General features: G+C 44.9%; 1 protein-coding gene and 1 long non-coding RNA gene across 4 annotated transcripts; both read right to left on the reverse strand.

Annotated features, from left to right (window-relative positions):
• Window positions 1-13,967: 13,967 nt before the first annotated feature.
• Window positions 13,968-111,419, reverse strand: LOC139055985 (uncharacterized). Of its 2 annotated transcripts, none has more exons than XM_070533713.1 (5): window positions 111,295-111,419; window positions 104,769-104,836; window positions 92,825-92,871; window positions 17,825-17,876; window positions 13,968-14,148 (listed from the first exon to the last, which is right to left on the reverse strand). In XM_070533713.1, exons 1-5 carry the CDS (start codon window positions 111,402-111,404, stop codon window positions 14,018-14,020), a joined length of 408 nt encoding a protein of 135 aa, XP_070389814.1. In that variant the 5' UTR covers window positions 111,405-111,419; the 3' UTR covers window positions 13,968-14,017. The 2 variants fall into 2 exon arrangements, with proteins under 2 accessions (XP_070389814.1, XP_070389813.1); XM_070533712.1 differs by lacking the exons at window positions 92,825-92,871; window positions 104,769-104,836; window positions 111,295-111,419 and adding exons at window positions 21,671-21,717; window positions 27,955-28,022; window positions 31,612-31,736.
• Window positions 94,782-101,282, reverse strand: LOC139055984 (uncharacterized). 2 transcript variants are annotated; one of them, XR_011512069.1, is made up of 4 exons: window positions 101,222-101,282; window positions 98,899-98,951; window positions 95,197-98,231; window positions 94,782-95,066 (listed from the first exon to the last, which is right to left on the reverse strand). It is a non-coding gene; the product is annotated as an uncharacterized lncRNA (long non-coding RNA). The 2 variants fall into 2 exon arrangements; XR_011512068.1 differs by lacking the exon at window positions 94,782-95,066 and having other exon boundaries at window positions 95,109-98,231.
• Window positions 111,420-114,581: the final 3,162 nt, after the last annotated feature.

The raw sequence follows: 114,581 nt of genomic DNA on the forward strand, positions 1-114,581 counted from the left end.
ATACCCCGTTGTAAAGACCACAATCCCCATCGTAGGCTCTCATCCTTTTTTTCAGTGCACGATGCGCTATGTCGCTTGCGCGCTTCTGTCATTTGTTGCAGTCCGCGCTGTCTTATTGTAACTTGTTATACGGCGTTTAGCTAATGTTACACTTCAGCGCAGAGATCTTTCCCTTCTGCGACTTCTCCGGACATTATTTGGAACTTTAGTCACTTTCCAGGTTGTTTGTATGTACCTAACCCATTTCGCGCCAACATAGGAAACTAGGGCGACCTAATGGAGCACAATAAAAAATTTTCCATCCATCCATAGATCGCCGGGCTGGCGCGAATGAGTACATGCCACTCAATCCATGGAAAACCTTTACGCCAAATCGAGTGAATGGGTATGAGGCACTGATCATTCCCCGCTCTTGAATGAACCTCTTTCATAACTCGGGCCACTGGTTATGAGCCGCTGGGCCCGCTCTTTTATGGCCATCATTCACGTAAATTTGGGTCACTGGGCATGTCCCGCTTTTCAGCGGTCCTTTTCCAGGGCAACCCGCGTCACTGGGTATGCGGCACTCTGTAATGAACCTATTTACTGACAAATCCGGTCACTCGGTACGCGCTACTGGGCGCGCGCTACTGCGCTTGGTCTCTATGTGCCGCTCTTGAGAGGCAAGAATATCCTGTAGCGTTTTAACGGGGTTGGGCGGAACCAAACACGCGTCATGTATGCTAGGACAACCTTGTCTGAATATGTTAACGACGCGCGGAATTTGCGGCATCACCGCTAGATGGCGCAGTGTGTCGAGGCCGAAGCGCAAGAGCGCACCTCGGCTGCAGTACGCGATTCATACATGACGCATTTCTATGGTGCCATTATGTTGAGACACTAAATTGCTTCAACGCTAATTGCATTGTCGTCGACAGTCAGGCTGACGTGGCTTCTCCCGCCGGAATGTTTACTGCTCCAAAGGCAACTGAGGCGGAATTCTCTTTGTTGTGCTCCGGAAGGGAAGCAAGCGAAAGATGAACGCAGATGCAGCTATGCAAACGTGAGTTATGCCGAGAGGACGCAGGCGTTCACGCAGCAGCTGGCATGACGTATTCGCACCCCGTACGGAGCAGGAACTCGCGGATTCTAAGCCGATGATGTAAGGCGCGCGCCAACCAATTCCAGCGTGCTCAGCGACAGCTGTAAAAATTCTGCTGCTGCCATGGAGGTCTGCCATGAGCAGATCACGACATTGCGAACTCCATTAACGTCAACGCCGAGCAAGGCCGAGTGACGGAATGCCGGTTGACGGCGGTAGAAACTCACGCGCGTCTGCCAGATGCAATGAGAGGCGTGCTTTTTGGTTTGCTTGACGACTGAACCGTGAACGACCACGAAATCCCGTCAAATGTACTGAGAGATATCGTTATGAAGCATGATGGTCATATCTCAAGGTGCTTTAGGTAGCCCCGTGGGCACGGGAACTTTACCGGCGGGGACACAGCGTCACTTCGAACTTCGAGTTAGCAACTGCGTCAGTAGCATTAAACTGTAATATTCAGGTAAATATCGTAATTAGAGGATTAATTAGAGCTTCCTTGAAATAATGAAGGAATACATTATAGTGACAGCTGTACTTCGGAGGTCATCAACTCTGAGGCGGCGATGTGTTCCATCTTAGCCTGTTCCGTGGTCAAGATAAAAGTATCGGCTTCTTTATACAGCAAGACTGAATTATTTCAGCAGCCCATCGTACAGGAACAATGCGTATGACATGATTTCAATGGGAATCGCAAGTTAGATCACGTAGCGAGGCCTCCTGTTTAAATTGCACATCAGAGCGACCGTCTGAAGTTAACAGTCGTCCTGACTGTTATCTCTAACGAGCGCATATTTTTCTGCGACTAGAAGCATTTGTCTGTGAGAAACTCCTGCATTGTTTCCCTTGACACTGCTGCTACAGTGAGACGGACGAAAATCGTCGTATTCAGTACATTTTCTTTACTTTGCGGATTTCTTTAGAACTGAGGTCATACATTCGGTGCCCAATGTATTGATAAGATCATGCGTTGAAAAATGTGTTGTTAATGCTAATGGGTGTTTCGTGATCAGAGCAACTCTAATTACCTGAAGTCTTTCTTTCGCTAGTAGAATATCATTCAAGATACTATTTATTCACAAGTATTATATCTATAATGTAAGGTTTTAAAACTGCACATTTAGCGGCATAGCTACCTGAACTATTTATTGAAGTGCCGCTGTCCAGGAAATCAGAAAATTGTTACTATTTAGAAATGATTACTGTTCAAAGTGTCCCTGACTGTAAGATTATAAGCATGTAGCAGCAGTACCCTGATTTTAGGAGCGAGCTAGCGGCCTCTTTACTGCGGCACGCCAGTGTGGCGTTCATAAATTAGAGACTAGAGACAGAATTTACCGATGCACGGCACACTGACCAATTCAGGGCATTGGATTATACATGCTGCTGATGGAAAACTTCAACGACATAGACTCTTGACGCAGCTGCTGTCGGCGCGACCTTCCTCTGCGTCGGCGTTTCCCTCAACACAGCAGCATTCCTCTTCAGAGGCCACGCTGTTAATTCTCGAGCGCGCCGTCTTTACTGTGGCTCCAGATGTTCTTGAAGTCAAACGAAGCACTGTGTAAAACAGCTCTTATTACATTTCTATATTTAATTTCATGATTATGGTATATCTTTTTTAACGAGACGTTAAGGGAGGCAATATACGAATCTTACGCCAATAATGTGATTTCAGACGTAGTTCTGACTAGCGACTACTAGTGGGTTGTGTCCGAGATATTCATCATACGACTTTATTTGACGTTCTGTACGTTAATTTCATATCCAGCGGCGTAGTGCCGGCAGGAGGCTCTCTGTGTCTCAATCTCTCACTCTTGATACGTGTGTGCGTGTGTGCGTGCGTGCGTGCGTGCGTGTGTGTGTGTGTGCGTGTGTGTGTGTGTGTGTGTGTGTGTGTGTGTGCGTGTGTGTGTGTGTGTGTGTGTGTGTGTGTGTGTGTGTTTAACTGAGGTGGAATTTTCTTTGTTGTGCTCCCGAAGGGAAGCAAGCGAAAAATGAACGCAGATGCAGCTGGCCATAGCACAGTGCTTTATATGCAGACAATTAACAACATTACATTATTGGGTTTAACGTGCCCAAAACCACGATCTTATTAAGAGACACGCCGTAGTGGGGGGACTCAGGAAATTTGGACTAGTTGGGGTTCTTTAACATGTGCCTAAATCTAAGTACGCAGGTGTCTTCGAATTTCGTTTCCATGCCTCGTACTTAGCAGTCCAGTACCATAGCCACTAATCAACCGCGGCGCGTTACAGATAATCGGCATTTCTTATCCTTTGCTTCGCGTCCTCCTACTTTTCTCTGATTCGCACGCCGGTAATCTCCAGTTCCTCCCCCCCCCCCCGATATGGCAGGTAAAATCGTCAGGAACTACCTCGGCCTCGACCTATTTAGTAAAATGATCCATGGCAGCTAACGGTTACTCGTGGCCAGATCTAGTTTTGCGACAATGTCGATGCCACAACTTCGAAAGAGGCAGTTGGCTGCTCAAACTCGCCATTGGTGGCTTTGAAACTGCGATTGGCATTTTGTGCAAATGGCACTTTTTACAAGTGGCAACATCAGCGTTGACATTTCGCCGCATTCTCCCCAATCAGAACCGTTCGCAAAGTTGAGCATGCGTTTTTGCGATTCCGAGAATGCCAGCCTAGGTCGCAATGCAAGTAACATAGCGCAGTAAGGACGAGGGTCAAGTCGAGACTGTACAAGAGCTGTGAAGTGACTTCTCAATGGGAGAACGGCAGTCTTGCTGGACCACTAGGAGCCAAAAATATCAGCCTGCATAGGAACGGCGAGCATGTAGCAGTAACTCGTCGTCTACCTTATACGTGCATCAGTCGGCATTTGAAACGTGAAGGCGAGAGCCTGACTGGGCCCTCGAAAAAAATGTGAATGATAGGGCAGACAAAGTTCATGGTAATGGTAATGCTCTTGCTCGCCTTTCAAGCTTTCAACAGCGCTAACAATGACAGGGTAGCCAGACAAAAAATCTCCGTCTTGATGAGTCCACTTCGAAGCATGATAGTGCAATCATATTGCTGCAGGTAGAGAGGACAGCGGGCGAGTTCCGGGATGAGGGTCTTTGATAACTGGAGCCACACCATGGCGTTATTATCGGTTATTGCCGTAAAATCACGGCTATAGAAGTAGCGACAAAACTTCTCAAAGACGAGATGGCCGCCGGGCACTGTCGGTTGGCGTAAGATAAGGTGCGCTGCGCTCCAGAATGATTATCTTGCAGAAGGACGGCACCGAGGGCGTTCTCACTGGTGTTCGCGAGTACAATCAGTGAAGGGGAGCCATCGAAATGTGCTCGTGCAGGTAGCAGTAAAGGCCCTCCATCTAGCTGGGCAAATGCAGCCTGCTGCGCCGCTCCCCACATCCATGGCGCGTTCTTCTTCAACAACGCCGTAAGAAGTGCACTGTGTCTAGCGAAGTCTTGTACGACACGGCAAAAGTAAGACGCAAATCCCATAACAATTTTCAGCTCCTTCGACGTCCAAGTGGCCTCGTTAGCGACCAAAGCGCGCAACTTCTCAGTGGGCTCAGGACTTGCTTGTTTACAACATGCCCGAGATAGCTGACTTCATGCAAGCGGAACAAACATTTCTTTTGTTTAGAACGTAGTGCAGCTCCGCGCAGGGCTTTCAAGATGAAACGCCACCGACGTTGGTGTTCTTAAATTGGGGTGGCATACACAATCACACTGCACACATAATCTAGAATCATAGCCTATTTAAGATGCCCCCAAACTCTCTCCATAAGGCGCCGGACCGAAATGCAGACCGCTGTATTGGTTGAGTCCGTCAAGGGTAACGAATGCGGCCTTCTCATCGTCTTTCGCGTTCATTGGCACCTGCCTACATAGTGTTACGTGTGGAAAGACGCAAATAAAAAACAACGCTGTATTTACAAGATCAGTGCAGTCAGAGACCAAGATGGAATCCAGCTCGTGCCGAACCCTGATGCTCGTCTTCGTCTTCATCTGCGCCATGTCTCTTGAGCGTCGGCTGTATGGCAACACAACCCTCGGTGGCGAACGCACCCAGATATATATGGCAAGCAAGAAGTTCTAGGGCGTGAGCCTGGAGACATGGGCGATATCACTTGTTGTCGGAGCGGAGGACGTTGCGAGGCTGGCTGGAACGATTTCGTAGGTGACATCACTGACTTGACGAAACACGCGATATGGGCCTTTGTATCAAGACAAGAGCTTCTCGCAATGGCCCACTTGATGGGAAAGCGACCAAAGCAGCACTAAAGCGCCCAGTGAAAAATGCACGTCACGGTGACAGAAGTCGTAGCAGTGCTATTGGTTGTACTGCGAAACTTATAGGCGAGCGCGTGCAAGTTGTCGAGACACCAAAGAAAGCATCTTTGGTGTCCGTTTGCTGGCTCCTTATGAGACGGCTAATAAACATCTGACCCTCGGTTTACTTCCTTCTTGTTCGTTACACAGTGAAGCCTAGATTCTGGCAGCATTGATGCCTTCAGGTAGCATGTATGGGTTTTTTAACCAGTTGTATCCCCTAAAAAAAAGAAGATGACGTGTACGTCATCTTTTTTGTACGCCTACGACAGAAAAGGATGTTCCACATCTGCCGTCAAGAGCGTGAGGTGTGGTGAACGCTAACAATCCCATGCTTAGTCGTAGTAAAACATAAATACCCCATAAAGTGCGTGGGAAAACGGCGCCGTGGTATCCCAATTGGTAAGAGCATCGCACGCGTAATGCGAAGATGTGGATTGGTACCCCTTTCGCGGCCATTTGCTTTTTCAGCGATCCACTTTCATTTCTATTACTTTATCATTTCTCTATTTCAATGAATAAGTAAATGTAATTTCCGCTGTGCTCTCCTTGGTATCTTTGTAGCCAGCCGGCTTCAGTCCTGGTTAACCTCCCTGCCTTTCATTTATCATTTGCTCTCTCTCTCTCTATCTCTCTCTCTTTCTCTTGTTTGCTGGCTTCTTATGATATGACTAATGACTATCACGCCCTGGGTTTTCTGTCTGCTTGTTCGAACTCGGCGAGGAAGTTTCGCTATTGTAGGCTTCTGTAGGCTTGTGTGTGTGTGTGTGTGTGTGTGTGTGTGTGTGTGTGTGTGTGTGTGTGTGTGTGTGTGTGTGTGTTTGTTAAGCATCGAAGAATTATGCTGATGACCATATCAGGCTAAAATTACAGTCGGGATGATATTATTATTACAATTTATTAATAATAATATTATTATCCACCAATTGGTACACAGCCTTCAAAATCATTACCGCCCATTTAGCGCACCGCATTCAGCAGGCGAGTGCGTGAGACGAATGCACCGAGGTGACACTTCACTCAGTAAAATATATAAACAGTAAAACAGGGCGTTTTTGATGCTATTGAAAGTACTGAACCATAGAAGCATCAATCGCTGTTTCTTTGGTTTGAAAGTTTTCCACAGTATTTGTTGTTATACAAATAATGATTGCTTTACTACAGCTTGACTAAACAACACTGCCGGAATGACATCGGCTGAAATTATTCTGAGTTTGCGTTTTGTTTGCCTTGGTTCTTGTACAGTACACGTAGCGGTTTCTCCAATCCTGTTTCAAGCAACGCAGCCCTGGAAAGCACTGCTTTTAGCTAGTCATGGTTATAGGCTAATAATATATATATATATATATATATATATATATATATATATATATATATATATATATATATATATATATATATATATATATATATATTCTGCCGGAGGACTGCTCGTACGCGTCTTACAATCCAGTGAGTATCAGGTGGTGAAGTTTGAACTACACACTTCCCACAGCCGAGCCAGGTGCCCAACCCCCTGGGCCACGGCTGCGGTTGTTTCTGCGACACATGTGACACGTTGGCTGAGGTCATTGCATCATTTTGCTCTCATATCCCTACAGCGTTTGGACAATTAGTTGTCGTTGTATAGGTATTGCATTTTACCGCTTCAGGTCGGTAAGATTCGCCAGTGCCGTCACGCTAATTTAAGTTACGTTTGCATGGACGGGCTGGCCACTTGTGCTTCTCGCACATGTTTCAGCCGGCAGCTGTTTGCAACCTCTTTAACGACCAACAAACAAACAAAAATTGCATGTTTTATATGAAAGTTCTTTTTCCGTATCTTTCGAGTCATCCTTCTGTATAACAAAGCAACATCTGCTGCTAGACTCAACGCTTGTGAGCCGTCTTTGATCAAGAAAGCAGCCATGAGCTGTTAAAAATACTTTTGGTTGTTTTGATCATTCACTTTTACTAAAATAAATATTTTGAAAACTTTCCTCGCTGTAGATAAACAACAAATTCTGTGGAAATCTTTTTTCCTTGTCATCACGAGAGGCGCCGACAGGGATGCATGAAAAAAAAAATTCGCGTTCGCTTTCAAGCAAGCTGAAAATACGTTTCTGAGCCCTCTACAATTGTAAGCAGCAGCATAATCTTCTTTTCACCTGTGAGAATTGTAAGCAGGTGTGGCTAGCCTTGGAAGTGTAAGTCGGAACTAGAACGTAAACTTTCTCCTGTGCAAAGAACTAGGGCGCTTTAATTGAGGTTCCTGGTGCAGTCATCGCAGCGGTCAGCCACAAAGAATGAAGAAGAACGGCAGATTGGGCGACTTGGCGGTTTTCAGTAATCTTTAAAAACAGCGTTAAAAACGTACACGGGACAAGTGAACAGACGATGGGACACACACGGTGCTGACTTACAACTGCAGTTGTAAGTCAGCGCCGTGTTTGTCCCGTCCTCTACACTGTTGTCCGGGGTACGTTATAGCACTGTTCTTAAACATTGTACAATGAATGAATATTCACCCTCTTTATGATTTACACCGTTTACCAAGCCTTTGAACGGTGTCTGAAGCGGTCTAACCCCGCTTCAAGGACTTATTTATCGTTTACCTTTAGTAATGGTTTAGTGAAAGTTAGTAAAAGTTAGTAATGACATAGCACTAAATCTTATGAGTCTGCAAAATTATTAAATTTTGCTCTAATCATGCACGCTTCGAGCAATCACTGCATTCTTTTTCGGCAAGGAGAGCTACGTCTTCTAGCAGGTGTCAATGTCCAATTATACAGATGCATATTGACGCGGCCTTTAAGGCAGCCACCCCACATACCACGGCAGATCACAGCAGAAATACGCACTCTGGTCACGTACCGTATTTGTGCATTATTATTAGATAATGTTTTGGTTTCAATCACAGCTGCAGCTAACCGGCTTGCGCATCTTGGTCGGCGAGATTCAACGCAACATTTGCTCTTTGGGTGCTGCGCGTGGAATTATGGACTCCAGGGTCAAGTACCAAAAAGGGAAGTACTGATCAAACAAACGGCAGCGAATTTTTTTGTGCGCTCAGTAAGTCACGTGCTATTTGACACACCCGGTCTAATTGTTTAGGTGCAAAGGATGAGAAAAGAGTACGTAACATAGCCGATGGAGCGTGTTTTCGTGGGGCGAGTATCGGGTCGTTTGTTAGGACCTCTCCTGTAGTTTTTCTTTAGCAGGGGAAACATTTATAACTGGCCGCGCGTTCTTCAGTTACGTTGTGCGTGAAATTACTTTTTTTCCATAGGTGGGATATTTTGGAGCGTGAAGACATTCAGATTATGATGTAATGGTTCTGCGGAAACCCGGAAGGTGCAGAGTGCAGAGAAGGAACTAATGGAAGGAAAATGAGACATCCACCCAAACGTATCTAAATGCTACAAAGGAAACCCATGCGGGTTCCTCGAAAGAAAAACCTCGCAGTTGAAGAAAAATTCGTCCTTGTCTGGAACTCAAGCCCGGGACCACGGCCTTTCCGGCGCAGCCGCTCTACAATATGCACTAACCAGACGGCTAGCAGATGGCAGGGCGAAGACGAATTTATCAACAACTCGAAGCATTTCATCAGCAACTTTGCTTCGAGTTGCTGAGAAATTCGACTTCACCCTGCCATCTGCTAGCCACCTGGTTAGGTCAGATAGAAGAGCGGCTGCTCTGGAAAGGCGGTGGTCGCGGGCTCGAATGCCAAACCAGGACGAATTTTTCTTCAACTGCGAGGCTTTTCTTTCGAGGAACCCATATGTATTTCCTTTTTAACACTTACCTACGTTTAGGTGGATGTCTCATTTTCTCTTTATTAGCACAGATCGTATTTGTGGATGCAGTAAATACCATTAAACAATTTAGGCTCTCAAATTTTTTGCCTATTTACCTTTCTCCACTCAGAACACGCAAGAAATGTTGTTACACTGGTATACGTTCCAGGAATATGATCGATTAACCGCTCAAGAAGATATTAAAAAAAACACTGATTTAACTCCTTTTGTCATGGCTTATTTAGTTGACTACGCGACTTATTTTTTGTCATTTCTGTGCAGTAATGGAGCAAGGAATATACCAAGAGCATTAGGCTTAGCTTAAATTGATCATTCTGCTTACCTAAAGTCCCTCGATTCATTTTACTTTCGAATCAAATATATTGCTGCATATGTACGCTTTGGTGAATGCACCACCGTGTTTGACAGCATCTGGGAAGTAGGGCGTTTCGTAAGAACTTGGGAAACATTGTGATCCCTTTCTAGTAGTGGGGGCTCGTAGCCAATTTTTACTGTCTGCATATATTCCGAGTGGGCGAATCAATTATTTTTGTGAAGAAACTTCACACGACTGACCGTATAATGGGTTGGTATATTATTATCCTGTAAATGTGACTCACTATAATGTGCACTAAAACCGTTCTATCACCTTGTCACGCTTCGAACAGGGTCCCCAACAGCTTTGCATAAAACTATGGAAATTTCATAAATTTATTAACAGTCCATCATAATTCGAGAGTGAAGGCGATAACTAGGTTAGTCCTGCTATTTATCTGTCGGTTTTCTTACTGAGTAAAGCTGCACTGAAGTAAGTTTTCATTGTACAACTATAATCAATTTCACAGCGATCAGGACTCAATTCAACTTCCACTCGCCCGGTTCAGAAAAATGGGACTCGTTATTAAAGAAACCAATATTACATGTGGTATAATTCCCTGAAACCAAAACATATCTGGTGACTATCAGCTAATATAAAAAAAATTATGAGGCAAATGAGGTTGGGTTCACAACGCTTTAAAATTCATGTGTTGTGTACCATTGGCTAGGTGCCGTCTCTAGTATTATCAATGTTGTACAGAATGAACATGCTCTGATGAACAAATCAAGCATAACACATTTTTCTAGATACATACAGGCTCATTTTTTTAGTGACAACTTCAGAATCTGACGAGAGTACTGCGTGCGACGTTTGCGGCAATGAAGACAGCATTCAACATTTATTGTGCCACTGTCGCTGATTTCAATCGCAAACGCATGCAGTCTTTATCACGCTGCGACAATTGGATGATAGGTCGCTGTCCGTGTAAGTGCTACTCGAAGATTGCGCTTTTCGCTCGTAGGCCCACAAGGCAGTGAAAGCACCTTTGTGTCTCTTGAGGGCGACTGGCCTGTGTAAACGCCTTTGACTTCGTGGGATCCTCCGCGCGCATGCGCAAAAAAAAAAAACTCACCGCGTCTTTCATCTCCCCTCTCTCTCGTCAAATAATCTTTGTATTCCATCTTTGCAATCCCCCAGTGTAATGTAGCCAACCACAGGCATCTCTGATCAACACCCCTGCCTTCTTCTTTTTTTTCTCCTCTTCCTCAGAATTCGAGCTGACGTGTGGCTGGATTTTTGTTTCTGGTCATGTAATTATATTTTGGGATTATGGAGACGAAATGCGAAAACACCCGTGTACTTAGATTTAGGTGCACGTCAAAGAACCGCAGGTGGTCCAAATTTCGGCAGTCCTCCACTACGGCGTGCCTGATAATCAGAAGGAGTTTTCGGCACGTAAAACTCCATAATTTAATTTTTTAAATGTTTTGGGTTTGAAAATAATTGCTATTGCACTTTTCCCGATAGCTCCTAAACAAACGTGTTTGATGGTTAGCTGACTTTGTGGTCACAGGAATAACTTTATCAATTACCGCTGTACGAACAGCTACCTTATTTTTACCTAGCACTGTAACACAGTGGCAGAAAAGCTATACCACTTTTCATAGCAAGGTAGGGTAATAGTATTGCAATATATTTATCGGCTCAATTAGGGTGTCTAACAGCGATGTGAACGTGGCCACCACCGCCCTGGCCCAAAGATTGCGCTTGGTAACCTCTGCTTCAGGGTGCATGCATCGTATCTGTCGCATCGTCTAGCTCTGTAATCACAATTTAATTCTGGAGCACAGCATAACTTGGAGCAGGATGCTACGGCCCACTGCAGGTAGCAGGTAAGGGTGAACAGCCAGATGCTTAGAACTCCATTGATAACGAGTTATGTGCAAAGTAAGTTATCGTCTCCACGTAAAACCGAAATGCCTAATCATTCGCAAAACTTTCCGTGTGAACTTCATTAATAATTTTAGAGGCCATCTTGTAAGTTACGGCAATCAATTCCATGTCACTTCTCAAGGCTCATCAATTTGGAAATAAATTTGAGTCTACCACAAGCTTTAAGATAAACACAGTCAGACTTGTGCCCGTTTGTGCGGCTGTTCCAGCAACTTTAATTAGCAACATGCTTCCTTATCTTTAGTGACGCATAAATTGAATTGGAACACCGATGCATTTCGGTGCACAGTTTGGGAACGGATTTTTAGAAAGGTTTTTGAGCCCCAAAATTCTTTTGAAACTTAATGCCTCTTACTTACGGGCTGCAATTTGTAAATCTTATTAGTTAGTAACTTTACAACGAAATTGTGCCCAACTTTCAAACTATGCGTCTCGATTTCTTGGTGAAGTAATTGCTGCCGCTAAGAGCAGTCTAGCTTCACGCGCACAGTCCCGCAATCTACCGCAGCTACATTTTTAAAATTTCATTTAAGATAAACAAGCACTTTGTTGTGGAAACACTGCGCGTATTAACAAACCAGGTGGGAGTGTTTGGTAAAAACAATTTCCTCCCAATAAGATCAAACTATAAATTATTAGCTCGTGAAAATAAAATAATATCTTTTGAGTTTTATTGAGTCTTGAAAGAACGGGGTGGGGGTGAGGGGTGGCCCTGGCTTTGACTTTGTGCAACGCGTTCCCTTACTCTCAATTCGACACGCTAACACACCTTCCCTCGTTTCCGCACCCTCCCGCCTCACACCCTCTCCCCTTTAGAAGAACCCCACCTATATGTACTGTGGCGAGGAAAGCGTACGTCGCCTTGAAGAAGACAAGTCCACTTGTCGAAACGTTGGCTCCTGCATTCATCTTGTTCACGTTTTGCTCATCGTCCTAAATTTACATCTCCCGCATTCCCCGCCTTTTCCCTGTAACACATGATTGTAATTTGAAAGAATACTTCATCTTACAACCGATTATCTGAATACAGTTTGTTCAAAACTAAACAGGCAGAACAGTTCATCTCTCAGCAGACGCTGAAAGAAACACTGCATCATGTTCTAACACACGGTTATCGGTGTAATGCGCTAGTTGTGGCAAGTTCTAGATCAGTATGGTATGGTATGAAGAACTTTATTGAGGTCCTGAGGGATCAGTCTGGGACTGATGCGGGCCACTCCCACGTCGGTACAGAGAGGCCGAGCCCCTCTGCTATCACACGGGCCCTCTGGACAGCCCTGAGCTGGTCCGCCAGCACTTCACTGTGCAGCATTCGCTGCCACCACTGTTCACCTCGAGAACCATCACCGGCCAACGCCAAGCAGCGCCACAGCATGTGTTGTAAATCGAGCAAACCCCCACACTTACTACAATAGACTGAAACCCCGCAGTCCGGATTAATTTTATTCATGATGACAGGGTTAGGGTACGTCCGTGTCTGCAGTAGTCTTAATGTAACCGCCTGCGGCCTATTTAATTTAGGATGTGGCAACGGGAATGCCCTGCGCCCTAAGTAATAGTGCTTGGTGATTTCGTTGTAGGTTAACAGTTGGTCCCTGTACTCAGGAGCGGGAGATCCAGCCCCTTCAGGGAGTACACGGCACACTAATCCTCGTGCCTCCCTGTGCGCCACCTCGTTGAGGTTACGCGGGGCTCCCTCCACTGTCCCCATGTGCGCCGGGAACCAGGTAACGGTATGCGAAGTGATATCCCTACCCTGCAGCAGTCTGTTAGCCGGTTCCGCAACAAGTCCTCTCGAGAAGGCTGTAATCGCAGATCGCGAGTCGCTAAACACCAAAACTCTTCTAGAATCAATTAGTGCTAGAGCAATAGCCACCTGTTCAGCAACCCCTGGATCTTTGGTATAAATGGAAGCAGCATTTCTAACGCTCCCTTTGCCATCTACTACCACCACCGAATAAGCATTTTTACCATTAATCCATGCGGCGTCAACAAACCCAGACTCCTCCTCCTGATCCTTTGCCTCTCGTAACAAAGCCCTAGCTCTCGCGACCCGCCTCCCTACATTGTGCACGGGGTGCACATTCCGCGGAAATGGACGAACCATGATATTTGCCCTAAGGTTCACGTTCAACTCGTGTAGGGGCACCCTATCGTGCGACACAGCCACCGATTCTTCAATTGACTCTAATATATACCTACCCGGCGGTGTACCTAGCAACCGCTCCCTCTGTGCGGAACGTTGAGCCTCAGCAATTTCATCTAAAGTATTATGCAAACCCAGTCGTAACAACATATCGTTTGACGTAGTCATAGGCAGACCAAGCGCAGCCTTGATGGCTTTTCTGATTAATGCATCCAATTTATTTTTCTCCCCCCTATTCCAATTTAGTGACCGTAAAGCATTTTCATACAGTCATTTTCATTTGTGTTTATAGAAATTCGTTCGCTACTGCTCCTACTAACCTTCTAATTGCGGACAAAACTCTGAAGCTGATCCGAGAGAGCACATGAGAAAGCAGCCGATTGATTTCATCTGATAGTTTTATTGGTCGTTTATGAAGAGAAAATATTATTCAGTGAACCGGCAGGGCTGATGAACATCCTCGCCCTTTGCAGGTACGTCCTAGTTTTCCTCTTCTCCTTAGCGGGAATCGTGGAGAAGGATGGTCTTCAAAGGATCTGCCTTCTTTTTGGTCGTCTTTGGCTAGAAAAATATATTTAGATATGTGCAAACGTGCTTTTTTTTTCTTTTGAGAAAACATTTTGCTGTCCACCTGGAGCTCAAACTTAGCTCAGCCAGATCATTAGTTCATTTCCTTATAAGTAGGGCAACACTTTTGCATATTTTTGTTGCCATAATTTTCAGTTTACTAGTGTGCTGCAGGAATGTGGTTATAAATGTGAATTATACATATATAATGAGAGAGCTGCCACAGTCAACAGACTGTAGAGGGGACCTTTCCTTAGTAGAAACCAGAATACCTCAATACATTCTGCAATTTTCCATGAATACAAAGAAACGAAGTGTATTGTTAATATCACGAGCTAACACAAAAAAATAACGCATTTTCATAACACAAAACAATTGTCGAGAACACTAATCCGTGGCCTAATGCACGAAGTAAAAACATTACGAATGTATATATTTGAAGCTTTAAAAATTAGCTGGTGCCTCAACATGCCTTGCTTCTAGTTGTAATGAAAAGGGCGTCACTCCATCGCTCATTTATTGTAGCGAGCAATATTTTTCGTTATATAGAGTCAGAAAGTATGAACAATTAAACAGTGGTTTGACCATTTGATGCTGACATCAATTTGCGCATTGTGCCTGGTAGCTCCACTCGCGTTGACATAAAAAACAAATTATTCGCGGTTTAGTTAAGTACTTTTACCGCAGATGCACTCAGTTCACAGTTAATTGCTATCGATGGGACCTGCAATAATCTGCACATAATGTGCTTATGCCTAGTATTCTTCGTTCCATCGTTCTTTGCGCGGTCCTTAACTTGTTCTCAAGCTTCTATGTCAGTCTCCAAGTCTCTGCCCCCTATGTCAGCACCGGTAAAATGCATTGATTGTATACCTTCATTTTCAGTGATAACGGTAAACGTCCAGTTAGGAGCTCACGATGTCTGCCGTATAAGATCCAACCCATTTTTATTCTTCTGTGAGTTTCCTTCTGATGGTCAGGGTTCCTTGTGATTAGTTGGCCTAGGTAACCATATTCTTTCACAGACTCTAGAGCCTGACTTAAGATCCTGAACTCTTGTTCCCTTGCCCGGTTATTCATCATTATCTTTGCCTTCTGCATATTAATTTTCAACCCCACTCTAACACTCTCCCTGTTAAGATCCTCAATCACTTCTTGTAACTCGTCTGCGGTGTTGCTGAATAGAACAATTTCATCGGCCAGCCGAAGGTTGCTGAGGTATTTGCTGTCGATCTTTACTCCTAGATATTCCCAGTTTAATAGCTTGAATACTTCTTCCAAGGACGCAGTGAATAGCATTGGAGAAATTGTGTCTCCTTGTCTCACCACTTTCTTTATAGGTATCGGCCTACTTTTCTTGTGTAGAGTTAAGGCGGCTGTAGAATTTCTTTAGATATCTTCCGGGCTATTTACGTAAGTGGTCTGTACTCCTTGATTACGCAACACCTCTATGACTGCTAGTATCTCTACTGAATCAAATGCTTTTTCGTAATATATGAGAGCCATATAGAGAGGCTTATTGTCCTCTGCGGATTTCTCAATAACCTGATTAATGACATGGATGTGATCTATTGTCGAGTATCCCTTCCTGAAGCCGGTCTGTTCCCTTGGTTGACTAAAGTCCAGTGTTACCCTCATTCTATTGGAGATTATTTATAATAATCTTATAATTTATAAGCTTATAATTTTTCAGTTGTTTAACGTCTCCCTTTTTATGGATTAGTTTAATGTTTGCATTCTTACAGTTTTCTGGGATCTTTGCAGTTGATAGACAATTCGTATAGAGAGCCTCCAGTGTTTCTAGCATTATGTCTCCTCCATCTTTGAATAAATCGACTGTTATTCCATCTTCTCCAGCCGCTTTTCCCCGCTTCATGTCTTGCAAGGCCCTTCTGACCCCATCGCTAGTTCTAGGAGGAGTTTCTGTGTCCTGTTCATTATTGTTTCGAATGGAGTGCTCCTGAGTTCTGTGGGTACTGTACAGGTCAGTATAGAATTGTTCCGCTGTTTTTATTATACCTTCGAGATTGCTGATGAGATTATCCTGCTTATCTTTCAGCGCATACATCCTGGTTCGTCCTATGCCAAGTTTCCTTCTCACTGATATCAGGCTGCGTCCATTTTTTACGGCTTCTTCAGTCTTTCTCACGTTATAATTTCGAATTCTATCTTATCTCTTGAGTTGGACGCTTTCATTCCTTGTCCTTTCTTTATTAGGTCCTTTGATACTTAGGAGGGCTTGCCTACTGGTTGCCTTGGTGCCTTGCCTACCCCTTCAATTTCTTCTTTGAGTATAGTCTCTCAGTTGCACTGACTGATCCCTAGTTCTACTGCACGCAGTAAATAGCACACCCAGACCATTTTCTTCATTTGCTCACAACTTACTCCAGTTTCTATTGAGTGTAGTCCATCAGTTGCACTAACTGATCCCCAGGCATATGCTCCACGTGGAAACTAGCACGCCTAGGTGCTCGTCTTCATTAGCTAACAACTCGATCTTTTTTAGTATCGTCTGGCAGTTGCGCTGACTGATTCCCTGTTAGGTGTTCTACACAGATAATAGTAGACCAGGTCGTCTTGTTCATTCGCTCACAACCCACCTTGGTTTCGTCCTGAAAACATGACTCAAAATTTCCTCTCTGTCGCCTATTACGCGGTCTTCAACTTCGCAGATATCGCAGTGCACTTCTGCTTGCCAGGCTATACATCGTCCAAAATGGAAGTGAATTATCGCTATAGTTCGGAGATTCTAAATTGCAACATCAGTTATTTCATCCGGGATATGATATATATATATATATATATATGTATATATATATATATATATATATATATATATATATATATATATATATATATATATATATATATATATATATATATATAATGCACCTAGATTTACGCTTTGCACTTCCCTCACATGAAGCGCAAGCGGCTCAACGCCTTGTTCGCAATCTACACCTACTCTAAAAGACTCACATTAAAATATGCATACGTAATCTTCGTGCGTCCTAATGCGCTTGTATGTGCATTCCGATTCCACCACAACTCTGACTCGCCGTCGTATCACTCTGCATGAGCGGAATACACCATTGCAACACCGGTTTGACACTTTCCCGACGCGACTAAGTGCTCTCTGTACGCTGGCGTTTGCCTGCTGCCTCTGGATCCGCCATTTGTCCTTGCTCCCGAGAAGTGACGGACGCGAGAAACGCGCGTAGCCACGTATCAAAGCACCGTGCAGACGACGGAACGGTTCATCGTACTCATCTAGGCTCATATTCGGTAAAATTGTTATAACCCACACTAGGACTAAGAAAGGCAAGCGTACTAGCCCTGTGGGCCTTCGTCTGGTGTGATTTATCCCGGTCTCGTCAAATGTGGGCATTTTCCATCCAGCTTATGTTTCTCGGCCAATCTCGGCTCAATATAGTGACCTTGTGGCAAATCAGAATTTAGACAGAAATTTTAAGACGTGGTGGCCTCGTAGCATATTTGCCGCCAGCTGACCTGCCTCCCATGTCGGAACCCCTTGCTGTTGATCCTTGATTGAGAAAAGGCCTTCCTAAGTGTCGAGGGGAATTTGAAGGCGGAATAAGAGTGGGAGGAAGGAAAAAGGATCTTCATTTATAATACGCTGGCATCAGGCGGGGCAAATAGCCTTTTGTACCTGGATCTTGAGGGGCACTCATGACCGTCTCGTCTCCCCTGGCTGCAGGATTCTGGAAAAATACGTTTAAAATTTCACAAATTTGGGACCTTTTGTGATAGTGTGCGCCGAGACAAAGGATCATGGTTTGTGCACCAAAAGCTAAACAGCTTTATGTGAAAAGGCACCTAATTAGTAGCGCTGTCAGGCCTAAACAGATTGATGTTAATTTAGTAAAACGTGTTACTTACCCACAAAGACATTCGCCGCCGCTCTTGCAATAAAATTGGTAGCGACAAATCTTAAGAATTTTCAATAAAATAAAGTCAAAGCCATTTCCCAATTTCGTCATCTTTTGCGCTATTTTTTTCAACCTTTCACTCAAACATGGGCGCTGTAATGTAAAGTATTCCAAACTTTACTATTCCAATTGTGCAATCAGCCCTCCGCGATTGGTCAAAAGCTTTCTTCAACCGCCCCCACTTAGCCTGTCTGCCACGCGACGTCACGAAAACCGGGATAGTTCCCAATCTGACAAGTCGTGTACACACTGATTATGCATGATTCCACCGAACAAAAGAAAAATAATTATTGCTGATTCGACGCATTTTCGCAAATAAAGTTCATTTCAATATAAAGTTCCTTTCAAAATAGAGTTCATTTCATCTCGCCTCACGCCTTTTCGCCATTAACCCTCTTCTAAGGTGAAAAGGTTTCAGGCTGCAAACACTTCACCTGTTTGTAACTCGACGTCAAAAAACCGCGAAAACTCATTACGTCAAAGTGATGTGTACGCGTTAAAGATGCATTAATATGCCGAACAAAACTGTATTTCTTTTTGTCTGAGTAGCCAGTGACTGTCCCGTTCCGAAAGGAATACAAAATAGCTGCCGCCGATCGCTCAGGCACTGGCTCCTCACACCTGCCGGAGAGCATGGGTTTATTTGTGTATAACAAAACGTTTTGCGTGGCCGTGTGACGTTAACGAGCCTTCTCGGCACGTATTTGACATCGCTCTGCCAACTCTTCTTTGCTGAGGATCTGTTTTAGTGGCATTTTTGACTCTTCGTTTCACGCCACTGCGATTTCAGACAAGCCACCGCGAGCTTAGTAATGCAAAGCGGACCAATCGCAGATGCTGGCATCTCCTTCTTCATGCGTTATCTTTTTTAAGTGCGCTGGCTCGGCCTCATCTAAACCCTCTCCAGTTGAGTGTGCTCCTCGCCTCTTGTCAGCCAATCAGATTAGAAGAACCGCTCAACGTAGGCAATGTTATTTGTTTTGAAAGCAAGCAAAAGTGACCTCCTATGAACGAGGAGAGTGTTTCATTGGGCTGTTCAGACAACGCTGAGGGTCACCGCCTGGTGCTTACGTCGGCGGTTACGCAAATTTCACGTCAGGAGACTGGAATAAAAGCACACAGGAATAGGTTTATGTTATACTGCCCTATATCAAGTATCTTCTCAAGTGATTTCTCTTGTTTGATTCTCTATTCATTTGCTATAGTTTCATCAGAACATTCAAGAATACCACACCACCCGGCCTAGGAACGATTCTATGGCAAATGTTCTCTAAATTCACGATAAGGGCAGCCATCATTTGCAGCTGTAACTCCAGCCAGGTAGTGGTTTGAATTTATGCACATGCGATGGAAAAAAGACTGGAATAAATTTTTTCAAAACACAGCTCAATCTCGGCTCACTACGGAGGTCAACGCACTGCAATACATTGTTTGTTGCTGCGATGAACTGGCCGTGCAGGGTATAACGACAATGTAGTAGGTGAACTCGTGCCAAACTCGCATTGGTACGGGGAAAGGACAATTACAAGTAAGAAAAGATGACGAAATTGTGATCTTTATTACGAGATCTCAAGCTTTTTGCTATAGTTGAGACATTGATTCAGTGTGTCTTTCTTTCATTTATTTCTGCAAGAAATTAAGAGCTTGCGAAGAGAAGCATGAGATTATTAAAGCATTAACATTTATGAATAGGTTATTAGGAAGTACCGTATTCACTCGTGTATAACCCGCCCCTCCGTATAACCCGCACCCCTAACTTTGAACTCCACCCAAAAAGAACCTCGCGTATAACCCGCACGTTTACCTGGAAAAAAAAAAGAGCACTAGAAAGATACAACTGCACGTTTCGTTTGCAGAACATTTATTCAAACTACCACCACCACCACGTCACTGGTTATCCGATTCTCAATCGTCGCCGCTCTTACTGGTGCCATCCGAGGCTGCATCGCCACTCTCAAAGACGTAGTCATCCTCGGAACCGTCCAAGCTGTTACTGACGGCGAATTTTTAAAGCTTTTACGCACCAAGTCGGCCCGTATCACATTCTACGCATCCACTATCAGGCACAGCAATGGAATATCGGGCCTTCGCACGCGTCCCGTCGGCGTGAGGGCTTAAAGGCCGTTGCCCGTCCACTGAGCATACAGCCGCTTCCCATGTGCCTTGAACGGCTTGTTCAGGCACACGTCGAGTGGCTGTAGCATGGACGTCATGCCGCCAGGTATTATAACGAGGTCGGTACCGGTCTCGGCGAGGCGGGCCTTCACTGCATCAGTGCAGTGGTCTGGGAAGGAATCCAGTACGAGCATTGACCGGCGTGCGGCAAGGTCTTCGTCCCCAGATAACTCGAAGCCATTCACCGACTAGGCCACTGTTCATCCAGGAATTTTCTTCCGCATGCACAAGGATTCCTAGGGGCACTGGGGTGCTAGGTTACGTCTTGCGTTTGAAAATGACATACGGGCGCAGTTTCTTGCCGCCAGCCAAAGCACATAACATGATTGTGCAGCGAAGCTTAGCATTTCCGCTGGTCAGCGCACTGACTGATTTGGAGCCCTTTTTTTCCATGATCATGTCCATCGGCATCTCAAAGTGCACAGGTGTCTGGTCAGCATTTCCCACCTGAGACAGCAAATAGCTGCGCTCCTTCCGAAGTGCGGTGACATATCGTTGAAAGTTCAACAGTCTTTCCTAGTAGGCATCAGGAAGCCGCTGGCACATGGTTGTTCGCCGCCGCATAGGGAATCCATGTCTTCACATGAAGCGCTGAGCCATCCACGGCTTGCATGAAACTCTCGTGGAATCTTCATTTCCCGGGCCAACTTCAGGGCTTCCATTTGCGCCATCTGAGTCGAAACAGCGTGGCCACGACTTCTCTGCTCCTGAATGAACTTGGCAAGCTGCATATTGAGGTGGGGGTACTCACCAGTCTTCGGACCACGAAACGCTTCCCTGTCCCCATTCGTTGTTTCAAGATTCTTTTTTTCTTCCTCCAGTCACGAATGCACTACTCGTCAACGTCATGCTGTCTCGCAGCAGCTCTGTCGCCGATTTCTTGGGCAGTGGCTATAATCTTTAGCTTCTCTTTCGCTGTGAAAAACAGCCGCCGAGTCGCACTCATGACGCCGAAACAAAGCAGGCAAATAGTGCAAACTGGGGTGTAGTACACGATACAGCGCCTGACACTAGGCTCAACAACGCTGGTTGAAAAAAACGTGGCCAATGGCGTGGGGAAGAATAAGTGGACTATGAATGCGGATTTGGCTATGCCCTTCGTGGGCCCCTCATCGGCTTCACAAGCGTGGATGACGATGGGAATGGTGAAGTACACGGGGGAGGCCACTGCGCATTGCCGTAAAGCCGACCCCCTCACCCCCAAAAGAAAAAACTCGCAGATAGCTCGCACCCTCCCTTTTTGAACGCGTTCTTTCTCATTTTGGTACGGGTTATACGTTAATAAATACGGTAAGTACAGATTGAAATGTTAATGGAAATAATATATATTTTTATTAAATAACGATATTGCCGAAAGCCCTGCGTTGCACAATATCGTTCGAAAAACTTACCATTACGCCGTCATCGGTGACTTCTCTATCCTCTTCATAGAAGGATGCTGAAGTGCAGAATGACTTTAGCCAGTGATGCTTAAATCATCATCATAATATCAATGTTCAAAGAGATTATAAAACGACATTATCAGCTTGTTTATAGGGTATGCTGTTTAGCCGTTATATTAGCGCTACAGTTTTGTTTTGAAGTACGGGGTCAAATGGTGATACTTTGCTTAAAATGACCTAAATTTGAACTGAATGCTTTACAGGACAGTTTGATCAGTGGCCGTAAGATATGTTGCCTATAGGGCCTTCACCTGCAACTTTTCTCTGCAGGAACTAAAGAAAACGAGTTCGTTTGGGAGATATTTATCGTGAAAAATGTCCCCTTGAACTGCACCACGCACTTTGTTTACTGTAACGCTGTGTCACTCTTTAAAATATATCGGTCCTGTTTTTTTAAAGCTTGAACGGAAGCTGTGCGAGAGGTCTGGAGCAACGTAGTCATTTCAGGCATGGTTCAAATATTTCTTAGACATCATTGACATGCTGTTAACAAAAACAGTCCTCCTGATGTGTGGAAAACAGTGCAGTAGCGCTGTTGTTTTTTGTTTATTTTAGCCAAATAACAAAAATTGTCACAATATGACGACCTTAAGGAAGCACTAACTCCGTGAGTCGATATTATGGCTAATGAAAATTCAAAAGTAGAAACTGTAATACACAGGCAAATCACTGAACGAATTCCTTGTTTCAGAAATTTGGTACAATCTCATCTTTATTTCTCCTAATGTTTTCACGTTACTTAACGTGCTCTTGTTAGGATACGCTGTTCAAAGAGAACCGTTCCTGTTGACATTCCCTGGAGCATACAGTAGAATTCATTAAAACTTCTTTCTGGGCGAGTTGGTGCATACTTGACATAAAACTATTTACAGCGCAAACACATGCAACCACAAAGTAAGGGACAGGACACAAGCGCTGACTGTCAACTAACATTTATTAACGGAAGACGGGTGCCTTATATAAGGGGAAAGGCAGAAGCGAAAGGGCAAGGGAATGATACAATCGGGGAAAATGATGATGCGCATCGATAAACGAACATGCCAGCAGTCAACGCATTCAGGCGCGAAGAAACAAGAAAACGATGAAACTAGACAAACACTAACAAAAGACGAGGGATACTAAGATACAGTGAAATCAGAAAGCAGCCGCTTCCAAAAATTGAAGCTCTGCCGCAAAAAGCGATACAGAAGGGGTGCTTACGCACTTGCTGCCATATTTGTGTATGTAGAACGTTTCCAAACTGACGCGCGCCGTCTCGTCGGCACTCTTCCCGAGAATCTTCGTCTCTCCCAAACGAGCCTCGCAACCTGTGCATCCAATTACATGCGCGACCAAATGTGCGTACTTGTCCTTTAAGTTGCTTAAATTTCGGGCATGTTCCCCCAAGCGTTCATTAATGCAGCGGCCGGTTTGGCCGACATAAGCCTTTCCACACTTCAAGGGAATGGCGTAGACCACTCCTTTGGAACACTTGATGAACGGCTTCTCATGTTTTAGCTGGCAACCTCTTTTTTTAGAGTTGCAGATGCGTGGGCATAACTGCGCCAGCTTGTTGGGTGCCGAAAAAACAACGGAAACACCATGCCTGTTGGCTACCTTCTTAAGACTGTGCGAAGTCTTGTGCAGGTACGGCACAACCAAAGGCTTGTCGGTCTTCCGACGGTCATCTTTTACTCGTGTTCCCAGTTTTAGCTTCTGAAGGAGGGTCTCAGACACCGCAATCAAAACCGAATGGGGGAATCCCGCCGCCACAAGTCGGCTGGCCTGATTCTCAAAACTTGTCTGCATCAGGTGCGGGCACGACTTCTGAAGAGACGATTCCAAACAGTGCGACGCTATAGCTCTTTTTACAGTTTTGGAATGCGCTGAATCAGTAGAAGATCAACATCGTGTCTAAGAGAGGCATTAGTTATTCAGAAAGAAGTACCAGATTTTAGCAGTGCAAAATTGTAGGCTCGATTCGGATCATGGTTATTGTTTTGAACTGATGCGAAGACTACAAAAAGTATATCGCCTAAGCCGCTAGAGGAGGCAAGCTGCACTGTTGTATTTACACAATTCATCCGCCCTAGATGAAAACTGTAAAGGAAAACTTTTCAGTACAGTGAAGGGAGCAGAAAGAACAGATGAGCCCTTCTCTATATTCCGTAACCTTGCTTTAGCATCTATGGATGACTACATCATCTGTCCACGCAAATACATGGGACTTCAGAAGAATGCAATCATTTTCAAGAAGAAAACTTTTACACGGTCCTCTGAAAGTTTCTCTAAATGAAGGTTAAAATACAACAGCGGTTATACACTTTCCCTTGTCCTGAGAATGGTAAAGTTTTGCTTATCTATAGCTGGCTTTTAGTTTTCTTGACCTATATACAAGGCACACCAGAACTCGTAATGAGCCCTGTCACATAAGCAGGCGTACGTACACTCCTTTACAATCTCACAGATGAGCGATTTCGGAGACAAGGCTTCAGTTACTATTCGCTTAAAGCAACGGCTTACTTGCATCACCACGCAGAGGCTTCAGTTACAACTGCACTACTACATTTGCATTTTCGGCGTGTGAGTAAAACAACACTGTTCGATTTACACAAATCATCCGCCCTAGAGGAAAACTGCACCAATGCAATTACTCCTATTCTGTAGAGTACAATTGAATTGCTGCAGTACTTTGTTAATGCTTAAGAAGTGACAAGCTCACTTGCTCTACGGCAGATGGCCTATAAGTACTCTAAAATGAAGCCGTACCTGTGACAACCTGATTGACGTACCGTTTACGCGTTTTGGACACATTATAATAGCATGTCAAAACAAAATGTCGCAGATTAAGCAAATTATGTAACAACTTTCAGTTGGACCAGCAGTGTTCCTTCTTTTTGTTATGAAACGTCGTGACATTAGATAAATATTTTTATCGTTTTTTAATACGCGCATCGCGCATTTCATATTAGAGCTGGTATCTTGTTTGATTGTCCAAAATGTTTCCTACTTCACCGGCACTGCAAAATATGTGATGCCCCGTGGCACGGGCTTTAAAATGTAGCATTGGAAAACTCCACGTTTAAATAGGCATAATGAGAAAAACGTTTTTGAGTGAAATACTAAAAAAGCATATCTAAGAGAACATGAGTGTCAATATGGAGTAATAAGTAGATAAATAAATGCTAATAAAGCGCGTATTCGCAATTGCGAGCTCGATATCTTTTCTCTAGCAGGTAGCTTGCTCCACCGTAATTACTAAAATATCCTTTGCACCACCAGCATGCTTCAGTTAGCGAAACCTAAGGGATTAGAAAGCACAGAAAGGCTCGAAAAGATTGGATAACTAAGGCTCTCTTCGTAGGAGCAAAATAAAAAAAACTTGGTGTTCTCCGATTTTCTCAAAACAAGAAGTTTCGAGATATTGGCTGAGTAAAAGAAGTTTCGTAATATACTAAACACAGATCTAAAGAAAGCAAAGTCATACTTTCACAGAAACAAGATATCGCACATAGGGACAACCCTAAGCAGATCTGGGAAGAAATTAAAATTCTCATAGGTAACAAAACTAACACAACACCTCTTGAAATGCTGATAAATTGTTTTTTTTTCTTCATACTGGAGTTGCATTAGCAAAACAATTTAATGCACCTTTCCTGGAGGCGGGCAAATATACAGCCTCAAATATTCTCCCAACTAATACTCCCTTATGTCATACGTGCACACATCAAATTCTGACTCGATATTTCTGACACCAACAAGAGAAGCAGAAATTACAACCATTATTGGTTCTCTAAGAAATACCTATGCTCCTGAGGATGATCACCTTTCAATATTGCCAACTAAACATTCTGTTGCATGCTTCATAGGCCCGTTGACTTACATACTTAATCAAATATTGCTTACTGGAGTGTTCCCGAATTAGTAGTAGCCCGTGTTACTGTTGTTTTCGAAGGCGGAAAGAAAACAGAATTCGGTATTTGCCGGCCAATTTTAATTCTGTCAGGATTGTCTAAGGTTGCTGAAAAATAATTTACACGTGCCTTTTTGGTTTCTTTTCCTCCAAGAAGGTGATACGCGATCATCAATATGACTTCTAACCCGGCAAGTCAACTGAGACCGCATAACTTTATTTTAAAGATGTCTTAATTCGAAACATTCGAATAAGACTTTCATACTATTGGCACCATCCTTGGCTTCAGCAAGGCGTTTGATTCGCTCCAACATGATATTCTACAAACAAAATTACAAGCTTACGGGATTCGTGGCATCGCTAAAGGCCTAATACAAAGCTGCCTGACTGGAAGACAACAGTACACAAGGCTGCATAGCAGCATTTGGTCTGACCTTGGAACATTAAAATATGGCGTACCTCAGGGATTCGTAATGGGACCTCTGCTATTCACTGCGCGTATAAATGACTTCGTAACCATTTCTCCAACTTCGAGCGTTATCTTATACGCTGATGATACTAACGTCTTCTTTTCTGGCTCAGACGTAAAGGAACTTGAGCATCAAGCGGATATGTGGCTTGACAGGCTTGACTGAATGTAAATCAATTGACATTAAATATTAAAAAACAATTTCATACTATTACATGCAAAAAAACAAAGCAATAAAGCGCCACCCCAGCTCCATTTTGATGATTCAAAAATCGCAGGTAATAGTAGTTGCAAGTTTCTGGGTGTACACTTCCGCGACGATATGAGCTGGTCCGATCACGTCACTTATGCCAAATGAAAATGGCTCGACCCATAATTGTTACAAGTCGCATAAACCATTTTTTTCCATATTCCGTAGAAAAGCAGCTACTTTTTTCCCTTGTTCACTCGCACTTCACATACTGCAACAATTAGGTTCGGGCACGTGTAATAAGACTGATGAAAAAAATTTATAATCATGGAACATAAAAGCACTTAAACCATTAACGAGAAGGCCAGGTAGCCATAATAACTTATTCTTCTGTTTTTCACGTAATGCGTCTCAGTAAGTACTGTAAGTTTAAACTAGTGGGTCTTATCTATCATCGTATAAAACAAGATTTTCTTTCATTCAGCGATATGTACCTCAGCAGTGATATTCACTATAACTTACGAACGATCTTACTTGTTTCGATTAGACCAAGGACAAATTATGGCAGTCAATCACTAGATCAGCAAGCAATAGAAATATGTGATAGTTTTCCTTTTGTAGTGTAAATCGAACAATTGAGCAGATCTGTATACCATATTCAAAAGAAAGTAAGGTTACTTTTCTACAGAGGTTGAGGCGTTTTTGTGTAGGTGCGTGTGTCTTCTCCCCAATGTCCTTTTTTTTGTACATAAGCTCGTATCCTACCAACTGCGATGTCTACCTCTGTTTGCTTAAGTGTATTTCATTACACTCCATATGCAACGTTATGCACATGGTTTAGTCTTACTTGACATTTAGTTTGGAGTGTTTATCTTTTTATTTCCTTATGTTTATTGATCATATTGTTAACATCAGGTGGAATTGTTCATATTTTATTATTTATTTTTTCATTTTAACAATACTGTAGGCCTTTGCACAGGCCCAAACAGGAAGTGAATTGTAAAATACACATGAGCATGGAAAAACAGGAAAAAAAAGAAAAAGTATAGAAAACAAAAGAAAACTGCCATACAACAACACTGGTATTCAACACAAGACACTTTCTTTGTTTCTCATGAATCAAGGAATAACAAAAAGTGCTCAAAACAGATGCAATATTAGTCGCATTGCATTTATTGCGAAGGTTTGCATGTAACTGGTAAATGTTTTTTGATGAATTTATGTATGCGATGCATTTGAACTGAGATGTTATTGAACGTTTCTTTGCCGACCCCACTGCTGACTCGCTTTTTTTTTTACGAACCTGTATCTAACCATAGTTAGGAAACATGCTCTGTTTGTTTCCTTTGGGCTCATCTCGTTGGTGTGAAACATTGTTATAAATACATACATGTCAGAATAAACAGTACTTACTATTTATTCTTTTGGAACTCCTATCAGCGTTAGGCTGTCCCGGAACTGTCGTCGGTGGCATTTTTTTTCAGCTACTATAGGTCAAATAATACTCAGCATTCTGTTTCTGTTAAGATCGTAACTCCGCTAAAAATTTTCAGTAAAATAAGAAACTGAAACACTTCAAATCGCCTTTATCCGTACGAATGCCTCTAATAATCAGCGAAAAGCACTTGTAAGTGTGGGGGCGAGCAATATGAAACTTTAATACGATATGATGCCGTACTTACCTAGAGTGAGCGCAGCGAAAGTAAACAGTAGAAGGCATGTCAAGCATCCTCGCATCATACTGCTCATACTGCACAAAAAGCAGACAGGAGAATCATCAGCGAATTATATATCTTGCGCGGGAAATGCGTTGTCTCCTTTGCGCTTTCCCAGAATGTACTACTGACAAAAGATAATCTGTCCTGCATATGGAGCTGTGCAAAATAAATATAGATACAAATGAAATAGGCAGTAAAGTGATATCTCTAATGAAAGATAAGTGAAGGGGGTAGCAAGGACGAAGTGCCGCCCATGGAAGGCAAATCCCCTGCCACCCTTTAACGCGTGGGGTGCTCTAGCAGTTGAGCAAGGGTGATGGTGCCATCTCCTTCCTCACTTGTTGTCATTTATGCGCGGGTATCAGAACTTTATCTCATGAAGTGGTGAAGGTGATAGATTTAAAACATCCATTAGGTTACAGTCGTCATGTAGTAGGCTATCTTATGCCAGATAAATGACCAGTATATGCCCGTGTGCTGCTTCAAGAGCGATCGACGCTGCCAAAGTCGAAACACCCTCTGTTAAATGTACGAACAGAATAACAAGAACCAACAGACTAAATGTCTAGCAATAACACACGAATTGTGCAGAAAATGATGCTAAGGAATATATTCAGTGAGTCACTATGTAGCTTATACAGATACGCTGGAAAGAGACGACGAACCCTTTGGAAGACGTGTTTACTTAACGTTTGGCCATACCGGGGTTTTATAAAGTAGTAATCTTATATATATATATATATATATATATATATATATATATATATATATATATATATATATATATATATATATATATATATATATATATATATATGTGTGTGTATATATATATATATGCATGTATAGAAGCGGGGTTACTTCAAAGTTCAGCAGGCAGGATCCGGCGTAACATACTCAGGAAAGGGATGACGAACCTCTTGGACGACGTATTAACGTGTTCGGCTGATGGACCAGCCTTCGTCAGAGTACAGTAACGTACAGTACAGTACAGGAACCCTGGCTACTGTACTCTGACGAAGGCTGGTCCACTAGCCGAAAACGTTCAGCAAATACGTCTTCCAAAAGGTTCGTCGTCGCTTGTCTGAGTACGTTATGCCGGGTCCTGCGTGCTGAACTTTGAAGAAATCCCGCTTATATATATATATATATATATATATATATATATATATATATATATATATATATATATATATATATATATATATATATATATATATACATTTACTACGTTATAAAATCCTGGTATGGCCAAAATTAGAATACGCTGCAGTCATACGGGTCCGCTTTCACGAAATCCTAATACAATCCCTTGAACCAATCCAAAACATCGCAACTCCTTTTCTTTTCTGGAGCGAAATCACATCTCGGCTTCAGCCTCTGGCAACGCGTCGCAGGATTTCCCGCCATTGATTTTTTCATAAGCTGGGTCACCTCCTACTCTTCATCCGAAATTTACGTCACGGCAATATTACTTATCTTTCCGTACTGATCATCAGCATAAAGTTAAAATTGATGCATGCAGCGCACTATATGTTTTACATTCGTTTTTTCCACGTACGTCAAAAGATTGGAATGAACTTCCGTCTGATATTGTTTGCATTAACAACAATGAAACTTTTCGAAAAGCACTAGCTAACACTGTGTAATAGCAGGCATTTGATCGAACTGCTATTGGTTGTTTTCTTTTCTAATGTTACTTATGCGTGCCGTTTTCTATTACTGCATTTTTCATGCTTTCAGCTAACATTGTATAATTAGCAAATATATTGTACAAGCTGGTAATACATTTCGTTCCTATTGCTTGTATAACCCACACCCCTCGCGCATGCAGAGGGGAGGCATATATATTATCGCAACCAAATATAAGTGCGCAATAAAGCAAAAGCGGAATGGAAGTAGAAGCCGTGATAACTTATTGCTACCGGTGGGAGCCAGAACCCCAGCATCCACATGCCGGGTCAGGAGATCTACCAACTGAGCTCCAGTGTCAGTCGTCCGCTTGCCCACTCTCTTCGTTATTAGGTGCATACCAGGGGGAACCCAAATGTAAATCTTTTTTGTTATTATTTTCTCCATGCTGCGTAAATTCCTACCGAATAATAGCTTTCAGAGTACTCTCCCTAAAATAAAATGACTAGTCCCACCGCTTTATCGAGTGTTCAAAACTGTTACAATCTCCTGCAACCTCATGCACCTGAATGCTTCCATCGTTTTCTTCTTTACGCCCTTGCAACCTTGGAACACTTCTTTTTATTGTCTCCTTTCACTTTCGAATGTTGCAAGGGGCGAGATAGGGGTAGCACAAGGAGGTTGCGGTAACTTTGTGAATAAATTTTTCGTGCTGTACGTAGGTTCTATTTTGTGTAGGCAGCAGCGTTGTAATGCGGAAGCCACTCACCTAAGCTCCAGATATTGAGGGGTCTTGTCCGAACTACGTAACGTAAATACTTCTACGTAAAAGTGCTGCTGAATTCCGGATTTTATGATACGAACTTGAAATCAACAACCTCTTTCATATAACCTCTTTCCTTTTTTCCTGATGTAATTGAACTATGGAACAAGCTCCCAAGTGATGTTGTGGAGAGTGTGAACGTGCAACGATTTGAGCTGGGTGTCGATATGTTTTTGAGAAATGGCGTACAAATTTTGAATTCTGATTCGTGATTGCTCATTGAAGTATTTATGAAATGTATATGTCCTTCTTCCCTCCCTGTAACGACCTTCACTGGAGGGTTAACAGTATGACCAAATAAATAAATAAATAAAGAGTGTTCAACATGGAGCAGAACTTCATGCGCACAGGTCGTTCTTTGACATCGTCTACCGTAAGAACGACGCAACGGCCACCGCGGATCAAGGAAAACAAACAAATGACAAATGACGGTGCAGCGAGTCGAAAAAACTTTACACACAGAGCCTGCTTCGCAAACTGATAGAGACGGCAGTGTAGCACCGTCAGGTAAGACTTCGTAGAGGCACACCTTGGGCACGAAAATGTGCGACATTGTTAGCAGATCATGGTCAAGCAGGCACAAACGAGAACAAAGTGAGGAGTAGACAACACAAGCGCTTCTGCGCCTCACTTTGCCCTTGTTTGTGCGCGCTTGACCGTGATCTGCTATGCGTAACCAACTAGCCTAAAGGTCAGTGCTCTTTAGCTTCAATATTGTTAGTAGGCCTTATATAACTGTTGGGCCTTGCACCGACGTTACTCTATTAGTCCACGAAAGGAAGCGGTTGCATTACACTTGAAAATGTTGCGTGCTTATTTGTAGGAAATAATGCGGGCATATTGCAGAAACAGTGTTTACTTTGGTTAGGTATTATCGTTACAGAAGAGTAATCCAAGGAGAGCAACTCTTACTCAATTCAATTTCTTTTCTTTTTCGATTCGATAACTTGGCCCGGTTCTGAAGCAAATTTCTCCAAAATATAAAGTTTCCACGATGGGCATACCAGAATGCTACTGCGCGAGCAACAACGTTACGAGCGAGCGCGCAGATAACCTCCTTAACGTTGCTGCGAAGAATTACGTTTTGTCAAAAAGGTTAGATATCCTGTATCACCGCACAAAAAGAAGGAACAACCCTTGTTCAGGTCACCGACCAGAAAGCTCACCTGATAACGTGGCCGTGAAGGCGCAGTAGTGGCCTCAGGAATGAGTGGTTCGCGTTTCTGTGTGTGTCGCCGGTATAAATACTGGTGCTGCTCGTGCAATCCAATGACATGAGCTGTGAAAATAAGGTTGGAGGCCGGAGGCCCCGTTCGGAGGACAGGAAATTCCAACACGTCCAGCTGTTCCGACCACCTGATGGGCGGAGAAGGCCGGCGCTTTGTAGTCGCCGCCTAATTTGCAGAAAACGTGCTCGCGAGAGCTCCTCCATTAAGGCGAGCTAATAACTATTGGACGTACGCATCCTCTCTCTTGGCCTCCGTAATTCTCTCGATAAGCTGCCGTTGACAGGTGAGCAATGGCTTTTCTCACGCCGGAGCCATATTGACATGCTGCGTTGTTACCCGTTGTCAGCGTGCATGGTTGACTACTGCCAAAGCCGTGTGGTTGACTACTGCTGTTCACCCTGAACATTTACAAGTCAGCAGGACACGCGTTGCAAACACATCAACGTCAACACGAAAGTGCCTCTCGTACTTGTCGAGATATGCGTAATATGAAAGGTCATTATCTTTTTGCTAAGTGTGCTTACGCTGGCCAAGCAGTAGGCGGGCAATCTAAAAACGATGGGTATGACAGACTCCAATTGGGCATTCTTCGATGATGGCGTCAATAGCAGAAACGTTGCCGAAAGCCAGCAAGTTCTAGGCGTTGGCAATAATACCCTTTAATATGTGTGCCACATTGTCTGTTTCAGACATTTTCCTGTCAGCTTTGTGGCAAAGAGCCAGGACGTCTTGTATGTATGAGCCGTACGGCTCTCTCGGGCTTTCAGCACGCGTAGCAAGGACCTATTTTGCTGCGACCGTGCGCCCGAAGGGGTCGCCGAACAGTTCCCGAAGTTTTTCGTCAAAAATCTTCCAGCTTATTAATTCGTCTTCATGGGCTCGGGACGACACGCCCGGGGTGCCACTCAGGTGAAAAACGACGTTAGCGAGCATGACCGTTGGCTGACAACTGTTATGAGTGCTGACGCGTTCATAAAGGCTGATCCATTCTTTGACGTCAGTGACGCGCGTCCAAGCCGTACAACAGACGAGGGTCCGGAGCGTGTGAAAGCATCACTACTGGAGGAGTCTGACGAGTTGTAGCCTACGCTGATGAGGTCTCATCTCCTGAAGGGATGTATGGTAGCAAGCTAGATGTAGCGACCGCTGTGGAGCTCCGTGGTGAGGACGGGGATCGCAAACCTCCACCAGAATGTTACGTGTAGAGAGACAAACAAAGCAACTAATTACAATGTATTTACAAGAGCAGCGGACCTAGGGACAAAGATGGTAACCAGCTCCTGCTAAAGCCCACATCCCCGTCTTCGCCTTCCTTTGCGGCATGTATCTTATAGGCCTGTTATATCGTAACACTAGCCACTGACAGCCTATAACAGGTTGATCTATACAAGCATGTAATGGCCGGTGTTCCTGAAATTCACGAATACTCACTCGTAACCGGTTCTTCCTCTTATATGTTGTCATTGTAGTTTGGAGTGAAGAGAAATTTGAGTGTTAAAACCGACAGGTGATATTCGTAGTTCATATAGGCTGCTCATTAGGATATTTTCGACAGCAAGTGCGTTGTGTTGTGGGGACCCTAGCAAAGCTCTCCGTTGGCGAGTTTCGATCTGGTGCTGGTACGTCGTTTCTTTACAGTCGTAGGTTTAGCGAGCTCTGAATGCGGTACAATTTAGCGCTTGGTAAGAACAGGGGCCCTGTGGCTTATTACATCCACCACACCGTAATGCCAAGAAAACCTGATAGACACTACTTAGTCAGCTGTGAAGTAAATCATCCGCGAGACGAACTGGTGGACTGTAAGGATTAAACCACTTCTTTTCGTAAAATTCTCACAGAGATAGCTCTACTGCTCCAGGCAAACAACCAGAAAACGCCTGGTTCCGTAAATACGGGGCCCTATAACGTAAAACTATTCCAATATGTTTTTATTCTATTCTCCTGACGTCAAATTTGCGTAACCGCCGACGCAAGCATCGGGCGGTCGCCCACAGGGTTGTCTCAACAGACCAATCAAAAGACCTCCTCGTTCCTAGGAGGTCACTTTTGTTTGCATGAAAAACGAATAGCATTGCCTACACTGATCGGCTTGTCTTATCTAATTGGCTCACAAGAGGCGAGGAGCACGCTCAAGGGGAGAGGGACTCCATGGGGCCGAGCCACTCCACTGAAAATCGATAACCGGAAGAAGAGGGTGCTGCCGGCGTCTGTAATTGGTCCACTTTCCCTTACTTAGCTTACGGTGGCTCGTCGACAATCGCGGCGGCATGGAACAAAAGCTTAAAAATGACGCTAAAACGGATCCTCAGGAAAGAAGAGTTGGCAGAACGAGGTTGTAAACGTGCCGAAAGTGCTCGAAAACGTTGCACGGCCACGCAAAAGCTTTATTACACGCAAATAAACCCATGCTTTCCGGCAGGTGCGAGTAGCCAGTGCCTGAGCGATCGGCGGCAGCCATCTTTTATTCCTTTCGGAACGGGGCAGCCTTCGGCTATTCAGAAGAAAATTCAGTTTTGTTCGGCATATTAATGCATCTTTAACGCGTACACGTCACTTTGACGCGGTGGGTTTTTAAGGTTTTGTGACGCCGCGTGAGAGGTAGGTGAAGTGGGTTCAGCCCGAAATCTTTTCGCCAATAGCCGAGGGATAATGGCAAAAAGATGTCGAATCAGAAATAACTATACTTATTTTGTTCGGTCATATCATGCATAATCACTGCGTACACGTCATATCAGAAGGGGGGCGATCGCGATTTTCGTGACGTCACGTGACAGGGAGGTGAAGTGGGGGTGGTCCAAAAATGTTTTTCACCAATCGCGGAGGGCTGATTGCAGAATTGGAATAGAAAAGTTTGGAATAGTTTTATGTTATAGCACCCCTAAGCTTCAAGCTTAGCCAAGGTAAACTGGAACGCGCATAACGCTGTCATCGCTCTGTGCGTTCGAACTGAGAGCGCCGACCACGCCGAGCGGCGTCTCTCTCTTTTCTGTTAATCGTATCTCGTGCGCCACCGAGGGGCGACACCTGCTACGCTACTGCCATGCTCATTACGCCAGCCTCCAGAGACGGCTTCAGTGCAACGCTAAACCATGCTATCGCTTTTAATGGTTCGCCATAGAGAAAGAAATTCCACAAGAGGGGACTCTCAGCAAAAACTGGCAATAGGAAACGCGTCACGCCTAGTTTCAACAACATCCGTTATTTGACGCGAGCACCGGGCAAAAAAAGAATGTGAAATGAACTTAGCGACAACGTTTCATTGTTTTTTTTATTCTTTCCCACTGAAACAAAAAATGTTTTGGGTGGTAATGACCTTATACTGTGCGACTAATTTTATTGCGTTGCCTAGCGACAAGCTAGCGGCCCACCTGACGCGCGTGCATACCTCATGCGCCAGACAAGCCGCAGGTTCTTACCGCGCAGGAGTGAGCGAGGCCGGCTGCGCATGCGAAGCTCCCGTGCTCGGCGACCCGTCTCTTTTGGATGCAGCCCGTTCTTTTGGGCTCCCGGCGTTCTCTTGTGTTCCGTCTGCATTTCGACACGTCACCGCTGCACTACTGGGCAACAGCAAGGTGTCGAATTTTGTTTGGCAGTCTGCGGCGCACTTAAGCACATTTAGGCTTACTGCACAAACTGTCCTACATGGTGACGCAGTTATCGAAAAACAGCTCCGCCGTCCAGGCCTAGTTAATTTGAGTTAACTACTCGTACTGGGTGATGTTCGCGGCGCTTTCTATGAGCCTAAGAATTATTAAAACTTATTTCGGTAGTTCTTGGGCACGCTCACCGCACCTGTCTTTGTGTCGAAAAGCACCTCGGCCGTGTGACGCGGTTTCGCTTGTACTGAATCTTACCGGGACAAGTTTTGCCACTTTCTCTGACTCCAGACATTATTGTTACTAATTTTGCTGCTTATTCGGGTACTTTTTAAGCACAGTGGCCGCGCTCGGCGTAGAGGGGCAGTTAGCGAAAAGAAGCTCGGCTGTGTGCCACAGTTACTTTCGCGTGTCCTGAATCTTACTGGGAGAAGTTCGTGACGCATTATCTGACCCCAAAAATTATTGTAATTCATTTCGTAACATTTTGAATACTTTCGAGGCATGCTCGCCTCGCCTGGGGTTGTGACGCTGTTAGGAAAAAAGCAAGCCGGCCGTGATTAGTTTTGCGTGTACTGAGTTTTAGGGGGACAAGTTTGTGACGCTTTTTATGGCCCTGCAACAACATATACCTTATTTCGGTACTCACAGTTGTCGAAAACGCGATGAGCGATTGTCGAGAGTGATAACACGGCAGTGTGTTGCTTGCGCCGGCTGGACGCGTAAAAGATAACACCGAGGAGCTCAGGAACTTGATATTTCTGTCTTCTGAGCGACTGAAACCAGGCTTTGCACCCACGAATATGTTTTGAGTGCGACTACAAGGCATTCTGTGAGCGTGTAACATGGTCTGGCTGAGAGCCTGTGTTTTAGCCACCTCTGTGTACTTGGCGTACCATCGCGTCGACAGAGGCCAAGTTGTTTTGGAAACGCGCAGTCACCCGTGTATTTGTGCTCTTAAAGTGCAGGAAATATTGCCCGGGAACGTAGGGATGCTTGAAAATCGAATATTTTTCTTAAGATTTTATGGCATTGTTTGGGAGGAAATGTATGTAAAAGTGAATTTATCTGTAATGCCGCTCATTCACCACTTACGCACGTTTCGCCTCTACGCCCAATATTCCTGTTGGGTCAATACACCAAAATGGTACATGCTTGTAATTTAATTTTTTTCTACTGATGCCATCCGGTGGAGCTTCGTACGGCAACGACTGCTGCTTACCTGGTGCCACAACTTTGGATGAATCCACAAGAAGCCCGGAACGAGCATTTATATAGAGTAAAATAAACGTTTCTTCATTTCAGAAGACGTCTTGCGTTTTCTTTGTGAAATTGCACGCGACATAGATTCGGTGGAGGCTTGTGAAGATCGTTCGCAATCAGTTTTACAAAATAATGAAACGATCTCGCGCCAAGGCCGCGCGTGGTTCAGCAGTAGAAGCGAAAAAAAAAAAAATGCTGCGCCGATCAGCCGAGCGGGCGTGGCGACTAAAAATTGGCGTTTAGAACACGCGCGCCCCAAACCGATATCGGAAGGTCTTAACACCATCCGCTTGGTGCGCTACTGTCAATTCGGCCACTGGGCTCTAATGAAGTCTCCGATCTTGTTGAAATTTCTCATAGAGTTTCTCACTATATTACCTAGAGGAAAGTCTGGCGCTGCTGCGCTTTGGTATGCATGGGAATGCCAGCATATTGTGATTTCGGATTGGCATCTTTCTCGGAGAGCCAGGCAAGCACCGTTCCGTCTCTCACAATGATTCGTATACGGCTAAAACTGCACGTAAAAAGCTGTTTTAGCTTTATTATTACACAAAAATGTGTTTTGTTTAACTATAAGAACTTGTTATTGCATGTACAATTACATGATACGCAAAAAGTATTATCGGGCCCCTAAAGTTGGAGGACAGACGACAAGATTCTCGCTCACTTTGAAACAGTTTGTCGTCTGTTCTTGCTTTTTTTCCCTTCGTCATGCATTGTAGGTGAGTAAAGATGCAATTTGCGTGAATGGGAACATTTCATGAAGATTTTACTGTAAGAACGCGTTGTTTGTGTAGCCATATCCACGTTTTAGACGAAGCCTCTTACAACATCAGCTAACACAAGCCTCGGAGACACATATACCGTCATTCCAATGACGGCACGGCGCCCATTAAGAAACTCCCATAGACGGTGGCGCCAGATTTCTCTCTAGGTGTTATAGTGAGAAACTCTATGAAATTTCTTTCTCCATGGCTTCGACTTCGAGTAAAATTGAAAATCTTGAAATTTCTACTAAAAAGAACGACAACGAGGTTGCCAAGAAGCATTCTACACGGCACTAAAGTTCTTCTATCACTGAAGTTGCTCGTACTTTGTATGCATCCTTTGCAAAGTTTTACCTCAGCTTTTCGAAAATGTCAGCCGACGAACAAATTTCGCGGAACAAAACGCCGACGCCGCATACCTATTATGTTAAATCCCCTCAGACTGAAATATTAAAAGCGCGATACAATAACAAATGATCGGGCCACGCAAGAGACCGCGTTTCTACCAGAAAGCTCGCCGTCGTGCCTAGCGTTTCGCTTAGACGCCGCAGTGCTCGCTGTGCATGTTCGCGACGTTTTCTTCTTTGCATGCGTAACAATAGCGCGTTCTCTGCGGCACAACAGGCGTCGCACCATCGAGATCAATGTAGCGACCGCGTTCGCGCCATTTCAGTTCGTGCTTCGACACTGTGGTGCTTGCTGTGCATGTGCTCGCGGCGTTTTTTGCATGTCTATATTCTGTGGCTATGAAAGAAAAGCTATGGAGTTAAAGCGCGCACAAATGAGAGCGGTTCTGAAAAAAGTCCGTTGTTTTAATTCACGTTGGTTCAGACTGGGGAAGATAAAGTATTAACACCTTATTTGCAGCCAATAAATAAGACGGAACACGCCACTGAGTGTAAAGCTTTACGTATTTTCCGGCTTTTCCGCGTCTTGGCGAGCGCAAAACCGTCGCACGTGGAAGCTGCGTCGATTCAGCGTCTTTTCCGAGCAGCCAAAAGCACAACCGAACGCTGCCGGACCACTTGGCGTGGTAACACATGTGCAGCAACCATGAGCCCGTACCTCCGAAATGCGTAGATTTGCCTTCATAGCCACAGACAGATGTCCGCGAGTATAGCACTTGCGCTTTGCCTGTGACGCAACAGGCGTCTCACCATCGACATCAATGTAGCGACCGCGTTCGCGCTCTTCACGCTTCAATGCCGTCGGGCTCGCTCTGCACGTTCGCGGCATCCATACGCTTGGCGTAAACGGAGTTCATGACGTGACTTCCTGCAGCCCCTTTCCCTTTAAGATGGGATAACTAAAGTTGTATCTCTTTCTCTCTCTCTCTCACGACGTGAAACGTCACTGTAATTTTTTTATTGCGATAGTAGTTACATGGACACCCTAAGGGAAATAGAGTTTCTCACTACGTTACCTAGAGGGAAATCTGGCGCTGCTGCGCTGTGGTATGCATGGGAATGCCGGTATATTGTGGATTCGGATTGGCATCGTTCTCGTAGAGACAGGACACCTTGAAGACGCGCTTGCCAAGTACCGTTCCGTCTGTCACAATGATTCATTTTCTACTAGAGCAGCACGTAAAAAGCTGTTTTAGCTTTATTATTACGCGAAAACATGTTTTGTTTAACTATGAGAACTTGTTATTGTGTGTACGACTACATGTTACGTAAAAAGTATCAGCGGGCCGCTAAAGTTGGAGGACAGACGACAAGGTTCGCGCTCGCTTTGAAACAGTTGGTCGTCTGTTCTTGCTTTTCTTCGCTTGGTCATGCATTGTGGGTGAGTAAAGATGTAATATGCGTGAATGGGAACATTTTATGAAGATTTTACTTTGAGAACGCGTTATTTGCGTAGCCATATCCACGTTTTAGACGAAGCCTCTTACAACACCAGCCAACACGAGCCTCGCAGACACATATACCGTCATTCCCATGACGGCACGGTGCCCCCTTAAGAAACTCCCATAGACGGTGGCGCCAGATTACCCTCTAGGTGTTATAGTGAGAAACTCTATGCTAAGGGGAGAAATACATAAATACATAAATGGATAAATACATAAATGGAGAAATAAAGTAAATACAGGCTAAGGTGAGAAAAGAGTGTGTGGTAGGGGTCTAGAGAATTATGAAAGAGTGACAGGTGGCATTCATGTAGGTGCTTACAGCCTCCAGATTGTGCTTCGTCTCACTCAGAATAACCTTGTGGGCAAAAAACAAGGCGTCAGCCCAGGCAAATAACAGTGGAGCAGATCTTCATTGCAGTGCATTAAATGGCTTCACACACTCTGGAGTCTTGAGCTATCACTGGTGGGAACATCCAGCATCTACGTAAGCGAGTCACACGACAGCAGCAAAGCCAGTAAAGAGTAACAGTGCCAGAGGTGAAGTGAGTTGATAGCGTTTCCCATGGACAGTGACAGCATCCACCTAATACATCACGTGATGAATCTGCGTCATTGCGGAATTTATCAATTTTTGTTCGGTATTGCAAACTTGCATTGCGCAGATGGTAAGCCATCCTCAGAAGCACAGTAACATTGATCACTGTCCGTGATGTTGACTGAGCAAGGCACATCATTGCTGCACTTTTTAAAGGTCATAAAGAACATTCTTAACACAGTATTTCGAAAAACCCACCTCACGATTACTGTTGACAATAATGCGATTCATATCTAAGCAATTTGGCCACCCAATATTAATGACGACCCATTTTTCTGATGACACTGCGATGACTTTATCGATCGTTGCCAGTCATTTGAATACAGTGTCATTGTCATCACATCATCGTCCAGCCATTATGGCACTGTCTACCAGACTAGCAACTACCCTAACCAACCCCACCACTACCTTGTGTATTGCGTTTGCCATGAAAGTGCTCACAGTGTAGTAATCTTCGAAATCGCTGCTTGCCATTGCAGGGCACCTCACAATTAGGCCATCTAGTCCGTCCCACAAGGAGAAGTTGGCAACTCATGCTCTGGTGTTCATGCTGGCTGGACAGACGACTCGAGGGAAGCAGGCTGTTGCTTACCACTTTACTTGTAAGGTTGTCATCTGTTTCATACAGTGTTTTTATTGTGTGCTTGCGCTTGACGCATTTGTTTAAAGCAATATCTAAGCATAAGTGGTATGAAAGCTAAATATTGTCACCATTACTGCTGTGACATAACAATTACATAAAAAGAATAACTTATAGGATTACATTTTGGTTTAACCTTTCGTTTTTTTGTGTTTTATGAATATGCGACTTATATTTGGTGCCCTAATAACCTTTTCTGCCTTTGTTTCTTTAACAGCTTCTTCTTTTGATGCTCAGTAAGAAAAATAGTGCATTTTTGATGTCATCAACAGAGCAGAAGCTGCAGGTATCACGCTTAATGCAGTCGTCACTTATACGGGCCCAGGAAACACAGCAATTTGGAGGCATTGTGCAATTTGTGCTTCAAAATACGGCAAGCGTCAGACGTCATGTCTCCACCCCTGTGGCAATGGGCGACGGCTGCATTTTCTATCGGATTCGCCTCACCTACTCAAAAATTTGAGAGGTCATCTGGTCAGGGGCCAGGAAATCATCCTGGTGTCAAGAATGGCGAGCTGCGAAACAAGATTGCCACACAGTTACGACAGGGCGACACGACGCGCACCTCCCCCTCTCTGTCGCTGCAGCGGGGAGGCGTTCGAAGAAGCGGCCTTTGTGCTGGAATCCGCCGCCTTCCACCCGCCCCATCGACATTGTGGCGGAACGAGTTCGGTGTTTGAACAATGTTTCCGGAGTTCCCCAACGCGGAGCTGACTTGACACGCATGGACAAGCTGCCGCGGGAACGACGTATTTTTGTGCTTCTCACGCTTCGGAGTGGCGCAGAACAACGAGCGACCCTCGAGCGGCACCAATAGTTCCCGGAACGGCACCCCGCCAACGCCGTCGTCGGGCATCAGAGCGCGGTTGCCTTTGTGTACGTAAACTGATCTTCAGAGCAGCTGCGAGTTGGTGATGAGTAAACGAACAGTCGCCGCGTCGTATGACCGGCGGATCGAGTGTATAAAAACTGCGGTTGTGCGAATGCTGAGGACACTTCTCTTGAGCAGTCAGGTTAGACTGAGTCACTTCTCTCATGCAGTCATGTTGGACTGTTACTCTTTTTCTCAAGCAGTCATGTTAGACTGATTTAATTTCTGTAAATAAACCCTTTTTCCTCGTTCTCGATGAGAAGCAGTTCTTCACTTCATCAACGATCTCAGCGTAAATAAGTTGGACGACGGCATGGGCCAGCTACCTCCGAATTCATGCCGTACTCCAATCTTGGCAAAGGACCACGGACGATGGGATTGAGCCCCCAATCCTGACAACTGGTGGCAGCGGTGGGATGGACTTTGCGACATGGTGCTGTATCTGCGGTGAGTGCTTGGTTTTTGCTTTGACTCTCTAGGCTTCATTTTGTGGTTGTTCTGTTTAGAACAGTAGGGAAGCTAGATTGTTGTGTGTTAGCTAGGTTGTGTTTACCTAGCTTGATTTAGAGAGCAGAATCAAGGCAGTAAAACAGCAGTCATGGATTTAAGGACACTGCTGAGAGACGAGTTGTTGATTGTTGGTGAGGAACTGGGCCTAGATGTACGCAAGGAAATGCTCAAATCGGAATTATTGGAGCTAATTTCCAATCAGGCCAGTGAGGAAGATATTGAAATGGGAATGGAACTTCTCAAAAAGAGAGAGAAACGGGAAAGAGAAAGAGAAGAACGGGACAGAGAAAGAGAAGAACTGGACAGAGAAAAGCGAGAGAGAGAGGAACGCGATAAAGATCGCGAGTTCCAGTTAAGAAAAATGCAACTTGAACTTGAAAGCAAACGTTTGGAGTTGTCTCAAGGAAGTGAAGGCGCTCTGGGACGATCAAGTGAGGCAGAATCGTACCGCATGGACAGGCTATTAAAGCCATTTGAGGTCGGGACCGACATAGGCTTGTTCCTAAGCAATTTTGAAAGGACTTGCGAGAAGATGAACTTCGGCCCGAGTACATGGCCACAGCGGTTGCTGTCTATGTTGCCGTGTGAGGCGGCGGAAGTAATCGCCAGATTGAGTGTGCAGGATGCATATGATTATGCAAAAGTTAAGGCTAGTCTCCTGAAGAAATACCGCCTTTCAGCCGAAGCTTTTCGGCAAAGGTTTAGGAGCACAGGCAAGAAAGATAGCGAGGGCTATCCGGAGTTTGCATATAGCTTAAAGGCCAACCTAGTCGAGTGGCTTAAAAGCGCGGAAGCGTACGACAGCAGAGACATGATCATTGAATGCATGTGTTTAGAGCAGTTTTACAAAACCATCCCCCAAGCTGTGAAACTGTGGGTGCAAGACAGAGGTAATGTAAACACTGTGGAAAGGGCGGCTGAATTAGCCGAAGAGTACGCAACCCGCAGAAAGTTGAACGCCGAGGAGGGAAACTGGGACGGTCGAAATGGACCGCGGAAACCATTTCCGTTCAAAAAGGGTGCGCAAACTAGACGATCAGAGCCTGTAGACATGGCGGAAAAGCCCGCAGAAAAGAGCGAGGAGAAACTTAACGGAGAACCCGCACAAAAAGAACAGAAAAGAAAATTCGAATCTGTTAGACCAATTCGCTGTTACAAATGCCACAAACTGGGACATATAGCTGTAAACTGCGAGAAGTCTAGCGTAGTTTTTTCCTACGTGGAGGAAAAAGATGAGAATATGGAACTTTTAAGTCCGTATCTCCACAACCTGCAAGTTAATGGAAAACCATGCCGAGTGCTAAGAGACAGTGCCGCCACGCTGGACATTGTCCATCCGTCTTACGTGATGGTAGATGACTTCACCGGAGAAGTAGCATGGATAAAACAGGTTGTAGAAGAACACAGCGTGTGTCTGCCCATGGCCAAAGTCAAAATCAGTGGACCATTCGGGGAGCTAGAGACTGAGGCTGCAGTTTCCAAATTTTTGTCACTGCAGTATCCCTACATCTTTTCGAATCGTTCGAATCTGTTACTGCGTGACAGAGGGCTCAAACTGGGAGAGGGCATAGTACAGGCATTGACCCGAGGCCAAGCTCGTAAGATCGCGGCGCTTTCGGCTAAAAATGCTCAAGCTCCTCCAGCGGAAGCAGAAAAGGGGATAACTTCAATACCCGAATCCGAGCTAGGCCCGAGGGACAAAAGAACAGTTGAGGAGAGCCTGCCAGCTGACCAGCTCAATGAGAGCGTAGCACTAGAGTGTCAGAGTTCTAGCCTGCAGGAAGAGCAAGCAGACGCGCTCCCAAGCGAGACAGGGTCGTTATTATCACCGGCCTCAAAGAACTTTGATCAACTCTTACGCGTGGATAGAGAGTCACTGGCAGCTGAGCAAAAGAATGATGAGAGCTTAGCTAGATTACGTGACACAGCTAAAGAAGGCATTGCTAGGCGCAACGTAATGGTACATGAGAGAGGAGGATTGTTGTATCGGCATTACAGAGATCGAAAGGGTAGGATTTTAGATCAGTTAGTCATACCTACTAAGTATAGGGAGGACCTTTTGAGTCTTTGTCATGGAAATGGGTGGTCCGGCCACCTAGGCATAAACAAATCAAAGGAAAGATTGCTTATGGAATACTACTGGCCTGGCTGTTTCAAAGATGTAGAAAACTTTGTAAGATCATGCGACGCCTGCCAGCGTTCTGGTAAACCAGGAGAGACTTGGAAAGCTCCACTGAAGGTAGTGCCCTTAATAACAGAGCCTTTCAGACGACTTGTAATAGACACGGTGGGGCCTCTTCCAAAAACAAAATCAGGCTACAGGTACTTGTTTACCGTGCTGTGTCCGGCTACCAAGTTTCCAGAAGCAATCCCTTTGAAAGAGCTCAGCTCCACCGAAGTAGTAGACGCGCTTTTGACAGTGTTTGCACGAGTTGGGTTTCCAGCCGAAATTCAGGCAGATCAAGGGTCAGTATTCACGAGCGCACTGACTTCCACATTCTTGCAAAAGTGCGGGGTAAAGTTAATACACAGTTCTGTCTATCACCCTCAGTCAAACAGTGTAGAGAGGTGGCATTCGGTGCTTAAGCGAGTTTTGCGTGCGCTCTGTTACGAACACAAGGAGGACTGGGAGAACTGTCTGCCGGCAACATTGTTTGCTTTGCGAACGGTTCCACATGAGGCGACAGGGTTCTCACCAGCAGAACTAGTGTATGGGAGGACACTCCGGTCTCCACTGAGAATGTTAAGAGAGATGTGGGAGGAAAGAGGGGAGAGTCCAACCGTGGTTGAATACGTGCTAAATTTACTGGAACGGCTAAGCGCAACCCGAGAACTAGTCGGAAAGAACATGGAAATAGCTCAAAGGAACGCCAAATTCTATTACGACAAGAATGCGAGGCTTCGTAGGTTTAAAGTCTACTTAACGATGAAAGCGGAAAAGTGTAGGTTTGGTTGTTCGCAGGTTACTTATCTGGGCCATGTTGTCGGTCAGGACATGAGACGGCCGGCTGAGCTGAAAATAGCTACGATTGGAGAATTTTCTCAGCCGCGCCCGAAAACGGACCTTCGTTCATTTTTGGGACTTGTGGGGTACTATCAACGGTACATTCCGAATTACTCGCAATTGGCAAGTCCATTAACAGACGCCCTCCGAAAGGGAGCACCGAGTAACGTACACTGGGATAAGGACAAAGAGAACGCTTTCCAAAGTTTGAAAACGCTATTGGTTTCTCGCCCTGTGCTTCGCGCGCCAGACTACACAAAGGAATTCATAGTTCAATGCGACGCAAGCGACAGAGGTATGGGCGTGGTACTTAGTCAGGTCGGCGACGATAACGAGGAGCATCCTATCCTCTACGCCAGCCGTAAACTAAATGTAAGAGAGGAAGCCTACAGCGCTTCAGAGAAGGAATGCGCTTGTTTGGTTTGGGCCGCCCAGAAGTTGTCGTGTTACTTGTACGGAGCGAAGTTCATCTTCGAGACCGACCACTGTCCTCTGACGTGGCTCAATCAAATGTCACACAAAAACGGCCGCTTGCTCCGATGGAGCCTCACTCTCCAAGAGTACAACTTCTCCGTTAGATATAAGAAGGGAAAGTTGCATAGCAATGCGGATGGTTTGAGCAGGCTAATTTGAATTCTGCGTTTGAGGGTCCCGCCTAAATTTTAGGGTTACTAGTGTTAGCTTTTCTTTAGGCGAAGAAAATCCCCTCTCATTCAGCAGAATTCCCTCCATTAATTGCTGAATTTGTCAGCAGGAATTTGCTTCAGAAATTGGCATAGTGAAATGTAGCATTTTTTTGTTTCTGCACTTATGTTGTTGTTTTTTTTTTTTTGAAGCCTAGCGAGTCTAAAGTGAGAGCCAATGCACGTCATCTCGGCGCAGAGCCGTGTTGTGGGGTTCATTTTGCAGTTGCCTGTCCTTGTTGGATGTTTTGGGGCGGTGACATCAATGCACAAGTGGTCGCTGCGAGCCAAGACATCAATCCCCCCCCCTGACCAGCAGCCGTTCTCTTCCTGCCTAGCGGTTGTCAGCGCTAGACAGTCGAGACTTTCCGGGCCATGGAGGCGCTGTCAAGAATGGCGAGCTGCGAAACAAGATTGCCACACAGTTACGACAGGGCGACACGACGCGCACCTACCCCTCTCCGTCGCTGCAGCGGGGAGGCGTTCGAAGAAGCGGCCTTTGTGCTGGAATCCGCCGCCTTCCACCCGCCCCATCGACATTGTGGCGGAACGAGTTCGGTGTTTGAACAATGTTTCCGGAGTTCCCCAACGCGGAGCTGATTTGACACGCATGGACAAGCTGCCGCGGGAACGACGTATTTTTGTGCTTCTCACGCTTCGGAGTGGCGCAGAACAACGAGCGACCCTCGAGCGGCACCAATAGTTCCCGGAACGGCACCCCGCCAACGCCGTCGTCGGGCATCAGAGCGCGGTTGCCTTTGTGTACGTAAACTGATCTTCAGAGCAGCTGCGAGTTGGTGATGAGTAAACGAACAGTCGCCGCGTCGTATGACCGGCGGATCGAGTGTATAAAAACTGTGGTTGTGCGAATGCTGAGGACACTTCTCTTGAGCAGTCAGGTTAGACTGAGTCACTTCTCTCATGCAGTCATGTTGGACTGTTACTCTTTTTCTCAAGCAGTCATGTTAGACTGATTTAATTTCTGTAAATAAACCCTTTTTCCTCGTTCTCGATGAGAAGCAGTTCTTCACTTCATCAACGATCTCAGCGTAAATAAGTTGGACGACGGCATGGGCCAGCTACCTCCGAATTCATGCCGTACTCCAATCTTGGCAAAGGACCACGGACGATGGGATTGAGCCCCCAATCCTGACACTGGACAAAGTGACAGTTGCCAGGCATAAGCCACGCAGAAACAAGGTCAGTCTGCAAAATGCACGATAGATCTTTACCTGGCACACCACACTGCGAGGGAGTGTCAAGGCTTCCGACTACTCTCCAGGTGTCTTGATAGCTATAAACTTTGATGTTTAGAGATGCAACAATAATCAAACAAATGGGACTACTGTAACTTCTTTTTGTTTTTGCAGGTCTCTCTTGAACATGTACGACCGGTTTTCGCTATAGACGAGACAAAAACTGAAGCTATTGCCACATCTAAAGACCTGTGACCTGGACCCAAATCATTATTAAAAATGAATGTCGCCTCTGCACATTTACTCATACATCCTAGCACACCTGCGGCCTTGCGGCACCTGGGTTGGCAAAGCCCTGCTGCCAAGCACACCTCTGGCAACCGCATTTTTTATTCACCAAGTATTCTTTTGGTTCACGATAATGATGTCGCAGACAAGAAAGACTGCATTAAGTAATCTTTGCCCCAAAAAAGCACACGATGCCAAGCAGTTTCTGCAAGACTTCATTGCTTTATTCCCAGGGCTCATGATAGTTGACAAGACTGGCAAAGGGGCATGGAAACCTGTGCAGACTGGCGCTGTTTTGTCAATGGTTGCTGCTTTAGCTTTGCAAGAGTGCTACATTACGAAGCAAGGTTTCAACTTTTTGATGCTTAGTCGATTGAGCCATGATGCCCTTGAAAATTTGTTTAGCTCATTCAGCTTTTAAACACCCATGCCTAACGTACATTTACAGTCATTATGCTGGCTCAGTTTTCGCAGCCTAGTCGGAACGGCTCATTAGCATTGACGACTCGCAGGATCTTGTGCTTGTTTTGAGAGATAGGGATCTCAATGCTGACCTTAAAGAAGATGCAGATGAAGTTGTCGATGTCGATCATGGGATTTTTGAGCTTTGTCAAGAGCAGGAAGACAGCCTAGATAATTTGTCTGCCTATATTGCATATGCTGTAATACATAAGCATAAGCTGTGCCGAACCTGCCATTTGAGCATTATTTATGGAAGTAGGGAAGTCCCAAAGCTGTTAGCTTTAGGACTTCCCAAAGCTAACAGCATGGGAACAGTCCAGCATGGCCGAAATCCTCTGAAAGTGCCATCACAGCCACTAGTCAGCCTCATAAAAGCTTGTGAGAATTTGTTTCGCACCAATGAAGCTCGTCTCCTCAACTCGAAGTGCAATGTAAAAAGCCTAAAGCAAACGGTTTTAGGGTAAGCTGACTTTTACTAAGAATTCCTTACATGCTACGGTGTTGCGAGAAATGCTTTGTCTCTTTTCTTCGCCGATTCAGGTTTGCTTTAAAACAGAGGAATGTGCAACTTTTGTCCTGGTTGCTACAGTCTGGAGAATGTGGCTCAAAGAGTGTCAACATGCGTTTACTCAGTCAAAATCTCTCTTAGCGTAACATTGTCTAATTTACTTTGTGCATTTCAACGCGATACCGTATAGGAGCTAGTGTAGAAGCAAATCCGGCGTCGGACGTCATCCCTACAAAAGGATACCACTTATAGCCAGGACTTCCGTGTGACGCAAGGAATTAACTGAACTAATTGAATTTCTCAAGCTAAAATACGCAGCAAAATTGGTAACTACGACTAGCACACAACCTACAGACATGATAGCTCGCGGGCTGTCATTTCACTATGCGAGAAAACATTATTAGGCGAAAACTCAAAGAAACCCCGTCACATACACAAACCGGCCGCGGCGTTCACAGACCAGCCGCAGCGTCCGCCATTTTCTGATTGTTGTCGCCTGAGAGATACCTTAAAGTTCAAGGCTAGACATACAGTAATAGCACGTACCCTGTGTACGTTACGTATCGACCATGTTCAAACTTGACTCGCCTCCTATTTCGATCGCGGGGAGAGCTGCGGGAGCACTTTTAGGCCCATCGCCGGTCGATACTGTGGCTATATAGAAGCTAAAAGCTTAGTCATGACATGCTAAGAAGTTTTCCAATCCAAAAAGGTTGTTGACAACTCTCGGAAAAGCGCGTAAGCGTGCCACTAATTGTCAACAGCACGTTCGCCGCGCATCCTCCAGCGCTATCCCACATACCAGCATGGCGCCGCACGTTAAACGGCACTGCGATCGCAAAATGACGGCGCCCTCGATAAAGCGGTCTATAAGCTTCTGCTGTTCATTGCTCGCAGTATAGGCAACGTGCTGCAGGTAGCATCCTTTTTGCTGTGTGCACAAAATATGCACAATATAGGAGGCTTGTTTTGCTGACCCTTGGTAAATCTCTGCTTTGAAACCTTGAACAGTCTTGGTATCGTGATGTAGATAATACGTAAAGCCTCATTCAATACAGCGTGCTTGTCTAACAGGCTCAGACAATAGTCATAAGCATCTGAGCAGCGGTTTTCAATATATTCACAAACCTCCTACTTGCATACAATTATGTGGCTGCCCTTGTCTATTTGCGGTTGTTCTAGTTCTGTAACAAATTATTCTCCTTTGAAAGCCCGTTATTTCACATTAACCTGAGGCAGCCATTGTAATTAGTGTTGAAAGAAATGGGTTTCTGTAGCCAGGATCACTTGCTGTAATTTTAACTGAATTAGATACCTTCTCAACAACTGCATAAAATAATGATTTGAGTTGTGTGTGGGAAATTTAGTGTTCTGTGCAATGCTTGGAATAATCTTCAAGAGCACACATGAACGTTGCTGCAGTCTCAGTCACCTAATTTTTCTGTTTCATAATTTTGCTGTCACTGTAATGTTTTGCACTCTCATAATAAACTTATATTGTACTCTCACTTTTCATATTTTGTTATGTATACTGTTTCTGTCTGTCAGATTTGTATATGCTTGAAAACTGTGACATGATTACTCATGTTGAACTCATCTATGACTATCATTCTTGTTCCCTACTGCTTACCTTTTTGCTCCTGGTCATTGAGCCGGTCTTCCTTTGTGCATGACTTCTACTTTTCAACAGTCACTTGTTACTTATATGTGCAAGTTTTCTGTGCTATGTAAACTACTGTTTCTGGAAAATCCAATCAATTATGTAAGTATTGCTCGTTACCGATACCACTATTCTACTCTTCCAGGTTGGACAACCCTACTAGGCAGGCATTACTTGTTAAGCAAATCCCCATGGAAAGTTACGTACTGTAACAATGTGAAACAAATGGGATTTAGTAAATTGGTTTCAAGGCGAGCCTCAGATAAGGCCAAAAATATCCTTTTTCTCTTCCTTCGTACCCTTCCCTGAAACTTACTTCTTCGTCTTCCACTCATGCAGCTACATTTATTGTGATAATATTTCTTTAATCATTGACTTAAATGGCCAGAAAGTTTTGTGAGCCATTGATGGATATGAAATGATCATTATTTATAGTGATAGAATAAAGAACGCTGTTCGCGATAGAAGTAGGAATTATAATTTCAAATACGCAACGAAAGTCTCAGAAACCTCTAAGTGGCGACGACTGGCGATGAAATCTTGGTAATCGGATGTAGTCAATGAGATTGGTGTATGTAAGTTGGCTGTTATTAAGTACAACATAATTATTTCTTAAAACTGCACTTGCTATATTATTAGAGACGCGCTTCATTCTATGCTTCGGAAATCGATAGCGCACGCATGGCAACGGCAACAGGCTGAACTGTGTATCAAGTCTAAAGGGTCGTTTCGTTTTCAATCAGATTGGTCTCGTTTTGACTGGTTAAATATCAAAGCAGTTGAACAGAAAGCCACGGAAACACGTAGCTATTGTCGCAGAAATACTTTAACACTTCGGAAAACAGGAATCACAGGGACACCAACTTGATAAAGAAAATAATACTTTCCCACAATAAGGCTGCACGCGTCGTCTGCCTCCCACTAATGTCGGCGTATAATCGCTATCGCGCTCCCCTGTCACCGTTTTCAGGGCTTTTAGCATGCTTCCAGTGAACGACTATATCCTCACCACAGATTGAAAAACTCGGATAAAGATGTACCACAGCGTTTTCCGCGTTACCACTTTACAATTAGACTGACCGGTAACCTTGCCATTGCATTAAAAAAATCAGTGGCATGAGAATTGGTTGTCAGTTTCTTTAGGTACATATTTTGCAATTGTGGATGCAACATTCCATTAGTACTCAAGACTACACCTCTAATGCCGATTTTCTAAACGGCTAAATTTCAATATTTGCTGCCTAAAATTCCAGTCTCTACTACGCATAACAGTTTTGTTAAATTGTCTAATTTTTTCTTTAATTTGTTGGCCACGTAATGCCTGCCTTGAAGGGTAATCTAGCACAATGTGTGCAGTGATGGTATCTGCACGGGCAATTAAAAAAAAGATATTGCTCACATTTTGAAACTGGTGTGTGCTAATCTAGTTGAACTTCCCTGTGTGGCCTGCTTTTGTATTCCATACTTATGCAGCGTCTTATTATGAATTACCTATGTCTGCAATAAAAATGAAATGCTTTGATCTCATGCACCTACATGGCCTGTGTGTTATTTTTTGTAACAAACAAATTTTATAAATCAGCTCTTTGTATCACATCTTCATTTCAAAGTGAATGGAAGCTCCCCTAACTTCTCTTGCGAAAATAGTAAAAGCTGCTCACATAGGTGCCGATGCTTGCAGCAGTGGCCATGTGCACTTCACTCTATTAATTTCATTTCTTGTCCTAGATGCTTAACATATATACATTGTGGGTGGTCGAGTGATTTCCTTGCAAATTGAAGGAACAACTGTAGCTAGTTCGTTGCAACGTGCTTGGGTATAATAAAATATTCAAAACCTACTTCGTGACACCATACTGCAGCAATTGTTTTTCTTCCTTTGTAAAACTATTGAAGGGTCTTCAGGTAAAGACACCTGAACAAACACAAATTTTCAGTCAACTGCCTATTGCGTAAAATGTGGTTCAGATGAAATTGCTTGACTAACAGCTACGTGCTTTTGTAGGCTGTGCTAAAAAATTCACAAGCGGAATATTAAAGGCTACCGCAAGTCTGGATTTTTTTATATAATGAAAGCGCATAAAGTTATGCAAAAGTTTTAGTTGGAATTAGCAGATTTCTGCAAGTAATGCACCACACTGCTTTCACAGAAGGGTCATAAAAAAGCCAGCTCACATTTTCATGACAATGCACTGCTTGGGTTGTTTGTGAACATGAAAGAGGTTACTACTAAGTAAAGATATCTAGTCTACTACTGCTTCTGTGAAGCAGGAGGCAAGAGGAATGAATGACGTCATTTAACATACGGTAAGGGCCTTACTGTGTTTTGCATTATTCCCTATAATGTAGCCATGTCAATCCTGTGAGAGAAAAACTTTCGCTGCGCTCCCACAGAAGGCTGCTTTTGGAATCCCTGCAGTGAAAAGGCACATAATGAAATTACACTTGCAGGTGTGGCTGATATCCAGTGCCTGCTGGTAGATGGATCCGTTTCTACTGCAAATCCAATGGGCTACCAGAGTCGAAATACTAATGGTTGGTGATTCACCACTAATCTTTTAGACTGCCTACACATTGAGAGCTTTGACACATAACAGGTATAGGCCTCATTATCTTTATTACAGTTCCCTTTGTAAAAGAGCACCACTTGAGAAATCTCACAATATCAAAATATTTGCAGGCACATGCACTAGTGTTTGTTTTTTCTCTAAAATTAGTATTGTGGTTCCATTGCCAAAAATGAGGCAGTTGCGGCTAGGTGTTTTTGTTACTGTTTACATGCCAAAAGAGCGCTGCACTGCTCTTAGTAGCTTACTTATCTCTGTTGAAACAAAACCTGAGTGCCAAGCAATATTCAAGCGAAGGAAAAATATTAAAGCATCTAATTATTTACCTCAATTACTTACGTTTGTCCAGTTTTTAATACACTATGTTATTTCGAATCTTATAGTAACTTGTTAAGTAGCTTTTTACACGAACCTTTTTGTAAGATTTTCGAATGCTGCATCTGATCGGCGTATATTGAATACACAATCTATTCTAGAAACGCGAGTGCCCATACGTTATTAGGTCAAAAGTTCGGAGAAGGTGCACAGGTGCATGCAAGTCCAAAAAACAACTGATAATATTCACGCTGCATCTTACGCCGCGCGCTAAACAAGGGCAGTGCCTTTTTCTGACGATCATATCCAGTCAGCTGTTTCGATGCGCTTTTGTTTGCTATTAGGCGGGAAAGTGGTCCACAAGCGATGCAAAAGCACCCTCGGTCGATCGACGATACGCTAGACATGTCACCTGCAAAAAGGGAGTGCGGCTTTGCCGCACAGACTTGGTTGCCTCCCAGAAAAGATGGCGGACCTACGCGCCATTCTGCTGCCTGCAGTAGCATATACAGTGGCTCTACACTCTCTTGCATCCGCGGCGCCACTTCTCGGCGGACTCGGCCTTGAGCTGCAGCGTGCGCCGTAAGCGCAGCATGCAGAACCTTGCTCCTCCTGCATTTGGACCAGGGAATGGACAAGGATGGTTGCTTGTATCATGTATTTACAGTGTACTTAATGACAATGGTAAAATATCGCACGGAGTGTGGATAATATAATTGATGTTGCAATAAAACGCGCCACGAGCTTCAACGCGCTGACTCGCACGCAGGAAATTCGTAGGCGTGTTCTATTCCGCCTGCTCGGACATGAGACAAAAAATGCGCCGGTAGTTTTAGAGTTAGAATATCGTAGGGGTCCTCACTCCGAATGCTGCGGTCCGATAATTTATTTAAACACACACACACACACACACACAAAAAAAACATATATATATATATATATATATATATATATATAGAGAGAGAGAGAGAGAACAACAAAATGACCACTGGCCCTGCTATATCGGCTGACGATAAGAGGCTAAAGGCATGCCAAATATGCAAAAGTGGTGGCAACTACTTAAGAAAGGCATTGTCTTTTAAAATAAAGTACAGGGAAGACAGTTTCTATTAGAGAGCTTCACAAAGGCATGTGGATGTTAAGAATTGCAATGGTGCTTGCACGACCTTCTGGTGCTACGTTAAGTCCCGCCGACGTTGTAGAATTTTTTGATCAGACGAGGGGCCGGTCGTCCAACTAGTTGAACATGACGGAAAGCGATTTACACTGTAGACTTTACTGCGAGAACTGGCACAGGAAATGACAGATTGTTTCCTCTTGACCGCAGTAGCCACAGGCTGCAGTGTCGGCCATGCCCATGCGGAACGTGTACACATAGGCAAGTTTGACACCAAACTGTAGCCTACACTATAAAGGGTCGAGTGCATTCGGGAAAGACTTGGTGAAAGTTGAAGGCTTAAGGACGTATCTCAGATGTGTAATCGAGCATGCATAAAATGTGGTTGATTCCACTCCTATGCGTTTCATTCATGTGCAACTATGCGGAGTATCCTTGTACCATCTATTCTAGAGAGTGAAATTGATAGGCGGTTGTCTTGTACATGAGCTAAACGAGAAGCGTCATCGCACGTTAATTTTTGATAATACCCCAGTGACTTAGCAACCACTGAAAAATGATTTCTTTCTCTTCCTCATAGAGCTTGTGTAAGGGCTTTGTAATTTCGAAAATCAACTACTCGTGCAGACCACACCCCTAATGCGGACAGTAAAAACTGCAATGTCGAAGTCGACCACTTATGTGTTTGTTCGTCATCATTAAAGTATAATGCGACGCGAAGCGTTGTGAGTTCTGCTGCCACCGGCGTTGTCAGGTGAGATGTTTAGAATTTGATAGTGGTGGCTTTTGGTGGAATTACAACTGCAGTAGAGCTGTTCGACAGGACGCAGCCGTCGGTGTATATGTATGCATAATGGGGTACTTTGCGTATAATACGAGCACAATGAGCTGTTTATGAGCTGAACATGACATATCTTCATTTTTTCCTGACTACAGGTATTACCAGGTTTACATTGGGCTGCATGGGGCACCAAGGAGGAGACGAAGATCTCGCGGCAAGCGCGGTGCAAGGTGGTATAGACTCACGGTGTGCGGATAGCGTTCGGCAAAACGCGTCACGTGATCTTTCAGCGGGTAGAGGTAGGTAGAAAGGTGGCGATTAGTCCGGGTCAGGCCCCTTACACGTAACCAGGCCCCTTAGTACGTAAGGCGTCTGTGACTATGACGTGGGACTTGATGTGGTGATGTAGGACTACAATTTCAATATTAGCCGCTGTTGACGCTCTTTGAGGAAGACCTACACAATCCGAAGCGGGTGTGACTTGACATTTTTTGTAGTACATAGCATTGTTTTGCTTGGCTTAGTGAATGCTGGCAAACAGTACCGCAGAAAACCGAAGAAAAGACGTTAGTACGCTTTAGTTGCAGCATAGCGCTTGTGGAGATTCTTCGGACCCTTTCTCGTTGCACTTCAAAAGGTGGCAGATGCCTGTCAACTGCTTTTTTAGGCGCGATATATAGGTGCCCCATAGGTTGCACCTATCAATTAAGACGCCTAATAATTGGTATCACGGGACATTCGGTGAAGTTTGCCATTGAATAATACATTGTAATCTGTGATGGTTTTCCTCGTAAACGCCAATAGTTCAAGTTTGTCAAATTACATCTCCACGCCTTTATTGCGGAGCTAAATTTAGTCTGATTCGCACCTTTCGAAGCCTTGCGCGCACCTGTAGGCGTGTTACTCCAGATGCCCAAACGCATACATTGCGTGCATTGATGATTTAACTGTGGTGTGAAGGTGATGAAAGAGGCCGATGAGCTTGAGGGGGAACGGTGGAGTGCTCAGTACGCCGCTCTGTGGGACGCCATGGTAGGCGTAATGTAAGCAAGTGTGGCCGTCCTCGGTACTCACAAAGACACATTGCACAGAGATATAGCTACCTATCCATCGAACCATCCAACCACCAAGGCCTACCGCTTAAACAGAGGCGAGAATCATTTCATGTGTAAAATTTTCTTACGCCCCTTTGGTATATACGTATGTAAGCTGTGAAGAATGTAAGCAGAAAAACTGTAAGAGGATGTTAGATAAGATGGTTACATCTTTTTTGGTCCTGCACGTAGGTGAACGGGCGAAGCAAAATATCATTTGATGAAGGGTCACGTCGGAACCCTGCGATTGTCAATGCATCACTCCAAGGGCCGAGCATTATCGTCTTCCTTAATTTTCTCACACAGTTCCACAATGCAACGGGGTGATACAAAAAAGCTCCACAAGTGCTTGACAGGCTTCAGTAGCAGAAGCACAGGATTAGTCTTCAGGCAGTGACAAGTGTACCATCCCACCAGGATACATTGCACATACCTGGTAGAAAGCTCCTCAGCCACTCACTCAAATGGCACAGAGATCTACAAAACAATCCGTCAGGTCTTGGAGGTGACGTACGTCTCCGCAAAACTGGAACCGCTTCGTGTTCATGAATGAAAAACGGTATATCCATGCAGGGGTCATGTGGTGGCGGGATGCTGATGAAGTTGGTGAACTGTTAGTTGCTGTGAGTTGCCGGAATGATCTGGCGCAGAAATCCTTCTGTGACATCACTATCTGGTCGCTGTTAGAAGAGGGCCAGAGCTTTGAGTGGTGACCGCTGCACGGCGGATGTACCGTTCCTTCATAAGGGCGATAAAAGCTTATTAGGGTCTAGTAATTCACATAATGTAGTCTATCGTTGTGACGACAGCTTATCTAGCCGGCACTGAATCTTCTTCTGCATGCGTCTGGCTGTCCATAGATCGTCCATTGACTTCCTGCATCAATATCTACCACAAAGTTGTGGTAGCGGCTCACCACATCTACCAGAGGTTAGCGATTTCCCACTAGCGAAAAGGCAAAAGCGGGTTCCGTACACATACCCTATTCCTAGCCGACAGAAGAGAAACTGACTTTGTCGTCCCCTTGTGGCGGATGACCAAATTCTCAACTGTGGTTTGAATATATAAAGCTTACGTGATGTTTGAGTATCCCACACGTGTTTCCAATAGCTTTTCAAATTTTAACGCAGTAAATGCTTCACGTCTGTGGCAGGGACAAATATGTAAAAGTTGATAGTTTTTGTAGACTTTTTTGCCTATATGATAGCAAGTGAACCATGACTAATGGTGTAGAGCGAAACAAGACACCCGGACAAGCGCGTTTATTAATCGTCGCTTTGTTTTCTTTCAGAAGGCACCTATAATCAATATAGAGAACCAACTAGCCCAATCAGCCACAGATGTGTCTACATCATTTTATAGTGAGAGTGACGGTCAGACAAATTATATATTAGAGTGACAGATTCAACAGCCGCAAACGCACCAAATCTCGTATTTGGAGGAGAGAATGCATTTGTCCTGGCAAAGTCCTGGAAAGTGTCATTCGGGTCATTATCGGCTATACTTACTCGTAATACGAGATAGCTTCACGTTTGAACAAGTCTAAGAGCGGCGGATATGGGAGTAATGTTAAGTGCAATTGGTGACGAAACTTTGTTTCTGGCTTGATTGGAAGTGTTACAATTTATTACTTAACTTTTCTGTTCTTTCTTTAACAAATGCGTTATAAGAGGTTCGTAGAACATTTCCGTGGACTCGTTTGTGAGCTAAAGAAGGCGCCTGGTTTGTATTTTTGAAAATGAGGGGCAGGTTATGGTTAATACGCAGAGGTAGTCCGGACGGTGTGGACCAATAACGGCTCCTAGCAGTAAATTACATATGCAAGCTGTAGGGAGCTTTATAGGTGGGTTTAAAAAAGAATGCAGAATCCCCATTCCTGCCCTGCGGGAAATATATACACCGCCAAAATCGTACATAGTGAAAATTCGAGGAATATGATAGCCAACGCTCACGAAGCAAAATGTGAGGAGATGAATCAAAATCACAATTTGTTATTAGAAGTTGGGTCACATTACAAGTATTCAGCAAGTCCCATATTCAAAGACTCTATAGGGACCTCCGATACGGTCTGCAAAATTCGTAAAAATTTCTTAATAAGTGTTCGCAATTTTTCTGCGCGAGAGGTGTCAAACGGACCAGTCATGTAAAGGCAACATTTTAATGTGTATGGGATTTGATTACAGACATCGCAAACGTTTTCTTCAAATGCTCGAAATATCCAGCTACGCTGGAAATTGGGATGTTATTGCGCCACGTAGCACAAGTCTGCTTTCATTGTTCGTTTTCCTTCAGTCATGTACGGTTACCCGCAGCTGAAAGGCCAACTGAAACAAAATGTTGTTCCACGTATAAACCCAACTTTATGATAACGCAAGATAGGTAAAGAAGTCTCCCTGCAAAATTTTCTGTTTAAAATACGAATAAAACCGTCATAAGAAGCATGTAAAGGAACTATTTTTGATACCGAAAGTAAAAAAATAAAACTGAGCCCCTACTGCGCGCTGTCGATACGCCTGACCTAGGGCACGTATTTCCGCAGCATCAACTGTGTAACGAGGCGCTGCCCCCTCAGAGCGCTGAAAATTTTTGAAGGCGACGTCCTTCAAGTAACGTCATAGCCCCTAGCCGCCAATTGCTAAGGTGCTTGTTTAGAGGCCGCGAATACGAAAAAAAAATGTACAGTTACGTTCCCTGCGGCTCTCTTTCTGTTGCTCAAGACGCGCTACATAAATAGGTTTTTCTGAGCCGGAACGAAGCCCGCGAATACACGCAGAATTGCCGCAGGACTCGCCGCTCGAGGTAACTTGCACGTATTCCCGGGCTTCATTCATGCCAGGAACAACATTTTTATGTAGCACGCGTTCAGCCCCCGAAAGATGTATGGGGAGTTTTTAATGTTCCTTTGCAATTTTCTCTTTCACACTTTTCATCCACTTGTAATATTTGAGAAGTTTAATAATTAATTCAGGCTAATTATGTAATTAGGTGAAATGCAAAAAATAATCTGAGTATCTCCAAGCGACGGCAAACAACATTACCTTGGGTTCTGCCCAGCTACGTGATGTATGCATATTTTTAAATCTTGATGCATGATAGTTGGGGCACCCCGTATATACAGGGGTTAGGCTTTCACAAAATCACATATTCGCACTTTCGTTGAGCTAAGCGCAATCGAGAGTTTGCCCCAATATAGCCGCTCTAGTTATGGGTGCACATGCTGGTAACGATTTTGGAGCAGCTTGATAAAGCATAGGCGAATGCGAATGATTCTACGCAGTCAGAAAAATATCATGATTTCGTTTATATTCTTCCTTTGGAAAGATAGAAAAAAAGGCATGTCATTATACTTGCCTTCCGTTCTCGGCAGTTTATTGTTGGGCGGAATGCGCCAGATGCCTTCGTTATCTTTTACATTAATTTATTAGCCCAAACTGGGGAGGGAGGGGCGTATATACATTGCTGAGTTATTGTACCTATCGTGTTGCTATGCAGGTAGTTTAATGTTACTTGACAATAATCGTCTTGACAATATTCGACTTACACCGAAGCTGGTGTCGCGCGTCTAGAAGCGCACAAATACAGTTCTATGAAAAAAAAGCTAGAGCAGTCAAAAACGTTTTTATTTTGAGAAAACGTGAAAACTGTTACAGGCAATGTGCAGGAAAACTTTGAGGTATATGTGTTTAGTGGAAGTATATCAGAATTGCTAAATCCTCCTTTGTGGCTTGTTTAGAGGGGTTGTACGAAAAGCTGAAACACATTTTACTTTTCCCTCACAGGACCAAAACGCCAGCCATTTCATACTTCGACCAACTTGGGACCATTGAACAGATCCCGCGTACCGGATGTTTGAGGCGAGTGGGTTAGCTATGTGTTCTGAAAATACTTAGGTTCAAAATACCTATGTGTTCAAAATACGTATTGCACCACACACGCACACCCTTGAGTTCGTGACGAGCTTCTACTGTTTGTTCACAAACACTAGAGAAACGACGACGACCGGCCATACGACGCTGTCGGCACCACATACACTGTCAGCACGTGGTGGACACAGGAGTGCACAGACACACCGCATATTTCGGAGTATTCGCACCTCCGCCTTCTTAGCAAGCTTCTCTATGCACGCGCGGGGTAGAGAATACACAGGGGCTCCTACAAGAAGCTGTCAGGCCATCATGGTCGCGCCGACGACACAATGTGGCATCACGGTCGCGCCAACGAAAAAGAACATGAAAAGACAATAATCCCTAAACCTGCCTTCGACTTCATTCGGCCGCTTGCCCGAGTGGCCCGTAACACCCGTCTTGCCCGCTGGTTCCTATTTCCACGACCTTTTGGCGCTCATTGATCGGTGCTTCACCGAATCGAATAATGCCGCTCCATGACATGCCGCCATAATTTTGGAAGGTAAAAGCAGCTTTCATTTAAAATAAAACTGCCACACGTTAAGGCACAAGATATACAAATTTCTTCATACCAATCCGTCTCTAGAACGTAAAAGTCACGCTCTCAAGTGAATGCCGTGAAATTACACCCAGCCCTCCGTCACGGTACATTGGTACAGATATGCGCCAATGCCTCTTTTTGTATGACGAAAAGTATTTTCTACGCCTCTAAATTAAAGAAAACTTCTTTGTTAATACTCTATGATCGCTCCTTTATATTTCACACATTATGTTCGCCCACTGTTCTGAAAAATTCGGAAAACAGTTACTTCATTCGCTGACAGTCGAGAGCCATTCTATGACGCGACTCCGCCAGCGTTTCGTCAGCGTTTTGTCACAGTGCTGGCAGCCAAATTAAACATTTCTATAAAAGAAGCTTGCTGTTTGCGTTCATTGCCGCCAGTAGGTTTCGGAGGACAAAACGCATTCATCGAGACGTGTTTCAATAGGCGCTCTATTTCGGTGGCTGGTGCGCATGGCGCAGCGGCCGCACAGGCTTCATTTTTAAAGGGATCTGCTATGAGCACAAAATATAGGTGCGCCGACGGCACATAGCTTCATGTGCGCTGTTTTCGTGGCATAGTTCAAGTTGAAGCGAGATCCAGCACGAGGACCAGTTCGCTCACTGCTGCTGCCGCGCTTCCTCACTGCAGCATTTTGACAGCAAGTTTCCGCGGTAATCCAAGGAGATGTGTTGATGTTTGACATTATGACACTTCAGATGATGACCTGTATCTACTGAAGGCAACGTAATTCTCTACTTTCTCTAGAAAAGATAAAATCTTCCAATTAATTATCAAATTTCTCTGTCCTCAGTAGTGGCGTTGCACTCGATTAAAAAATTTCGCTGTTTCGATACCTCTACATAACATGTGCATATATTCTACCTTCACTGAACCTTATACACGAATCCTCTTTGATCGCATAGCCGTCCCCACTGTATATTCCTTTCGGAAGACCGAGAAACCACGCTAGTGTCAACGCTGGTCACCGTAAATATGCATTTTCTGTCAGGCTTTTGGAGCACAGGTTGCTATATTCTGAAAAAGGGGATGCAGCGATAAAGTGCTTTGAATTAAACACGTATAGTTTTCCGTCAATTTATGGGCTCTATAAAAGTGAGCCTGGTTAGGCTCACTTGTATAAACGCGCAAAAGCACACAAAAGAACAGTCGTCATTGCATTAAATAAGGTTAAAAATTCTTCAAACTGCTTGCAATCTTTCGAAAACCTTCGACCTTTAACAATCTTTAATTTGCTCGTAAACTGAAGCTCGATTGTTCTAAGAGAAACAATCCACGCTGTCACTAAGCCACATAACGGACGCGTTTCTTTTCATATCTGAAGTCAGTGGATATGGATGACCGCGTTCTATATAAATGAGGTATCTCGTCTAATTGTTCGTATGCAAAGTGCAAGAAATCTAAGAAGCTATTCCTCAGATACTTACACAGGGAACGGTCATTGCCTGTCACGAAATAGCAGGGTACGCTTTCTTGTGCCATGTCGGTTATCTGGCCGCTGCTTTTTATGACATTAGCAGCACCATTTGTTGTATCCCAATATTGCAGCCAAGAGGCATGGAAAGAATATAAGGAAATGTTCGGTTTGTATTTTATTATATTCTTCTATTTCTCAGTAATGCTGTTATTGGACAAACATTAATGTATACGTGCTCATGGTGCTTAATTATGCTGCCGTCGTCAGCCCAAAATAAACTTCTTGAGCCCTTGCTGTATATCTGAAGGTCTCGCGCTATGTACTAAACACTATAAAATATTTATCCTAAGTAGTTTCTCTCATTTGCATCTTAATCGGAATGCAATAATGCGGAAATGCAGTGAAGACGCCGCATAGTATTACAGCTTAAAATGTGTGAGCCTTCCACAGCGCTGAGTTTCCCTTGATGATTGTGTATTTTTTTCTGCAGATAAATACTATCCTTCGGATGAGGAGGACACACTTAGATTCAATATTTACTGCGTGAACAAACTGCGGGTTGATGCGCATAACGCAAAGTATGAGAGGGGCGAGGTGTCATACAGACAAGAATTGAACGAGCTCTCAGACATGGTGAGTGGCCTGATTTTATTAAGCGTGCTGTTTCTTTCCAGTCGTTTAAAGCATCGCTTTGTACTGCAGCGAACATAGCTATTATTAAGGCCAGCTGCAACGAAATTTCCGACTGCTTAGAAAGCTTAGCTTAAGATAAAGCGGCTGTTGAAGAGCCTCCGCACCAAATCGGAGGTTTGAAACGCGAGCGGTAGCGTCGTGAGATGTGACAGATTACCTAACACGTGGCTCCTCGGCATGACATCCCATATAAGCCCAGACCACACGTACGCCCACTGTTGATAGCACTTTGACATGCGCGATCTGCTACCCGTCAGTCAAGCCTGCACAGGACAAAGCCGGTCCGCACCACGTAGCTAGACCAGACGGAGCGCGAACGAGTACTTCCAACAGGCCGTGCATGGTTACGCGCGGCTGCGTGAGCTACGCGCACCCGTGTGGGGCTATCGCAGCTACGCAGCACGCGAGCAGTCTCGAAGGCCACGCTGCTGCGTAGCGCAGATAGAGTGGCCACCGCGGGGTTCTGCGACGAGCCCTCTCATCGCTGATGCGCTCGTATAACCGCGTGCTCTGATTGCTCTCTGCGATAGCCGAGGGTCCGGCACCCATGGCTTTTCGCCGCGCTTAAAAAAAATGTCGGGATCAAGGAGCTCATTCATAACCTCCTTGTTTGGGATTTGCGCCATAGTGACATCACGAGGTACATGCTATCAGGGAAACGAAATACGCACCTAGCGCGCTTCTCGAGGAACAATCAAGAGGAAGGAAACTTCCCAGTTCACGCTCCTGGTGATATCAAGGCAATGGTTTCGTTTATTTACGCTTCTGGTGCCAAAAAACTCTGGGTCGTGCATATCTTTCGAAGAACAACGGCCTGAGATCAATTGACTGAAAGCCAAGCGAAGCGCCCTGCCCGCCCTAGTGAAGAAAAGGGTCAACGAGGCTAAATAACTGCGAAAATGCTGGCCTTTTGACATAATGAGCATGCAAAACTTATGTGAGCCCTTCATTCCTGTGGAAGCACTTGATGCGAAGTGTGATGCTACGTTGCAGTAATAAGACGAATGAATGCGTGCTTTAGCGAGTTTCAGTGCCGCAGCGGAGACAATGAAGATCACTTCATATACCGCCGCTGTATGCTATTTTATTCGAAGCTTCCGCAAAGAAAGATCGTGCCTTTTCACGGAGACCTAAGCAATTGGCTCCAATTTCGAGAACAGTAAAATGCGACCATCGACAGAATCTGTTCTTAAGTGACAGCGGCAAGTTTCATTATTTGAGTACTTCCATGTAAGTGGAGGCAGCATCTGCTACCTCATTAATCTGCATGCGACCGAAGTATGCTAGGAAGACACGATTGACATGCTGCAGAGCGTGCCTCTCACTTAGCAGGATCATCGTAACCGTTTACGCTGTTTACCAGCTGTTCAGTCCTCAAGTGATCTTTTTTGGACTACGCCGTTTATATGACGCTTTGCTGAGTTACGTGAGAGGCTTGCTAGCATAGAACTCCTGATTTGTGCTGACCAGATGTGGTTTATTTTGACAGGTAAAATTACGAGGTCTACGAATTGATGTTTCGTGGCTTTCAACATAAAAATTGGCACGGCAAGGTGCCACGGAAACCGGCTTCAACATGATGTTTCGCTGTGCGTGTTGTGCGCGCCACAAAGCTCAGTTAGTACAAAGAAAGAAAAGATCAAGCAGTCCTTGCGTGTCGGTTTTGTGAAGTGGAGGCCATGGGCATCGTTGTGGGCAAAGCAGCAGCGAAGAACAGCTCGGTGCTTGAATATTTCGACTCGTCAATTACAAAGATAAGTAGCTCTTTTGGGGAAACGAGATCGCAATAACTCCCTTAAAACCAATCGAAGCTGAGTTTGCGGAGACGGAATTCTTTAATGCGGTGGCTTTTGAAAAAACCGGGCTTCCTTTTGAGATATAAGACACTGAGACAGTATATTGCAGATGAATACGGTGCAGTCGTTCTTGAGAATGGGGAGTGTAGGAAGCTTATGAATTACATGCAGCACAGAGAAGTGCTGAACGAAGACCACCTGGTTACAAAATAGATAGCTGTTCTGCTTTCGTCTATCTGTCAGTAACGGATCGCATGGAAGACTTCAACCATGAAGCTGCTTTTACTGAGATTTCGGTGCCATTGTACAGGAGTATGTGCTGATGTTTCAAGAACTTTTTTTTTCAAAGTCATAGTTCAAATAATTGCCCAAGATTTTTTCCGTTTCTCTTTGTACTCTAACCTACATAACCACTTTGAGTCTGATCAGCTGGAAAAGTGGCACGTGTTTCGTGTTCTATTTGAAACCACACCAAGTGTGTTCTCATTATTACGAACCATTCAATATGATATTGATATAATGTTCGGAGACAGTCCGAGGAGAAGTGCCGAGGGATTATTTACAACGTGTCGTTCCCTAAGTGCCCTGCCACTTATATCGCTGAAACCAAGAACTGTTCCTAGAGAACAGGCCTGCCCAAGAATGACGTACGGAAACTCGACGCACACAGCGGCGCTCTGGCTGAGCACGGCGGGAAGTACGACCACAATTGATTTCGACAACGCCGCTATTATCCACACCGAGAAAAATCTGGTGAGACGACTTTTGATTAATCCGTGGCCCGTTCATATACTCACGGCAACATCAATCGGTCGTTGGTGACGCTCCCCCTTGTGTACGTCCAAGGCCTTCGCTACCCTATGGAGTGGAGGAATCACAACAAAAAGAAGACAAGAAAAAGCGCTGTTTCTTCAGCCAATTTAATCACCATCTCAAGAAGAAACTGTGCCGGTCCCGAAACGTCCGGTGCCTTTAATCTTGAATAGAGCAGTTTTCACTTCAATTTATTTAAGGCATATTACGGTGTTCTGGAACAACCAGAATTTGGACTGACTTCTCTGTTTTCTTACGTTAGGTCCTAGGACAAAAATGTGGGAAACATTCATTGCGAATATAGTTTTTTAATTAGAAAAACCACCGATTCCAAGTAGCGGAGGTACTGCCAACGAGACACTAATGAGATTGACGTGCTGACTAAAGTGATTTAGCTAATGCTATTCGATATTCTCCATCCCGGCGGGGCCCCGCTCCTACCCTCGGTGAACCCTATGGCGGTGAACTCTGGAACCTGCCCCTCCTGCGTGACACCGGACGCTGGACGGCGAAGGCTTGACTTAGAACATCTCGGCTGTTAAAATGGAAGATCAGTTGGGCGGAAGTGATAGCCGGTCCCATGTCGAAAACCGACCCTTTCGCCTCATTGCCGACGCAAGAGCGAAACTCAATGTAGGGAAAAGCCATCTAAAGCGTAATGAAGGGCTCACGAAATGTCTAAAAGAGCAAGAAAAACGTCAGGAGAAAGGGACAGAAGAGCTCAGGTCAGGGAACAAGCTCTAGGGAAAAATCTTGAACGCCCCATTTTCCACTTGTAGAAATAACAGGGGCTGACCACAACACCAACGCCACTGACGGAACATACTCCCTCGATAGAAGGCCTCGAATCATAGAGTACAAGATGAACAAGGCCCGGGTCGAAGACAACGCCGAGCAGAAAAATGACTTCCGGGCTGAACTGGTTCAGGCCGTCAACGCTATCAGCAAATCTGTGGCAGCCAGCGTTTAAGCAGCCATACAAACGCTCCGCCACGAGATAACCCCGATTGCAAACAAGCTCAGCCGTCTTATCTCGTCCTAGAAAAGGAGACAAAGCAGGCAGGAAAAAAGCCATAAGACCCTATCAGAGAATCTCCAATGAACGAGACACTGAGAAGCCAAGATGACAAGTAAGATAACAAAGAAGCTCAAACCGCTCAAAATTGGCACTAAAATTGCCAAGCAAAAACTGCCGTGGCTCAACGCGTTTGAACCAAGTGTGTTGAGCGATAGCATGGTTTTGCTTGCTTGGGGAAAGGACACAGACGCTACTCGACGCCTTCAGGAACTACTGCATCTACAACTGCACCACAAGACAACACACAGACGCTGCTCGGTGCGGCCGTAGCAGCGTGCGAATTAACTTTCATGTTCTGCCTTGCTTCTGCGCGAACTAAGCGTCGAAATCACAATGCATACGAAGCTACCAGCACTAGGAGCACTTTATCCACATCGCAGATCGCTTTCAATACATGGGCGCCCAGGCGGCGTACGCAGTAGCCGCTGGCAGTGTCAGGCTAAGTCCAAGTTTGGCCTTGGCTGTGCTTGAAGGTCAGATTTACGGAACCCGGATTTTCCTGGGTTTCTATGCGGAGTACTTGAGTTATGGCTCTAATAACTGGAAACGGCAAAATCTACTCGCCTACGCACCCTACACACATCGGATGTCGTCGCGTTACAGGAATCGAATATTAAACAAATATTATGCTTGGCAACGAAACGCACATTGACTAAAGAAAGTCCCGGACGGCCGTTAGATTAAGAAACATCACACGGCGCAGCTACACCAAATCAACCTCAGAATCGAACACAAGCTGATCGAGCTGGTTCCTCACACGAAAACCTTGCAGAGCTTCCACATCTATAATGCAGCCTTCTAAGAGACACGGTCAAGGGATTGGATAAGTTCCTGACTGAAGTTATGAAAGACGCCATGGGTAAAAAGTTCCTCGTGGAGGGCTACGTGGAGGAACCAACACCGTGGTTCTCACTTTCGCTAAAAACACGGACCGCCCTGAAAACATTGATTTGGGTTTCACAAGGCATGAGACCTTTGATTAGGTTGGGAGACCACTTCGACGTTTCAAGTGTCGGCGCTATGGACTTGTGGTCAAGTACTTCCGTGGTGAGAAGCGATGTAAGAGATGCGGAGGATCGCATAATTTGAAAACACGCACGCGCAGCAAGAACTTTCGTTGTCCAAATTGCAGCGATGCCCAACCAGCCAGTTACAGCAAGTGTCCTACGCGTGCAGCAGCAATAAAGCAAAAGAAAACATTTATCCTGCGACCGAAGGCAAAGGATGAGAAGAATAAGAAGAAAATCGCGGAAAGTCGCAGAGAGTCAGACGGCAGTACTGGAAGCCGAAAGAGAGATATTGAATTCCCAAGCCTTAAGCCTACATCAGGAACCCAAGACACAGTGCTGACATCACACAGCTGACCGGATAATGCAGTCATATCATTAAACAGTGACCCTGTATACGAGAAGACTGTTGGGGCAAAATGCCCCAACGAGAAGATGGGGGCGAAATGCGAAAACACCCATGTACTTAGATTTGGGTGCACGTTAAAAAACTCCAGGTGGTCGAAATTTCCGGAGTACACCACTACGGCGTGCCTCACAAGCAGAAAATATTTTGGCCCGTAGAACTCCATAATTTATATTTAACTGGACTTCAACCGCTACACAGACCACATCTGTAACATGCTCGCAGAAAAGGTGCGAGCTCACAACGTAAACAATTGTCTCCATAGAGTCTGACAGCGCTAAAACATTTAGTGACATACGGTGGGTCACTAGCATTTTGTTCATTAGAAAGGGCTGTCACCCATTAGTATTATCAAAAAATGCTGAAAAATAACTTTGCCGACTATTGTCATGTTGTTGGGACGGTGAACAACCAAAGGGATGCAACTCAAGTAAGGAAACTAACTCTTTATTGGATGAACCTGTGCACAGCAAGTAAAGTAGCACCCAGCGTACTGATTGTCGCGAGCACACTCTTCGTTCGTTGAAATTAGATCTATGGGTCGGACGAGACAGCTATTTATTCATTGCTCATAGAACCCATGATAGTGTGCGTAAGCGCGACTGAACGAGAACGTAGAAACAGATGCAGATATACTGTGTGTATGTTTCTTTCTACGTCCTCGTTCAGTCACGCTTTCACAATCTATCATGAATTCAGACCAACCAGCCCACCGACGTGCTTTAACCAAGCTCATAGAACCTTCCAGCGTATTCGCTGGTACTCGCCTAAGGTCTAGAATATACACCGTAATTCTCGTTGCACACACAGCCTGCTTGATTCGACAACGTTCGCCGACAACATCAACAACATATAGAACCAGCGATAAGATTCGAGAAACTTCTGATACAGAAATGCGGGCCTTGCGCAGGGCGATAGCCTTTAACATTTGTTGTGCAATGAAACACGGTCCCTAGCAAATATAAATAAGTAAGCATTGCAATGCACCCTCTACAAAGGCACCATCCAGGTGCTCCAACCAGCTCAAATTCAGAAAGAAATACATGCAACATAAAGGAAAGTAAGAAATCAACAAAGAAATGAAGTCTGTAGTTTTTTAGCGCCCTCAAAATGGCCTAAGACGCACTACGACGTCACTCCGGTTGCCTAGAATATCTGGTGCGACCTCGTAATCCAAAGCACCGCTACGTTGGGGTATCTTGCATGGTAGGAAGTAACGTCGCAATGGCTTTTCACCAAGTCCACGTCGGCGTATTGGGGAACAACTCTAAACGCGCTTACCGGGTGCGTATTGTCGTCGGCGTAGTGTCGTTTAAGATTGTACCGTCAGCTGTCGGCACTTTGCTGCTTTTTCGGCGCGCTGGAGATAGGCGAATACGTCGAGATTGTCTTCGTCGGTGATGTGCGGCAGCATGGTGTCGAACGTTGTCGACGATTTCTTTCCGTAAATTACCTTTAACCACATCATCTGCGTTTTTGTACTGCCGTGTTGTAAAAGAACGTTGTGTACGGAAAGGCGGCATCTCACGTCTTGTGCTCCACGTCGACTAATATTGCCGACTGGTGGATCTTGGTGAGGAAGTCAATTCGGCTTTCCATACGAACATTCGTTTGCGGGTGGTAGGCGGTTGTATTCCGGTGTCTGGCTGTACTACAAGATGGCTTGTGTAAGCTCCTGAATGCCATTCCTCTGTTGGTGATAATGATTTGTGGGACACCATATCGAAACAAAGTGTACTCGATTAAACATTTTGCCATTTCCGCCACGCTACCTTCGGGCTGGGCTTTTGCTTCCACGTAGCAGGTCAGGTAGTCTGTGGCCACGACTATAGACCCGGATGTTGACGAGCGGAAAGCGCCCGAATAAGTATATTCCTATCTGCTGGAGTGGTTGGCAAGGAGGTTCAACAGGCTGGAGCAATCCCACTAGTTTTGTCGCTGGTGTCTTGTGTCGCTGTCAGTCACCGCAGGTCTTGGCTTAGTCAGGAACGTTGGAAGTGACGTGAAAAAACCCTAGGTGCCCAGCGGTGGAGTCGTCTCTGTAGGCGTACAAGGCGTCTGACCGCAAGGCTCATGGCACAACAAGAAGGTAGTAGGCTCAGACTGGCGAAATGTTTTACAGCGGAGCTGTTAGAACCTCGCTGGGTTTCTCTTGACGTCCGCAGCTTCGCCGAGTTGGGGGACAGAGAGGTGAGAGAGAGTAAAAGCAGGGTATAAAAATAGTATCGCGCAGCATAGCGACGTGGCGAGGGTGGGTGGAGCCTAGCGACTCAGAAGGAGCGGCGCGGTGGGGAGACAGGTGGTGTGATGTCGTTGTACTCCGATAAAAACCTGCGCGCTCACTTCGGCGGATTTCAAGAGGCTACCAGCTACACGGCGTCGGAACCAGCATGCATAAGAGCTAAGGTGCGGCGGTTGGTGCAGCGTCTGGCACACGACACCGACGCATATGGTCTCTCAACAAATCGCTTCTGCTGCGGCGGGCGCCTCAAATGGCGCGCTGTCCCAAGTGAAGGCTCCCACAGATGAAGACGGCATGAATTTTTGGGAAGCATTTACTTCCCCCAGCCCCGCTGGTCTCTGGTGTTTGCGATAGCAGAGCCACTCATAACTTTTTCGCTTCTGAAATGTTTTAGCCCAAGAAAAACTAAATATAATCCGCGCCTAAATGCCCTTTGGACAAAGTCGATCTTGCTTTGTTTAATTCTGAAGTACTTCTTCGCTTCGAGTCCGCTCGCTGTTTCTTGGCGAAATCGTCTGCACTTATTGTTCCTATTAGATTTGGCGGATGATCCTACGGCTGTCAAGCTGATGTAGGAGTCGTCGGACTACCTCGCCGCTGCCACCATTTGAAGGAGTCGAAGGTCGTAGAGATGAATTCGGTGAACAGGATTTATTAACATATTAACATATTTTAAGGCAAGACATACATCGGAGGTCTAGCGCGACTCCCATATGGAGCCCGCAAGATTAACATTCAGCAAACAGCATTCGAGCACACAGCTCACTACTACATTTTGAGCATAACAACGAGCACTCACCTCCCAGCGACGAGCACGACACGAGCACACTCTAGCAGCCGGCAAACGCTGCTTATAAGCTCTCCGCTTGACGTCATCGTTCGGCGTGGACGGAGCACGAGTGGTCGGGAATGTTCGTCCAGTCATTGTAAACTTGCCACCGCCCCGCCGTTAAGCCCACACACAAAGGCTCCGGAGTCGACGTCAGAGGGCTTTGTAGAACTCTCGGTACAGCATAGCCCGCGGTGTCGTCGACCGAGGGCCTCGTAGAACTGTGCTCCTTCCCGGGTGGCGCGGCGGCGCACCACATTCCAGAGCTGACCGCGCGCCACGTGGCCGCCGGTCATCCGTAGTTCTCAGAAGGCGCCTCGTCTGGGGGGCTCGGAACACGCGCAGCGGGCTGAAAGCTGGCACGTTGCCACCCCGTACGGCCATTCCTAACATTCCTAACAAGGCGTCCGCCACTTGGTCGTATTGCGGCAACGGTGGCGCGAGACAGGCAGTCAGTATCAGAACTAGTGTTTCCTTCCGGACTTGCAGTTGTGTTTGACGGACCTTACGAAGCAACAGAGACAACATTTTATATTTAGGCATATTACCATTTATAGTAGGTCACCTGTGCTGCAAGTCAACCTTTCATTTCTGCAACCTTGCGGACTTTATGTGAGCTGCTGAGAGCTTGGAGAGGACTTTGTCATAACGCTTTCTTTCGTGCTCGTAGAAGAGTTGATTGTGGGCAAAATTTATGCAGTAAACTTCATGCGGTTTGTGGCACCCGTGGCAATCAGTTGCACCCAGCTCTCAATAAGTAGTACAACATCAGACCGAACACAATATCTGGAAGTTGGCAGGTTCCATTGTTTGAAATGGCACCGTAGTCCACAAAACTATCAAATTTGTAACTGGACTTGCTGAAATAGTATGCCTGGCATACCTTCATTTTGTATAAAGTTAGTATGCTAAATTTTCCATCTCCTCTGTTTTCCACCTGATGTTGATTAGCTTTCATACAAAGAGAAAAGAAACATGCATGGTATTTTCTACAGATTGTAAGTGAGACGGCTCAGAGAAGACAAGGGCAGCATGTGAATGTTAAATTGAAGATTATATGCTCGAGGCCTCGCTATCCTCAGCAATAAGCAATTCAGAAGCCAGACCTCCTTGTACCTCATGCTGCACGGAAACTTTGCTTGGCAATATTTAAACAACTTCATTTATGCAAGCCATTGTAAACGTGGAAGTTTTGCCAACGCTTCCTCAATTTTGTTATGTGTAATTTCAGAAAACGCCATATTCCATATTTTTCTTTAGCTCTTGATAAGCCTCAGCAGCCTGCATCAACTTCTGTTTAAATATATATAATAAAAAACAAAAAATATAAATATATTGTGTAGTTGCTGATATCGCTTGAAGGTTGCATTCGCACGTATGCTTCATTGAATTTCTTGGGGACGGAGACATCACACACACTTGTTGCTTTTTAAGTATATTGCACTGCGTGTGGTGTATATTATCTGATGTCACCATGTCCGGCTGGCCTGTTTCCACGCCCGTGCATTTCTTCAAGCTGTCTGCTTCCTAAAGGGTTTTTTTTTTTCACTTTCGCTGCAAGTCGCAGATCGAAATAGCCTCTAGTGGATTTTGTTGTATTCGTTTATGCTGCAAGTTACATCCTCTTCGAGCGCACCAGTTTTCATAACTCGCAGGTGCCCGGCTACCTGTTGCCTTATATACAATACCTCACATTGCTTTTGTGTGGCGCCGTCCTCAATAAATACAAGCTTTCATAGAGCAGAAGGCAATGTCACGTTCGTGATCTTTTAAAGCACAAAGTGAGATGTGCATATTTTTTAGGTTCCTTCTTCCAAGCACAACTGCAGGTTTCAAGGTGAAGCGTTGTCACTACAAGCTTCCGCCATTGCTCTTGTGGAATACCGAGCTCGTTCTTTCGGTGAACTCCGCTTTCGCTTCACATTTTTCGGCTTTGAGATGTGCTCAGGAAGACAGGAACAAGGTTGAGGAAGAGCGCCGAGCGCAGTCATTCATTTCCCACGACAAATCAATACTTCTTTGTAAGTCACAACCTGGCTGTAGTATTTCAAAATATAGTCCTCCTCAAGCTGTCAATCACAAAAGTTTGAACTGTTTGTGAGGCGTTTCTCTTTTCAGTTTAGCGTTTGTTCTCATTATCTAACCTCTCCGGCATCGTGAGGCAGAGCAAAAAAAAATTGTGACCAGCGGCATCGTGTCTCAGGTCAATGGTGCAGCCAGGTCCAAAACAGTAGGGCACACGGTGTTCCTTGCTGCAATCAGGTGCGGATACACATGTTCATGAAGCTTTAAACTAGGGAGCATCGTAACATTTCACGTGACACCAAAAAAAAACAAGCATATCGGCAGACGAACCAGTGCCACTCAAATGAAACCAGAAGTACAAGCAAGTGTAAAGTTTCAAGTTTTTTATATATAAATGTATTCACAACATATACGTGAAATATGGCACATTTTCACGACGGGGCTCAAAATGAAGAATAATGAGAGAACTTGTGAGAAAAATTTAAACCAGAATGTTACCAGAAGTCAAGCACATCCGATCAGAAGCAAAACAAAAAGTGAAAGACGCGAGCGCAGCGGCACAAGTACGCGTGACCACCACTTCAGCCATCTCTCGAGCGAAGCTATTAGGCTGAAGTATGCCTAAGGAAGGTAAGTTCGGACTGGCTAACCGAATCATCACGTGCTTCTCGCGCAATGACCGCACGAAGCCGGATCACACCTGCCAAAAATAAGGTCGATAGCCCAAGATTCTTCGGAAAACCTCCGCTCTCATACAAAGGCTTTGTGAAGAGAAAGAGCCAGCTTGAGGATGGGCCGTCATCAGATGGACCACCATCGGTTGCCGGCCGGTCACGAAGCCTCCACGGACCACTTGGAGTTGGACCACCGGCCGTCACTTGGAGACTCGTGCTCTTGAGTAAACAACTAAAGAGGCGCATGGGTTCGTCTCCCTGAATATCAGGTCGCTTTAATATAGCATTTTTCTCACCCCCTACGTCTCTTTGCCGTCTAACAAAAAAAAAGAAAGCTGCGTTTGGATGCAGTAGATTAGGTGTCCAAGTTGCTTAAGAAGTCCGGCGGTTCGATTGTTCCTCCGTGCATTCCTTAGGCAACAAAAGCAGCATATGGCTCATGAGGTGGAAAATCCGGCGTTGTCGGCGTTGGCGTGATGCCACGATGGTCCAAAAAGGCTACGAGCCCTCGACCTATGATGGGAGTTGAACTCACGATCTTTGTTGGGAATCGAACCTACGGCCATTGGTGCAAATAAATGCGAATTACGGCACAGTTAATTAACATATAACTAATTAAGGCGCTCGAACCCACGATCTTCGCAGGGAGTGGAATCATCGAGCTTTGGTGGGAGTTGAACTCGCGACCATTGGTGTTAAGGCTCAGTTTATACTTGTGTGCTTCCGTGCATGGAACGACGCTCTGCTAACAAAAAGACTGGAACGCCAATGTGTTTATCCGCAAAGTTCGGGAAATTATATCTCGGAAGTGGTGTCATCTTTAAAACTCGTTCCAAGTGGATCCGCCTTGCGAACTCCCCAGCTAGAATTTGTAAATTGCAATATGGGCCATAATGCAATTAGTTATAATGTTAATTTGCGAGTTTTTATTAAGTAGCCCATTTTAGATCTCAATTTTTGTGCAAGTATGGTCCGCCGCATCGAGTAGACCAGCGCATGAACTAGAATCTGCCGCAAGCAGCCGCAAGCAACACTTAAAGATTTTGGAAAGTGTTCGCTGAAACACCATATATATATATATATATATATATATATATATATATATATATATATATATATATATATACAGAGAGAGAGAGAGAACAGAGGGGTCCGCTTTTTATTGGTCATTGTCGGAAGCCAATAACCAAAGCCACCAAAGAACGCGTAGGGGAAGCGACGTGTAGTAATTAAATAAATTATGAATTAATGGAAACGAAAGTGGCTGAAGAAACTGGCTGCATGTGAGGTACGAACCCACGTTTTTGCATTACGCGTGCGATGCTCTTACCAATTGAGCCACCGCAGCGTCGTTTGCCCCTCTACTTTATGGGATATTTGTGTTTATCAGCTAGAACTGACCCTGGGAGTGTTAGTGCAATCAATGCAGCCGACGGCGGCCTTCTCTGCAGCGACGTCAGTTGCACTTTGCAATGTGCGAGACGCAGTTTACATCATGGATCCGGGGTCTTAAAGTGTTGCGATGTAATGCTTACGCACTTCTTTCGCAGTTACCGCTAAATCTCCACTCAACTTTATTTTTATTTCGCTCACAGTTTTACGAATTACACTTTCTCAATGATGTAGGACAAATAACAGTGCCTATGTTAGCACCCTGAGCAAATTCATCTGGCAACAAACCCATTTATACCCTTAATAGTGTGACAATGCGCATCGTTTAACATGTGGGCGGGTGTTACATGAGCAATATAGCTCTGGAATGTGGCCCAGTTGCTTTAGTAGTGTGTCCAACAGCTAGCAAATCGGTCTCACGAACTTACGTGCATTTTTTTTTCTCTGCAGACTGAGCAGGAGATCGAGAGCGGCAAGTAAGGGTATCCATGTAACCCGTTCTCCAAAGGTCGAAAGTAGGAAGCTGTGCTGATTCCAGGACGTGCAAATAAAAACCGGGAGTTGTGCGGTAAATCTTATGTGCACGCTGCAAACTAATAAATCGTGTTCATGCTTCTTGCAGTGGTGGAGCGCCTGCGCCAGTTGCGACAAATTCTTACGAGATCTGTCTTCTGCGCCATCGAGCTCCACAACGGCATTTGAGCGGAATGTGCTGCGCCAAAAACGCATTAGAGCAACCGGGTTAACAAAACTGAAACCTAAAACATAAAAGTCACTATCATCATCATCATCGTCATCATGGAGCTGAACCGAGTGGCCATAGTCGTCGGTCGTGTATTTGTTTTTGTTGCATTTATCTCTTGTGCTGGTTCCAATCTGCCACTATGCGGTTTTTGTTTGTGCTGTTTGTGTCGCAGCTCTGTGTTCTTCCTAGTACTGTGGCTGGAGGCTTACTGGAGGGGGCTTTCAGATCAAAATGAAGTATCGAATATTGTTTCGCGGCAAATTTTTTTAGCAGAGATGTTGATGTCGTTACTTAGAAATAGTTGCTAAAGCGCATGTTTGATGGATGTTTAGAAGGAGGGGGAGGAAAACAGAGGGAAAGACAGGGGCGTTCGCAACCACTTTCAAATTATTCCCCATTGGTGGGGAATTTTCCTACAGCCCTGCACAATGAAAATAGCAGATCCTGTGACTGCGATTTAGGCTGCTTACAGGTGACGTAAAGCGCTGTTATGCAGGAAACACTTAGCATGTTAGAAATAAAGAAATCTCTGGACATCTATAATGTTACTTCGGTTTAGCCATGCGTGGTCTATAGTGCTTTGTCTTCCTTACAAATCCTTGTTCCGCAATCTGTACTTACAATGCGTAAGCATTTGGGGTGTCAAATTGGAAAAAAGTGTGTTCAGTTTGCAAACCCGGTCACGTGGTAGAGGTAGAAAGGGGATGGGAGGGCTTAGAAGAGCGCGTATTTGTGTGTGTGTGTGTGTGTGTGTGTGTGTGTGTGTGTGTGTGTGTGTGTGTGTGTGTGTGTGTGTGTGTGTGTGTGTGTGTGTGTGTGTGTGTGTGTGTGTGTGTGTGTGTGTGTGTGCGTGCGTGCGTGCGTGTGTCACTGCACATGTTTAAAGGCCGTAGCACAGTGTTTTATATGCAGACAACTAAAAACATGACATTATTAGGTTTTACGTGCCAAAACCACGATCTTATTAAGAGACACGCCGTAGTAGGGGACTCAGGAAATTTGAACTAGCTGGCGTTCTTTAACATGTACCTAAATCTAACTACACGGGTGTCTTCGAAGTTCGTTTCCATCAAAATGCGGCCTCGTGCTTAGCAGCCCAGTACCAAAGCCACTAATCAACCACGGCGCGTTACAGATAAGCGGCATTTCTTATCCTTTGCTTCGCTTTCTCCTACATTTCTCTGATTCACGCGCCGGTATTCTCCAGTTCCCCCCCCCCCCTATATGGCAGGTGAAATCGTCAGGAACCACCTAGGCCTCGACCCATTTAGTAAAATGATCCACGGCAACTAACAGTTACTCGTGGCCAGATCTAGTTTTGCGACAATGCTGATGCCACAACTTCGAAAGGGGCAGTTGGCTGCTCAAACTCGGCATTGGCGGCTTTGAAACTGCTATTGAGATTTTGTGCAAATGGCACTTTTTACAAGTGGCAACATCGGCGTTGACATTTCGCCGCATTCTCCCCAATCAGAACCGTTCGCAAAGTTGAGCATGCGTTTTTGCGATTCCGAGAATGCCAGCCTAGGTCGCAATGCAAGTAACATAGCGCAGTAAGGACGAGGGTCAAGTCGAGACTGTACAAGAGCTGTGAAGTGACTTCTCAATGGGAGAACGGCAGTCTTGCTGGACCACTAGGAGCCAAAAATATCAGCCTGCATAGGAACGGCGAGCATGTAGCAGTAACTCGTCGTCTACCTTATACGTGCATCAGTCGGCATTTGAAACGTGAAGGCGAGAGCCTGACTGGGCCCTCGAAAGAAATGTGGATGATAGGGCACACAGAGTCCGTGGTAATGGTAATGCTCTTGCTCTCCTTTTAAGCTTTCAACAGCGCTAACCATGACAGGGTAGCGAGACGAAAAATCTCCGTCTTGATGAGCTGCTCCACTTCGAAGCATGATAGTGCAATCGTACTGCTGCAGGCATAGAGAGCACAGCGGGAGAGTTTCGGGATAAGGTTCTTTGATAACTGGAGCCACACCACTCCCTTATTATCGGTTATTGCCGTAAAATCACGGCTATAGAAGTAGCGACAAAACTTCTCAAAGCCGAGATGGCCGCCAGGCACTGACGGTTGGCATAAGATAAGCTGCGCTGCGCTCCAGAATGATTATCTTGCAGAAGGACGGCACCGAGGCCGTTCTCACTGGTGTTCGCGAGTAGAATCAGTGAAGCGGAGCCATCGAAATGTGCTCGTGCAGGTGGCAGTAAAGGCCCTCCATCTAGGTGGGCAAATGCAGCCTGCTGTGCCGCTCGCCACATCCATGGCGCGTTCTTCTTCAACACCGTAAGAAGTGCACTGTGTCTAGCGAAGTCTTTTACGACACGGTGAAAGTAAGACGCAAATCCCATAACAATTTTCAGCTCCTTCGACGTCCAAGTGGCCTGGTTAGCGACCAAAGCGCGCAACTTCTCAGTGGGGTGAAGTTGTACTCCTTGCTTGCCTACAACATGCCCGAGGTAGCTGACTTCATGCAAGCGGAACAAACATCTCTTTTGTTTACAACGTAGTGCAGCTCCCCACAGGGCTTTCAAGATGAAATGCCGCCGACGTTGGTGTTCTTAAATTGGGGTGGCATACACAATCACACTGCACACATAATCTAGAATCATAGCCTATTTAAGATGCCCCCAAACTCTATCCATAAGGCGCCGGAACGAAATGCAGACCGGTGTATTGGTTGAGTCCGTCACGTGTAATGAATGTGGCCTTTTCATCATCTTTTGTGTTTATTGGCACCTGCGTGCATAGTGTTACGTGTGGAACGACGCAAATAAAAGAAACTACGTTGTATTTACAAGATCAGTGCAGCCAGAGGCCAAAATGGAATCCAGCTCATGCCGAACCCTGGTGCTCGTCTTCATCTTTATCTGCGCCATGTCTCTTGAGCGTCGGCTGTATGGCAACACAACCCTCGGTGGCGAACGCACCCAGATATATATGGCAAGCAAGAAGTTCTAGGGCGTGAGCCTGGAGACATGGGCGATATCACTTGTGGTCGGAGCGGAGGACGTTGCGAGGCTGGCTGGAACGATTTCGTAGGTGACATCACTGACTTGACGAAACACGCGATATGGGCCTTTGTAACAAGACAGGAGCTTCTCGCAATGGCCCACTTCACGGGAAGGCGACCAAAGCAGCACTAAAGCGCCCGGTGAAAAATGCACGTCACGGGGACAGAGGTCGTAGCTGTGCTTTTGGTTATACAGTGACACTTTTAGGCGAGTGCGTGCAAGTTGTCGAGACACCAAAGATGCTGTCTTTGGTGTTGGTTGGCTTCTTATGAGACGGCTAATAAACATCTTGTTCGTTACAGTGCGGCCTAGATTCGGGCGGCATTGATGTCTTCGGGTAGCATATGTGGGTCTTTTAACCAGTTGTCGCACCTAAAAAAAAGAAGATGACGTGTACGTCATCTTTTTTGTACGCCTACGACAACAAAGGATGTTCCACATCTGCCGTCAAGAGCGTGTGGGGTGTGGTAAACGCTAACAATCCCAGGTTTAGTCATAGTAAAACATAAATACCCCATAAAGTGCGTGGGAACACGGCGCCATTGTATCCCAATTGGTAAAAGCATCGCACGCGTAATGCGAACATGTGTGTTCGTGCCCCTTTCGCGGCCATTTGTTTTTTCATCGATCCACTTTCCTTTCTATTACTTTATCATTTCTCTATTTCAATGAATAAGTAAATGTAATTTCCCCTATGCTGTCCTTGGTATCATTGGAGCCAGCCGGTTTCAGTCCCGGTTAGCCTCCCTGCCTTTCATTTATCTCTCTCTCTATATCTCTCTTTCTCTTGTTTGCTGGCTTCTTATGCTATGAATAATACCTATCACGCCCTCTATTTTCTTTCTTCTTGTTCGAACTTGGCGAGGAAGTTTCGCTATAAAAGAAAATAATGTGTGAGCGGTGTGGAATGGAGCCTCTGCCGTTGAGCACAGCAGCCTGGTGCCCTAACCCTTAGACCACGATAGTATTTTCTTCATTTCCAAGTTTGCCCAAGGTAGAAGGTGAATAACATATGCAAAAGTGCTTAAAAACGAACACAACATTGTCGGCTCTTGTAGGCGTGTGTGTGTGTGTGTGTGTGTGTGTGTGTGTGTGTGTGTGTGTGTGTGTGTGTGTGTGTGTGTGTGTGTGTGTGTGTGTGTGTGTGTGTGTGTGTGTGTGTGTGTGTGTGTGTGTGTGTGTGTGTGTGTGTGTGTGTGTGTGTGTGTGTGTGTGTGTGTGTGTGTGTGTGTGTGTGTGTGCGCGCGCGCGCGTGCGTGCGTGCGTGCGTGCGTGCGTGCGCGCGCGTGAGACGAATGCACCGAGGTAACGCTTCACTCAGTAAAATGAAAAGTATAAGCAGGGCGTTTCTGATGCTATTGAAAGTACTGAACCATAGAAGCAGCAATCGCTGTTTCTTTGGTTTCAAAATTTTCCGCAGTATTTGTTGTCATACAAACAATGATCGCTTTACTACAGCTTGACTAAGCAGCACTGCCGGAATGACATCGGCTGAAATTATTCTGAGTTCGCGTTTTGTTTGCCTTGGTTCTTGTACTGTACACGTAGCGGTTTCTCCAATCTTGTTTCAAGCAACGCAGCCCTGGAAAGCACTGCTTTTAGCTAGTCGTGGTTACAGGCTAATAAAAAATATATATATTCTGCCGGAGGACTGCTCGTACGCGTCTTACAATCCAGTGAGCATCAGGTGGTGAGGTTCGAACTACACACTTCCCACAGCCGAGCCAGGTGTCCAACCCCCTGGGCCACGGCTACGGTTGTTTACATGTGACACGTTGGCTGAGGTCATTGCATCATTTTTCTCTCGTATCCCTACAGTGTTTGGACAATTACTTGTAGTTGTATAGGTATTGCACTTTACCGCTTCAGATCGGTAGGATTCGCCAGTGCCGTCACGCTAATTTAAGTTACCTTTGCATGGACGGGCTCGCCACTTGTGCTTCTCGCACATGTTTCAGCCGGCAGCTGTTTGCGACGTCTTTAACGACCAACAAACAAACAAAAATTGCATGTTTTATATCAAAGTGCTTTTTCCGTATCTTTCGAGGCATCCTTCTGTATAACAAAGCAACATCTGCTGCTAGACTCAACGCTTGTGAGCCGTTTTGAATCAAGAAAGCAGCCATGAGGTGTTAAAAATACTTTTGGTTGTTTTAATCATTCACTTCTACTAAAATAATTATTTTAAAAAATTTCCTCGCTGCAGATAAACAACAAATTCGGTGGAAATTTTTTTTTCGTGTCATCACGAGAGGCGCCGACAGGGATGAAAAAAAAAATTCGCGTTCGCTTCCAAGCAAGCTGCAACTACGTTTCTGAGTCCTCTACAATTGCAAGCAGCAGCATAACCTTATTTTCGCCTGTGAGAATTGTAAGCAGGTGTCGCTAGCATTGGAAGTGTAAGTCGCGACTAGAACGTAAACTTTCTCCAGTGCGAAGAACTAGGGCTCTTTAGTAGGGGTTCCTGGTGCAGTCATCGCAGCGGCCAGCCACAAAGAACGAAGAAGGGCAGATTGGGCGACTTGGCGGTTCTCCATAATGTTTAAAAACAGCGTTAAAAACGTACACAAGACAAATGAATAGACGATGGGACACACACGGTGCTGACTTACAACTGCAGGAGTAAGTCAGCGCCATGTGTATCCCATCCTCTATTCTGTTGTCCGGGGTACGTTATAGCGCTGTTTTTAAACATTGTACAAAGAATGAATATTCACCCTCTTTATGATTTACGCCGTTTTCCAAGCCTGACCGAAGCGATCGAACCCCGCTTCAAGGACTTATTTACCGTTTACCTTTGTAATGGTTAAGTAAAAGTTAGTAATGACATAGCGCTAAATCTTATGAGTCTGCAAAATTATTAAATTTTGCTCTAATCATGCACACTTCAAGCAATCACTGCATTCTTTTTCGGCAAGAAGAGGTACGTCTTCTATCAGCTGTCAATGTCCAGTTATACAGATGCATATTGACGTGGCCTTTAAGGCAGCCACCCTACATACCACGGCAGCTCACAGCAGAAATACGCACTCTGGTCGCGTGCCCTAGTTGTCCCATTATTATAGCATAATATTTTGGTTTCAGTCGCAGCTGCAGCTAATTGGCTTGCGCATCTTGGTGGGCGATATTCAACGCAACATTTGCTCTGCAGGTGCTGCGCGTGGAATTATGGACTCCAGGGTCAAGCGCCCAAAAGGGAAGTACTGATCAAACAAACGGCGGCGAATATTTTTTTTTTGCCTTAATAAGTCACGTGCTATTTGACACGCCCGGTCAAATTGTTTAGGTTCAAAGAATGAGAAAAGAGGTAACATAGCCGATGGAGCGTGTTTTCGTGGGGCGAGTATCGGGTCGTTTGTTAGGGCCTCTCCTGTAGTTTTTCTTTAGCAGGGGAAAGTTTTATAACTGGCCGCGAGTTCTTCAGTTGCGTTGTGCGTGAAATCACTGTTTTTCCAAAGGTGGGATTTTTTGGAGGGTGACGAAATTCAGATCATGATGTAATAGTTCTGCGGAAACCCGCAAGGTGCAGAGAAGGAACTAATGAAGGAAAAATGAGACATCCACCCAAACGTATCTAAATGCCACAAAGGAAACCCATGCGGGTTCCTCAAAAAAAAACTTCGCAGTCGAAAAAAATTCGTGCTTGTCTGGGACTCAAGCCCGGGACCACAGCCTTTCCGGGGCAGCCGCTCTACAATATGCACCAACCAGACGGCTAGCAGATGGCGGGGCGAAGACGAATTTATCAACAACTCGAAGCATTTCATCAGCAACTTTGCTTCGAGTTGCTGAGAAATTTGACTTCGCCCTGCTATCTGCTAGCCACCTGGTTAGGTCAGATGAAGAGCGACTGCTCTGGAAAGGTGGTGGTCGCGGGCTCGAGTCCCAAACCAGGACGAATTTTTCTTCAACTGCGAGGCTTTTCTTTCGAGGAACCCATATGGGTTTCCTTTTTAACATTTACCTACGTTTGGGTGGAGGTCTCATTCTCCCTTTATTAACACAGATCGTATTTGTGGATGCAGCAAATAACATTAAATAAGTTAGGCTCTCAAATTTTGTGCATATTTACCTTTCTCCACTCAGAACACGCAAGAAATGTTGTTACACTGGTATACGTTCCAGGAATATGATCGATTAACCGCTCAACACACGGATATAACTCACGGATATAACTCACGGATAATATAAAATACGGATATAACTCCTTTTGTCATGGCTTACCCAGTTGACTACGCGACTTATTTTTTGTCATTTCTGTGCAGTAATGGAGCAAGGAATATACCAAGAGCATTAGGCTTAGCTTAAATTGATCATTCTGCTTACCTAAAGTCCCTCGATTCATTTTACTTTCGAATCAAATATATTGCTGCATATGTACGCTTTGGTGAATGCACCAACGTGTTTGACAGCATCTGGGAAGTAGGGCGTTTCGTTAGCACTTGGGAAACATTGTGATCCCTTTCTAGTAGCGGGGGCTCGTAGCCAATTTTTACTGTCTGCATATATTCCGAGTGGGCGAATCAATTATTTTTGTGAGGAAACTTCACACGACTGACCGTATAATGGGTTGGTATATTATTATCCTGTAAATGTGACTCACTACATTGTGCACTAATACCGTTCTATCACCTTGTCACGCTTTGAACAGGGTCCCCAACAGCTTTGCATAAAACTATGGAAATTTCATAAATTTATTAACAGTCCATTATAATTCGAGAGTGAAGGCGATAACTAGGTTAGTCCTGCTATTTATCTGTCGGTTTTCTTACTGAGTAAAGCTGCACTGAAGTAAGTTTTCATTGTACAACTATAATCAGTTTCACAGCGATCAAGACTCAATTCAACTTCCACTCGCCCGCTTCAGAAAAATGGGACTCGTTATTAAAGAAACCAATATTACATGTGGTATAATTCCCTGAAACAAAAACATATCTGGTGACTATCAGCTAATATAGAAAAAAATATGAGGCAACTGAGGTCGCATTCACAACGCTTTAAAATTCATGTGTCGTTTACCATTGGCCAGGTGCCGTCTCTAGTATTATCAATGTTGTACAGAATTCACTCTTACGAACACTTCAAGCATAACACATTTTTCTGGACACATATAGGCTCATTTTTTTTAGTGACAACTTCAGAATTTGACGAGTGTATTGCGTGCGACGTTTGCGGCAATGAAGGCATGTATTCAACATTTATTGTGCCACTGTCGTTGATTTCAATCGCAAATGCATACAGTCTTTATCACGCTGCGACAACTCGACGATCGGTCGCTGTCCGTGCAGGTGCTACTCGAAGACTGCCCTTGTCGCTCGTAGGCCCACAAGGCAGTGAAGGTACCTTTGCGTCTCTTGAGGGCGACTGGCCTGTGTAAACGCCTTTGACTTCGTGAGATCCTCTGCGCGCATGCGCAAAAAAAAAACTCACCGCGTCTTTCCTCACCTCCCCCTCTCTCGCTAACTAATCTTTGTATTACCTCTTTGCAGTCCCCCAGTGTAAGGTAGCCAACCACACGAATCTCTGATCAACATCCCTGCCTTCTTTTTTCCCTCCTCTTCCTCAGAATTTCAGCTGACGTGTGGCTGGATTTTTGTTTCTCGTCATGTAATTATGTTTTCGGATTGAAAAATAATTGCTATTGCACTTTACCCGCTAGCTCCTAAACAAACGTGTTTGTTGGTTAGCTCACTTTGTGGTCGCAGGAATAACTTTATCAATTATCGCTGTACCAACAGCTACCTTATTTTTACCTAGCACTGTAACACTGTGACAGAAAGGCAGGGAGCTATGCCACTTTTGATAGTAATGTACTGTAATAGTATTGCAAATATTTATCGGCTCAATTAGGGTGTCTAGCAGCGATGTGAGCATGGCCACCACCGCCCTGGCCCAAAGATTGCGCTTGGTAACCTCTGCTTCATGGTGCATCGTGTAGCTCTGTAATCAGTATTTAATTCTGGAGCACAGCATAACTTCGAGCAGGATGCTACGACCCACTGTAGGTAGCAGCTAAGGGTTATCAGCCAGATGCTTAGAACTCCATTGATAACGAGTTATGTGCAAAGTAAGTTATCATCTCCACGTAAAACCGCAATGCCTAATCCATCCATTCGCAAAACTTTCCGTGTGAACTTCATTATTAATTTTAGAGGCCATCTTGTAAGTTACGAAAATCAATTCCATGTCACTTCTTAAGGCTCATCAATTTGAAAATGATTTTGAGGCTACCACAAGCTTTGAGATAAACACAGCCAGACTTGTGCCCGTTTGCGCGGCTGTTCCAGCAACTTTAATTAGCAACATGCTTCCTTATCCTTCATCATCATCAACATCATCATCATCATCATCAGCCTGGTTACGCTCACTGCAGGGCAAAGGCCTCTCCCATACTTCTCCAACTACCCCGGTTATGTACTAATTGTGGCCATGTTGTCCCTGCAAACTTCTTAATGTCATCCGCCCACCTAAATTTCTGCCACCCCCTGCTACGTTTCTCTTCCCTTGGAATCCAGTCCGTAACCCTTAATTATTCTTAGTGACGCATAAATTGAATTGTAACACCGACGCATTTCGGTGCACAGTTTGGAAACGGATTTTTAGAAAGTTTTTCGGGCCTCAAAATTCTTTTGAAATTTAATGCCTCGTTACTTACCGGCTGCAATTCGTAAATTTTATTACTTAGTAACTTTACAAGAAAATTGTGCCCAACTTTCAAACTATGCGTCTCGATTTTTTGGTGAAGTAGTGGCTGCCGCTAACCGCAGTCTAGCTTGACGAGCACAGTCCCGCTATCTACCGCAGCTACATTTTTTTTAATTTCATTTAACATAAACAACAAGCATTTTGTTGTGGAAACAATGTGCGTATTAACAAACCAGGTCGGAGTGTTTGGTAAAACAATTTCCTCCCAATAGTAAGATAAAACATTAAATTATTAGCTCGTGAAAAGAAAAGAAAATCTTTTGAATTTTCGCCGAGCCTCCTACGATGCGGCTTCGTGGATACGCATCAACGTACATGAAGAGAAGATTAGGCGGGACGTATGTAGCTGGCTACTACATGACGCAGCTGAGTTCGTGATTATATATACCCTACGGCGTGGCATGGGCGATCTGTCTTCTTTGGCGTTAAGGGTTGGGCGGAATATTTGTTTGAGATGAAATACGGAGACTATTTCCACCTCACGGCGTCGCAGGTCTGACCGCCGCCGTGATCAGTTGCTTCGCCGCTGCTGGGGACTGAGGGCCGGGGTTTGATTGTTGTGTTCATATAGGAGGTTGTGGCCAAATACTGCACCAGGGTGGCCAATCCTGCTCTGGTGAGGGAGTGCGTTACCGGTTCTGGTCACTGGGATCAGCCCACACTCTAGGCCTGTTTGTGCAATTTTATCAACACGCGGATTTTTTTTATCCGGTGAAAAATTGCCGGCACCGGGATTCGAACCACGGACCTCTTGCACGCGAGGCGGGTGTTCTACCTCTACGCCACCGCTGCACCTACTATTTAGACTATAAAGGCTTTATTCGGCCTTTAACATTACAGGTGGGCGCGAAATTACCAGGTGAGTGCCGGAATACAGCTATATCAGAAAACGCGACAGACAGGGAGCAGTGTCAGCAAGAGTTAATCAGAAGCATGAAATGCAAAATAGCACGTAAGTTACGTAACACATTATTGTAATTTGAAAGAATACTTCATCTTACAACCGAATATCTGAATACAGTCTGTTCAAAACTAAACAGGAAGAACAGTTCATCTCTCAGCAGACGCTGAAAGAAACACTGTATCATGTTCTAACACAAGGTTATCGGTCTAATGCGCTAGTTGTGGCAAGTTCTAGATCAGTGGTCGTAAAGCATTTTCATACCGTCATTTTCATTTGTGTTTATAGAAATTCGTTCGCTACTGCTCCTACTAACCTTCTAATTGCGGACAAAGCTGTGAAGTTGATCCGAGAAAGCACATGAGAAAGCAGCCGATTTATTTCTTCACCTGATAGTTTTATTGGTCGTTTATGAAGAGAAAGTAATATTCAGTGAACCGGCAGGTTTGATGAACATCCTCGCCCTTTGCAGGTACGTCCTAGTTTTCCTCTTCTTGGCGGGAATCGTGGAGAAGGATGGTCTTCAAAGGATCTACCTTCTTTTTGGTCGTCTTTGGCTGGAAAAATATATTTAGATATGTGCAAACGTGCTTTTTTTTCTTTTGAGAAAACATTTTGCTGTCCACCTGGAGCTCAAACTTAGCTCAGTCAGAGCATTAGTTCATTTCCTTATAAGCAGGGCAACACTTTCGCATATTTTTGTTGCCATAATTTTCAGTTTACTAGTGTGCTGCAGGAATGTGGTTATAAATGTGAATTATACATATATAATGAGAGAGCTGCCACAGTCAACAGACTGTAGAGGGGACCTTTCCTTAGTAGAAACCAGAATACCTCAATACATTCTGCAATTTTCCATGAATACAAAGAAACGAAGTGTATTGTTAATATCACGAGCTAACACACAAAAATAACGCATTTTCATAACACAAAACAATTGTCGAGAACACTAATCCGTGGCCTAATGCATGAAGTAAAAACATTACGAATGTATTTATTTGAAGCTGTAAAAGTTAGCTGTTGCGTCAACATGCTTTGCTTCTAATTGTAATGAAAAGGGCGGTACTCAATCGCTCATTTATTGTAGCGTGCAATGTTTTTCGTTATATAGAGTCAGAAAGTATGAACAATTAAACAGTGATTTGACCATTTGATGCTGACATCAATTTGCGCGTCGTGCCTGTTAGCTTCACTCGCGTTGATATGAAAATAAATTATTCGTGGTTTAGTTAAGTACCTTTACCGCAGACGCACTCAGTTCACACTGAATAGCTATCGATGGGACCTGCAATAATCTGAAGATAATGTGCCTAGCATTCTTCGTTCCATCCTTCTTTGCGCGGTCCTTAACTTGTACTCAAACTTCTTTGTCAGTCTCCAAGTCTCTGCCCCATATGTCAGCACCGGTAAACTGCATTGATTGCATACCTCCATTTTCACGGTAAACGTCCGGTCAGGAGCTCACGATGTCTGCCGTATAAGATCCAACCCATTTTTATTCTTCGGTGAGTTTTCCTCCCATGATCAGGGTTCCTTGTGATTAGTTGGCCTAGGTAACCGTATCCCTTCACAGACTCTAGAGGCTGACTTAAGATCCTGAACTCTTGTTCCCTTGCCCGGTTATTCATCATTATCTTTGCCTTCTTCATAATAATTTTCAACCCCAGTCTAACTCTCTCCCTGTTAAGGTCCTCAATCATTTGTTGTAACTCGTCTGCAGTGTTGCTGAATAGAACAATGTCATTGGCCAGCCGAAGGTTGCTGAGGTACTTGCCGTCGATCTTTACTCCTAAATCTTCCCAGTTTAAAAGCTTGAATACTTCTTCCAAGGACGCAGTGAATAGCATTGGAGAGAATGTGTCTTCTTGTCTGACCACTTCCTTTATAGGTATCTGCCTACTTTTCTTGTGTAGAGTTAAGGCGGTTGTGGAATCTCTTAAGATATCTTCCGGGCTATTTACGTAAGTGGTCTGTACTCCTTGATTACGCAATGCCTCTATGACTGCTGGTATCTCTACTGAATCAAATGCTTTTTCGTAATCTATGAGAGCCATATAGAGAGGCTTATTGTACTCTGCGGATTTATCAATTACCAGAAGGGTAATTGATTTCTTAATTACCCTTCTGACCCCACCGCTACTTATAGGTGCTCGTCTTCACTCTCTCGTCTCGTCTCGCCCAGGTGCTCGTCTTCATTAGCTAACAACTCGAATTTTTTTTTTTATATCGTCTAGCAGTTGCGCTGACTGATCCCCTGTTAGGTGTTCTACACAGATAATAGACCAGGCCGTCTTGTTCATTCGCTCACAACCCACCTTGCTTTCGTCCCAAGAACATGACTAAAAATTTCCTCTCTGTCGCCTATTACGCGGTCTTCAATTTCGTAGAAATCACAGTGCACTTCTGCTTGCCAGGCTATACGTCGTCCAAAATGGAAGTGAATTGTCACTATCGTTCGGAGATTCTAAATTGCAACATGGGAGTTATTTCATCCGGGAGAAGATATATATATATATATATATATATATATATGCATGCCTCGTAAAGCACCTAGATTTACGCTTTGCACTTCCCTCACATCAAGCGCAAGTGGCTCAACGCCTTGTTTGCAATCTACACATGACTCTAGAAGGCTTACATTAAAATATGCATACGTAATCTTCGTGCGGCCTAATGCGCTTGTATGTGTACTCTGATTCCACCACAATTCTGACTCGCCGTCGTGTCACTCTGCATGAGCGGAATACATCATTGCAACACCGGTTCGACACTTTCCCGACGCGACTAAGTGCTCTCTGTACGCTGGCTTTTGCCTACTGCCTCTGGATCTGCCATTTGTCCTTGCTCCCGAGAAGTGACGGACGCGAGAAACGCGCGTAGCCACGTAGCAAAGCACCATGTAGACGACGGAACGGTTCATCGTACTCATCTAGGCTCATTTTCGATAAAATTGTTATAACCCACACTAGGACTAAGAAAGGCAAGCGTACTAGCCCTGTGGGCTTTCGTCTGGTGTGATTTATCCCGGTCTCGTCAAATGTGGGCATTTTCCATCCAGGTTATGTTTCTCTGCCAATCTCGGCTCAATATACCTTGTGGCAAATCAGAATTTAGACAGACATATAAAGATGTGGCGGCCTCGTAGCATATTTGCCGTCGGCTGACGGGCCTCCCCTTGTCGGAACCCCTTGCTGTTGATCCTTGATCGAGAAAAGGCCTTCCTAAGTCTCAAGGGGAATTCGAAGGCGGAATGAAAGCGGGAGGAAGGAAGAAGGCTCTTCATTTTGTACCTGGATCTGGAGGGGCACTCATGACAATCTCGTCTACTCTGGCTACAGGATTCTGGAAAAATACGTTTAAAATGCCACAAACTTAGGACCTTTTGAGATAGTGTGCGCCGTAGCAAAGGATCATGGTTTGTGCACCAAAAACTAAACAGTTTTACGTTAAAAGGCACCTAATTAGTAGCGCTGTCAGGCCTCAACGGATTGATGTTCATTTGGTAATACGTGTTACCACCCACAAGGACTTTCGCCGCCGCTCTTGGATTAAAATTGTTAGCGACATATCTTAACAATTTTCAATAAAATAAACTGAAGGCCATTTCCCAATTTCGTTATCTCTTGCGCTATGTCTTTCAACCTTTCACTCAACCATGGGCGCTATAACGTAAAGTATTCCAAACTTTACTATTCCAATTGTGCAGTCAGCCCTCCACGATTGGCCAAAACTTTCTTCAACCGCCCCTACTTCGCCTGTCTGCCACGCGACGTCACGAAAACTGGGATAGTTCCCAATCTGACATGTCGTGTACACACTGATTATGCATGATTCCACCGAACAAAAGAAAGACAATTATTTCTGAGACGACGCTTTTTCGCAACTGAAGTTCATTTCAATATAAAGTTCATTTCAAGATAAAATTGTTATAACCCACACTAGGACTAAGAAAGGCAAGCGTACTAGCCCTGTGGGCTTTCGTCTGGTGTGTGTTCATTTCATCTCAACGCCTTTTCGCCATTAACCCTCTTCTAAAGGTGAAAAGGTTTCAGGCTGCAAACACTTCACCTGTCTGTCACTCGACGTCCAAAAACCGCGAAAACTCATTGCGTCAAAGTGATGTGTTCGCGTTAAAGATGCATTATTATGCCGAACAAAACTGCTTTTTTTTTTGTCTGAGTAGCCAGTGACTGTCCCGTTCCGAAAGGAATAGGAAATGGCTGCCGCCGATCGCTCAGGCACTGGCTCCTCACACCTGCCGGACAGCATGGGTTTATTTGTGTATAACAAAACGTTTTGCGTGGCCATGTGACGTTAACGAGCCTTTTCGGCACGTATTCGACGTCGCTCTGCAAACTCTTCTTTGCTGAGGATCCGTTTTAGCGGCATTTTTAACCCTTCGTTTCACGCCACCACGATTTTGGACAAGCCACCGCGAGCTTAGTAAGGCAAAGCGGACCAATCGCAGATGCTGGCATCTCCTTCATCCGCTATCTTTTTTCAGTGCGCTGACTCGGCCTCATCCAAACCCTCTCCAGTTGAGTGTGCTCCTCGCCTCTTGTCAGCCAATTAGGTTAGAAGACAACGTAAGCAATGTTATTCGTTTTGAAAGCAAACAAAAGTGACCTCCTATGAACGAGGACAGTGTTTCATTGGACTGTTCAGACAACGCTTCTGACAACGCTTCTGACAACGCTTCTGTTCACCGCCCAATGCTTGCGTCGGCGGTTACGTAAATTTCACGTCAGGAGACTGGAATAAAAACATATATGAATAGGTTTATGTTATACTCCCCTATATCAAGTATCTTCTCAAGTGATTCCTCTTGTTTGATTCTCTATTCATTTGCTATAGTTTCATCAGAACATTCAAGAATAGCAAACCACCCGGCCTAGGAACGATCCTATGGCAAATGTTCTCTAAATTCACGATAAGGGTAACCATCATTTGCCGCTGTAACTCCAGCCGGAGAGTGGTTCGAATTTATGCACATGCGATGGAAAAAATACTGGAATAAATTCTTTCAAAACACAGCTCAATATCAGCTTACTACGGAGGTCAGCGCATTGCAATACATAGTTTGTTGCTGCGATGAACTGGCCGTGCAGGGTAGAACGACAATGAAGTAGGTGAACTCGTGCGAAACTCGCATAGGTATGGGGAATGGACAATTACAAGTAAGAAAACATGACGAAATTGTAATCTTTATTACGAGATCTCAAGGTCTTTGCTATAGTTGAGACATTGATTCAGTGTGTCTTTCTTTCATTTATTTCTGCAAGAAATTAAGAGCTTGCGATGAGAAGCATGAGATTATTAAAGCGCTAACATTTATGAATAGGTTATTAGGAAGTACCGTATTCGCTCGGGTATAACCCGCCCCTCCGTATAACCTGCACCCCTAACTTTGAACTCCACCCAAAAAGAACCTCGCGTATCACCCGCACGTTTACCTGAAAAAAAAAAGAGCACTAGAAAGATACAACTGCGCGTTTCGTTTGCAGAACATTTATTCAAACTACCCCCACCACGTCACTGGTTATCCGATTCTCAATCGTCGCCGCTCTCACTGCTGCCATCCGAGGCTGCATCACCACTCTCAAAGCCGTAGTCGTCCTCGGAACCGTCCAAGCTGTTACTGACGGCACATTTTTAAAGCTTTTACGCACCAAGTCGGCCCGTATCGCTTTCTACGCATCCACTATCAGGCACAGCAATGGAATATCGGGCCTTCGCACCCGTCCGGTCGGCGTCAGGGCGTAAAGGCCGTTGCCCATCCACTGAGCATACAGCCGCTTCCCATGTGCCTTGAACGGCTTGTTCAGGCAAACGTCGAGTGGCTGTAGCATGGAGGTCATGCCGCCAGGTATTATAACGAGGTCGGTGCCGGTCTCGGCGAGGCGGGCCTTCACCGCATCAGTGCAGTGGTCTGGGAAGGAATCCAGTACGAGCATTGACCGGCGTGCGGCAAGGTCTTCGTTCCCAGATAACTCGAAGCCAGTCACCGACTAGGCCACTGTTCATCCAGGAATTTTCTTCCGCACGCACAAGGATTCCTAAGGGCACTGGGGCGCTAGGTTACGTCTTGCGTTTGAAAATGACATATGGGCGCAGTTTCTTGCCGCCAGCCAAAGCACATAACATGACTGTGCAGCGCAGCTTAGCATTTCCGCTGGTCAGCGCACTGACTGATTTGGAGCCCTTTTTTTCCATGATCATGTCCATCGGCATCTCAAAGTACACAGGTGTCTGGTCAGCATTTCCCACCTGAGACAGCAAATAGCTGCGCTCCTTCCGAAGTGCGATGACATATATTTGAAAGTTCAACAGTCTTTCCTAGTAGGCATCAGGAAGCCGCTGGCACATGGTTGTTCGCCGCCGAATAGAGAATCCATGTTTTCACATGAAGCGCTGAGCCATCCATGGCTTGCATGAAACTCTCGTGGAATCTTCATTTCCCGGGCCAACTTCAGGGCTTACATTTGCGCCATCTGAGTCGAAACAGCGTGGCCACGACTTCTCTGCTCCTGAATGAACTTGGCAAGCTGCATCTTGAGGTGGGGGTACTCACCAGTCTTCGGACCACGAAACGCTTCCCTGTCCCCATTCGTTGTTTCAAGATTCTTTTTTTCTTCCTCCAGTCACGAATGCACTACTCGTCGACGTCATGCTGTCTCGTAGCAGCTCTGTCGCCGATTTCTTGGGCAGTGGCTATAATCTTTAGCTTCTCTTTCGCTGTGAAGAACAGCCGCCGAGTCGCACTCATGACGCCGAAACAAAGCAGGCAAATAGTGGAAACTGGGGTGTAGTGCACAATACAGCGTCTGACACTAGGCTCAACAACGCTGGTTAAAAAAAACGTGGCCAATGGCGTCGGTAAGAATAAGCGGACTATGAATGCGGATTTGGCCCCTCATCGGCTTGACAAGCGTGGATGACGATGGGGATGGCGAACTACACGGGGGAAAGAAAAACTCAAAAACAAAAGAAAAAACTCGCAGATAGCTCGCACCCTCCATTTTTGAACGCGTTCTTTCGCATTTTGGTACGGGTTATACGTGAATAAATACGGTAAGTACAAATTGAAATGTTAATGGAAATAATATATGTGTTAATTAAATAACGATATTGCCGAAAGCCCTGCGTTGCACAATATTGTTCGAAAAACTTACCATTACGCCGTCATCGGTGACTTCTCTATCCTCTTCATAGAAGGATGCTGAAGTGCAGAATGACTTTAGCCAGTGATGCTTAAATCACCATCATAATATCAATGTTCAAAGAGCTTATAAAACGACATTCTTAGCTTGTTTTTAGGGTATGCTGTTTAGCCGTTATATTAGCGCTACAGTTTTGTTTTGAAGTACGGGGTCAAATGGTGATACCTTGCTTAAAATGACCTAAATTTTAACTGAATGCTTTACAGGACAGTTTGATCAGCGGCCGTAAGATATGTGGCCTATAGGGCCTTCACCTGCAACTTTTCTCTGCAGGAACTAACGAAGACGAGTTCGTTTGGGAGATATTTATTGTGAAGAATGTCCTCTTCAACTGCGTCACGCACTTTGTTTACTGTAACTCTGTGTCACTCTTTAAAACATATCGGTACTGTTTTTTAAAGCTTGAACGCAAGCTGTGCGAGAGGTCTGGAGCAACGTAGTCATTTCAGGCATGGTTCAAATATTTCTTAGACATCATTGACATGCTGTTAACAAAAACAGTCCTCCTGATGTGTGGAAAACAGTGCAGTAGCGCTGTTGTTTTTTGTTTATTTTAGCCAAATAACAAAAATTGTCGCAATATGACGACCTTAAGGAAGCACTAACTCCGTGAGTCGATATTATGGCTAATGAAAATTCAAAAGTATAAACTGTAATACACAGGCAAATCACTGAACGAATTCCTTGTTTAAGAAAATTGGTACAATTTCATCTTTATTTCTCCTAATGTTTTCACGTTACTTAACGTGCTCTTGTTAGGATACACTGTTCAAAGAGAACCATTCCTGTTGACATTCCCTGGGGCATACAGTAGAAGATAAACATCGGTGTCGAAGAGAGGCATTATTTATTCAGAAAGAAGTACCAGAATTTAGCAGTGCAAAATTGTAGGCTCGATTCGGTTCATGGTTATTGTTTTGAACTGATGCGAAGAGTACAGAAAGTATATCGCTTAAGCCGCTAGAGGAGGAAAGCTGCACTGTTGTATTTACACATATCATCCGCCCTAGATGAAAACTGTAAAGGAAAACTTTTCAGTACAGTGAAGGGAACAGAAAGAACAGATGAGCCGTTCTCTATATTCCGTAACCTTGCTTTAGCATCTATGGATGCCTACATCATCTGTCCACGCAAATAAATGGGACTTAAGAAGAATGCAATCATTTCCAAGAAGAAAGCTTTTACACGGTCCTCTGAAAGTTTCTCCAAATGAAGGATACAATACAACAGCGGTTATAAGCAGCTTTCCCTTGTCTTGAGAATGGTAAAGTTTTGCTTATCTATAGCTGGCTTTTAGTTTTCTTGGCCTATATACAAGGCACACCAGAACTCGTAATGAGCCCTGTCACATAAGCAGGCGTACGTACACTCCTTTACAATCTCACACATGAGCGATTTCGGAGACAAGGCTTCAGTTACTATTCGCCTAAAGCAACGGCTTACTTGCATCCCCACGCAGAGGCTTCAGTTACAACTGCACTACTACATTTGCATTTTCGGCGTGTGAGTAAAACAACACTGTTCGATTTACACAAATCATCCGCCCTAGAGGAAAACTGCACCAATGCAATTACTGCTATTCTGTAGAGTACAATTGAATTGCTGCAGTACTTTGTTAATGCTTAAGAAGTGACAAGCTCACTTGCTCTACGGCAGATGGCCTGTAAGTACTCTAAAATGAAGCCGTACCTGTGAAAACCTGATTGACGTACCGTTTAGCATTTTCGACACTTTATAATAGCATGTCAAAACAAAATGTCGCAGATTAAGCAAATTATGTAACAACTTTCAGTTGGACCAGCAGTGTTCCTTCTTTTTGTTATGAAACGTCGTGACATTACATAAATCTTTTTATTGCTTTTTAATACGCGCATCGAGCATTTCATATTAGAGCTGGTATCTTGTTTGATTGTCCAAAATGTTTCCTACTTCACAGGCACTGCAAAATATGTGATGCCCCGTGGCACGGGCTATAAAATATAGCATTGGAAAACTCCACGTTTAAATAGGCATAACGAGAAAAACGTTTTTGAGTGAAATACTAAAAAAAGCATATTATTTGAACCTCACCGATGGCACCGGCTGTTGGAACCTCAGTGCTGACACCCGTTGTTGCAACCGGACCGTTGGCGCCCGTTGTTGCAAATGGGTCGCAAGCCCCAAGAGTAGCGTTGGCCTGGCGGCCTGGGGCACACTGGAAGCATCCGAAGGTCCCAGCAAAGCATGAGTCGACTGCTAACAGAACAACTTGTTTATTCTAGCATCGCAAAGAGCGGGCGGTCAGGTCGACCGAAGTAGAGAGACGGGAGAGCACGTTACTCAACAGAAGAAATAGGAGCCTCCCTCCTGGCGTCCGGGGGCAGCTGCTCTTATACTCTTGGCGTCGCGGGCAAGAAGGAAGGTCACGGGACGACACCACGTGACAGCGAGGCACGGACGGACTGAGACATGTACAGACGAGTGTAGTGACGCATCAGCCGGGCCGGCGCCGGTCAGTCCTCCTCGCTTCACACTTGGGGAGCTCCTCTCCCCGGCTGCCGCGCTTTGACAAGCGTGGGCACACACACACACACGCACACACAAAGGCACGTGGCACTGAACATGCCGGGACGCGCTCGGCGGGGATGCGTCGCGGCCGCTCCGAACGGGCCAAAATGTCCGCCGCTTTGAATGAAGCCCCGGCGTCCGCTGCATCCGCGCAGGCTACACCGCGCGTCGTAGGCGAAACGTAACAATATCTAAGAGAACATGAGTGTCAATATGGAGTAATAAGTAGATAAATAAATGCTAATAAAGCGCAAATTCGCAATTGCGAGCTCGATATCTTTTCTCTAGCAGGTAGCTTGCTCCAGCGTAATTACTAAAATATCCTTTGCACCACCAGCATGCTTCAGTTAGCGAAACCTAAGGGATTAGAACCCCGCAGGGGCGTCTGCGTCAGCAGGCGTTTGGTGTGCTGCGACACCACGTACCCGAGCACACGAGGGTTTGACCCTCCCGCGTGTAGCCATGCGCGGTTTAGCCGTGTCCGGGGAAAATGGGATCCTGGGGGTTGAGCCAATGCCGGGTGTTTGGACCTTTACGGCCCCTCGGCGGTGGCAACACACCCCTTTGGCCTCGGCTTCACGTAGACGGCACCCCCGGACTGACCCACCCGGGGGAAATCGGCAGTCGCCTTTTCCTGTCCTTCTCTCCAATCTTCGTATTTCTCTCTCGCCTTTTTCATCTTTCCTGTCTTCTTCTCTCTTCCATTTACTTCCTTTCTCTACAGCGGCAAGGGTTAACCTTGTGTATGTGCCCTCCCTTGGGTATAATATATTAGGTTATAGCGGCAGTGCACGGTTGGCGCCTGCAGCCTTACCCGTTAAGTCCTGCAGCGTCCCCAAGTTGGGCTCCATGGTGGGTGGCCGCCATTGCTGCTGAAAACATACCAAATTACTATGGGAACACCCGCATTTCCCCGCCTACTTGATCGTCACCCTCAGAAGAGGTGACGCACCGAAGACTTAAGCACTTCTTTCAACCGCACGAAAGAGACGTATCCAAAATACCACGTAGTACACAGTGAGAGTCCTGAAAAACAAGCTAGATTTATTTCTCCATTAACAGTAGCAAAATCTTTGATCGAAGCCTTAGGGTCAGGTTATAAGGTAACGAAAATGGCTAGCGGGTAACTTCTCCTTGAGATCCCTCAGAAACAACAGTACGAAAAGCTTGGCAGTCTTGTGACATTTGGTAACATACCAATTTCTATTACACAACACCGAACAATGAACAGCTCACGGGGAGTCGTGTCAGAGGCAGACCTCCTAGACTTGACAGTAGCTGAACTCTTGGAAGGATGGAAAGAACAAAATGTCACTGAAGTAAAACGTGTTATACTTAGACGAGACAACAAGGAAATCCCCACAAAGCATCTTATCCTAACATTTGCATCCAGCACACTGCCAGAAACTATCGAAACAGGATACATCAGATTAAATGTCTGACCATATATCCCCAACCCTAGAAGGTGTTTCAAAGGTCAGAGGTTCGGCCATGGCTCGCAGAGCTGCCGTGGTCAAATAACTTGTGCAAAATGTGGAGTGCAGGGCCACCCCTCCGACAACTGCAGTGACACACCTCACTGTGTGAAGTACAGTGGTGACCATCCCGCTTACTCACGCTCCTGTCCAAACTGGAAGAAAGAAAAAGATATAATCACCCTTAAAGTCAAGGAAAATATTTCGTTTAAGGAAGCCCGTAAAAGGTGCTCTCCTTTCCACAACACACCTTATGATGATGCGGCGCGTCGGGGGGCGGCGTCGCAGTGGCCAATGCCAAGTGCCATGCCCGCGTGCAGCGAGCAGGCACCTTTGGCTTCTGCCCCCAGGGTGGAAGTAGGTAAGCCTACTGCATCCAACCAGCAAACCGGCCAGGCTACCCTTGGTTTGCCGGCCCCACAAGAGTTATCGGCGGCAACCTGCGCTACACGCAGCGATCCCGCAGTACCGATAGTGGCCCCGAAGGTAGGCGCAGCCGAGGCTGCCTCGACCTCCCCGGCCCCTCCCAGCGCTGGCAACAGCCGGCGCAGCCAAATTCCACAGGGAGCCCCATCGACCTCCGGGCAGGTGGGCGCAGGGGTTTTGCCTTCCGAGGTGAGACTCTCCCGAAAAACTTCTCGCTCGCAAGAGCGCGTGTCCGGCACCTCACAAGAGGCAATGGACACAACACCTATTCCCACGGCGCGCCAAGCGCCTAAGGAGCGGCGAGGTTCCCTCGAACGCTTCAAAAAAGGCAAAACCCCGGTTACAGGGCCTCGAAAGAGCTCTGTAATCTAATGCATCACTTCCGTTTCCTTACACACAGCACTTATTTACACTAAATATGGATACACAAATCATACAATGGAACGTCAGAGGTCTCCTTAGAAACCTTGATGATGTACAAGAACTCATCTACAAACACAATCCAAAAGTGCAGTGTTTACAGGAAACACACTTAAAACCAAAACACACAAATTTTCTTCGACAGCACGTCACTTATAGCAAAGATCGCGACGATCCTATCGCATCATCGGGCGGTGCCGCCATTGTAATTCAAAAGAGCATAGCCTGTCAACGTTTGCAGCTACGAACGGCCCTTGAGGCAGTGGCGGTTCGAGTTATTCTGCTAAACAAGCTTATCACTATTTGCTCACTTTATATACCCCCACATTATAAACTAAGCAAACATGAATTTCAGTCCTTTATTGATGAATTGCCAGAACCCTATGCTGCTCTTGGCGATTTCAATGCACATAACTACCTGTGGGGCGACCTTCGTATAGATGCACGAGGACGTCTTGTTGAACAGTTCCTTTTTTTCTTCTGGTGCTTGTCTGTTGAATAAAAAGGAACACACATATTACTCTCTTGCAAACAGAACCTATTCTTCAATAGATCTTAGCATAGTCTCGCCGTCTTTACTGCCTGCGCTTGAATGGGAAGTTAACGACAACCCTTATGGAAGCGACCACTTCCCTATACTGCTAAAATCTCCAAAAGAAAACGAATATCCACCACACGCTCCTAGGTGGAAGATTGAGACAGCTGATTGGGAGAAATTTCAATCTCTTACTAGTATCTCATGGGCTGAGCTGTCTTCGTTAGTAATTGATGCTGCACTCGAGTTCTTTACAGCCTTCATAACAGATGTCGCATCAAAATGCATATCCGAAGTAAGTGGTTTGACATGCAAACGACGTGTACCGTGGTGGAACGGCGAATATAGGATCGCTCGTAAGAATCAGAACAAGGCATGGGGGTTGCTGCGCGCATCCCCCACTGCGGAGAATCTTATAAATTTTAAAAAAGTAAAATCCCAAGGCAGGAGAACCCGCCGACAGGCCAGACGAGAAAGTTGGCAGAACTTTCTATGGAGTATTAACTCGTTCAGAGATGAGGCCAAAGCCTGGAACAGGGTCAATAGGATAAGAGGATGACAAGCATATGCACTCCCTTTGGTAAACACAGAAGGCGATACCCTACAAGATCAGGCGGACTCACTTGGGGAGCACTTTGAAAGCGTGTCAAGTGCCAACCATTACTCGCAATCCTTTCTGAAATATAAACAAATAGAAGAAGGTAAGCCACTCATGGGAAAAAGTCAACATAATGAACCATACAACTGTCCTTTTAGCATTGCCGAGTTGAGAGCTGCCTTGAGCGCATGCAAGAGCTCTGCACCGGGATCTGACAGAATCACGTATGAAATGATCAAAAACTTACATAAAGACACCCAAGTTACACTAGTCACAATTTTCAACACCATTTGGGCTGCGGGATACCTCCCGACTGCATGGAAAGAAGCCATTGTGATCCCGGTTTTGAAACAAGGCAAAGACCCTTCCTCAGTGGCTAGTTACCACCCGATAGCCCTGACAAGTTGTCTTTGTAAGGTATTTGAAAAAATGATCAATCGCCGTCTCGTGCATCTCCTAGAGTCCAGTAAAATGCTTGACCCATTTCAATGTGGTTTTCGGGAAGGGCGATCTACAAACGACCATCTTGTGCGCATCAAAGCGAGCATTCGCGATGCCTTCGTGCACAAGCAATCTTTCTTATCTGCATTTCTGGATATGGAAAAAGCGTACGACACAACCTGGCGGTACGGAATCCTGCGCGATCTTTCCGCGCTAGGTATCCGCGGCAATATGCTAAATACTATAGAGAGCTACCTAGAGAACCGTACATTTCGAGTGAAAATAGGTCCTTCACTGTCGCGTACATTTATACAGGAAACTGGGGTACCCCAAGGAGGCGTACTCAGCTGCACACTCTTCATCGTGAAGATTAACACGCTTCGCGCTTCATTACCACCGGCAATCTTTTATTCTGTCTACGTGGACGACATACAAATAGCTTTCAAATCTTGTAACCTCGCAGTCTGCGAGAGACAGGTACAGCAGGGCTAGAACAAAGTCTCAATGTGGGCAGACAAGAATGGATTTAAGATCAATCCTAACAAAAGCTCTTGCGTTCTTTTTACAAGAAAGAGAGGAATGATCCCAGATCCTTGCTTAGAACTATGTGGACAACAGATACCTGTAAACAAAGAACACAAATTTCTAGGTGTCATACTTGACTATAGACTCACTTTCGTCCCCCACATTAAACACCTTAAACAAAAATGTCTGAAAACAATGAATCTAATGAAACTTCTATCCCAGACTACGTGGGGTAGTGACAGGAAGTGTCTAATGAATATCTATAAGAGCCTCATTCGATCACGACTAGATTATGGTGCCGTGATCTATCATTCTGCAGCCCCGAGCGCCCTAAGGATGCTAGACCCGGTCCACCATCTAGGAATCCGACTGGCCAATGGCGCTTTCAGAACAAGTCCCATACAAAGTTTATATGTTGAATCAAATGAGTGGTCACTTCATCTGCAGAGAACATACATCAGCCATACATATTTTCTGAAAGTGCGCTCAAACCCCCAACATCCCTATTTTAATACCATTAGTGACATGACATGTGCTACACTCTTTCGCGATCGTCCCTCCGTAAGACAGCCTTTCTCGCTGCATGTGAGGGAGCTTAGTGAAGAAATGCACGTTCCACTCCTCGAGCTTCCCCTAATGCATCCAGCCAAGCTGCTACCTCCGTGGGAGTAGCAGCTCATACAATGTGATATATCTTTCGTAGAAGTCACAAAGCATGCTCCAGAGATTGAAATCAAGATGCATTTCCGGGAACTCCAGTACAAATACTCCTGCACGGAGTTCTACACAGACGCATCAAAGTCACACGAAGGGGTGTCCTATGCAGCCGTCGGTCCATCCTTCTCGGAATCCGACGTACTGCACCCGGAAACTAGTATCTTTACGGCTGAGGCCTACCCACTGCTGTCGGCCGTAAAGCATATAAATAAATCACAACTCCAGAAATCAGTTATATATACGGACTCCCTCAGTGTTGTGAAGGCCTTGATGTCTTTCTGTAATCACAAAAATCTAGTATTTAATGAGCTCTACTCCGCACTGTGCAAAGCATATATATCTAACCAACATGTGATCATATGCTGGGTGTCTGGACATAGGGGCATCGAGGGGAACGTTCTAGCCGACCAGATGGCCACATCAATCTCATTGCATGCAGTTAATCCTACTGCTTCGGTCCCTGTCACAGACCTGAAGCCTTTCTTAAGAAGGAAACTACGAAGCCACTGGCAGCGCATGTGGGACGAAGAAATAAATAATAAACTGCATGTAATAAAGCCACAATTAGGTTTCTGGCCTCCTGTAACAAAATCCCGCCGGACAGATGTCCTATTCTGCCGTCTAAGAATAGCACACACTTTTGGCACACATAACTTTTTACTCACGGGAAACGAGCCTCCAACCTGTGGTAGATGCGGGGAGAGGCTCACCGTCATCCACGTCCTACTGGAGTGTCGGGAAGCCGAATCCGAAAGAAAAAAAACATTTTCTCTTAGCATACCGCCACCACATCCCCCTTCATCCTGTTATATTACTTGGTGCAGAACCACTCTTTGACACCAACGCCGTCCTAGGTTTTTTGAAAGATGTTGTGTTGCATGTTATTAGCCCCACACGCTCGTAGCGCTTCCTCTCTCCAGAGGATGCCGCTGCGATAATTATTTTCAATAGCACATGCCTCTAGGCCCTTGTGGTTCAAGGGCTCTGGCGAGGCAGTAGTGCTGTACGCAGTTTAACATCTTGCATATTTTAAACATTGCATCATTCTTTTACGATGGATTTTAAAGTTCATAGTTTTCGTCATCAGTCATCACCATAATTTTATAGCACGTAAATTTTACGCGCTTTACAGCGACTATTTTTAGGCCACTTTACAGCCAAGTCACATCTTCCATAATACATCCTTAACACTACCACCAGTCATGGCACTCTTTGGCCAAACCTGGCCCTTGCGCCACAAAATACCACACATCATCATCATTAAGGGATTAGAAAGCACAGAAAGGCTCGAAAAGATTGGATAACTAAGGCTCTCTTCGTAGGAGCAAAATAAAAAAAACTTGGTGTTCTCCGATTTTCTCAAAACAAGAAGTTTCGAGATATCAGCTGAGTAAAAGAAGTTTCGTAATATACTAAACACAGATCTAAAGAAAGCAAAGTCATCCTTTTACAGAAAAAAGTTATCGCACATAGGGAACAACCCTAAGCAGATCTGGGAAGAAATTAAAATTCTCATAGGTAACAAAACTAACACACCACCTCTTGAAGTGCTGATAAATTGTTTTTTTTCTTCATACTGGAGTCGCATTAGCAAAACAATTTAATGCACCTTTCCTGGAGGCGGGCAAATATACAGCCTCAAATATTCTCCCCACTAGTACCTCCCTTATGTCATACGTGCACACATCAAATTCTGACTCGATATTTCTGACACCAACAAGAGAAGCAGAAATTACAGCCATTATTGGTTCTCTAAGAAATACCTATGCTCCTGAGGATGGTCACCTTTCACCATTGCCAACTAAACATTCTGTTGGATGCTTCATAGGCCCGTTGACTTACATACTTAATGAAAAATTGCTTACTGGAGTGTTCCCGAATTAGTAGTAGCCCGTGTTACTGTTGTTTTCGAAGGCGGAAAGAAAACAGAATTCAGCATTTGCCGGCCAATTTTAATTCTGTCAGGATTGTCTAAGGTTGTTGAAAAATAATTTACACGTGCCTTTTTGGTTTCTTTTCCTCCAAGACTGTGATAAGCGATCATCAATATGACTTCTAACCCGGCAAGTCAACTGAGACCGCATAACTTTATTTTAAAAATGTCCTAATTCAAAACATTCGAATAAAACTTTCTTACTATTTGTACCTTCCTTGACTTCAGCAAAGCGTTTGATTCGCTCCAACATGATATTCTACAAACAAAATTACAAGCTTACGGAATTCGTGGCATCGCTAAAGACCTAATACAAAGCTGCCTGACTGGAAGACAACAGTACACAAGGCTGCATAGCAGCATTTGGTCTGACCGTGGAACATTAAAATATGGCGTACCTCAGGGATTCGTAATAGGACCTCTCCTGTTCACTGCGTGTATAAATGACTTCGTAAACATTTCTCCAACTTCGAGCGTTATCTTATACGCTGGTGATACTAACGTCTTCTTTTCTGGCTCAGACCTAAAGGAACTTGAGCATCAAGCGAATATGTGGCTTGACAGGCTTGGCTGATGGTAAATCAATTGACATTAAATAGATAAAAAACTATTTCACACTATTACATGCAAAAAAAGCAATAAAGCGCCACCCCAAGCTCCATTTTGATTATTCCGAAATCGCATGCAATAATAGTTGCAAGTTCCTGGTTGTACACTTCCGCAACGATATGAGCTGGTCTGATCACGTCACTTATGTCAAAATGAAAATGGCTCGACCCATAATTTGTTATAAGTCACATTAACCATCTTCTTCCATATTCCGTAGAAAAGCAGCTACTCTTTTCTCTTGTTCACTCGCACTTCACATTCTACAACGTACGTTCGGGCACTTGTAACAAGACATTTGAAAAAAATTATAATCATGAAACAAAGCATTTAAACTATTCACGATAAGGCCAGGTAGCTATAATAACTTATTTTTCTGCTTTTCACGTAGTGCATCTTAGTGAGTACTGTAAATTTAAACTAGTAGGTCTTATCTATCATCGTATTAAACAAGTTTTTCGTTCATTCAGCAATATGTACCTCAGCCGTGATATCCACTGTAACTTACGAACGATCTGACTTGTTTCGATTAGACCGACGACAAATAATGGCAATCAATTACTACATCAGCAAGCAATAGAAATATGTAATAGTTTTACTTTTGTAGTGGAAAACGCACAATTGAGCAGATCTGTATACCATATTCAAAAGAAAGTAAGATTACTTTTCTACACAGGTTGAAGCGTTTTTGTGTAGGTACGTGTGCATTCTCCCTGGTGTCCTTCTTTTTTTTTTGTACATGTGCTCCTATCCTACCAACTGCGATGTCTACCTCTGTTTGCTTAAGTGTATTTCATTACACTCCATATGCAACGTTATGCACATGGTTTAATCTTACTTGAAATTTAGCTTGAAGTGTTTATCTTTTTATTTGGTTATGCTTATTGATCATATTGTTAACATAAGATGGAATTGTTCATATTTTATTATTTACTTTTTGTTTTAACAATACTGTAGGCCTTTGCACAGGCCCAAACAGGAAGTGAATTTTAAAATACACATTAGCATGGAAAAACAGCAAGAAAAAGAAAAATATAGAAAACAAAAGAAAACTGCCATACAACAACACTGGTATTCAACACAAGACACTGTCTTTGTTTGTCATGAATGAAGGAATAACAAAAGGTGCTCAAACAGTTGCGATATTAGTCGTATTACATTTATTGCGAAGGTTTGCATGTAACTGGTAAATGTTTTTGATGAATTTATGTATGCGATGCATTTGAACTGAGCTGTTATTGAACGTTTTTTTGCCGACCCCACTGCTGACTCGTTTTTGTTTTTTTTTGCGAACCTGGATCTAGCCCTAGTTAGGAAACATGCTCTGTTTGTTTTCTTTTGCCTCATCTCGTTGGCATGATACACTGTTATAAATGTATACATGTCAGAATAAACAGTATTTACTATTTATTCTTTTGAAACTCCTATCAGCGTTAGGCTCTCCCGGAACTGTCGTCGGTGTCATTTTTTTCAGCTACTAAATATCAAAGAACACTCAACATTCCGTTTCTGTTAAGATCGTAACCCCGCTAAAAAAATTTCAGTAAATCAACAAACTGAAGTACTTGAAATCGCCTTTATCCGCACGAATGCCTCCAGTAATCAGCGAAAAGCCCTTGTAAGTGTGAGTGCAAGCAATATGAAACTTTAATACGATATGATGACGTACTTACCTAGCGTGAGCGCAGCGAAAGTAAACAGTAGAAGGCATGTCAAGCATCCTCGCATCATACTGCCCATACTGCACAAAAAGCAGACAGGAGAATCATCAGTGAATTATATATCTTGTGCGGAAAATGCGTTGTCTGTTTTCCGCTTTCACAGGATGTACTACTAACAAAAGATAATCTGTCCTACATATGGGGCTGTGCCAAATAAATATAGATACAAATGAAATAGGCAGTAAAGTGATGTCTCTAATGAAAGATAAGTGAAGGGGGTAGCAAGGACAACGTGCCGCCCATGGAAGGCAAATCCCCCGCCACCCTATAACGCGTGGGGTGCTCTAGCAGTTGAGCAAGGGTGATGGTGCCATCTCCTCCCTCACTTGTTGTCATTTATGCGCGGGTATCAGAAATTTATCTCATGAAGTGGTGAAGGTGATGGATTTAAAACATCCATTAGGTTACAGTCATCATGTAGTAGGCTATCTTACGTCAAATAAATGACCAGTATATGCCCGTGTACTGCTTCAAGAGCGATCGACGCTGCCAAAGTCGAAACACCCTCTGTTATATGTTCGAACAGAATAACAAGAACCAATAGACTAAATGTCTAGCAAAAACCACACGAATTGTGCAGAAAATTATGCTAAGGAATATATTCAGTGAGTCACTATGTAGCTTATACAGATACGCTGCAAAGAGACGACGAACCCTTTGGAAAACGTGTTCACTTAACGTTTGGCCATACCAGGGTTTTATAAAGTAGTAATTTTATATATATATGTATGTATAGAAGCGAGGTTTCTTCAAAGTTCACCACGCAGGATCGGGCGTAACATACTCAGGAAAGGGACGACGAACCTCTTGGAAGACGTATTAACGTGCTCGGCTGATGGACCAGCCTTCATGAGAGTACAGTAACGTACAGTACAGTACAGGAACAGTGGCTACTGTACTCTGACGAAGGCTGGTCCACTAGCCGAAAACGTTCAGCAAATACGTCTTCCAAAAGGTTCGTCGTTTCTTGTCTGAGTACGTTATGCCGGGTCCTGCGTGCTGAACTTTGAAGAAATCCCGCTTATATATATATATATATATATATATATATATATATATATATATATATATATATATATATATATATATATATATATTACTTTATAAAACCCTGGTATGCCGAAAATTATAATACGCTGCAATCATACGGGTCCACTTTCACGAAATCCTAATCCAATCCCTTGAACTAATCCAAAACAACGCAACTCCTTTTCTTCTCTGGAGCTACAACCGCGCTGCGAGCGTATCTTCAACGAAATCAAATCTCGGCTTCAGCTTCTGGCAACGCGTCGCAGGATTTCCCGCCATTGATTTTTCCTAAGCTGCGTCACCTCCTACTCTTCATCCGAAATTCACGTCGCGGCAATATTACTTATCTTTCCGTACTGATCATCAGCATAAAGTTAAAATTGATGCATGTAGCGCGCCATATGTTTTACATTCGTTTTTTCCACGTACGTCAAAAGATTGGAGTGAACTTCCATCGGATATTGTTTCCATTAACAACTGTGAAACTTTTCGAAAAGCACTAGCTAACACTGTATACACTCTAAAAACTAAGAGAGTGCCGGGCACTCCCTTTGAGGGAGTAGCGGCTTGTCCCATATTTCACTCTCTTTTCGAGAGTAGATCGACCCTCTTTGAGAGAGAGTAGGTCAACTCCTGTTGACAGAGTTTTGTTACTCCGCCGCAAGGGATTGCTAGTACTCTTCTGCAGAGTGATAATATTCTTCCCACAGGGAGTGCTAGTACTCTTCCGCAGAGTGGTAATACTCTCACCGTAGGGGTAACGGCACTCCACCAGACCGAGTACTTCTACTCCCCCAAACAGAGTGCAACTACTCTTCCCAATACCCTCTTAGCGAAGTCCTGGCCACGCATGCAGGCAGGAAATCAGATCAAATTAGGGTCGCTGATACACCGTTCTCTAGGCGGCTCCTCAGACTCAGTGGCCCGATTCCAAGCGGCCTTCAGAATAGGCGTGAGCAATGTTATGCAGGATTTTAAAGTCATTTTTCCTGGCTATTTGCTGCCTACCATAAGTCGTGACGGCTCGTAATCGGCCTATGCGTATGTGTCCCGAACGCCACTGCGGAGAAAAAAAAGCAAATTCACATTTAATCCGCATATTTCATAATCAGGAGACACATAATCTAATTAGAACACAATAGTCGTGGGAATCACACACTTATGGAGAACCACATTGCTCTATACATCACGTGGATTCGAACCCGCGTACACTCGCATCTATACAATTCAAAGCACACATCCTAACCATTACACCACAAAGCCACCACGCTCAGCCGTGTTGTTTTAGAGCTTATATACATAACAAATGTATTTGAGGAATCGGCTGCGGTGGTTGGAGTTTCTCTGCAGTGTGCTGTGCTGTTGTGTACTGGAATACGTTTGCGTTTGCATCATTTCCATTCCTTGCTACGACTAACGGAGGAATACAACGTAGACGACGACGTGAGAACTATTCACGGCTTGTCGTCACCCCAGGAAAATAACAAATGTGCCGTTCAGCTCACGATCGAGTGCTTTTCCAGTCCATGCATTATATGTTCTCCGAAAATACGCGGATACAAAGTATCGTGCCAACCATCCACGTATGTGAATTTAAGTCGCGCGTATACTGGTGAGCATTTCTGTTTATTTTTTCCGCCAGTTCCATTCGTATGTGGTCAACTGCGAAGCCAGTACCAGGCATTTCGACGTGCCTCACGCTGCCGTGTAGGCGTTCTTTTCAAGTGCATTAGTTTAGAGTTTGGTTCAGTCCGCTGTGAGCTGTTGTCCTGCATTAGCAGCGGATCGTTAGCGTTTTGAAGAGCACGCATTCCAGCATTTGGAGACTGCTTATGCCGATAGCCGCGTCACATGCATTGGCACGCATGTTTAAATGAGTAATGTGTCCACTTGTTACGCGTGCACTGCTCGTATCCTGTGGCAGCGCTCGTTCTAAAAGCTTCGAAGACCATCTACATTCATACGTGTGTTCAATATATATGCACAGGATAGACTTGCCGGCTAGTTGGTTGAGCATTTTAGAAGAAACAGCGCAACACAAGGACGACGCAAAAACATGGACAACACCACGAAGCGCTGGTGTGGTCGATGCTTTTTTTCGTCCTGGTGTTAGCGCTGTTTCTTCTTCCACGATACACGCACACCACAGGTACGCGAAAGTTTAGGAGTATAGGGCGTTAAGTTTGTTTTCCCCGTTTCCTCTCAGTGTCAATGGCACAATGCGTTGCCCGAAATAGCGCACGCTTACCCCCATATTCAGAAATGCATCATAACTTGAAGCCCATGCTTGATCTAAATGACGCAAGTCGTGAACGCACCAAAAGAAAGGCAGTGAGCGTCTGGGGGACGTTCGCACCAGGCGTCGTTTATATAAAGTCAAGCATGGGCTTTGTATTAATATACATTTCTGAATACGGGGGTTAGTCATCTACTTCTCACAGAAAATGTCGAAGAAACGCCCACAAAAACCAGGCACATTCGTAAACCTAACTAGGCAATACGAAGCTCCATAGAAAAAGAGTGGTATTAAAAGCTTTCAGTATTTTTCTTTACTCCAAAATGGTTGCGCTCTCGTGGTTTCAATGTACAGAGATGATGCAGCGTTAGCTAAAAAGCATGAATTTCCGAACTCCATGCCAAAATAAGCTTGTAAAATTATTTAGGTGCTAGAAACCAGGGTTTGTAGCGATCCTTGAAAACCCTTTATTTCTAAAATGCCATTTTCAAGGCATTGAAAAGCCTGGAATTTTTAGAAGTACTGGAAAGTCCTTAAATTTGTACACTTGGCTAGACATAGCAGACATTGCCAAGTGTTTTTTTTTCCCTTCTGTGACATTCTTCGCATGTCACAGAGAATTGTCGGTGGAGGTAATAGAAGGAAAGCGACATCCTTAAAGTTCAAATTACAAAGGAGCTGCAGATACCAGTTTTAGACACATGGAACCGGCGAGAAATGTACTTGGAGGAGCAGAAGCAGGAAGCTCAACGGTTGAGGCATTCAAAGAAAAGCCGTGATGAGTAAATTGAGAGCTACAGACACAATAAAACATCACCTTTCTCCGGTGCTGTGTTGTTCCGCGATCTTGAGCGCGCGCGCGCGCGGTGGAGAACTCCGAGTGAAAAAGTAGAGCGCTCGCTACGCGTTCCTTTGAACTGCGGCGGCCTGTTCTCTTAGAAGCAAAACGATGTGTTCTTTGCTCAGCGTGCATGAATGATACATTGCCATGTTCGGGGCCAGCCACCTACAGTTGAAGCAGAATATCACGCTACGTTTTGTTCTCTATTGCCGCAAGAGTAGAACTACTCTCTCTCTCTGAAGGGGGAGAGTGAAAAGCACATTTCACTCTCTCCTTGGTGAGAGAGTGAACAATGCATTTCACTCTCCTCGACATTTTGCGAGAGTAAAACGACGCTTTGAAGAGTGAACCAGCCGCTTCACTCCTGCGATACCCTTCCTAGTTTTTAGAGTGTAATAGCAGGCATTTGATCGAACTGCTATTGGTTGTTTTCTTTTCTAATGTTACTTATGTATGCCGTTTTCTATTACTGCATTTTTCATGCTTTCAGCTAACATTGTATGATTAGCAAATATATTGTACAAGCTCGTAATACATTTCCTTCCTATTTCTTGTATAACCCACACCCCTCGCGCATGCAGAGGAGAGGCACATATATTATCGCAACCAAATATAAGGGCGCAATAAAGCAAAAGCGGTATGGAAGTAGAAGCCGTGATAACTTATTGCTACCTGTGGGAGCCAGAACCCCAGCATCCACATGCCGGGTCAGGAGATCTACCAACTGAGCTCCAGCGTCAGTCGTCCGCTTGCCCACTCTCTTCGTTATTAGGTGCATACCAGGGGGGGACCCAAATGCAAATCTTTTTTGTTAATATTTTCGCCATGCTGCGTAGATTTCCTAACGAATAAAAGCTTTCGTAGTACTCTCCCTAAAATAAAATGACTAGTCCCACCGCTTTATCGACTGTTCAAAACTGTTACAATCTCCTGCAACCTCATGCACCTGAATGCTTCCGTCATTTTCTTCTTCACGCCCTTGCAACCTTGAAACACTTCTTTTTATTGTCTCCTTTCACTTTCGAATGTTGCAAGGGGCGAGATAGGGGTAGTACAAGGAGGATGCGGTAACTTTGTGAATTAATTTTGCGAGAATGTGCTGCACGTAGGTTCTATATTGTGTAGGCAGCAGTGTTGTAATGAGGAAGCCACTCCTCTAAGCTCCAGATATTGAGGGGTCTTGTCCGAACTACGTAACGTAAATATTTCTACGTAAAAGTGCTGCTGAATTCCGGATTTTGCGATACGAACTTGAAATCAACAACCTCTTTCATATAACCTCTTTCCTTTTTTCCTGATGTAATTGAACTATGGAACAAACTGCCAAGTGATGTTGTGGAGAGTGTGAACGTGCAACAATTTGAGCTGGGTATCGATATGTTTTTGAGAAATGGTGTACAAATTTTGAATTCTGATTCATGATTGCTCATTGAAGTATTCATGAAATGTATATGTTCTTCTTCCCTCCCTGTAACGACCCTCACTGGAGGGTTAACAGTATGACCAAATAAATAAATAAAGAGTGTTCAACATGGAGCAGAACTTGATGCGCACAGGTCGTTCTTTGACATCGTCTACCGTAAGAACGACGCAACGGCCACCGCGGATCAAGGAAAACAAACAAATGACAAATGACGGTGCAGCGAGTCGAAAAACTTTACACAAAGAACCTGCTTCGCAAACTGATAGAGACGGCAGTGTAGCACCGTCAGGTAAGACTTCGTAGAGCCACACCTTGGGCACGAAAATGTGCGACATTGTTAGCAGATCACGGTCAAGCAGGCACAAACGAGAACAAAGTGAGGAGTAGACAACACAAGCGCTTCTGCGCCTCACTTTGCCCTTGTTTGTGCGCGCTTGACCGTGATCTGCTATGCGTAACCAACTAGCCTAAAGGTCCGTGCTCTTTAGCTTCAATATTGTTAGTAGGCCTTATATAACTGTTGGGCCTTGCACCGACGTTACTCTATTAGTCCACGAAAGGAAGCGGTTGCATTACACTTGAAAATGTTGCGTGCTTATTTGTAGGAAATAATGCGGGCATATTCCAGAAACAGTGTTTACTTTGGTTAGGTATTATCGTTACAGAAGAGTAATCCAAGGAGAGCAACTCTTACTCAATTCAATTTCTTTTCTTTTTCGATTCGATAACTTGGCCCGGTTCTGAAGCAAATTTCTCCAAAAATATAAAGTTTCCACGATGGGCATACCAGAATACTATTGCGCGAGCAACAACGTTACGAGCGAGCGCGCAGATAACCTCGTTAACGTTGCTGCGAAGAATTACGTTTTGTCAAAAAGGTTCGATATCCTGTATCACGGCACAAACACAAGGAACAACCCTCGTTCAGGCCACCGGCCAGAAAGCTCACCTGATAACGTGGCCGTGAAGGCGCAGTAGTGGCCTCAGGAATGAGTGGTTCGCGTTTCTGTGTGTGTCGCCGCTATAAATACTGGTGCCGCTCGTGCAATCCAATGACATGAGCTGTGAAAATAAGGCGGGAGGCCGGAGGCCCCGTTCGGAGGCCAGGAAATTCCAACACGTCCAGCTGTTCCGACCACCTGATGGGCAGGGAAGGCTGGCGCTTTGTAGTCGCCGCCTGATTTGCAGGAAACGTGCTTGCGAGAGCTCCTCCATTAAGGTGAGCTAATAACTATTGGACGTACGCATCCTCTCTCTTGGCCTCTGTAATTCTCTCAATAAGCTGCCGTTGACAGGTGAGCAATGGCTACAAGTCAGCATTTACAAGTCAGCAGGACACGCGTCGCAAACACATCAACGTCAACACGAAAGTGCCTCTCGTACTTGTCGAGATATGCGTAATATGAAAGGTCATTATCTTTTTGCTAAGTGTGCTTACGTTTACCAAGCAGTAGGCGGGCAATCTAAAAACGATGGGTATGACAGACTCCAATTGGGCATTCTTCGATGATGGCGTCAATAGCAGAAACGTTGCCGAAAGCCAGCAAGTTCTAGGCGTTGGCAATAATACCCTTTAATATGTGTGCCATATTGTCTGTTTCAGACATTTTCCTGTCAGCTTTGTGGCAAAGAGCCAGGACGTCTTGTATGTATGAGCCGTATGGCTTTCTCGGGCTTTCAGCACGCGTAGCAAGGGCCTATTTTGCTGCGACCGTGCGCCCGAAGGGGTCGCCGAACAGTTCCCGAAGTTTTTCTTCAAAAATCTTCCAGCTTGTTAATTCGTCTTCGTGGGCTCGGGACGACACGCCCGGGGCGCCACTCAGGTGAAAAACGACGTTAGCGAGCATGACCGTTGTATGACAACTGTTATGAGTGCTGACGCGTTCATAAAGGTTGATCCATTCTTTGACATCAGTGACGTCCAAGCCGGACAACAGACGAGGGTTTCAAGCGTGTGAAAGCATCACTACTGGAGCAGTCTGACCAGTTGTAGCCGACGCTGATGAGGTCTCATCTCCTGAAGGGATGTATGGCAGCAAGCTAGATGTAGCGACCGCTGCGGAGCTCCGTGGTGAGGACGGGGATCGCAAACCTCCACCAGAATGTTACGTGTAGAGAGACAAACAAAGCAACTAATTACAATGTATTTACAAGAGCAGCGGACCCAGGGACAAAGATGGTAACCAGCTCCTGCTAAAACCCACATCCCCGTCTTCGCCTTCCTTTGCGGCATGTATCTTATGCGCCTGTTATATCGTAACACTAGTCACTGACAGCCTATAACAGGTTGATCTATACAAGCAAATAATGGCCGGTGTTCCTGAAATTCACGAATACTCACTCGCAACCGGTTCTTCCTCTTATATGTTGTCATTGTAGTTTGGAGTGAAGAGAAATTGGAGTGCTAAAACCGACAGGTGATATTCGTAGTTCATATAGGCTGCTCAGTAGGATATTTTCGACAGTAAGTGCGTTGTGTTGTGGGGACCCTAGCAAAGCTCTCCGTTGGCGAGTTTCGATCTGGTGCTGGTACGTCGTTTCTTTACAGTCGTAGGTTCAGCGAGCTCTGAATGCGGTACAATTTAGCGCTTGGTAAGAACAGGGGCCCTGTGGCTTATTACATCCACCACACCGTAATGCCAAGAAAACCTGATGGACACTACTTAGCTGTGAAGTAAATCTTCCGCGAGACGAACTGGTGGACTGTAAGGATTAAACCACTTCTTTTCGTAAAATTCTCACAGAGATAGCTCTACTGCTCCAGGCAAACAACCAGAAAACGCCTGGTTCCTTAAATCAGGGGCCCTATTACGTAAAACTATTCCAATATATTTTTATTCTATTCTCCTGACGTCAAATTTGCGTAACCGCCGACGCAAGCATCGGGCGGTCGCCCACAGGGTTGTCTCAACAGACTAATCAAAAGAGCTCCTCGTTCCTAGGAGGTCACTTTTGTTTGCATGAAAAACGAATAGCATTGCCTACACTGATCGGCTTGTCTTATCTAATTGGCTCACAAGAGGCGAGGAGCACGCTCCAGGGGAGAGGGCCTCCATGGGGCCGAGCCCCGAGCCACTCCACTGAAAATCGATAACCGGAAGAAGAGGGTGCTGCCGGCGTCTGTGATTGGTCCGCTTTCCCTTACTTAGCTTACGGTGGCTCGTCGACAATCGCGGCGGCATGGAACAAAAGCTTAAAAATGACGCTAAAACGGATCCTCAGGAAAGAAGAGTTGGCAGAACGCGGTTGTAAACGTGCCGAAAGTGCTCGAAAGCGTTGCACGGCTACGCAAAAGCTTCATTGCACGCAAATAAACCCATGCTTTCCGGCAAGTGCGAGTAGCCAGTGCCTGAGCGATCGGCGGCAGCCATCTTTTATTCCTTTCGGAACGGGGCAGCCTTCGGCTATTCAGAAGAAAATTCAGTTTTGTTCGGCATATTAATGCATCTTTAACGCGTACACGTCACTTTGACGCGGTGAGTTTTTAAGGTTTTGTGACGCCGCGTGAGAGGTAGGTGAAGGGGGTTCAGCCCGAAATCTTTTCGCCAATAGCCGAGGGATAATGGCAAAAAGTTGTCGAATCAGAAATAACTATACTTATTTTGTTCGGTCATATCATGCATAATCACTGCGTACACGTCATATCAGAAGGGGGGCGATCGCGATTTTCGTGACGTCGCGTGACAGGGAGGTGAAGTGGGGGTGGTCCAAAAATGTTTTTCACCAATCGCGGAGGGCTGATTGCAGAATCGGAATAGAAAAGTTTGGAATAGTTTTATGTTATAGCACACCTAAGCTTCAAGCTTAGCCAAGGTAAACTGGAACGCGCATAACGCTGTCATCGCTCTGTGCGTTCGAACTGAGAGCGCCGACCACGCCGAGCGGCGTCTCTCTCTTTTCTGTTAATCGTATCTCGTGCGCCACCGAGGGGCGACACCTGCTACGCTACTGCCATGCTCATTACGCCAGCCTCCAGAGACGCCTTCAGTGCAACGCTAAACCATGCTATCGCTTTTAATGGTTCGCCATAGAGAAAGAAATTCAACAAGAGGGGACACTAAGCAAAAACTGGCAATAGGAAACGCGTCACGCCTAGTTTCAACAACATCCGTTATTTGACGCGAGCACCGGGCAAAAAAAGAATGTGAAATGAACTTAGCGACAACGTTTCATTGTTTTTTTTATTCTTTCCCACTGAAACAAAAAATGTTTTGGGTGTTAATGACCTTATACTGT

The sequence above is a fragment of the Dermacentor albipictus genome, chromosome 2 (assembly GCF_038994185.2).
Source record: "Dermacentor albipictus isolate Rhodes 1998 colony chromosome 2, USDA_Dalb.pri_finalv2, whole genome shotgun sequence".
Classification (NCBI taxonomy): Eukaryota; Metazoa; Arthropoda; class Arachnida; order Ixodida; family Ixodidae; genus Dermacentor; species Dermacentor albipictus.

Bases quoted from the DNA above. Each gene is read 5' to 3' on its own strand.
- LOC139055985 (XM_070533713.1), bottom strand. From the start codon at position 111,404: ATGTCATTGGATTGCACGAGCGGCACCAGTATTTATAGCGGCGACACA. The intron at 104,837-111,294 runs GTGAGCTTTCTG...CTTTTTGTGCAG, and splicing joins CTTCACGGCCACGTTATCAG to TATGGGCAGTATGATGCGAG. The intron at 92,872-104,768 runs GTAAGTACGTCA...TCTGCACTTCAG, and splicing joins TTTCGCTGCGCTCACGCTAG to CATCCTTCTATGAAGAGGAT.